General features: G+C 43.1%; 2 protein-coding genes and 1 pseudogene across 6 annotated transcripts; all 3 read right to left on the reverse strand.

Moving 5' to 3' along the window:
* Positions 1–4,651: 4,651 nt before the first annotated feature.
* Positions 4,652–74,173, reverse strand: Cep135 (centrosomal protein 135). 2 transcript variants are annotated; one of them, XM_004665342.2, is made up of 26 exons: positions 74,070–74,173; positions 69,466–69,623; positions 67,107–67,297; positions 66,376–66,543; positions 64,329–64,470; positions 61,884–61,968; positions 59,192–59,320; positions 57,858–58,073; positions 56,913–56,978; positions 53,501–53,639; positions 47,167–47,390; positions 43,414–43,566; positions 41,895–42,047; positions 35,777–35,854; positions 29,197–29,348; positions 27,747–27,862; positions 27,525–27,679; positions 27,040–27,095; positions 25,581–25,749; positions 23,825–23,935; positions 23,377–23,562; positions 19,214–19,423; positions 17,101–17,303; positions 15,903–16,007; positions 11,334–11,432; positions 4,652–5,854 (listed from the first exon to the last, which is right to left on the reverse strand). In XM_004665342.2, the coding sequence occupies exons 2-25, from the start codon at positions 69,576–69,578 to the stop codon at positions 11,345–11,347; spliced, it is 3,408 nt and encodes a 1,135-aa protein (XP_004665399.2). In that variant the 5' UTR covers positions 69,579–69,623; positions 74,070–74,173; the 3' UTR covers positions 4,652–5,854; positions 11,334–11,344. The 2 variants fall into 2 exon arrangements, with proteins under 2 accessions (XP_004665399.2, XP_044986209.1); XM_045130274.1 differs by lacking the exon at positions 4,652–5,854 and adding an exon at positions 8,790–8,838.
* Positions 74,174–83,168: 8,995 nt separating this feature from the next.
* On the reverse strand, positions 83,169–138,579 carry Exoc1 (exocyst complex component 1). Of its 4 annotated transcripts, XM_045129997.1 has the most exons (20): positions 138,437–138,579; positions 130,052–130,185; positions 126,376–126,506; positions 120,092–120,251; positions 115,517–115,537; positions 113,911–114,098; positions 111,233–111,460; positions 110,900–111,032; positions 109,372–109,481; positions 105,284–105,433; positions 101,109–101,214; positions 97,148–97,192; positions 95,846–96,009; positions 95,276–95,383; positions 92,883–92,959; positions 92,196–92,424; positions 89,907–90,090; positions 88,224–88,423; positions 86,777–86,971; positions 83,169–84,070 (listed from the first exon to the last, which is right to left on the reverse strand). In XM_045129997.1, the coding sequence occupies exons 2-20, from the start codon at positions 130,173–130,175 to the stop codon at positions 83,918–83,920; spliced, it is 2,706 nt and encodes a 901-aa protein (XP_044985932.1). In that variant the 5' UTR covers positions 130,176–130,185; positions 138,437–138,579; the 3' UTR covers positions 83,169–83,917. The 4 variants fall into 4 exon arrangements, with proteins under 4 accessions (XP_044985932.1, XP_044985933.1, XP_044985934.1 ...); XM_045129998.1 differs by lacking the exon at positions 115,517–115,537; XM_045129999.1 differs by lacking the exon at positions 97,148–97,192.
* On the reverse strand, positions 138,570–139,617 carry LOC101599208 (annotated as a pseudogene).
* Positions 139,618–144,179: the final 4,562 nt, after the last annotated feature.

The following is a 144,179-nucleotide window of genomic DNA, read 5'->3' on the forward strand; positions in this document are numbered from 1 at the left end:
ATTTTGCAGTTCTTTACATATTCTAGATATTGAACCTGTCGATGCATGCTGGCAAGACTCTTTCCCCATCCTGCAGGCTGCGTCTCCCTGTGCTCATTCTTCCTTTGCTGTGCAGAAGCCTTTTAATTCCAATCAATCTCATGTGTCAATTCTTGGGATCATTTTCCTGTGCTGCTGGAGTCCTTTCCAGAAAGTCCTTTCCCAGCCTGTGTCCCAAACTGCTTTGCCTATAGTATCCTCTAGCATTTTCAAAGTTGCAAGTTTACATTAAGGTCTTTGATTAATTTTTAGGTTTTTCTGGGGGGAGTAGGTTCCGAGGTAGGGTCTCGCTCTAGCCCAGGCTGACCTGGAAGTCACTCTGCAGTCTCAGGCGATCCTACCTCTGCCTCCGGAGTGCTGGGATCAAAGGCATGCACCACCATGCCCGGCTCCAGGTCCACTTTTACTGGAATTTTGTTCGAGGTGATTTATATGGCTGTACTTTCCTTCTTCTACATGTGGACATAGTTTTCCTAGCAGTCTGATAAAGAAGCTATCTTTTCTCCAAAGTCTGCTTTTGACACCTTTTGTCAAAAATTAGGCTGTACTTTAATCCCAGCACTCAGGAGGCAAGAGGCAGGAGGATCACCACATGTTCAAAGCCATCCTGAGACCACACAGTGAATTCCAGGTCAGCCTAGGCAAGAGCGAGACCTTACCTCTAAAAGCCAAAAGTAAATACATAAATAAATACATAAGAATAAAATAAACTAGGTGGCAGTAGCAGTGTGGATTTCTGGGTCCCCTTCTCTACCAGTCCACATGACTGTCTTTGTGCCCATACCACGCTGTTTGTTACTGAAACCAGGTACTGATACCAGCATAGACCTGTGGTTTCACCACCCCTCACCTCCACTGCCTAAGGCCAAGGGATCACTTCCCTTCAGTTCTGCAAAGCTTTCTATATGGTTTCCCTGCTCATCCCTCCCTCAAGTTATTCACAGAACAGCTGTGATTCTTACTAAATGTAAACTAAATTGGCACTCAAAAAAAATTGACCTAAAATCCCTTTATACAGGACTAAAGAGGTGTTTAGCAGTTCAGGCATTGGCCTGCAATGCCAAAGGACCCAGGTTCAATCCCGCAGGCCCCACATAAACCAGATGCACAAGGGGGCACACGCATCTGGAGTTCATTTGCAGTGGCTGGAGGCCCTGGCACCCCCATTCTCTCTCTCTCTCTCTCTCTGCCTGTTTCTCTTTCTTTCAAATAGATAGTTGTTTGTTTAAATTTATTTTTTTTATATTTTTTGTTCATTTTTTATTTATTTGAGAGCGACAGACACAGAGAGAAAGACAGATAGAGGGAGAGAGAGAGAATGGATGCGCCAGGGCCTCCAGCCACTGCAAACGAACTCCAGACGCGTGCGCCCCCTTGTGCATCTGGCTAACATGGGTCCTGGGGAACCGAGCCTCGAACCGGGGTCCTTAGGCTTCACAGGCAAGCGCTTAACCGCTAAGCCGTTAAATTTATTTTTTAATGCCAAATGTAAAGGATGGAAAAACTAATGCATTGAATGCTGCCGAGAAGGGCCATACCTCATGGAGAATGTTGGGCGTCTTGGCAAGAGTAGTTTCATCCGTGTTCTGGGAATTGAAGCAGGATGGGGGTCCTTCAAGAAAGGTGGGTGGGTGCGAAGGGTAGGGATGGTGAAGCCGGTATAGAGAACTCTTGAAAAACCTTTTGCTATTAAGTAGAAAAAAAGGAACAATAAGGGCTGGAGAGATGGCTTAGCGGCTAAGCGCTTGCCTGTGAAGCCTAAGGACCCCGGTTCGAGGCTCGGTTCCCTAGGACCCACGTTAGCCAGATGCACAAGGGGGCGCACGCGTCTGGAGTTCGTTTGTAGTGGCTGGAAGCCCTGGCGCGCCCATTCTCTCTCTCTCTCCCTTTTTCTCTCTGTCTGTTGCTCTCAAATAAATAAAAACAAACAAACAAAAGGAACAATAAGGTCTAGGAATGTCTTAAACTGAGAGTAAAAAATAAGTGCCTGGAGAGATGGCTCAGTGGTTAAAAGGCGCTTGGTTGCAAAGCCTGCTGCTACTGGGTCGATTCCCTAGTACCCACGTAAAAGCCAGATTCACTGTGGAGTTCGTGTGCAGTGGCTGGAGGCCCTGGTGTGCCCATTTTCTTACTCTTCTTTTGTATGCTTGCAAATAAGTATCATACTTAAAAATAAGCACAGGTGGTGGAGGGGTGCTGAGTGTGGAGCTCAACAGCAGATGGCTTTCCCAGCATGCTCGAGGCTCTGGGTCCTACCCTCAGCACTACCCGGGAGACAAAAAAATAAAAAAGGGAACAAACTAATAAAGCAAAGAAGACAACAATGTGAGACTAACTTCAAGTCTCTTTAAAAATTTATTTATTTATTATTTATTTGAGAGCAGCTGACAGATAGAGAAAGAGGCAGAGAGAGAGAGAGAGAATGGGCGCCAGGGCCTCCAGCCACTGCAAACGAATTCCAGACGTGTGCGCCCCCTTGTGCATCTGGCTAACATGGGTCCTGGGGAATTGAGCCTGGAACTGGGGTCCTTAGGCTTCACAAGCAAGCGCTTAACCGCTAAGCCATTTCTCCAGCCCTAACTGCAAGTCTTTTTAATACAAAGGCTGGATACTGGTCCAACTAGATGGAATGAGTAGAGAAAATTCATGTTGCAGTAAGAATATCTGGATAAAGGTATGTGCTGCTAATGGACTTGGTAAGTTATTTTGTGTTTCCATTTTCTCAGAGGAAAGCTGAGAAGACAGAGGATGAAGGTGTGATCAGCAAAGGAAGGTGTGGAGTACCTGTTGGGGGGAGAGGAGGTCAGTATGCGCCCATCAGGAAAGTTCAGAGGGCCGTAGATTTGAAGTGAAAAGGAGTCGTTAGCATGCTCAGAGTGTCTCTCTAGCCACTGGGGCACGAGTGCAGAAAAGCTAGGGTAATTGGAGATAAACAAGATCCAAGTTTTCACTCCAGACAGACGAGAGAATCCAGGGCATGTGCAAGGATCATGTATCCAAGCTAAATAAAGAACGTGAGGGTGAGGGGATCACAGATCAGGGACAGCTGAATCAACTGACCAGACATGAGCCAAACATTGTGTAGAAAAATATAGCAACTTAGAAAGAGGGGCAAGTAGAATTTTAGAAATTGAGGTTTTCTTCTCATTTGAGACCATGTCTTGCTATGCTGCCCGGGACAGCCTCGATATCTTGGGCTTTAGTGATCCTCATGCCTTAAGTGTCCCAGTGCTATACCAGAGCAGAAATAGAAATTTTAGGGCTGGAGGGGTGGCTTAGTGGTTAAGGCATTTGCCTGCAAGCCAAAGGACCCAGGTTTGATTCCCAGGACCCACGTTAGCCAAATGCACATGGGCGAGCATGCATTTGGAGTTCGTCTGCAGTGGCTGGAAGCCCTGGAGTGCCCATTCTCTCTCTCTCCCTCTTTCTCTGTCAAATAAAGAAATTATGATGGTAATGATATAGAGTATATATTTTTTGAAAACTGCAAGGTAAGTTCCATTAGTAGAACATGAAATCAATTTGTGGGTCAATTTCTTAAATTAACATTGTTAATCAAGGCTGTACATTAGACTGAAGAGGAGAATCTAAAATATAAAACAATAAGACCATGCCTCATTCACAGAGATATTCATTTATTTGGAAGCACAGGGGTTCAGAAGTAAGCTTCTCCAGTTAATTACAATGCACAGGTATAGCCACTAACCACTGGTCCAAAAGACAGCCATAAAAAGACTGGTCCTAGGTAGAACAAATGGTATAAAGACAGACAGCAAGCCATGAACTAGAAACTTCTAAGATGTAGGGAGAAGGGTGAAGGTAAGATGTGTGTGACAGACTGCAATGTGTTTGAGGGGGCAGGTCCATGGTCTAATGCTAATTAGTTCTCAACACAAAGCATTCACAAGTGAGAAAAATGCATGTGCATAAACACACACATTTATGCATTTTGTTGATAGATTGCCAAACTTGCTTCAATTCTTATATTTTGAATTAACTGGAAATGAGTCATTTAAAAAAACAAACAAACAGGTTTCTGGCACCTAAGTTGAAAGATTTCCCCAAGTCTCATATGACAAAGTTTGATTTGGATAAATTTAATTTTAGAAATAAGAATATTACTAATGTGCAATTATAAACAAATTATAGGAAAGCAAAAATAAACTGAGTGGCATGTTTATTGGTAAATCTATGTCAATCTCCATAATTTAGTTATTTAAAACAGAAGTTAAAACATTGATAAAAGGTCAGAACAGTCAATATTTTAAAACTTTTTTTTTAAAATGTGGGGCTGGAGAGATGGCTTAGTAGTTAAGTGCTTGCCTGTGAAGCCTAAGGACCCTGGTTTGAGACTTGATTCTCCAGGACCCACGTTAGCCAGATGCACAAGCGGGCGCACGTGTCTGGAGCTCGTTTGCAGTGGCTGGAGGCCCTGGTGCGCCCATTCTTTCTCGCCCTACCTCTTTCTCTCTGTCACTCTCAAATAAGTAAAAATAAACAAAAAAATTAAAAAGAATGTAGCGTCAAGGTTATAAAAGTAACAATTTTGAAAGCTATATATTTAGAATTATAGAAAACATTAACATTCTGACAAAGTATGTCTTATTATTGCTTTTGGGGAAAAGTTGGGGCAAGTACTTTTATTTACATGTGTTTAATAAAGAATTTTCCATTGACATTGCAGAGTCTCATTCTCTTACATTTTGCCATGATATGTGAATTCACTCAAAGAAGATGGTGGGAAAATAAGCCACCCCTCTCCCAAAAATGTGCCAAATTATTGCAAGGGGCATCCTTAAACATCTAGGGCACACCAGGTTACAAAATCAGTACGACCCACCTCCAGGTACATGCACACATAAGCTCCACTTTATTAAACCAAGAGGAAGCAACAATGGATCTTTACTTGTTCATGTTAGCCTTCAAGTTCTTTTCAGTCAAGGTAAAACCCAAAACAGGACTTTCTTTATATGTGAATAGTTTGATCACGATTAATGTTTGTATCTGACACTCTATTTTGTATGCCTGTTCTTTTTGTAATGTTTGTATATGCCTAAATGATTTAAGATTACAACCTTGAAAATGTATTCCAAATTAATTAATATGCCACAGGGACAGTATCTACATAATTTTCTGTAAGATTGGTAAATTATACTGGATTAGAAGCAAAAATAGGTATTATTGGATACACTGGAATTTAACAAACACATGTTGATCCTGTATATTTTATATTTTGAAGTTTTAAATTAATATACTGAATAATTTAATTACTAAAAATGTCCCAAATGTCTGTTCTATTGTTTAACAAAACTGCATACATTTTAGCTTGATTCAGTTCTTCTAGTTTCAAAGCATGACAGCACAGCATCAAAATTCATCATTCTTTGTGAAAACATTAAAGCATGGGTTATAAACACAGGCCATAAAACCAAAACCACTTAGGTACTGAAAGGCTATTTACATGCATAGAGTATGGCTCATTAAGAAGATTGGGAGAGCATAATGTGACTATGCTATATCAATTCACAGTATGAACACATCTTAAGGAGTAATTTAAGTCAGGAATAATAAAAATATGGATTTCACATCAGTTAACCACTAGTAACATATCTTGTTTTGTCATACATATGAAAATATACATGTACAGTGCTTTTATAACAAACATTTTACATAAATATTCACTGATTTAAATAAAAGTTGACAGAGGTAGAATTTGTGTCAATGTCCATGATTTGCAGGAACAAATAATTCAAAGATTTCATTGCTGTTGTGTTCTTTTAAAAATCCACATAGGAACTCACTGAAAAACATTATTCTGAAAAGCAGGGAGGGGAAAGTGGGTAAAGAGAAAAAAGATAAACAAGGTTACTCAATATATTCATGACACTGAAATTCAGTAACATTTTAAACTATGGTCTCTAGTAAAAACTTTTTCCCAAATCCAGTGATATTTAGGGAACTTCATTATACCTCTTGAAGAAGTACTGTTCAGTACTTTAAAAATGTGGTTTTGGGGGATGGAGAGATGGCTTGGCGGTTAAGGTGCTTGCCTGCAAAACCTAAGGACCCATATTTGACTCTCCAGGTCCCACGTGAGGCAGACACAGTGATGCAAGGGCAAAAGGTTGCACGTGTGCATAAGGGGGTGTGTTTGGTATTCGATCGCAGTGGCTAGAGGCCCTAGTGTGCCAATGCTCTTTCTCCCTCTCACATAAAAAGAAAGGCCAGTCTGTTGGGCTTGCCTCAAAAAAAAAATGTGGTTTTGGTTTCCTTATTCATAGATTCTCTCAGTGAACAAGTGTGCTACTGTGATATGAGAAAAATACACTATTTGGTCTCTGCCCCTTGTCCTTGGCACAAAGCCCTTGGAAACCTCCTGAGCTGTGAGTGTCCTTTGTACACCAATGAGGCCAGCAGCCAGGCAGGGAGGCTTCAAGATAAGAGGACAGGTCAGCAGAAAGACCAAAGCAGTAGGGAGAGGAGAAAGAAGGGCTGAAGGGTGCAGTGGATCACCAATGCCAATGATTTCATCAGTCAGTCACATGCACGAAACGAAGCCTCCGGAAAACCCCAGGACAACTGGGTTGCGAAGCCTCCAGGCAGCTGGACACCGGTGCGCAGTGCTGAGGAACTGCCCCCCCCCCCATGCCTGCCGCTTCCATCTGCTCTTTACATGTAGCCTGCATAACAAGCAGGGAACGTAAGGAAAGTGTTCCCCTGGGCTCTGAGAGCTCCTCAGGCAAATCCAATCACGAATGTTGTGGGATCCGGGCCTCACAGCAGGTAGGTCAAAAGTTCTGCCACAACCTGGGACTTGTAATTGGCACCTGGGGAGGTGGAGCAAGACTTGAGGATCTGAGCCCTTACCAACATGGACACTATCTTCAGGTTGACAGTGGACACATAATCGGTGTGAGACAAAGGCTCTGATGTCAGGAAGGTTGTGTTGAAGGTGTGGGACAACAGGAAAAGAACAGGTTTTTCCTATTTCACGTGTCAGTCAAGCAATCAGAACAAAAATTCAGTTATGGGGCTAGAGAGCTGGCTCAACGGTTAAGGCGCTTGCCTGTGAAGCCTAAGCACCCATGTTCAATTCCCCAGTACTCACATAAACCAAATGCACAAGGTGGAACATGCATCTGGAGCTTGTTTACAGTAGCTAGAAGCCCTGGTGTGCCCATTCGCTCATATAAATAAATAAAAATATTTTTTAAAAATTCAGTTATATATCTTTACTATTAGAAAGAAACTATTTCAAAGGTGTGCAATTCATTTCTAGGTGCAATTAATTTCTAGAAGAAACCTATAAAGTTAGCTGGGGGGGGGGGGGATACTGGGAACATGGCTCAGTGTTTAAAGATGTTTTCTTGCAAAGCCTTCTGGCCCAGGTTCAATTCCCCAGCACTTAAGTACATGCTCTGGCTCAAAAAGCAGCACAAGTGCCTGGTGTTCATTTGCAGTGGCAAGAAGCCCTGCAAACAAAAGAAGAAATATGGGCTAGAGAGATGGCTAAAGTGGTTAAGGAGCTTGTCTGTAAAGCCTAACAATCTGGGTTCAGTTCCCCACTGCCCACGTAAAGCCATATGCACAAGGTGGCACCTGCATCTGAAATTCGTTTGCAGTGGCTGGAGGCCCTGGTGTGCCCATTTTCTCTCTCTTTCCCTCAAATAAATAAAATACTTTTTTAAAAAGAAAATACTTAAGACCACTTTTGGGGGCTGGAGGGATGACTTAGCAGTTAAGCGCTTGCCTGAGAAACCTAAGGGCCCTGGTTTGAGGCTCAATTCCCCAGGACCCACGTTAGCCAGATGCATAAGGGGGCACATGCATCTGGAGTTCGTTTGCAGTGGCTGGAAGCCCTGGTGTGACCATTCTCTCTCTCTCTCTGCCTCTTTCTCTGTCTGTCACTCTCAAATAAATAAACAAGAAAAAAAATTAAAAAAGAAAAGATCACTCTTGGTGATACAGAGGGCTGAGGAGATGGCTGTTACATAAGCCCGGATCTCTAGAGCGCACATTGTGTGCCCACAATCCAGTGCAGAGGTTGTGGAGAGAGGAGGAGCTCAGGCCGAGCTGGCTTGCTGAAGCAGCTCGCTCAGTAAAGCCACGGGCTCAGTGAGGGCTTCTGTCTGAATAAACATGGTGGAGAGTGACTGAGAAAGATACTTGATGTCCACTTCTGGTCTCCACATGCACACATGCACATACATGCGACCACATGCACAGATGCATGCACACTATGAAAACCTGGAGAGAAAAGAATTACTAGTTAATAACCTCATTAGGACACTCTGAAAATTAATTAACAATTATTACAAAATTAAAAGTTGTGAATTTGTTAACAGTTGTAAAGGTTTTCTAATCCCATGGACTACGATGGTTGTGATCCTAAAAATGGAAAATAAATGGTTGGTGGGGATGTAGAGAATTGCAACCTACATGTGATACCGATGGGAATATGAAATAGTGCAGTCTGGCAGTTCCTCAGAGTTAAAAAGAATTACCAGGAGACCTAGCAATTTAATTCCTGGGTATATACCAAAGGATTTGAAGAGAGATGAGCACACCAGCACACCAGCACTCAAGAAGCATTACTTACAGTAGCCACACCATGGAAACCACCAAGGTGTCTTCAAAGAAAGATTTTTTTTTTTTAATGTGGTATATCCTACAACATAGACAAGCCTTGAGAACATTGTTCTAAGCGAATAAGCCAGGCACTTACATATGATTCACTGAGATGAAGATCTGCACTCAGTAACTTCAGAGATGGAAAAGTAAGCTAGAAGTTACCATGGCCTGGGAAGGTATGGAAGTAAAGAGTTATTGTTTAATGAGTACGAAGTTTCTGTTTGAGTCAATGAATGGTTTTAGCAGTAGGTCATGGTGAGAGCTGCACAGCATTGTGGAGGTTTCAATAACACTGAGTTGTCCTCTCAGAACGCAGTTAAGATGGCAAACTTCACATGCCTTGTTTTACTATAATTAAACAGTTTAAATTCATCACAGCTTTAGGGGAGCAGAAATTTACCATGTTTTGTATCAGTGTTTCTTTATTTTTATTTACTTGAGGGGGGGCACATAGAAAGACAGAGAAAGAGAATGGGCACCAGGGCCTCCAGTCACTGTAAATGAACTCCAGACGCATGTGCCACCTTGTGTGTCTGGCTTCACATGGGACCTGGGGAATCAAACCTGGGTCCTTTGGCTTTGCAGGCAAGCACCTTAACCACTAAGCCATCTCCCCAGCCCTGTATCAGTGGTTTTACACACACACAACAGAGAGAGAGAGGGAGGGAGAGAGAACTTTGTGGTGCTGCATGGAGAGAGGCCTTGCTCTTGCCGGGAGCGCGTTCTTCCACGGCACCCATCTCAGGCCTGTGTCACAGTCTTTAAACACTGAGCCATCTCTCCAGGCCATATCACTGATTTTTAAAGTAAAGCCCCTGGAAGTCACCCAAGGCCTTTTTAGGGAGTCTACAAGGTGAAGTCTATTTTCATAAAGAAAAGAATAATTTTTCTGCTCTTATTTTCTCACAAGTTAGACTGAGTTTTCCAGAGGCTCCCTGAGGCACCGAGCCAGCAAGCAGACGCCGGAGCACAGGCAGTGAGGGCTTTGGTGACGGTCCCATGCCGTCCCCACAAAGCTTAGCTTATAGAGAGGAGGCAGCGGGTTTGCCCACACACCCAACTTGGCCCTGGTCTACACTGTGGCTGTGACGTCCCCTTGTTCCACAGCTTTATAACAAGGGCAGCTTCCACCTAATCACATTCCGGGTAACTCAGCACCTGAAATGCTGTGACACCATGGTGGCTGCAGTGAACCCTGAGGGTCGTCAACGTGAAAGAGGAAAGAGAGGCTTCCACAAAAGAAGTGTCCCTAATGAGAGCTCCAAGTCACCAAAGAAAGGCTAATTATCTTCTACAACACTTCTATAAAAGAGGCAAAGCAGCGTGCGGTTTAAAGACTGACTCAACTGTTTCTCAATGAGTTTGCACTTTTCACAACCACTATCTGTCAACGCCTGGGTCTGACTCAGGCATCTTTCTTTCTCTAGGGAGTTAGTGCGTCCCTCCCCCCTTCCTTAACCAGTGTGTACCCTAACTCTTCTTGGGAAGGCAGTTTTGTCGTATGTACTAAAGCCTGAACCTCCTCGGCAGTTTCGGCCCTCCCCCGGGGCACTACCCCCCACAGCCCGCAGCAGACTATCAAACGCCCGTCAGCAACACAGTGAGTACATGCACTTCCCTACTCAGGAGCAAGACTGAACCACCTACGAGTACCCGAGACAGCGTGACTGACAGATGAGTGCACCACTGAGGGAAAGCAGCTAGAAATGCACACTTCTCCTTGACAAAATGTGCACAATTAATTCACACTTATGCGGGTCTCCTATCTCACAGCTCAAAGCCAAAAGGGATGTTAATCCAGAAAAGATTCTTTCATCTTAACCCCTCTAAGGGCCCATCCCAAAGTGCTGGAGAAATGGCTTAGCGGTTAAGGTGCTTGCCTACAAAGCCTAAGGACCCATGTTCGACTCTCCAGGTCACACGTAGGTGATGCAAAGTGATGCAAGGTCACACATGTGCACAAGGGGACACATGCACCTGGAGTTCATTGCAGTGGTTAGAGGTCCTGGTGCACCAATTTTCTCTCTCTCATAAGATAAAGGCCAGCTTGTTGGGCTTGCCTCAGAACAAAAAGACGGGGAGCATCAGTGGAGAGTTATAGAAGGCAGTCTCGCTGAGGAAGCTCACGTTCAGTGCAGCTCGTGGTCAGCGCTGCCGCTCGCGCTTTCCTCCGGCCCGCTCCTCCTGCAGCTGAGCCCGCTGAGCCTCCTGCGCTCCTGCCACTGAGCGCCTCCACCTTCGCCACCTGCTTCTGCTGGGGGCGCTTGGAACGTGATCAGCTTCCACCTGTGGCAGCTCTCATTACTTGACATTTTGCTATGGCCTCTCCCCTCTGTCTCTGACATGCTGGGAATCTACACAAACCCAGGGCCTCCTGCAGGCCAGGCAAGTCCTCCTCCATAGAGTGCATTCCTGGCCCTTGTGCTTCACTGAGGTCTGATGCACAGACAACGAAATGCATGGATCACAAACATTTATTCTGACGCGTCTCACAACCATCTATGCCCATGTAAGTACCGCCACCACCAGAACAGGGGCCATTTCCATCACTCCAGGAAGTGTCCTGGAGCCTTTCCAAGGAGCGGCCCTCCTCTGACACAGAAAAAAAGTTCTGAATTTTCACAACCATATTAGTTTACACAGCCATAATATTACATACATACCTTTCTGGAAGCTATGTTATCTGTTCAGGAGACTTCAGAGTAGAACTAAGGGGAGATGTAGGAAGACCATGTCGACGCATCTCTTGGATTGCTCGTTCTCTGTAGGTAAAGATCAAAGAGAAATGACATGTAAGCACTGTAAAGTGTGACTAGTTGATCAAGGAATGCCTACTAATTTAGCTAATCAGCATTTCTACCCCCTTAATTTTAGTTCTTTTTTTTTTTTTTTTTTTTGGTTTTTCAAGGTAGGGTCTCACTCTGGCCCAGGCTGACCTGGAATTCACTATGGAGTCTCAGGGTGGCCTCGAACTCATGGCGATCCTCCTACTTCTGCCTCCCGAGTGCTTGCCACCACGCCCAGCTTTAGTTCAATTTTTTGTTTACTTACTTTTGATACAGGGCCTCACTATGTTGCCCAAGCCATCTTGAACTAAAAAGCTGAAGCCATCCTCCTGTCTGGCTCAGTCTCCCAAATGCCTAGCCTTACTGCTTTCATGAAACTTAAAGCTTGTGTTTCTGTAGTATTAAGTAGTGGGCAAAACATTTCAGTTGAAAGCACAAGAAGAGACTGTTCAAAGCCATTATACTGCAACACTGGGACAGAAGGAAGTACTAAAATAATACTTGTGTCGCGACGCAGCACTGGAGAGACAGAGGCGGAGGGTTAGGATTCCCGACAAGCCTCTGCTGCGAGCTGTGCTCACAGTCAGTGTGGGTTACCTGATGCCTTATCTCAGAAAAACAAGCCAAGTCAAAATTAACAAAAACAAATGCACAACTAGATATTAGACTAAAAAATGTTACAGTGACTCTGGGAGAACTTTTTTCGTTATGCTTTAGAATAAAAATGTGTGCTAATATGTCCTTCAAAACTGAAAGCCTGTGTGTTAGGAGGTGGCTTCCTTACCTTTTCTGTGCTGCTGGGGGGTTGGTGCAGGTGAGCACTCTGCTTTCCCAACCCTATCATCTCCTGGTTCTCCTACCTACGTGACCGTTTCTTGGTTCTCTGGGCCTTCCCTTCTACCTACGCTTCATACAAAAGTGCTCTCCAGGCTACATCTCTGTTCTCTTCTCTTACGCTCATGACTTGTAGATAATGCACATCTCCAGTTCTGTCCTGAGTCATATCCACACAAAATTATGTCTTGGGGTACACCTTGTGGGTACCCAACATACCCTAAAGTAAGTTTTGCTTGGGCTACAGAGGTGACTCAGTAGTTAAAGGTGCTAGCCTGTCAGCTTGGATTTAACTCCCCAACACCCATGTAAAGCTACATGCCAAAAGTGGCACAGCATCTGGCATTCATTTACAGTGGCAAGAGACCCTGACATGCATGCATGCACATACACATGCTTAAATGAACGAATGGATGAATGAAACCCTTTGTCTACTTATTCCTTGAAAGGAGGTTCCATCTCCCAGTATGCCAATAAAGCCCTCTCCTCCCCTTTCCCCGTAGTTATACATTGCTTTGCTGATCTGCTCTTTGAGACAGGGTCTTTCTGCATAGGCCAGGGCTGGCCTTGAACTTACAACCCTATCTCAGCCTACTGAGTGCAGAGTCTTATAGATGTGTGCCTGGGGCACACTGCCTGCCTTTCTCTTTATAATGAATCCCCTGAGTCAGTTACTGAGTTGGGTATCTATGGTGGTTTGAGTCAGGTGTCGCCCATAAACTTAGGTGTTCAGAATGCTAGGTTTCCAGGTGATGGAGATTTGGGAATTAACACCTCCTGGAGGCGGTGTATTCTTGGGAGCAGGCTTAAGGGTATTATAGCCAGTTTCCCCATGCCAGTGTTTAGCACACTCTCCTGTTGCTATTGTCTACCTTATGTTGGCCAGGGGGTGATATCCACCCTCTGCTCATGCCGTCGTTTTCCCCTGCCATCGTGGAGCGTCCCCTCGAGCCTGTAAGCCAAAATAAAGCTCGTTTTCCCACAAGCTGCTCTTGGTCGTGTGATTTCTGCCAGCAATGCGAACCTGACTGCAACAGTACCTCTCTTATCTGTTCTTGGGGTGTGGTAGCCCTGTCTGGCCTAGTATGAAAATGAGGTTGGTACTCTGTGAAGAGGCACAACGTGTATTAGCAGCAGGTTCTTTTTACCCTCTGTGAACTAACCACAGAAAGTTCTGAGCACTAAATGTATTCAGATTCACCTTTACACGTCATGTTGAGGCATATGACACCGAGCTTCCCGAGCAGAGGGAGCAGCCACTGGCTTTGCTCTTTACTAATCTCTCACTTATGTCCTAAGGACCATGCTTTCCCCTAAGGTATAATGATCCCACACTGTGGCTCTCTCCTCCACCCTGCCTGTCTCATCTCTTTTTGCACATAAATCTAGTCTTCTAGTCCTCAACTCTTCCCCGAAGAGTCAGTTTCTCTGCTCTCCCTTCCTTGCCCATGTTGGGGCCTGTCACCACCAGATATAGTGACGGTGCCACTGGCTCCTTGTGGTCTGGCCACTCATCTCTAGCCTATGCCTTTCTGCCTGGAGTTACTGAGTATCCATATTTTCTTTGTAGTTCAGTTCTCAAAAATTTAAAGACCTTTCTCCCCAGATTATCACATCATTCCATGAATCTTATTAAACAGATGCACTGCTTATACTGTGGCCCTTTTGAGAATCATAATCAATGTAATAATCAGATTTTTTTGGTGCTGCTGCCCCTGAGAACACATAACTTACTTAATAAAGAGCAGGATAGATATGTTCATGAGACCCAAGGAAGGCTACGGGTCTGTAATCCTGAGCTACAAAGAGCTTGATTTAGGATCCCAGAATTGCAGAAAATTTTAGATATCATTAAGAAAGAGAAATCAAGCCAGGTATGGTGGTGCACACCTTTAATCCCAGCACTGAGGTAGAAGGATCGCTGTGAGTGCAAGGCCACTTGAGACTACAGAGTGAATTCCAGGTCAGCCTGGGCTAGAGTGAGACCCTACCTCGAAAAACCAAAAACTAACCAACCAAACAAACAAAACCATGGAGGGATCTTCAGTGGTTACCTCTGGGATATGGAATTATAGGGTTTTACTATTTCTGGGTCTGTAATCTACATAATATTTGAGTTTTCATAAGAGAATGAATACTCCTGAGAAGTCTGACTTCTCTGAATTGAGAAAGAATGATCTGGGCATGAAGTGGCATACGCCTTTAATCCCAGCACTTGGGAGGCAGAGGTAGGATTGCTGTGAGTTCAAGGCTACCCTGAGATGCATAGTAAATTCCAGGTCAGCCTGGGCTAGAGTGAGACCCTAATGTGAAAAAAAAAGAAAGAGAGAGAGCAAGAGAAATTATTATATATGTACAGTTTAGTAGTACATCATCTAAATTTCCAGAAATTAATAACACAGCCTTTACAACACTGCTATAAGGCAAAGTTTCATTTCTCTTTGAAATAACAAAAATTGCTTTCATGGCAAGCATATTTATGTAGCATATCACTTACATTTTTTATAAAAATGGGTGAGTTTAACAAACCTAAAAAAATGACCTCAACCAATTTTAGCACTGAGAATTATTTCTCAGGACATCTATAGTATTAATATGGTAAGAAAGGCAAATAGAACAAATGTAAGTTGGTAACTGATTTCTAAGTTAGACTTTTGATTTTAAATTCTTTCAGGGAGAAGTGAGGTCAGGGTGTTTCAAGTTGGCCTTAAACTCATGATTCTCCTGCCTCAGTTTCCTAAGTGTTATGCCACCATGCCTGAATTTTTAATCTTTTAAAATATTTATTTATACAGCGAGAAAGAGAGGGAGGGAGGGAAGGAGGGAGAGACAGAGAGGGTATGAGTAAGTACTCAAGGGCCTCTTGCCACGGCACACCAACTCCATTACATGTGCCACACTGTGCACCTTGGGTACTGGGGAACTGAACGCAGACCATCAAGCTTTTGCAAGCACTTCTAACTGTTGAGCTATCTCTCCAGGCCAGTGTTTAATCTAAAAACAGGTCTCATCTGTTTTACCAACATATGAGAAGCGCGCTTTCCCACGCACAGCACATGAAGGGCTGAGGAGCACAGCTCTGTGCGGATGTGACAGCACGGGCCGGAGGACAGAGCTGACACGCCTGGACTTTAACTGAGGCTGGGCCATTTATACCTGTGTGACTCAGCTTTCTACAACGAAGATGGAAGAGACTGTTGGCAGGACTGATCCCACACGCACGTCTTGTGCCCAGTGCTCATTTGCTGACTGCTCTTAGCACAAGGATTGAAACCGGCACACTCGGTGCACTCATCACCGCTGGAGGCGCTTCCAACCACATAAGCTGGGGGTCCTTGCAGGGCCTCTGTCTCTAGTCCTTGCCCTCTAAGGTAATGCTCACCTCACCCTGTGGAGCTACCGGGAATCTTTATGTGACACGTGCTACTTCATTGGCAGTGGGGAGTTTACCTTTTACGAAACATGTTTCTTTTTAAAGGAATAATTACCAAAGAAACTTAGTGTACGTATTAATGCTAAAAGCCTGCTATTTATATGTCATATTAAATCCTGTTTAGAATACAAGTGGGGATATATAAAAACTTTGTTTTATCATAAAAAATTTTTCCTTACCGTTCAAATCTTTCCATTGAAATCTGCCTTTTCAGAGAATCATGATCCGTTTGCAACTGTGCCACTTTAGATCGAAGCATGGAGTTTTCTCGGCTTTGGCTTGTCCTTAGAAACAAATGTGAAAATCACAGACATAAATAACAAATGTTGAATTTTGTACAATTAATAACAGGTACGTACTTATGCAATATATATTTATTTGCTGGGCATGGTGGCGCATGCCTTTAATCTTAACACTTGGGAGAAAGAAGTAGGAGAACCGCCGTGAGTTTGAACCTACCCTGTGACTACAGAGTGAATTCCAGCTCAGGCGGAGCTAGAGTGAGAACCTACCTACAACCCCTCCAAAAATGTATGTTATTTAAATACTTTATTTATTTGAAAGAGAAAGAGGCAGGCAGAGGGAAAAAGAATGCGAGCATTAAGGCCTCCAGTCACTGCAAAGGAACTCCAGGTGACACAGCACTTTGTGCATCTGGCTTATGTGGGTCCTGGGGAGCTGAACCCAGACCATCAGGCCTTGTAAGCAAGCACCGTTAGCCTCTCAGCCACCTCCCCAGCTGAGGCCACAGTCAGTAAGGCTGGTAAAAAAGGCCGAGGTTTCTCAACAGCAGTTCTCTGAACGTCTGGGGCTGCCTTGTCACCTACTCCTTTGACTCCTGACTGGAGCTCACGACGTGTGCCCGGCACAGCGGTGGTGCTGGGGATACAAACCTAATGACACGAAGGACAAACCAACACGAAAAATGTCTTCACTGGCTCTATTTTTAACACCTTTGAAAAGCTTGTTCTTCCACCTATAGAATCTTCTCTTCTAACACATGTGTCCAAACCTCTCCATTCCAAAATAAAATCACCACCAGTCTCCCCTGAGATAATCAGTACACTTACATGATCAACCTCAGCCTTTCTTACACCACTTTCCTCAGTGACAGCATGGGACCAGGCAATCCTTGCACCCTGAAATGCTCTCCTCCTCAGACTCCCCTGCGCCCTCCTCCAGCTCCCTCCCACACACCACCTCACTCCGAAGCTGTGCAGGTCTACAACTCCGAACACCATCACCTTCCTGAGCTATTTTTTGGAATTACCAGAAGCAGCAGGAAACTTGGGTATATTGGTTTTACCGCCCTTCACGCTCCCACACTTCCCCTTATCGCTTTCTCTCCCTCTCACAGGTCGCTCCATGGAAACTTACAATTTGCTTTCGGAAAGGGTTAACTTCTCCCTGAGGAGCTGGATCTCTGTATCCTTCTCGTGAGAGGTTAGATGAGAATGAAATTCTTTATCTCTGTTTGAGGCCAGCAATGATTCCAGGTTTTTAACTGTCTGTCTCTCACTTGACAGTTGTTTTTTAAACAGCTCTGATTCTGATTTGACATTTTCCAATTCTGCCAGTGCCTACAGGAAAAAAACAAAGTCAAATTTTAAGTTTACTCTGAAAATTATTATTATTATTATTATTATATTAGTTTTCTATTCTGCAAGTACAGGCAGTTTGGTACCATTATGAGGCTCATCCATGACCTACCCCTTCCCCATTGGCCCCTCCTTGTTAAGGTATATGGGGTCCTGCATTGTGGAGTTAGCCCACAGTTACTGGTACGATAAATGTCTCTGCATATCCTGACCCAACATGTGGCTCTGACATTCTTTCCGCCCCCTCTTCCGCAAAATTTCCCTGAGCCATGTTGGGTTCATTTTTGTCTGCTTCAGTGATGAGGTGTTGGGGGCCTCTGAGGCTCTGGCTCTCTGATTTGGTAGGCGTTGATTTTTCTCTGTGTTGGTCTCCTTCCCCCTTGTGCTGGTATCCGGTTCATCAGGAAAACAGCACCCTTGCTTGTTTCGCCAATTTTCCTTAGTTTCAGCTGAGGCCCTTTTGAGGTATGGTGGTGTGGCTCTCTCCTTAGGACCTGCATCTATCTTTCTTTCCCCGGGATCTGCAGGGCAGCTAGGCGGTCGCCATCTTGGCCGGAAGTCCTGAAAATTATTTTTGACAATATAGTTCTAAAGAGCTACTGACCTATCAGCTGCTTCATTTTGAATATAAGTTAAAGACTAAAAATACTTTTATTATAAAAGAAAAGCAACTCATTAAAAAGAAATTTTAGGGCTGGTGAGATGGGTTAGCCATTAAGGCATTTGCCTGCAAAGCCAAAGGTTCCTGATTCAATTCTCCAGGACCCATATAAGCCAGATTCACAAGGGAGCACATGCATCTGGAGTTTGTTTGCAGTGCTTAGAGGCCTGGGTGTGCCCTCTCTCTCTCTTAGTACCTCTTTCTCTCTCAAATAAATAAATAAATAAAATATATTTTAAAATAGAAATTTTAGGGGGCTGGACAGATGGTTTAGCAGTTAAAGCACTTGCCTACAAAGCCTAAGGACCCAGGTTCAACTCCCCAGGTACCATGTAAGCCAGACACATGATGTGACACAAGTGTACAAGGTCGCACATGCATACAAGGTGGCACATGCATTTGGAGTTCAACTGCAGTGGCTAGAGGCCCTGGCATGCCAATTTTTTTTCTTTCTCATGCATTAAAAAAAAAGTCAAGCCAGGCATGGTGGTGCACGCCTTTAATCCCAGCACTAGGGAAGCAGAGAGGTAGGAGGATCACCATGAGTTTGGGGTCACCCTGAGACTCCTTAGTGAATTCCAACTCAGCCTGGGCTAGAATGAGACCCTACCTCGAAGAACCAAAATAAATAGATAAATAAATAAAAATAATAAATAAATAAATAAAAAATCCAGGGTAGAGGAATGGCTTAGCAGTTAAGGCGTTTGCCTGAAAAGCCAAAGGTCCCAGGTTTGATTTCTCAGGACCCACGTCAGCCAGATGCACAAGGGGGTGCATACATCAGGAGTTCATTTGCAGTGGCTAGAGAGGCTCTGGTGCACCCATTATCTCTCTCTGTCTCTCCCTCTTTCTCTGTCAAATAAATAATAAAAATAAAATATTTTTTTAAATCCCCTTCCAATTTTTTTTCTATTTTTACTAAGGGTCTGCTAATGTGTTATAAGATGTATTCAAACCCTCAGATGTATTCAAACCCTCAGATGTTTTTGTCAAGAGAGGGTCACTGAGCTGGAGATAGGTCTCAGCAGTTAAAGGCACTTGTTGCAAGGCCTGCTGCCTGGCTGGGTTCACTTCCAAAGCCATCCACCTAAGGCCACAGAGGTAGCCGACTGCATCACAGTAACAAGACCCTGGAGAGCAATGAGTGCACATGTGTGCGTGCGCACGCACACACAATCTAAATTCAAAACAATGACAACATCGAGCTCAAACACGCTCTCCCAGCACCTACCCGCTCCAACTCCAGGCTCTTGGCATTCAACTGCTGGGTCATGACATCCTTGCCTGAATCAAGCTTAATGCAGAGCTCTCGGAGAGATGACAAGTCACTTAACACCACTGCTTTCTCATCTTCATGGCGCCTCAGCTCCTCCTCTAATCTGGACATGGCCTTTGCCATTGACGAGATCTGAGACTCGTAAGCACGATGTGCATTTATGTGCTGAAGAAAGAAAACCAAATAGGAAGAAAACTTAACTAACACCAAAATTCTAAGGCTTGAATGTGTATAGCCACAAAGTCCCTGTAGAAAAAATATGGGTTGATTTTGTGTATTTTAAAACATTCTCAGGAAGTACCATCTATGTGACGATGGCCTGCTTAATGCACATAAGGAGTGGTACATCATCACAACTAAGCAAGTATTGTGAAAATTATTGTGTTGTGAATATGAGATTTTCTGCAAATTATATTAATTTTTTCCTTTATAAATTTCCCTGTTATAATATCTTTTTTCATCAAACAGTAATATATACATTTACCATCTCCAGTGATTTTCAGTTAAATTCTAAAATTGCACAAATTTAATGCTAATTATCTGAATTCATATCTAAATTTAATTTCATAATACACAACTTTGTAATAAGATTTGGTAACTTTGAAATAATGAGTAGAATTTTAAATACTGATATTGATCTTTTTCCAAGAATAATCCATATTTTAAATTTTTCTTAATTTAAAATTTAAGTGATAATTACAAATATATAAATTCTACTAGATTTTCAAAAGAATGCCAAGTTATGTTAATAGACTTTATAGAAATGAATAGTAAACATTTAATATTGTGCTATAAAGATTAATAAGTATCAACAGCTATAGAAAAGTAAATGTTTGAATTTTGTAACATTAATACATTAAGTAAACAGCTCCCCAAAACAAATAAAGCCAGGCTAATGGTGTAGCTCAGAGGCAGGCTACTTGCCTAGACTGCGCATGTGCAAGGTCCTAGGTCTCATCCTCAGCACGCGCACACACACCCCCTCCAAAACATAAAAGCTCATCACCTTCCACACGACAGTATCCATAATGACAAAGAACAAAAGAACTAAGGATCAGCTCCTAAGATGTCTTTACAAGTGGAAAAGCATTTCTCTAATTAGCTTTTATATCCTTCTGTGGTCCTGGCTGCTAAAAGTCATTTTCAGGTGTCAGCAGGAGATACTCTTGAGGGAGATCAGAGGCACAGAGCACCAGCTCCATCTTTTTCCTATTTCTCTTTTTTTTCTTTCTTCTTCTTTTTTCTATTTGGTTTTTTGAGGTAGGGTCTCTCCCTAGCCTACGTAGTCTCAGGGTGGCCCTGAACTCACTGTGATCCTCCTACCTCAGCCTGGGAGCAAAGGCGTGCACCACCACACTCGGCCTACTTTTATTTTTTCTTTTTTTTAAAATTTTATTTATTTATTTATTTGAGAGCGACAGACACAGAGAGAAAGACAGATAGAGGGAGAGAGAGAGAATGGGCGCGCCAGGGCTTCCAGCCACTGCAAATGAACTCCAGACGCGTGCACCCCCTTGTGCATCTGGCTAACGTGGGACCTGGGGAACCGAGCCTCGAACCGGGGTCCTTAGGCTTCACAGGCAAGCGCTTAACCGCTAAGCCATCTCTCCAGCCCCTACTTTCTTGCCTGTAGACACGTCAATCCAATTCTTATGTCCATCTTCATACACTGTCTCCTGTGTTAGCTATGCCCAAATCCCTCTCCTCTTCAAGAGACAACAACTGCTCATTCATAAGTTGATGGTCTGCCCTAACTCACAATCATCTAATCTTAACTTGGTCACATCTGCAAAGATCCTATTTTTCTTTTTTTGTTTTTTTGAGGTAGGGTCTCAAATTCTAGGCTGACCTAGAATTCACTATGTAGTCTCAGGGTGCCCTTGAACTCACAGCAATCCTCCTACCTCTGCCTCCCAAGTGCTGGGAAAAAGGCGTGAGTCACCATACCCAGCAAAGATCCTATTTTTCAATAAAGTCACAACGATTAGAAGTTAGCTGATTAACATAGTTTTCTGATGGTCATAATTCTACCTACTCTGAGACCCTCCAAAATTCACATCCCTCTCAAGTACAGAATACATCCACTCTATCCCCCCAATTCCAGCATCAACTCCAAGTCTATTATTTCATTTAGGCATCACCTGAACTCAATACAGGTGAGATTCAGTACCACAGACCTTAAGACAACATTCTTTTCCATGTACCAACTTCTAATACCAGAAAACAAGCTATCTGTGTAACATACAGTAATGAGCAAGCATAGAAAAGACAGTTCTGTTCTGAAAAAGGAGAAACAGGAGGAACACAGGTGGTGAGCTGTAGCCCACTTTCCCTTGATGTGACAAAATGCCTGTGAGAAGTCACTTCAAGGAAAAGCTTGTTGTGTTTTTGGAAGACATTTAAGATCTAGCCATAACACTAGATCAAGTACGGAATCAAGTGGGGCAATTCCACCAGACTTGAAGCCCTAGAAATGATTACCTGTGGTACGGAGGCTCTATCTCCTGGGCCTACCAGTTTGGCTGCCCTTTCCCAGTTCTCGGGAACAGTGACATTCCCTCTAGCCCCGATCCCAAGTGCCATGCCCCCTTGGGTTACTGATGGCAGTAAAGGCCCACCAGCCTCTGAGCTGGCCTTGGCAGCCCCACTGTGGTCTCCGCTCTATTCTGAGCGTCATCTTTCTCTTTTCTTAAAGGTAAACACATATTTGAAACCAAGTGCTGCATTGACCCATTTTCTTCTCCTAAGATTCCAGAAGTCTAGCAGCTTTTCTTCATTTCATTCCATTCCTGTCCTTTTCAGTCAAAGTTGCCAGTGTTTCTGCTGAGATGGCCGAATGCATCCAGGATTAATGGAAGCCAGCCAAAATGTTCAAAAAATGAAGAGTTTGAGGCTGGAGAGATGGCATAGTGATTAAGGCGCTTGCCTACGAAGCTTAAGGACCCATGTTCTACTCTCCAGATCCCACGTAAGCCAGATGCTCAAAGGTGAGGCAAGCGCAAGGTCACACATGCCCACTAGGTGGTGCAAGTGTCTGGAGTTAAATTTCAGTGGCTGAGGCGCTGGTGCACCAATTCTCTGTCTGTCTCTCTAAAAAACAATAATAATTTTTTTAAAAAGTGGTAAAAAAAATGCAGAGTTGGGTATGGTGGCACACACCTATAATTCCAGCTCTTAGGAGGTGGAGATAGGAGGCCCATCATGAGTTTGGGGCCAGCCTGGGCTACAGAGTGAGTTATAGGTTCTAGGTTCTAGACAGACCCTACAAAAGAAAGAAAGAAAGAAAGAGAGAGAGAGGGGGGGAAAGAAAGAAAGAAAGAAAGAAAGAAAGAAAGAAAGAAAGAAAGAAAGAAAGAAAGAAAGAAAGAAAGAAAGAGGGACGGGAGGGGAGGGGAGGGGAGGGGAAGGGAGGGGGAGGGAGAGAAGGGAAAGAGAGAGAAGGAAGGAGGAAGGGAGGGAAGGAAAGAAACACTTCAAAGATGATACTCATCCTTAGAAAGAAATGAAATGCTGCAATGTGGCCAAACCTTGAGATTAAGTGAAAGAAGACAAATATGGCATAATTCTATTTATGTGAGAACAAACAGAAGTCAAACTGCTATGGACAGACAGTAGTATGAGGGCTGCTGGGGTTGAGCTGGGAAGAACAGGGAGTTTGTGTCTCATGTGTACAGTGTCACCTGGGGAGCAGGACAGGTACTACAGACACACAGTGAAGGTCATTGTAGTGTTGTGGATTTACCAAATGCCATAGAACCCACACTTAATGTTAAATGGGATCCCATCGTTTTGCTACTGAATGGGATATCTAAACAAGTCATCAGAATTAGTAACAAAACATCACTACTGACCTTGATTTTATATTAAATCATTCAGTTACTTGCGTGTATGTGCATGTGTGCCAGGGTCTGTTGCCACTGCAAAGAGAACATCAGATGCTTGTGCCACTTGAACCCAGGCCTGCAGACTTTCCAAGAGAGCACTGAGGAACCTTTCTACTCCAACCTTGATTTTATTAGTACATAATAATTAAAACTAATACTTTTATTAATGCTTCAATTAAGTATCTTTGAATTGTTTTGGTATAGAATGCCTTTACTAGACAAAGCAATGCTTACCTCCTGAATCTCTTTCTCTAGCAGCTCCACTCTTTCTCGAAGGTGTCTCCTCTCTGTGTCGATAGAAAGGAGCTCCAGTCGCACCGAGCTGCTTTCTCCCTCGGCTTGATGGGCCTTGATCTCCCAGTCTTCCGCACGGTTATGAAGCATCTGGAACCTGTCTAATAGATCCTGGTTTTCTTTTTCCTGTGTAAGCACAAATCAATTATTTCTGAGTCAGTACCTGTCACTGGATCACACATGTCATAGACACATACAAATGCTGGGAGTTTGGTTTTAATTTAGGGTATCTGTGCAGGCACTCTAGTGAGATCTACGGAGAAAAGATAAAGTTAGTAGGTAAGATCTCTGCTCTCAAATGTTTAATATCTGATACCAGAGACAGAATAAGCAACACGAGGAAGTTTAAGCAACCAGCTTTCAATCAAAACTCAGCCCTGTTTGTCACCTTCGTAGCCATCAGGCTTTCCCACCGCGACACCTCGGTGATGTAGTTATGGACCCGACTCTTCATCTCCTCCTTCTCACGCACCGCAGCTTCCAGCTCCATCGAGATTTCCTGAAATCAGCAACCGGGACAAGGATGAGGGGACACAGCATTCATGAATGTCTCGTCCTTGTCAAATAGCTGCTCTAGAATCAGGGGCTAAGAGACAGTAAGAAAAAACGTATCATTTTCACATATTTCTCCTGATTGACCTCAGTTTTGTTGTTTGGTTTGTTTGTTTTTGTTTAAAGGCATGCACCCCCATACCTGGCTATATTTTTATTTATTTATTTGCAGGAAGAGAGGTAGAACAGAGATAGAGAGAATGGGCACACCAGGGTCTCTAGCCGCATGTGCCACTTTGTGCATTTGGCTCAACATGGGTACTGGGGAATGAAACTCAGGTTGTTAACCTTTGGAAGTAAGTGCCTTATTAACCACTCATTCATCTCTCTAGCCCTTGGCTTTTTTTTTTAAGCCCATTTTTTCCCACACAGCTCCCATAGCAGTTCTGACAATGTATCTGACTGTGGAACAGTCACGGTCAGAAGTTGACTTTAAAATATCTGCAATGTGCTTTATGCTGAATAACATTTTTATAAAGTATTTATTTTTATAAAGTAATTTTTTGAAAACATGAAATATTTAAAGCAGAAAAACCATTGATCTTCATGGCATAATCCTACATTGAACCAGCACCAACCACCACCTTCCAGGATCAGCTATTCTGAACATGCATTCATTTCCAGACACATTTCTAAGCCAATGGAAGTGAGAAATAGGAGGAAAATCAGATGTGGGTTGTTAGCACACAAAAGCGTCATCCTGAGAGTGCTGCTGCCGTCCTCACCCAACAGTGACAACAGAATTTCTGACACACAGAATTTCATGCTTTAAGTTTTCTTGCAACAAACCCAAATGATGCCAAGTGTGAGAGCACACACCTGCAGTCTCCCCACCTGGGAGACTGAAGCAGGAGGGCCCGTGTTCAGTGCCAGCCTGGGCTACACGAGGCAACTGTCTCAAAAAAAAAAAAAAAAAAACAAGAAAGAAATGGTGAGAAGAGGACTGGAGGGATGGCTTAGCGGTTAAGGCATTTGCCTGCAGAGCCAAAGGACCTAGGTTTGATCCCCCAGAACCCACGGAAGCCAGATGCACAAGGTGGAACATGCATCTGGAGTTTGTTTGCAATGGCTGGAGGTCCTGATATGCCCATTCTCTCTCCCCCTTCCCCTCTATCTCTCTGTCAAATAAATAACTAAATAAAAATAAAATATTAAAAAAAAGAAATGGCGAGAAGATTGCAGTTGTACCCCTTGGGGAGCCGGTCATAGCAGCATTCAACTATATTACATATATATTACATGTACATATATGAAGTTATTTGCTTATTTGCAAGCAGAGAGAATGGGTGTGCCAGGGCCTCCAGCTTCTGCAAATGAACTGCAAATGCATGCACTGCTTTGTACATCTGGTTTTACATGGGTACTGGGAATAGAAACCGGGTCATTAGGCTTTACAGGCAAGTATCCTAACCACTGACCATTTCCAGCCCCAATAGCAGCATTCTAAACTACAGTTTTTAGTACTTTGACAGATAACATTCTTCTTAAGGAATTATGCTGCTTAGGGTCACACCAGTACATTTTAGAGAAACTATCAGGCACATTCACATTTAGCAAACATACTGTAAGAGTTGCATGCACTGCAGTCATACCTGGTTTTCTCTTGCCACTGTGGCCAGGTCATCTTGTAATCGTCTGTTCTCCTTAAAAGCGATCTCTCGGGACTTTCCTACCTCATCAAGTTCTTTGTGAGCCACATCCAGCTGGCGCTGGAGGCTGCTTATCTCTCGGTCTCGATTAGCCAATGTATCCTTCAGCTGGCTGTCAAATGAGTGGAGTGGTAATAATAACGAAAGCTTTATGGAAAATTTTAGCTCATTTTTAATAAGGTAAAATACTCTGAATTAAATATATAAAGAATGCAAAGAACTTTAACTGCTGCCTGTAAATACTAATTAATTAGGTACAGTAGGTTTTTTTTTTAAATATATCTACCAGTCCTTATATGCAAATGAAGCTTTAAAACAAAAACATTATTTCAAAAGTAAACAGAAGAATTTCAAATGTTAAGAACAAGATGTGGGCTGGAGAGATGGCTTAGCGGTTAAGCACTTGCCTGTGAAGCCTGAGGACCCTGGTTCGAGGCTCGATTCCCCAAGACCCACGTTAGCCAGATGCACAAGGGGGTGCACGCATCTGGAGTACATTTGCAGTGGCTGGAAGCCCTGGTGCGCCCATTCTCTCTCTCTCTCTCTCTCTCTCTCTCTCTCTCTCCTCCTCCTCTCTGTCACTCTCAAATAAGTAAAAATAAACAAAAAATTTTAAAAAGAACCAAATGTGATAGATTCAATGGGCAAATATTAAGTGTTTATATCTACAGTCTTATTTAAAACATAAAGGCATTAATTACTTTGTCCCTAGGTGGCTTACAACTATTCTGCATAGACCAGAAGTAAAATGTAAACATTTTTAAGAATGTTCATGTTCAAGAGTCCAAATTTTGCTACTAATGGAAGGTTTTTTGTTTTGTTTTGTTTTGTTTTTCCAATTTTTCGAGGTAAAATCTCACTGTAGTCCAGGCTGACCTGGAATTCACTATGTAGTCTCAGGGTGGCCTCAAACTCACAGCAATCCACCTACCTCTGCCTCCCGAGTGCTGGGATTAAAGGTGTGTACCACCACACCCGGCTATTAATGGAAGTTTTAATGATTAGGGTCGTCACAATAAAAATGAATTGCAAGCAGACATATAAAAGCATAGGTAGCCACCAGCACTCAGGAGGCTGAAGTAGGAGGATTGTCATGGGTTCAAGGCCACTCTGACACTACATAGTTTATTCCAGATCAGCCTGAGTTAGAGTGAGACCCTACCTCAGAAAAAAAAAAAAGAAGAAAAGAAAAAGAAAGAAAGAAAAGCATAGGTAACAAAACAGAAGTGTGAGGTATAGATGATGGAGGAAGAGAGCAAGTTACAGACTAAGTAAGATGCTAAGAAAAGAATAGCTGTTGTTGGCCTTTTTTTTTCCTATTTCTGGATGGCTAATGAGTTGGTGAAGCCATATTCACTGAAGATTTCTTTACAAGCCGAGCGGCTGTTTACGAATTGCTTACTTCATAGCTAACTCATGCTCTGAGGCGGTGATCTTCATCTGAGTGATGACTTTTTCCTGTAAGAGAAATATAAGATTCCAAGCCTTTTATACAGAACTTTAGGTAGGTCTTTACAGTCCACTGTATCTCTATAGTTCAGTAGAGTTGAATATACAGTTCAACAATATAAACACTGTGATAAGGAAAATGCCAAGTAGGCAGATTTCTATGTTCCAGTGACATTTCACACATTGGTATATTTCTATCCATTAAGTGCCCCAACTGTTTCTTTAAAGTATGCTTTAATGAGATCTAGCTCACATTGTAGAAAAAGAGATGATCACATTGGAAAGATTCAAGTTATTGGGACAAAAATAAATTTAAACATATCTGAAGGTGTGCCTTGAGTATTGGGAATTTATACCTGGGATAAGAACTATGTTTGTGAAGCACACAATAATCTTTTCTGCTTATGTGCTAAAAAACAGCATCTAACCAGAACATACTTTACTAGCCAGGTTTTCCTGCAAGTTTGCAATCTTTTCTGTCTTCTCATCTACTGTCTCCTGGAGAAAGTCTTTCTCCTTGTCGATTACACCAATGGTCTTTTTCATCACATGGGCCTCCTCATTCTGTGAGGTCATTTTCAGCTGCAGTTGCTCTGGAAGGGACAGAGTGGTTGTTAGGCACAGTAAGCTGCGTCGGAGAAGCAGGATTTAAAGCCTTACCTATGTTGCTCTGCAGCGTGGCAATGCGCTCTCGGGCCGACTCAAGCTCGCTCCTTTTGATGGAAAGTCGCTGCTGACAGTCGTCAAGGGACTGCTGCAGCTGCTCGTTCAATGACCTGAAACCAGCAACAATACAAGCGGGTTCTTTATTTTTGCGTTGAAATACTTCGTAAATACGAGGTCTCAGAAACATTGAACATTTCTTACTAAACTTTATCTTATTTCTTATTTTAAGGCTCTTCAGGTATAATCAATGGCATTATATAACTTTTTTTTTCCTTCTATTCACCATTCTTCTTCAAAATGGTCCCATCTTCTTAAAAATAGTATAGCATAAAATCCAATTAATTCTGTTCTCTCTTCTAGAAGCTTCTTGGTAATTTACAGTTCTTGTTTTCCCATTTTCCTGAGCTTCAGGCAAATTTCTTACTTGTTTCTATTTCACCTTGGATTTCTGCAGTAGCCAGTCTGCTGTTTAGTAACCCTTCAGTTACAACTTGCCAATCTCTTCTCAGCTCATCACTATTCCTTCCTTCCTGATCTTAAGGTGTCACCACTTCATGACTGCTTCAGTTTCATAGATACGATGTTTTGTTGACATCAGACCTTTCTCCTAATCCTCACTGTAAATGTCATTTAGACAAAGATTTCCCAGTACTCTTGAGGGCAGCACCTTCTGCTGAGCTTCTTTTTAGGGCACTGTGTAGTCCAGAAGAAACCTTACACGGAAGCTTTCCCTTTTCTGAGTCTTATGTATTTGAACTTGGTAAATGGCCAGCCAACATCCCACTATCCCGAGTGTAGACTGTGGATCACTGTATCTCACTTTTATCTCCACATAAGTCACTTTTTTGATTTATGTAAGTAATGTTTCTTAACTTTGCCTCTGTGCTCTGCACTGCTTATCATCTGTCCCAAGGCTTCAAATCCACATTGCTTACTGCACCCAATTAGCCTCCTAAAATGCACTCTATATCCGGGTGCCCCACCCCTTGGTTAAACATTTATCTCTAAATCAGAAAAGGTTAAAAACAGAACCTAAAACATTCAGAATTTATATTCCTTTAAAAGAGACAAGAAGAAAACTAGCATGTAGCAAAAGATCTTAAAATTTTCAGCATTCCTACTCAAAGGTTACGAGGCATCTGAAGTACTGGGATGGACTTTAAAAGGAGCTAGGTTCAAAATCTTGCCTAATAGCATGTTAATCTGTGAAAGTTCCAAAAATACATATGTCCCAAGTCTACCCAGATTTATTCAGTAAACCAGTACAGCTAAGGATTAACCCTACACATTCACACTTCTCAAGAGCTCCCAGGTGCCTGTGCCACTAAGTCAGCCTCAGAAACTACTTACTACTCAAAGGCACAGTCCAAAATGCCATGGTAAGGAACCTTCCATAAACGGAAGCGCGTCCCAGACAGTGACAACAAAAGCTTCAGTAACTCACCTCAGAGAGTTCACCTCTGTTTTCTGATGACACGAGTCACCAGCCACATGGCTGAGTTTCTGAGCTTGGAGTGCTGCTTTGTTCTCCAATGACTCTATCGTCTCTTTCATCACTAATATTTTAGATTTCAATTCATATTTCTCACTTTCAAGCTATAATTTAAATTTAATAAAGCAATAGGAATATATGTTAAAGTCTTAATTTTATTTTTCATAGGTGCTCTGACAATATTTCTGGAAGATAACTAAGGAAATAAGTTATAGTAAAAATTTTAATGTTATGTATAAGCTAAGGTCCTACACATCAGAATGGGCATAAACATTTACCTCTCCTCACTGACATGGAAGTGAGACATAAAAACAAAAACATGAGAGAAAAGAGTATATCTACAGCAATAATGAAACAGGAAGGAAAACCTTAGCAGAATGAAAAATTGGAGAAACTTTAAAAAAACAGTAAGAAGGCAGGAATTAAGCAAAAGCCAGAGCTAAAAAATATTAGAGCTATAAAATGGGCAAAAATTAGAAGGGAAAAAATTCCTGAAAGGCATAAACTAGACCCTGACTTGATGTGAAGCCTGATGTTTCTCTGCAAATCAACATAATACTATGAATGTATGAAAATGTCCCTCAAATAATTGTAATCCAATGACATTCCAGTAAACATCTGAACTGAACCTCTTTTAAAAGGATGGTAGCTTATTTTTATGTTAAAATTCAAACAAACCAGAAAGCTTCTGTAATTAAAACATGGATTTGACGTGGGAACAGACAAGCAAACACACCCATCTTTCACAAAGAGGAGGACATGTACAATACAAAGAATCAAACAAAAGGAAGAGCTGTGCATCTATCATGTGGATTAAAATGCGACCTGACCTTTGGTAGGCAATCCTCAGTTTCATCCTCTACTTCCTGCCCCACAGAACCCACCACCCTGCGTCTCTTTTCTTGCTTTCGTTTTGCTTCTGAGCTGGGGTCTTGTGCTGCCCGAACTCCCGTGCTCAGGCTTTCCTGCCTCAGCCTCCCCAGGAGCGGGCACTGCAGATGCTGCCACAGCATCAGGCTTCTCACTTCCTTAGCACCACCTTCCTGTTACCTCCTAGGCAAGGTGCTGCTTGTCTCTGAACTGCACACAGTGGAATCGTACTACACGCTTTCTTCAGCAATCTGCTCTTTTGGTGCAACATGTGCCTGTAAAATTCACACATGCTGTTCATTCATGTTTGCTACTCAATAATGCGCCACTGTATGAATTTCCATCACATGCCATTAGAACACATTTTAGGCTTTGTGGGGCCTACAGCTTGTCACCATCACCCCAGTGAAGCTCCAAAATGGGCAGACAACACAGACAGAAATGGGTGAGTCAGTATCTGATTGTAACTCAATTCATGAAATCAGCATGGAGAGGGCATGTGGACCCACACCACCGACCATACCTTTCTAGAAATGGAACCTTGGACTCGAGAGCATGTGGTTGCTATAATCATGCCTGTTATATTAGGACATGAAATGTCCCCCACAAGCTCAGGGACTGAAGGCTTGCATCCCAGCTGGCAGTATTTAGGAGAGGGTGGAAGCTTTAGGAAGTAGGTCGCTGACGACACTGCTTGGAGGATGTACTTTCTCCTCATTTTCCGCTTGCTGGCTGCCCTGCTGTGAGCTTCACTAGGCCTCCGTCTGGACCTGCAGCCATGACAGAACTGAGCATGGACTGAACCTCTGAAACCACGAGCCCAGTGGACCTTCCCTCCTCTAAGCTGCTCTTCTCAGGAGGTGAGAGGCTGAGACCATGCCAACTGATGGACAAAGTACCAACTGCACTGCGGGACGTACAGATGTTTGGTACTGGTCACAATTTCTTAATTTCCGATGACCTACCTGATGGACGTAAAATGATTTAATGTGGTGTAAGTTTGGGTCTCCCCTGTTACTGAGGTAGAAAACATGTTCTGCTTGTTTTCCGGTACTGGAGGCTGAACGCGACAGGCGAGCACTCTTCCACACATCCCAGCCTGTTTTACTTTCTTGGATGGACTCTCACGGGGTTGTTCACGCTGCCCTCACATTACTCCCTCACACAGGCAGGGCTTGAACTTAGGATCCTGCTTCAGCCTCTCGACTATCTGGGATTACAGACCTGGGCCACAAGGCCCAGCTAGAACATTTGTATTTATGAACACTTTGAAATTCTTCTTCCATGAGGAATAGTTATACATATGTAGAATTTGGCGGTGGCGGGGGAGTGATTACATGAGTAGCAAGTTCTTCTGTAAATTAGTGATTTGTCTGTCCAATTTACTGTTATTAGACAAACAAGGGTGCCTGTGAAGGCAACCCCTGCTTATCTAGACTTCCTCTAAGCACTCACTCACACATGCTTATGTGTGGCTCAGTAGCACATGCTCTGGCCCCAGCCACCTGGCAGCTATGTGACCTTGGGTAGGGTTCCCTTCTGTCTCAGTTTCCTTATCTGTGAAATGAGGGTAACAGTAATAATCACTTCACAGCTGTCGTGAGAATAATATATCTAAAATGTTGAGAATGATGTCCCATATAGCAAATGCTGTAAGTGACTGCTCTCAGGCTAAGATTGTCTCCTGCATATCTTTAAAAACTATACCATTGAAAATTCAAAGCTGTAAATAATCTTTTTGTTGTGTGTGTAGTGTGTGCACGTGTGTAAGAGTGCTTACACGTGTGAGGTGCATGTGCACTGGATGTGCTATCGAGGCCAGGGTGCACATCAGAGGTCTTCCTCGCTCTCTGCCTTGTTTACGGAGGCGGCCTCAGTGGAGCTCAGTGCTTGCCAATGCAGCTAGTGCGCCTCTCCCCGGGGCACCCCCAACGCGCCCCCACCTCTTGAGCGCTGCAATTACGGACGGGCTGCTCTGGGTGCCTGGCCTTTACAGGTGCTGGGTACCTGAGCTCGGGTCCTCCCACTTCACGACAAGCTTCACCAACCTTCCATGCTCCCCTGTCACGTGGGGCTGCCTCTTGAAAGCGGAGGCCAAAAATAAACCTTTCCTTCCTCAAGCTAATTCTGGTCCTGTGTTTTGTTCCAGCACTGAGACAGTAACTCATAGAGCAAGGAAATTAAGTCAACTTGGATGTCCATCAACAGATTAATGGATAATGAAAATGTGGTACATATACAATGGAATTTTTCTCAGCCATAAAGAAAAATGAAATTATAAAATTCATAGGAAAATGGATAGAAGTAGAAAATACTGTATGAAGTGAGGTAACCTAGGCTCAGAAAGACAAATACTGCTTGTCTTGACCATATGTAGATCCTAGCTTACAATTGTTAAATATGTATATTTAAGTGGAGTTGAGTGGATAAAGGCTATTAAACTAGAAAGGGGCCCATCAAAGGGGGAAAAGAGGCCTTAAGGAGCAGAATATGCCAGGCGTGGTGGTGCACACCTTTAATCCCAGCACTCGGGAAGCAGAGGTAGTAGCATGGCTGCGAGTTCGAGGCCACCCTGAGACTACATAGTGAATTCCAGGTCAGACTGGACTGGAGCGAGACCCTACCTTGAAAACCCACCACCAATATAACAACAAAAAAGCAGAATGGAAGGACGACAGAATAACACACGTGGCAGGAAAGTGGAAAGAAGGACCGGGGGTAGAGCGGCACAGGAGGGAAGTGGGGACAGTGAGAGGGAAGGCAGGTGGAAAGAAAATCAAAACACAGCGTGCGTATCAATGTCATAAAGAAACGTGTTACTGGGGCTGGAGAGATGGCTTAGTGGTTAAGCGCTTGCCTGTGAAGCCTAAGGACCCTGGTTTGAGGCTCGATTCCCCAGGTCCCACGTTAGCCAGATGCACGGGGGTGCATGTGTCGAGTTCGTTTGCAGAGGCTGGAGGCCCTGGCGCGCCCATTCTCTCTCTCTCTCTCTCTCTCCCTCTCTTCCTCTTCCTCTGTCTGTCGCTCTCAAATAAATAAATAGATACATTAATTAGAAAAGAAACGTGGTACTGGATCTTTCTCTACTGCCTCTGTCTCTTTCTGTCCTACAAGAAGCTCCTCCACCACCTCTTCCCACTACTGTGATGTTCTGCCACAGCATCCTGGTAAAGTGGCTTCTGGGACTATGAACCAAGATAAAAATCACACCTTTAAAAATTTTTTATTATTCATTTGCAAGGAAAGAGAGAAATAGTGAGAATATGAATGGGCACACCAGGGCTTCTTGCCACTGCAAATGAACTCCAAGTGCATGTACCACCTTGTGCATCTGGCTTTATGTGGGTATTGTGGAATGGAACCCAGGCCATCAGACTTTGCAAGTAAGGGTCTTTAACCACTGAGCCATCTCTCCAGCCCCATACCTTTTTTTGTTAAAAGTTGCTTCTCTTGGGTACTTGGTCACAGTAATAAGAAAAGTAACTAATGCAAAAGTTCTGACCCCTACGAGATAAGAGGCAAGTGAGGTGAACTTTACAAGTGCTCCAACTTACTGCCTACAAGTTTTCTAGGTTGTGGCATCAGAAAAGGAACCCAGTGGAACCTAGGTTCAGATGATAGGACTGTGAGTGAAGGGAAGCCAAGACAGCTAGAGTGTGCAGGGCAGATGCTGGAGGAAACTGTACAGAGATCTGGGAAGGGAGCCTTCAGCTGAGCAGAGCTCACAGAGAGCTAACCAAAGCCAAGGAGGAACACGGAGCAGTAGAAGGACGATGTTCCAGGTCCACACAGGCCTGAGAATAGCTCTTGTTTGCATTAGCCATCCACAACATCAGAATGAACACAGCAACAGGTAGTATAGTCCCAAGTGTAGAAGAAAATCAGTGCAAGACTAAATGCTATGCTGCTTCCTTCTTCCACCAAACGTGTGGTCGCAAAGTACCAGGCTGCTTCCCATACAGATAACTGCATCCAGCAGGTGCTCAAGAGCCAACCATGTAAGGCATGGAGTCCAACTCAGGCAGAGTACCGGCCTCACACGTACAAGGCTCAGAGTTTGTCCTCAATACCTGAGAGCAAAAATAACAAACCTGCGCTGGCTAGCAACCAAGAGGGCAAGCGAAGGTCCCACTGCCTGACATCCAATCTAAAATTACCAGGCATGCAAAAGAAGCTGGACACACAATCCACAATGGGAGAGAAAAAAATCAGCTACCTGGGAGTATAGAATGTGAAGAGTTTTTTAAGTTAAGAGACAGTAACAAAAATTAGGAAAAAGGCAATAAAATATGGTACACTGACTTACGTAGCAGTTACACTGTATAAGGTATTGTGGGCTAGCGATTCTTTCACGTGCGTGGGATGACATACATATTTAATCATGAGCTACCTAATATAAGGCACTTGAACATCCTCCGAGCTGTACCTGAGCTGGTCTAGCCACCTCCCACACATACAGAGGGATGAGCATAATGAGGGGCGACAGAGAGTTTTACTTTCTACTCTGTCTACATTCCACAATCGTTTTACGAGACTAAAACCAAAGCAATCATAGCTAACAGCCAGGTAGCAGTCTAAGTTCTTTTACTTACTTATTTTTATTGCATATGTATATAATGTGTTTTTTATTTTATTTATTTGAGAGCAACAGACAGAGAGAGAGAGAGAAAGAGGCAGAGAGAAAAAAAAGAGAGAGAGAATGGGTGCACCAGGGCCTCCAGCCACTGCAAACAAACTCCGGATGCATGTGCCACCTTGTGCATCTGGTTTACACGGATCCTGGGGAATTGAGCCTCAAACTGGGGTCCTTACGCTTCACAGGCAAGCGCTTAACCATTAAGCCATCTCTCCAGCCCCTATAATGTGTTTTGATCACCAATGCTTCCCATAAACTTCTTTTGTCCGCTCTAAGTTCTTTGTATATATTCTTTCTTTGTGTGTGTGTATATGTGTATGCATGTGTGGGGCCTGTTTGTATGTGTGTGGGCACATGTGTGTACATGCATGTGAAGGTCTACATCAGCAGTCTTCCTCAATCACAGTCCATATTAATTTTTTGAAACAGGGTCTCTCACTGAATCTGGAGCCCACCTCTTTAGCTCTATGTCCAGCTTTTACATGAGTGCTGGGATCTGAACTAGGGTCCTCACACTTGTACAACAGGTACTTTACCAATTGAGCCAACTCCCCTGCCCTCTTCACATGTATTCTTTCCTTTTTTTTTTTTTTTTTTTTTAAGTTTTTCGAGGTAGGGTCTCACTCTAGCCAGGCTGACCTGGAATTCACTACGTAGTCACAGGCTGGCCTAGAATTCATGGAGGTCCTCTTACCTCTGCCTACTAAATGTTGGGACTAAAGGTGTGCGCCACCACATACGGCTCTTTCAAATGTATTCTTAACCCATTTACTTTTCATAAAAACCCTAACAAATACTAGCAATATTCCAACTTTGTATGAAGAAATTGGGTGACATATAGCTAAAGTAATTTGCCTATAGGTAAGTGGTGGCAGATGGATTTGAACCCAAGTACTCAGCCTTCACAGTTCACACATGTGTTGAATATTATAAGTTTACATACATACACTGTATTAAAAGCATAACTGGCTCATTCATCCATTCATTAATATAATACAATATGCCCAAAATCCTTTGATAAACTACCTGATGGTTGACGTATGTCAAGTGTTCAATAGTTTTCTCTAATTCTGATTTTCCAACAATACTCATCTCCTGGATATTCTGAAAAAGAATTTTGTAGAAAATGTTCATTTACATCAGATAATAAAATAAAATCACCAAAGGAAAAAAGTCTACAGTGCTTTGTCATTTTATAAGACACAAAAATGTTTTAGAAAATCATTACATGTTTCACAAAAACAATGCATTTGCTTAAAAGAGAAAACGCACAATAGGTTCTGATCTTTTACATTCACTACCTCTACATGGGACACAGAAGAAGACAGGTGATATGGATTCATTTATAAAGACTTACACAGATCATTCCACATTAGCACAAGTATGAAAGGTAAAAAACATTGCAGTAAGTAACAGGCTCAGAAATATGCTTTCAAGGGAGAAGATGTAAGGATGATTCTCCATTTCATTTTTTGCATGCAGGTTTAAAAAAAAATATTATTTATTTGAGAGTGAGACAGAAAGAAAGAGAGAGAAAGAATTGGCACACCAGGGCCTCCAGCTGCTGCAAATGAACTGCAGACACAAGTGCCACCTTGTGCACCTGGTTAAGTGGGTCCTGGAGACTTGAACCTCAGTCCTTCAGCCTTGCAGGCAAGCGCCTTAACCACTAAACGATTCCTCCAGCCCCTCATTTCTCAATAGTACTGACGATAAAACCCAAGACCTCATGCATGTTAAGCAACAGCTCTACCCCTGAGCTCTGTTTGAGATATAAGGAAAATAAGGTACAAGGAAGAAAATACAGGATCAGAAAGACATAGGAAACAGACCACAAGATCACACAAAATCCTGGTTTTTAGACTAGCCTGGCTAACAATATATAAGTAAGGGCTAGCTTTTGGCTAGGTACTACTGCTGTGTATAGGACAAGCAGTATAACATTCATGGTGTTTCTCTGGTTAGACCCATATTCTATCCAAGCTATTTACTTAAAACTACATCTCATTTATGGGTTATACATTTGGTTAAAAGAAATACTGCTGTTTTATTCACTTATTCATTCAAACACTGTTAATATATACTCTATACCAAGTACCAAGCACAGTGTTAGGAATACAGCAGTAAATATTCTCTAACTTCATAACTTATATACAGTCTAGTAGGAAAGACAGATCTTAAGCAAGAGATTAGGGCTGGAGAGATGGTTTAGCGGTTAAGCGCTTGCCTGTGAAGCCTAAGGACCCCGGTTCGAGGCTCGGTTCCCCAGATCCCACGTTAGCCAGATGCACAAGGGGGCGCACGCGTCTGGAGTTCGTTTGCAGAGGCTGGAAGCCCTGGCGCGCCCATTCTCTCTCTCTCCCTCTATCTGTCTTTCTCTCTGTGTCTATCACTCTCAAATAAATAAATAAAAAGAGATTAAACATGTTGGGCAGGTGCTATTATGAGCTACACCCCAACTCCTTCATACACAGTTACTTTGTACTGGCTTGGAGTACTCTGTGGTATATATGGATAGTTTCTTGACCATCACTTGACTAGAATTATGTTTTCTTCCTGATTTTTAACACTGATTAAGAGAGTGGATATAAATTTTCTCCACCATGTAGTATTTGCTTAAAAATAATATTCAATTATGTCAGTAAATACCAAAGTTTGGGTCCTCAGGACAAGTGTATATTTAATTGTATAAGGAACTAGTTGATTGTTTTTATAAAGCTAAAAATTGGGGGGCTGGGCTGATGGCTCACTTGGTAAAGTGTTTGCCGTACAAGCATGAAGATCCAGGTTCAGATCTCTAGATGCCACGTAAGAGAAAAGGCTGGGCAAGGTGGTACACACGTGTCATTGCAGCACTGAAGTACGGACACAGAAGGATCCCAAGGGCTTGTTGGGAACCTTCGCTTGTCTAGACAAACTGGCGAGTTCTGTGTTCAATGCAAGACCCTGTCCCAAAAATTAAGGTGAAGTTAAGGAAAACACTGATGTCAACCTCTGGCCTCCATTCTCACGTGCTTACACATACATATGCACACACACACATACACACACACACACACACAGAGAGAGAGAGAGAGAGAGAGAGACAAACAGACACACAGACACACACAGACACACAGACACACACACACACACACACACACACACACTAAGAGAAAACCATGAAGGCAAGGGATCCAGGGTTCAAGCTCATCCTCAGCTACACAGCAACTTCAGGCCAGTCTTGGCCACCATGAGACTGTCTCTAAAATAAATACATAAGAATTCATGAACACTCTTCTAGAAGGAACTTTCAGATCATGTATCAAAAGGAATCTAGACTCCAGTGTTCATTAACCAACCTGTAGTTAAAAGAGGGATCAGAATAGGAAAAAAGGCATCAGCAGTCAATGTGGAAGGCTGGCGGCAGGACAAAGTCTGCTAAGCAAGGAACCTAGAGGAGGGCAGAGCTCAGCAGGAAAAGATGCTTGACTGTGAAACAGGTGAGGGCCAACCACCCAAGTCCTTAAAAGCAGGCAAAGCATTTTAAGTAGGAAGTGCCATGATCAGATTCACCTCTTTCAAAGAGGACTGCAACATGCAGGTTAAAAGTTCTGAGATGAGGGCTGGAGAGATGGCTTAGTGGTTAAGCGCTTGCCTGTGAAGCCTAAGAACCCCGGTTCAAGGCTTGATTCCCTGGGACCCACGTTAGCCAGATGCACAAGGGGGCACACGTGTCTGGAGTTTGTTTGCAGTGGCTAGAAGCCCTGGCATACCTACTCTCTTCTCTCTCTGTCTGTCATTCTCAAATAAATAAAAATTAAAAAAAAAAGTTCTGAGATGAGCAGATGTGTTAAAGTAACAACCAAAACAGGATGGCTGCCCAATAGAGGAAGAAAACAGACTTGAGAGGAACATAAACTCAGTGGCCTCACTCTTTTTGAGTCACAGATGGGTGAGGTTTGGGCACATTACTTAAATTTGCTCTAGTTCAGAGATCTCATCTATAAGCAGTACCTATCGGGAAAGGCTTTACAAAGACTTGTTGAGGATGCTCATGGAAACAAGCACTTGGAACACAGCTCCACACTCATGCACGCACGTGCAAGAAAGGCTTCATCAATGTCCTGCAATGTTCATGAGGCAGCACCAACAGGACTTGGCAAACAGAAGATGGGAATTTTCAGCAAGGGCTTTCTCACAATGCCTAGACTTGACAACTGGGTGGGCAGGAGAATAAAAAGCACTAGAGGCTGAAGAGATGGCTTAGTGGCTAAGGTGCTTGCTAGCAAAGCCAAAGGACCCAGGTTCAATTCCCCAGTACCCATATAAAGCCAGAGGCAGAAGGTGGGGCACACATCTGGAGTTTTTTTGCAGTGGCTAGGAGCCCTGGGGCACTCATCCTCTATCTGCTTCTTTCCCTCTTTCTTAAATATATACATACATACATACATGCATACATACATACATACATACATACACACAACAAAAATTAGGGATGGCTAAAGAATCCAAATAATTAGTTTTGAAATAAAAGATCTGTTGCAAGTTCACAAAATCTTGCCTTCTACAACCCAGATTCTGGTAATTTGAATGTAGCTCTTTCCAACTTTTTCGTACTATTGTAATAAAAATTCAGTCCCATTTTTGTATTTCTGGTCTTTTAAATGGATATGGAAAAGAGTGAGTAGCTTGTGTTCAGAGCTGTCATACTGCACAGAAGTTTTCTGTTTGGTAATTTTAACACTGATATATATAAGTAGTTTTTGGAAGGCAGCATTTCAGAAGACTCCAATTAAAAATCTTAAGTTGTGTTCTGGACTAAAACTTTAAAAATTTGTGACCTAAAGACTCTTCTTAAGATGCTGGGTTTTGCCAGGCCAATAGTGGTACACATCTTTAACCCCAGCAGTCAGGAGGCAGAGGTAGGAAAATCGCTGTGAGTTAGAGGCCATCTTGAGACTACATAGTGAATTCCAGGTCAGCCTGAGCTAGAGTGAAAACCTACCTCAGGAAAAAACAAAACTCAAACAAACCAAAAAAACTGGGTTTTGTTCCTAACTTTAGCGCCACTTTCAAATTTTATAATAATAACTGCAAGTAAATTATGGATTTTATAATAATAACACTGAGCACTTAGAGTGTGCTGAGCGTTTTAGGTGCCTTACATGTAATACATTTATTGTGATATTATTAAAGGGATATATAGCATACTTCCCCTAGCTATGACTACAAAAGCATAATCAATAAAATAACAAAACATAAACTAGACTCCATCCAAACAAAAACTTTTCAGAGAAAGATATAATCAAGAAGATTTAAGGATGGCCCATAGGACAGAGAGATGTACTTTACAAATTAACATTTGAAAAGGGGTTGTATCAAAAATATATGGATATATCTTACAAGCCAGTAATGGTAAGGGAAACAACCCGGCTTAAAAATAGGAAAATACCTGAATGGACATTTCTCAAATGTCTGAGGAGAAAAAGGAGGAAGAGAAAAAGGATAAAAAGAGAAAGGGCAAAAAACAGTCAGGTATGGTAGCATACCTTTAACTCCAGCACTCGAGAGTGTGAGGCAGGAGGATTATCATGACGAGTTTGAGCTAGCTTGAGCTACATAGTGAAGTCCAGGCTAATATGGCTATACAGGAAGACCCTGGCTCAAAACCAAAGCTAGCAAAACAGAAGATCCATGCAGGCCCATGAGCACAGAGAAGGGTGCTAAGCAGCATCACCAGCTAGTGTGGGAAGCACAGATCCAAAGCACAGTGGATGCATCACACCTGCACAATGAGAGTCATAAAAGTGGAAGGTAAGAGAACTATGGTAGGAAGGCAGAGAACTCAGAACCCTTACTCACTGATGCTAGGAATGGAAACTGGCATGGCTAACTTTGGTTAAAGACAGATTTAGCATGACCCAGGAAGTTACCATGTGACCAAATGCATGTTATCTTTTGAAGAGAAATGAAAACACACAAAAAAATGTGCTTAAATGTTCATACTAGCATTATTCATGGATGGACCTTGAAAATATTATGCTCAGGAGAGAGGCCAGACATTAAAAGCATATACATGGATTGGCTCAGTGTAGCATTCAGTCCTCAGCACCACTTTAAAAACATACAACTATTTAATGATTTCATTTACAAAGTGCCCAGAGTAGGAAACTCCACAGAAATGGAAAATGGATGAGTAAGAACTTACAACTACAAAGGTCTGGAAGAAACAGGATGTGACCTAAACAATAAAAGGCGTCTTATTGTACTGATGAAACTTTTTCTAAAATTGATTATGGGCACTGGAGGGATAGCTTAGCAGTTAAGGCGCTTGCCTGTGTAGCCTAAGGACTCAAGTTCAATTCACCAGGACCCACGTAAGCCAGATGCACAAAGTGGTGCATGCTTCTGGAGTTTGTTTGCAGTGGCTGGAGGCTCTGGTGTGCTCATTCTGTCTGTCTGTCTCTCTTCTCTCTCTGCTTGAAAATCAGTAAATATAAAATTGACTATGGTAAAGGTTGTACAACACTGTAAAAACACTAAACACTGGATTCTATCTTTTATTGAATGGATAAATTGCATGGCAAGTGAAAATCTGCGTCATTTAAAAGAAAGAAAGAGCTAGGTGTGGTGGTGCAAGCCTTTAATTTCAGCACTCAGGAGGCAGAGGTAGGAAGATTGCCAAGAGCTCAAGGCCACCCTGAGACTATATAGTGAATTCCAGGCCAGCCTGGGCTAGAGTGAGACCTTACTTTGAAAAACCAAACAAAAATAAATAAATATATAAAAGGCAGAGAGAGAGAGAGAGAGTCACTTTATATGAAAATTTTCCTTTCCAGGATTTGCTATAGAAATCAATTATTTTAAGGTTTGTTGGCAAATGTGTCCCTGTAATGTCTCACTCCTGTGGCATACGAGCAGCTATAGACAGTAACAAGTTCCAGTAATACTTTACTACCAGTGAAATGTCTCTATTGCGGTATTTTTCCCATTATTAGCGACAAGCCATACATGAACAAGGTAGCTCAATTTTGGCCAGCATGCTGTTACTACTCACCCTCAATCCAGGCATATATTCTCAACAAAAACTTAATAGGAAAATGTCCATATAAAATCTTTCTTAACAAATTACCTTTCAAAAATATGTCATTGTATTACTTACTTTTAACTTTTCTCTTAAGGTTTCCTTTTCTGCCATAATCCTTCTTAAGTCAGATAGTGCCAGTTCTTTTTCCTTTTCCATTAGGCTAACAAGATTACTGGGGATGGGAGTTTGCATGGATTCCTGTTTCAGTGCAGATAATTCTTCCTGAGCCTTGAAATATTAAGACATAAAAAACACTCTGGATGTATTTCACTTTTGTTTTTTTAAAGGATAAACTGAACATATGCCACTTTAGTTCTCTTCCAAATCCAGATAAAAGTATTAAAATACTAAAGTTATAAAGACAGATTGAGAGAGGCAGAGCCATAAAATGTTGGAAACTAGACAGCAGGTGGACAGGTAAGAATTCAGCACATGGTGGGCAGGGACGATGACTAAGGAGTAACAGGTACTTGCTTGCAAAGACTGCCAACCAGGGTTCAGTTCCCCAGTACCCACGTAAACCCAGATTCACAAAGTGGTGCATGCATCTGGAATTCATTTGTGGCCGGCAAAAGGCCCACCAGCATGTCCATACTCACTCTTACTATCAATCTGCTTGCAAACAAATAAATAAAAATATTTTTTAAAAAACAATTAACTATGTAATTCCAAGAAAGCTGAATTCTAAGTCTATTGTGAGGATATTGTTAAGTTGATGAATCTGTACTGCCAAACCTTAAAAGGAAAAGAAAAAAGGCAAATGACTCATAGGCTAGGGAGATGGTTCGGCAGTTAAAGCAGCTTGCTTAAAGAGCCTGTCGGCCCTGGTTAAATCCCTAGCACCTATGTAAAGCTAGGCAAGTAGTAGTCCATGTACCTTATTTGGAGTTGCAGGAACCTCTGGCACATCTATACACACACACAAATAAATAATAAAAATATTTTCCATTCTATGCTTCCACCTATCAAGATATCTACAGGACATCACTGGAGATGGGCATGGGTACAAGTCTCAGGACAGAGGCCATGATTTGCTCAGATACAACTTCCCCTCTGACAAGTCAACCTATTTTATAAAGGGATCAGTCTACAATTACCTCTTCCCTGGAGTCCTTTCCTCATGGTGAGGCATGTATGAAAATCGCAGTAAGGGGCCGGGCATGGCATGCACACCTTTAGTCCCAGCACTTGGGAGGCAGAGGTAGGAGGAGCACTATGAGTTTGAGGTCACCTGAGACACCATAGTGAGTTCCAGGTCAGCCTGGGCTAGAGCCAGACCCTACCTCAAAAAACCAAAAATTCCCAGTCAGAGTAATTTGGTTCAGAGTCATGAACAGATAGCTCTAGAATTAGTTTGGATGTTTAAGACATATTTGAGAACTATTCCTAGTTGACCTGACAGAAATATGAAGAAGGGAGAGAAGGGTCTGCTTGGAGAGCAGGGAGACAGTGAGCGGCAGCACTGCCTGCAATCCTGATTATGGACGAGCACCGCAAGACACAGGCGCCGGGTGAGTCTGAAGCACACACAATGATACACTATTATTAACTGGGTCGAAATAACCTGTTGAATTAATTATAATGAACTTCTTACTTCATTATACAAGACACTGAGTTTATCTCTTTCTGCTGTCAATAGTTTAACATTGGACTGTATATCTTCCATATATTTTTCAAATCTTTCTAGCATGCGCTGGAGTTCATCTCTTTCTCTGGTAACCATCTGAATATCTGAATTGAAATCACCCTGAAACAATGAAAAGACAGAAGATATCATTTGTTATGATTATCAGAGGCTCGTCACAATGATGCTATGATATTATCACAAGGTTTTATAATAGGTTCAGGCCACACAATCTCATCTCTGGTACACTTTTTCACTAGTGGAAAACTTTATAGCCAATATTCCAAAAACCAGGCATGCACCAAAGTGATGTGACTGACTGAAAAAGGCTGATTAAAAAGAATAAAAGATTTTTTGCTGGGCATGGTGGCACATGCCTTTAATCCGAGCACTCTGGAGGCAGAGGTAGGAGGATCACTGTGAGTTCAAGGCCACCCTGAGACCACACAGTGAATTCCAGGCCAGCCTGGGCTAAAGTGAGACCTTACCTCGAAAAACAAAACAAAACAAAAAAGAACAAAGTTTTTGAATGTAACTAAGGAACACCATTTTTAAAAAATGTATAATGAGGAGCTGGAGAGATGGTTCAGCTATTAAAGCACTTGCTTGCAAATCCTAATGAGCCAAGTTCAATTCCCCAGTACATATGTAAAGCGAGGTGCACAAGGTGGCTCACACATCTGGAGCCTGTGTGCAGTGTCTAGAGGCTCTGCTGCGCCATTTCCTCTCTGTCTCTCTTTCTGTGTCTGTCTCTCCCTGCTTACAAATGAATGGACAAAATCTATGAGACCAGATGAAATCACAGGCAGGGCTGGACAGATGGCTCACCAGTTAAAGGCACTCGCTTGCAAATCCTTGAGCTGCTGGCCTGGGCTCTATTCCCTAGTGCCCACATAATGCTAAATGCACAAGGCAGCACATGCATTTGCATTTCACACGCAGTGGCAGGAGGCCCCAGCAGGCCCATCCTCTCTCTTGTTGCTCACAAATAATTTTTTTTAAAAAGTGTTAAGGGGCTTGAGAGATGGCTTGGTGGTTAAGGCGCTTGCCTACAAAGCCTAAGAACCCAGGTTCAATTCCCCAGTACCCACGTTAGCCAGATGCACAAGTTGGGCATATATCTGGAGTTCATTTGCAGTGGCTGGAGCCCTGGCACGTCCATTCTCTATGTGCCTCCCCCTGCCCCACCTCTCTCTCTCAAAACAAGTAAATATTTAAGGTATGAAAGTTTCAATTAAGGTTTCTAAAAAGAAAAAGACAGACAGAAAGCATAACGGTGCTGGAGCAAGTTTCCTAACTTTCAGTTCTTGGGAAGGGACCTGGCTGCCGACATCAGCTGACAACATGTGTCACGTGTGTGCAAGTCCTCTGCCTGGCGCTGTTCACACCACACATCAGGGGCACTTAGGATATAACCCCCCCCATAGGGGCATCAGCAGCATCCAGGAGTTGTTGTGCATACAGATTTGGGGGCTTATCCTAAAGTTAATTAGGATCTTTGGGATTGGGGTCCAGTACTGCTTATACCAAGCCTTCAAATTGATTCTGCTGCATGCTAAGATTTGAAGCCATGACATTAGACCCCTCAGTCAGGGAAGCAGCCAGAAGGTGTGTGTAAGTGACTGTAGGAACATAGCCACTTTCTGTGAGAATATTAACACTGAATTTCCAGGTCCAGAGACCCCAACTGTCCACATTCACGGCCAGGTAAGGTCTCTTATGCAGTTAAGTTAATACAAATCACCAGCCAAGCGTGGTGGCGCACCCCTTTAATCCCAGCACTTGGGAGGCAGAGGTAAGAGGATCACTGTGAGTTCGAGGCCACACTGCGGCTACATAGTGAATTCCAGGTCAGCCTGGACTAGAGTGAGACCCTACCTCGAAAAACAAAAACAAACAAACAAATATTTCCATCAGACAGTACATTAAGTATGTTCACTGACTAGGTAATGTCTTCCAACATTTATGTAACAAAGGTATGCCTATGATATCATAGCTGCATTACCATGTTACAGCACAATTCAAAATATCTACCATCTTCATTGCTACTATAAAAAGTAAAGCTAGTAAATTTACAACAGATTTATGCCAAAGTACTAAATGTAAAATTCTTAAGTAGGGTTGATCTGATGAACTGGTAACTCTGGAGACAGTAGGCCTATATTATTAATTCTAATGTGTATCTACCATGCCAATGTAGACTTGGTAAATGGCAGACTTTGCAAATATCGTCCTCTTAGGAATAAGTTATACTCTTGGTTAAGCACAATCAAAGAAAAGTGGATGAAACTAGCCTTGTGGACACCTTAAAGGACAAGATACTATATAGGACAAAAGCACATTAGGAATTCAGGATTTAGTCCAGGATAAAACCATAAAAGAAAATCTGTAACAACTACATCCACATGAAGAAAGGATGTCATCTGTACAGATTCTAGAAAAGGAGCTCAATGAATAAAGATCTCGATCTGCTTTCATTACTGTGTATGCCCGACTTTATACAAGCACTTCTGCAGATTCTGCACCTCATTTACATCTTCTATGTCAGTCTTAGTGTCTGGACTGTTCCTGTCCACCCTCCCTGAACACATTATCTATAAGATTCAAAAGTTATTTATGGGCTGGAGAGATGGTTTAGCAGTTAAAACACTGGCCTGCAAGGCCAAAGGACTCAGGTCCATTCCCCAGGACCCATGTTAGCCAGATGCACAAGGTGGCTGGAATTCATCTGCAGTGGCTGGAGGCCCTGGTGTACCCATTATTTCCCTCCCTCCTCCTTTCTCTCTCTCAAATAAATAATATATTTCAACATGTTATTTTAGGTTGGGGTGGGACTAAGTAGTACAGTGTATGCAAAAAAAATGATTCACAAGATTGTTTTTAACATATCATCTACTAAAACTTTAAATTCTATGAGGGATACAGTAGGTATCTAGTTTTGCTCACCACATGTTCAGTACCCAGTGTGGTACCTGTACAGTCTGACCCACCAAAGCAAAAACTCTTAACTTTTCTCTAACTAGATCTTGTATGCAGGTATGTATATTAGCATTAATGTATAATAACTCCCTTCCACTACTCCACCAATACATAGATGAGACCACGTATACAACGCTTCCTCCTCTTCTCCACTTTCAATGGTTTTTTGAATGTTATTTTGAGAATAGTCTCACTATTTAGACCTGGCTACTCTAGAACTTGCTTTGTAGCCCTGTACGTAGCACCTGGTTATAGGGTCGTTTTCCAAACAAAGCATAATGCATGATTCCTACAGTGCAGGTTATAGAAGAAAACAAAAGCCAAAATTAGGACTTTTTAAAAGCAGGTATAAAGTTCCATTTAATTAAAAAATAAGGTAGAAAGGGCTGGGCGATGACTCAGAGGACAAGAGTGCTTGCTACTTACACATGAAGGCCTTTTCAGTGAGATACTGCGAAGTCTGATTCCCCCGAAGCCACATACATGTGCATGGCCACACATGTCTGTAACTCCAGCATGTGGAAGGGTGAGGAGGGGTGAAGACTGGAGAACGGTGGGGCTCACTGACAGACAGCAGCTCCAGGTTGGGGGAGAGACCCCATCTCCAGGAAATATGCAAATGAGCCATAAAAGAAAGGACACATTCTCTGGCATTCACACACACATATGTGCATACACAACACACACATGCACACTTAAAAGCTGAAAAGTTTCACAATAGTTTCTGCCTACAAAAGATGTTACCTTTTCTTGTGTTTTAACCACTGGACTTCTCTCACGCGCACAGTAATTTGCAGAGCATGTTCTTCGCTGTATTATATGCTGGAGTCTTTCTAGCTCCTTCCTGTAATAATCCCGTTCTTCTTCAATGCCTTTCAGAAAAGTGTCTAAACGAGAAGGCGACTTGTCGCGACGTTTTATCCCGTGTTCTAGCCTCATCCTCTCAACTTCCAAAGTAAGTTCTCTTTCTGCAAATTAAAGTGGTTCAAGCTTGAAATCCTGTTGCATTTATAATGAGGATTGTTCAAAATCCATATAATTTTTAGAATGAAAGCGACTATAACCATTTTGTGCATTACCTGTAAGTATCAGACATCAGAGATAAATATTGAGAGAAAAAAAAAACACAAGAGCAAAACACCAAAGTTTAAGTATAGTGTCCAATAGGTGACAGCCACCTTGCTTTAGTACCATAACAGGCTGAATACTGCTCAGTGCTATAAATGAAGCAATGCATTTCCACATGATGCTTCCGAAGGACACAAAATATGTACTAAAACAAACATATCCACAAGTAATGACAAGTAGAAATTCAACATTACACTTGCTGTGGACAGAGGAGGGGTTCATGAGCCACTCCCATCCATGAGGAGCTAATGACAGTAATGATTGCTGGCAGAGGGGGAGCCAGGATCTTCTGTAGTGTAGCTACGACTAAGTGGTAGAAAGGAGGGGAAAGACCAGGGATGCATGTCATCAAAATGCATTAATGTATGTATGAAACGTGCACAAGAATAACATAGAACCCTAAATAAATTAAGCTTACTTTACTGAGATTGAATTTAATACATACAAAAAAAACAAACCAAAAGAACTCACATGTTTCTTCCAAGAAACACGACATAGTTTTCTGCTTTCATTTCTGAGACTGGCCTTGCTAGACTGTCTAGAATGGTCCTTGTGCCTCTCAAGTGGCTAGGGCTACATGTATGCATCACTGTATCCAGCTTGTAATTACTAGTTTTTAACATAAAGACTGGCTTCTCATAAGTCAAAAGCAAGCAAATACTGACAGTTTCATATAGCTAAACTTAATGTGGCTAACACTCACCAAGCTGAACTTGGGACAATTTCCATGATGGATTCTGAGTCATCTCAACCCTTTGCTTATATATTCAGCAGATGAACAACTTACTCTGTGTAGCTGGCAACTTTGTGAATGTAGAAAGCTCATGAGTTAGCAATTTCATGCCAAGAAAGAATGATCAAAGAGGCAGAAAGAAAACAGGAATGGAAAGGCACGGGCATCTGTAGTAAGTGCTAGAAAATCAACAGCTAATAAATGAAAAGTGTCTGTCCCATGTGGAATAACAGGGGAAGATGATCTTATGAAGAGCATTGTTGGGGAGGTGGGGACAGAAGCCACCTGCAATGAACTGCGGAGCTAAGGGCAGAGGTAATCAACCCAGCAGTACGTGTGGATATAAAGGCAGCACAAGTGCACTTCCTAAACAGAGTCTGTCTTCAATTGTGTACTCTTTCAGAATGGTCTTCTTAGCCAGTCTTTCTCAAAGAAGGATACACTTCTACTGCAAAATGTCTAAGCCAGGGGCTCCCGCACCAGCAAGAGCAGGAGAGATCATCACTGTATTTCTAGTTCCTGCTATGGTTCCTGGCTCACAGGACACATTCTACAAATAGTGGTTAAAAGAATACATGAAGGATCACTAATAAAAACTGATAATCAAGAGCAAACCAAGCTGCCTACACAAGACCTGAATAATAAGATAAGAAAATGGCGGCATCGAAACAAGAGAGGGGCTACTTGGAAAGAAGGTGTTCAGCTGGGGAGGCTGGTCAGGACAAAAGAGGGCGAAGGGAGGGCATCGCGGTTACAGTATGCTATTCTATATGAATGTGGTGGAGGCGTCATGGTTACAGTACAGTGTTCTATATGAATGTGGTGGAGGCGTCATGGTGACAGTACACTGCTCTATATGAATGTGGTGGAGGCGTCATGGTTACAGTACAGTGTTCTATATGAATGTGGTGGAGGCATCGTGGTTACAGTACGCTGTTCTATATGAATGTGGTGGAGGCATCGTGGTTACAGTACAGTGTTCTATATGAATGTGGTGGAGGCATCGCGGTTACAGTACGCTATTCTATATGAATGTGGTGGAGGCGTCGCGGTTACAGTACAGTGTTCTATATGAATGTGGTGGAGGCATCGCGGTTACAGTACAGTGTTCTATATGAATGTGGTGGAGGCATTGCGGTTACAACAGTGTTCTATATGAATGTGGTGGAGACATCAGGGTTACAGTATAGTGTTCTATATGAATGTGGTGGAGGCATCGTGGTTACAGTACAGTGTTCTATATGAATGTGGTGGAGGCATCGTGGTTACAGTACAGTGTTCTATATGAATGTGGTGGAGGCATCGCGGTTACAACAGTGTTCTATATGAATGTGGTGGAGGCATCATGGTTACAGTACAGTGTTCTATATGAATGTGGTGGAGGCATCATGGTTACAGTACAGTGTTCTATATGAATGTGGTGGAGACATCAGGGTTACAGTATAGTGTTCTATATGAATGTGGTGGAGGCATCGCAGTTACAGTACAGTGTTCTATATGAATGTGGTGGAGGCATCGTGGTTACAGTACACTGTTCTATATGAATGTGGTGGAGGCGTCGCGGTTACAGTACAGTGTTCTATATGAATGTGGTGGAGGCATCGCGGTTACAGTACGCTGTTCTATATGAATGTGGTGGAGGCATCGCGGTTACAGTAGAGTGTTCTATATGAATGTGGTGGAGGCATCGTGGTTACAGTACGCTGTTCTATATGAATGTGGTGGAGGCATCGCGGTTACAGTACAGTGTTCTATATGAATGTGGTGGAGGCATCGTGGTTACAGTACGCTGTTCTATATGAATGTGGTGGAGGCATCGTGGTTACAGTACGCTGTTCTATATGAATGTGGTGGAGGCATCGCGGTTACAGTAGAGTGTTCTATATGAATGTGGTGGAGGCATCGTGGTTACAGTACGCTGTTCTATATGAATGTGGTGGAGGCATCGTGGTTACAGTACAGTGTTCTATATGAATGTGGTGGAGGCATCGTGGTTACAGTACAGTGTTCTATATGAATGTGGTGGAGGCATCGTGGTTACAGTACAGTGTTCTATATGAATGTGGTGGAGGCATCGTGGTTACAGTACAGTGTTCTATATGAATGTGGTGGAGGCATCACGGTTACAGTACAGTGTTCTATATAAATGTGGTGGAGGCATCGCGATACAGTACAGTGTTCTATATGAATGTGGTGGAGGCATCGCGGTTACAGTACAGTGTTCTATATGAATGTGGTGGAGGCATCGTGGTTACAGTACGCTGTTCTATATGAATGTGGTGGAGGCGTCACGGTTACAGTACAGTGTTCTATATGAATGTGGTGGAGGCATCGTGGTTACAGTACAGTGTTCTATATGAATGTGGTGGAGGGGTTGCGGTTACAGAACAGTGTTCTATATGAATGTGGTGGAGGCATCGCGGTTACAGTACAGTGTTCTATATGAATGTGGTGGAGGCATCGCGGTTACAGTACAGTGTTCTATATGAATGTGGTGGAGGCGTCACGGTTACAGAACAGTGTTCTATATGAATGTGGTGGAGGCATCGCGATACAGTACAGTGTTCTATATGAATGTGGTGGAGGCGTCATGGTTACAGTACAGTGTTCTATATGAATGTGGTGGAGGCATCGCGGTTACAGTACAGTGTTCTATATGAATGTGGTGGAGGCATCGTGGTTACAGTACAGTGTTCTATATGAATGTGGTGGAGGTGTCGCGGTTACAGTACAGTGTTCTATATGAATGTGGTGGAGGCATCGCGGTTACAGTACAGTGTTCTATATGAATGTGGTGGAGGCATCGCGGTTACAGAACAGTGTTCTATATGAATGTGGTGGAGGCATCGCGGTTACAGTACAGTGTTCTATATGAATGTGGTGGAGGCATCGCGGTTACAGTACAGTGTTCTATATGAATGTGGTGGAGGCATCGCGGTTACAGTACAGTGTTCTATATGAATGTGGTGGAGGCATCGCGGTTACAGTACAGTGTTCTATATGAATGTGGTGGAGGCATCGCGGTTACAGTACAGTGTTCTATATGAATGTGTTGGAGGCATAGCGGTTACAGTACAGTGTTCTATATGAATGTGGTGGAGGCATCGTGGTTACAGTACGCTGTTCTATATGAATGTGGTGGAGGCATCGTGGTTACAGTACAGTGTCTATATGAATGTGGTGGAGGCGTCACGGTTACAGAACAGTGTTCTATCTGAATGTGGTGGAGGGGTCGCGGTTACAGTACAGTGTTCTATATGAATGTGGTGGAGGCGTCGCGGTTACAGTACACTGTTCTATATGAATGTGGTGGAGGCATCATGGTTACAGTACACTGTTCTATATGAATGTGGTGGTGGCATCACGGTTACAGTACAGTGTTCTATATGAATGTGGTGGAGGCATCGCGGTTACAGTACAGTGTTCTATATGAATGTGGTAGAGGCATCGTGGTTACAGTACGCTGTTCTATATGAATGTGGTGGAGGCATCGTGGTTACAGTACAGTGTTCTATATGAATGTGGTGGAGGCATCGCGGTTACAGTACACTGTTCTATATGAATGTGGTGGAGGCATCACGGTTACAGTACAGTGTTCTATATGAATGTGGTGGAGGCATCGCGGTTACAGTACACTGTTCTATATGAATGTGGTGGAGGCATCGCGGTTACAGTACAGTGTTCTATATGAATGTGGTGGAGGCATCACGGTTACAGTACAGTGTTCTATATGAATGTGGTGGAGGCATCGTGGTTACAGTACACTGTTCTATATGAATGTGGTGGAGGCATCGCGGTTACAGTACAGTGTTCTATATGAATGTGGTGGAGGCATCGCGGTTACAGTACACTGTTCTATATGAATGTGGTGGAGGCATCGCGGTTACAGTACAGTGTTCTATATGAATGTGGTGGAGGCATCGCGGTTACAGTACAGTGTTCTATATGAATGTGGTGGAGGCATCGCGGTTACAGTACAGTGTTCTATATGAATGTGGTGGAGGCATCGCGGTTACAGTACACTGTTCTATATGAATGTGGTGGAGGCATCGCGGTTACAGTACACTGTTCTATATGAATGTGGTGGAGGCATCGCGGTTACAGTACAGTGTTCTATATGAATGTGGTGGAGGCATCGTGGTTACAGTACAGTGTTCTATATGAATGTGGTGGAGGCATCGTGGTTACAGTACGCTGTTCTATATGAATGTGGTGGAGGCATCGTGGTTACAGTACAGTGTTCTATATGAATGTGGTGGAGGCATCGTGGTTACAGTACACTGTTCTATATGAATGTGGTGGAGGCATCACGGTTACAGTACAGTGTTCTATATGAATGTGGTGGAGGCATCGCGGTTACAGTACACTGTTCTATATGAATGTGGTGGAGGCATCGCGGTTACAGTACAGTGTTCTATATGAATGTGGTGGAGGCGTCGCGGTTACAGTACAGTGTTCTATATGAATGTGGTGGAGGCATCGCGGTTACAGTACAGTGTTCTATATGAATGTGGTGGAGGCATCACGGTTACAGTACAGTGTTCTATATGAATGTGGTGGAGGGGTCGCAGTTACAGTACAGTGTTCTATATGAATGTGGTGGAGGCGTCACGGTTACAGTACAGTGTTCTATATGAATGTGGTGGAGGGGTCGCGGTTACAGTACAGTGTTCTATATGAATGTGGTGGAGGCGTCGCGGTACAGTACAGTGTTCTATATGAATGTGGTGGAGGCATCGCGGTACAGTACAGTGTTCTATATGAATGTGGTGGAGGCATCACGGTTACAGTACGCTGTTCTATATGAATGTGGTGGAGGCATCACGGTTACAGTACAGTGTTCTATATGAATGTGGTGGAGGCATCGCTGTTACAGTACAGTGTTCTATATGAATGTGGTGGAGGCATCGCGGTTACAGTACACTGTTCTATATGAATGTGGTGGAGGCATCGCGGTTACAGTACAGTGTTCTATATGAATGTGGTGGAGGCATCACGGTTACAGTACAGTGTTCTATATGAATGTGGTGGAGGCATCACGGTTACAGTACAGTGTTCTATATGAATGTGGTGGAGGCATCACGGTTACAGTACAGTGTACTGTATGAATGTGGTGGAGGCGTCACGATTACAGTACAGTGTTCTATATGAATGAAGGTTGCCAGCAAAGTTTTTAAAGAGCAAATCAGTTCACATTTTTGCTAGTTTACATCTTACCTGTCACTGCAAAACTTTCAATCTTTTTGCAAAGTCTGTACTTCTCTTGTTCAAGCTGATGGACGACGGTCTCCAGGTCTGACTTGAGAAGGAGTTCTTCACTCAGCTTCTCCTTCTCCTTATGGCATGAGTTTAACTCCTACAGATTTTAATAAGTTTTCTAATAACTATATTAAATGTTATAGGGAAAAATTTTAATTACTTGAATACACAGTTTAAACTGTGGCTAAAAGTGGCATAAAACTCAAATGTCAGTAAGGCTCCCTTCTTGGCAGTAAACTAGATTTTATTTTCTTCTAATTAGTTTAGCATGTTGCTCTGCTTTTCTAACTGAACATGTGTACTGTGTGCAACGTACCAAAGCCCATGTTTAAAAGAACACAGAAGTAAATACCAGTGACACAGGACCCATCATTTTCACAATGTATGTGCTTAGTAAATGTTCATTGTTGCTAATGGCACCATTATATCAAAAATACATAAAATGTACCATTAGTGGAAAATATAAGAAAGATCAGAAAGTACATATGGTGGCATTAATGTCAGCCAACACCACTGGAACTTGGCTACGGGTCTGAGATGACGCGATTATAATCAACACTTACAGTATGCAGGAAAACAGTGAACACTGACAACGCTCTTTCCTTCACTGAGCTCATATGTCAACAAAAATAGAAAAGCACCTACTTTAAAATTACTGAACCATGGGAAATTGTTTTGAGACTCAAGAGTGGACAACCTTTAGCAACTGAGTTATTCAGTGCTGAGCTAGAGACTTGCTGAACTGAATTCAAAAAGCAGTCTCATGCTATTCCAGTGTGCATACGAAAATCAAGTATCTGAGCACCTACCACATGGCACCGTAGCATACATGGCTTCCTTTGTCACTAATGTCACCAGAACATGGCAGCTTGTTTGGCAAAGACTACATCATGTTATAATGACAATGTCTGAAGGTTACTATCAGTCTTTGCTCTAATCTTACCAAAAACAAAGAAACAAACAACAAAAAAAACAACCCTCCTCACTCCTTTGGCTGACATCCAGTTTCACTTGTAAGATGCTCTTGCTGCTGATTCCAGATTGTGTTTTTATCCTGGCTTTTCCTGGGATAATTATTCACTAAAAGCCTATCAGAACAAAAGCCACAAGACTGGGAAAATAGTTTGCACAACATCAAACAAAGTAATTAAAAGAGTAAAGATGTTTTAAGTAATAAACAAATCAAATAACTATTGTTAATTTTGGTATTATTAGGAACCCAAGCCATAAAATAGTTTAATTAATGCAGAGTTCCTAATAAGGTCTCAAATTTGACCTGCAAATCCACTGTATGTATAAAAGACTAAAGACTTACAAAAATATGAAACTATATCTATACAGCTGAGTATTCACTTTTTAGCTATGAAAGGGAATGAATTTGGGCTGGAGAGATGGCTTAGTGGTTAAGGTGCTTGCTTGAGAAGCCTAAGGACTCGTTTGACTCTTCATGCCCCGCGTTAGCCAGATGCGAGTGCGTAAGGTCGCACAGGGGGCACACACCTGAGGTTTGATTACAAGTACCTGGAGGCCCTGGTGCACCAATTCTCTCTTTGTCACTCAAAAAAAAAAAAAAAAGGCTGTCGGTTGGGCTTGCCTCAAAAAAAAAAAATTTTTATTTTTTCAGTGGCAGGGAAGGTTTGAGGTAGGGTCTCACTCTAGCCTAGGCTAACCTGGAATTTTCTTTGTAGTCTCAGGGTAGCCTTGAACTCATGGTGATCCTCTTACCTCTGCCTCCCAAGTGCTGGGATTAAAGGCATGCACTACCACACCTGGATAAAGATTTTTTTTTTTAAATAAAAAGGGCATGAATTTGATACATGCTACATTGTTTGTGAACCTTGACAGCATTTGCTAGATGAAGGAAGCCTAACACAAAAGGCCACATACTGGCTTTGTTTGTTTGGTTTTTCTTTTTCTTTTTTTCTTTTTGTTCATTATTTATTTATTTATTTGAGAGCTACAGACACAGAGAGAAGGACACATAGAGGGAGAGAGAGAGAATGGGCACGCCAGGGCTTCCAGCCTCTGCAAACGAACTCCAGACGCGTGCGCCCCCTTGTGCATCTGGCTAATGTGGGACCTGGGGAACCGAGCCTCGAACCGGGGTCCTTAGGTTTCATAGGCAAGCGCTTAATCGCTAAGCCATCTCTCCAGCCCTGGTTTTGCTTTTTCAAGGTGGGGTCTTATTGTAGCCCAGGCTGGCCTGGAATTCACTACGTAGTCACAGGGTGGCCTCAAACTCTTGGCGATCATCCTACCTTTGCCTCCCAAGTACTGGGATTAAAGGCGTGTGCCACCACCTGGCAAAAGGCCACATACTGTATGATGCATTACATGGAGCAGTCAGTAGAACAGAGCAGCTGACAGAAACTAAAAGATGAGGGGTTATCAGGGATGAGCAGAGGGTAATCAGAGTGATGGCTAATGGATACAAGTTTTCTTCTCAGTGTGATGAAAACGCTATGGGAGCAGAAATGGCTCTGTGGTTAAGGCACTTGCCCACAGAGCCTAATGACCTGAGCTCAATTCCCCAGTACTCAAGTAAAGCCAGATGCACCAAATGGCACATGCATCTGGAGTCCGTTTGCAGCACTTAGATGCCCTGTACACCCATTCTCTGTCTCTCTTCTGTGTCTATTTGCAAAGAAATAAATTTAGAACTAAACAGCAGTGTGGGGTTTGATTCAGGTGTCCCCCATAAACACAGATGGTCTAATGCTGGGTTCCCAGCTGAAGGAGATTTGTGAATTAACACCTCCTGGAGGCGGTGTACTATTGAGGGTGGGATTATGGGTGTTACAGCCAGTGTCCCCTTGCCAGTGTTTGGCATACACTCTTGTGGCTGTATCCACCTGATGTTGGCCAGGGGGTGATGTCCACAGTCTGCTCATGCCATTGTTTTTCCCTGCCATCATGGGGCTTCCCCTTGAGTCTTTAAGCCAAAATAAACTTCTTTTTTTTCCCCACAAGATGCTCTTGGTCGGGCGATTTCTGCCAGCAATGCAAACCTGACTGCAACAGGCCGTGATGGTTGCAAAACCACATGACTATACTAAAAGCAGACTGTACACTTAAGAGTAAATATGACACAAACATTCTATCTCCATAAACATATATGTAAGAGCTGGGCGTGGTGGTGTGCACCTTTCATCCCAGCACTTGGGAGGCAGAGGTAGGAGGACTGCCATGAGTTATAGGTCACCCTGAGACTATACAGTGAATTCCAGGTCAGCCTGAGATACAGTGGAACCCTACCTAGGAAAAACAAAATAATACTGCGTGTGTGTGTGTGTGTGTGTGTGTGTGTGTGTGTGTAAAAGGAAGCATAATATTACTGAAAACACTATAGTTCAGGGTGCTTTTAACTTACCAGCTGAAGTTTTGCCATTTTTTCTTCAAGATTCCGTATTTCACAGAGGTTTCTTTTAATCTCTTTCTAGGAATAAAAGGCCTATTAGGTAAGCGCCTAAAACCCTAAGAGAGTCACTAAGGCACAATGCAGTAAGGCCAAGTGAGTGTTCTAGAGTCCATGTTCTTTCTTTTCTGAGGCTTCAGTCCAATACCTGAAACCTTGAAAGTCAAGTTGAGGCTTCCCTATTTCATCGTTTGGGTTCTGAAAGAAAAGGGTCACTTGAAACTCCTTTGAGCTGCATGCTCGTGGACTTTCCCTGATTTTGTAAGATACAAGTATGGTGGTGTCATTCCCCAGCCCTCTTTCCTCCTGGCTGGCTCCCTGCCTCTTCCCAACCTGGCTCCTCTGTGCTGCGACTGCGAGCAGAACACCATCAAAATCCTCAGGTCCAGTAGGACACCTGTTGAGTTCTGGGTCATGTCTGGGCCTTGTCCACAGGCCAAGAAGCCACGCTGGGTCTACGGTGTGCACGAGAGGGAGAGGATGAGGTGTGCAGGAGCATCGCTGTGCTCAGATCAGAGGACACAGCAGGACAGAACTTAGACATCGACCCTGAGGACACCTGTGCCTCAGGAAAACGAAACAACCTGAACAGAGGCATCCTTTAAGAGAGTGGAAGCCACGCTTAAGAAACCAAGAATTATGAAACACACCAGAAAATAAAGCCCAGCCAGGCACTCGAGAGGCAGGGGTAGGAGGATCACTGGGAATTCGAAGCCACCCTGAGACTACATAGTGAATTCCAGGTCAGTCTGAGCTAGGGTGAGACCCTGCCTCTGAAAACCGGAAAAAAAAAAAAAAAAAAAAAAAACAACAACCTTGGCTTGAAGACAGGCACCAAGCACTCCCACTCACCAGGCTCCCGGGGAGCCCTGGCGTCCCCACAGCCCGGCATGGTGTTACCTTCGCCTCCCCAAGCTCTTTGTCAGCCGTCTCAAGAGCCTCCTCTTTGTGCCTCTCCAGCTGCTGGGCTAGCTGGTCTATTTCAGTCAATTCTTGGCAGAGTTTTTCATTTTTGTTACTTAAATTCACGACTTCACTGGTCACTGTTTCCTTGGTTTCCATAAGCTCTTGAATGTGCTTCTCCAAGTCCTTGTTAGCTTGCTGAAGAAAGTCAACCTAAATTGAATTTATTATTATTGATAAGATACATAAATTGGAAAGTAACCCTAAATACTGAACTTTCAAATAAATATTTTAAAATATATTTTTTAAATATTTTTACTTATTTGAGAGAGTGACTGTGTATGAGCATGCCAGGGCCTCTCGCTGCTGCAAATGAACTCCTGATGTATCTGCTACTTTGTGCATCTGGCTTTATGTGGATACTGGGAAACTGAACTTGGAGCCAGTAGGCTTTGCAAGCAAACATCTTTCACTGCTGAGCTATCTCCCCAGTCCCTCAAAATGTTGCATTTTAAGAGATACTGAAGGCTAGAGAGATGGCTTAGTGGTTAATGCGTCCGTCTGCAAAGCCAAAGAACCCAGGTTCAATTCCCCAGGACCCACGTAAGCCAGATGCACAGGGTGGCGCATGCACCTGGAGTTCGTTTGCAGCAGCTGGAGTCCCTGATGTGTTCATTCTCTCTCTCTTTCTCTCCCTCAAATAAATACATAAAAAATTTTAAAAGGAGATACTGAAATTAAATTAAGTCACAGTTGTTTGTATTTGCAAAGTTAAATACTGACTTTATAGGCAAAAATGAAACTATCTTACACTGTTTGATTCTTAAGCACAAAAAAGATTTAGAAATTTGTGTGAGCTTTTTTCCCAACACAGAGTCTAAAACTACAACAAGAACGTCATAGTGATGACATTAGATTGTGACCTCCAGGCAGGGACAGGAGAATTTCCCCAGACTTGCGGAGTAACGGATGAGTGACGCTGCCCCACGTGAGCAGGGGGTGAGGACCGACCTGGAAGTTGTCCTTTACTTCCACACGGGCACCATGCGTGCACCCTGCACTCGTGCGCAAACACACCAAACAAACTGATAAATGATTACTTTAGAAAAATAAAACTACGCCCATAGTTCATTACCTCCTTTTAATCTATAATGCTAACCTGTCTCACTCCTACCTCAGTAGATATGCTTTAAGAACAGGTTTTTGATGGTTACACCCTGCTTCCAGGTACCTTGGCTTTATCAAACCCCCCCTGTAAATAATTGTCACTTTTACCTACCCATAGACCCTTAAGATTTGTATAATAGTGAAACAATTCCAAGAGCCATTACCTGAACATTTAAATGAGCAATCAGCTTTTCGTTAGTTTTATTTCTAGTCTCCAGAGAGAGGACATCTGGGGAGCGGCCACCATCCAGGGCCATTGACAGCCGCTCTATCTCGCGTTCTCTTAGTTGAATCTGAAGGCAGAGAGTCATGCTATCAGTACATGAAGTCTGGTTGTGAGGCAAATGATGAACACTGAATGTCTCAACAATGTATACAAACTACCTTTCATATTGGCACATATAATGTAGATATAAAGAGGAAAAATAAGGAACACAGAAAATGCCAACAGATATATACATTGTCAATATAGCTTTCATTAGCATTTTTAGCAAATAGCTTCTAATTTAAGTTTGCATCCTTTAAAATTAGGCAGTTGTTTATATTAATAGAAACTTGCTGGTAAGATACATACATATTAAAGTACTGGAACACAACTAAAATATCTGTGGCCTGGTAGAACAAATGAATGAATGCAAAACACTAGGAAAACCTACTAAACCTGAAGATTAAAAAGGATAGGAGGGCTAGAGGGATTGCTTAGTGGTTAAGGTACTTTTCTGTAAGACTAAAGGACACAAGTTCAATTCCCCAGGACCCATGTAAGCCGGATGCACAAGGTGGTACATGCATATGGAATTCGTTTGCAGCGACTGGAGGCCCTGGTATACCTGTTCTCTATCTGCCTCTGTTTCTCTCAAATAAAGATAACTAATTTTTAAAAAGATAGTTAACTAGGGTGAATTTTATTAGTTTTCTATTATTTAGAAAACAGATTGTAACCATAAACTAATACAAATTCACATATAAGAATTTGTTCAATAAAAAGGAAGGAAGAAAGAAAAAGAAGTAAACATTCAGTTCAACAGTTAGGGGAATGAATCTTAGTGTGATTGTGGCTGTGAAAATCAGCAAAGGCCTTATTAAGTAAGTACATCCAAGAAGTATAAAGATACTATAAACAGAAAGGGGTAATGTCAGGCAGTGGTTTGTGAAGTAGAAATGGCTCAGACGACTGGACTGTAATATGCACAAAACACTTATGGTGGAGACAAGAGCCTTGGAGAAGCAGCAGCACTCACTAAGTAAGTCTTAAGAGGGGCTGGGGAGAAATACCACTACCTTAAAGGTAAAAACAAGAACTTGAGATGAGGAGGTATCCTAAGGTAGGGGGAAGTACTTGAACACAGAACCATTTGGGGTACTATTATTATGCAACCCGAGAACTGAACCCAGAAAAAGTGCTCTACCACTGAGCATATCCCCCCCAGCCCTCACAATGTGAAAAGTGTTCTGAAATGAATAAACAAATGCAATAAAAAAGAATAGCAATAATTGGCACACGGAGACAGGGCTCAACAAAGTTTGATAAGCAAGAAAGGTGGTGCGTTCCATCAGAAGGGCCAGTCTCCTCCAAACACTGCTGCCACCGCAGAGATGCTGGTCGGTCCTGTTCATGTCCATAAAGCACTTGGGAATCCTGATGACACTGGCACGCACACTTCCTTTTCTTGTCTTTCTCACTTTCTTCCCCCTCCCTCCTGCTCTCTCGCTCTCTCTCTTTCTTTATTTACTGTGCTGAAATCAGACCCAGGACCTTACACATACCAGGCAAGCTCTCTACCTGAGCTACATCCCAGGCCAATATTTGATAATTTAGTGTGTCTTCATAAAGCTTTTTATTTGACATTGTTATGATTTCCTTTAACTCCATGTTGAAGCCAAATAATCTTCAAAGTGCTTTATAAACTCCACACATACCAACACATAAGGCACATACTAATAACTACAGCCATGCCACAAGATGCAGCCATGAACAGAAAGCCAAAACCATGTTACCCAAGTCAAACCTCAGTAAGCACAGGGAAAAAAAGAAAGCTTGCAGTTGAGCCAAGACATCAACAGAAATCACAAGACAAAGTCTGCTGCACTGCACTTGAACTCTGCACCTGCTCCTTTGGAAGGACGATCTTGGTGAGGAGACACACAAACAGGCAGCAATGCAGAAGAGTCCTTTCCAGAGAGATCGATATCAAAGTGTAAAAACTGAAGCTAGAGAGATGGCTCAGCTGTTCAGGCACTTGCCTGCAAAGCCTAACAACAAGATTTCGATGTCCAAACACCCACATAAAGCCACATGCACAAGGTGGCACATGCATCTGGAGTTCATCTGCAGTGGATGGAGGCCCTGGAGTGCCTATTCTTTCTCTCACAGCCCGGCATGTGGTGCAACACCTTTAATCCCAGCACTTGGGAGGAAGAAGTAGGAGGACTGCTGTGAATTTGAGCCCCCTCCCGAGACTACATAGTAAATTCCTGGTCAGCCTGGGCTAGAATGAGACTCTACCTCAAAAACCCAAAAACTAAAAAATAAAAAAAGGTTGTGAATTTTTTAAACTCGTTAAAAATGTAATTATAAGACATAGTACACATCAATAAAATCCCTCAAGATAAGCATGGCAATACACTGATACAATGTGATTTAGGGAGGAGATATTTCAAATAAAAGACTCAAAGAAAAAAGTTACTGTTTATCTCACTGAGTGATGAGGGAAATGGAGCAGGGGCTCTAAAGCCATTCCAGCTATCAATGAGCAGATGGGAACTCAGTGTCTGCACTATCAAATAAAAGCCAACCTTGCAAGGACCACAGCACACCCATCTCGATCCCAAGTACGCAAGTAACACACATGCTACCTGCTTGCTGTAGTCTCTCACTCCACTTTCCATCAGTGCTAACTTCTCTTGCAGCTGGTGCACTTCCTGCTGAAGTTCTTGAATCCTGAAACACATTCATACCTAATGTCAATAGATCTAGATGTTTGTTAAGAAAGGCAATAGAGAGTGGTGGCGCAGGCCTTTAATCCCAGGACTCGGGAGGCAGAGGGAGGAGGATCACCGTGAGTTCAAGGCCACCCTGAGACTACACAGTGAATTCCAGGTCAGCCTGGGCTAGAGTGAGACCCTACCTTGAAAAACAAACAAACAAAAAAAAAGGCAATAAAACATTTTTAATAAATTTTATGCTTCCTGCTTCTCAGGGAGGGATTCAGAGTGGTGTCACAGGGTTGAAAGCCTCAGCATAAAGTGGCAAATACGGTGACACTTAGCTCTATCCTGCAATGGAGTGCTGCCTCAGTGTCCCATGTGATCCTTCAGACAACTCTTTGGGGTCCTGATAACAAAACTAAAAGTCTAATCTAAAATTCGTAACATCGCTAAGTGAATAAGAGGCTAAATTACATTTTGTGACCGTAACTAATCCTGTATTGTCTGAGAATCTGCTCTAATAGTGTCTGAAGAGAAAAAATATTGAGAAAACTACCATTTTCTAAGTAACCACAGGGGAAAAAAAACAAAAAAACCCCCACTTTTTCTGTATTTTTTTTTTTTTTTTGAGGTAGGGTTTCACTCTTGCCCAGGCTAACCTGGAATTCACTATGTAGTCTCAGGGTGTCCTGAAACTCATGGTGATCCTACCTCTGCCTCCCAAGTGCTGGGATTAAAGGTGTGTGCTACCGTGCCCAGCCATCTTTTTCTATAAATTCTACAGAATCAAGATTTTGTTCAAATTACCTGACTTCTACAAGCACCCAAATGTATTGTACTACCGCAATATGACACAACCCACTTTTGACTACAAAGTTAAAGCCTAAAGCCAGGTCCGCTCTCAACAGATTTTCTATGAGTTGGAGTAAGACCATAGAGAGCTCATAGCATAGCTACTGTGACTGGAACCAGTGTTTCCTACAAGCCCAAGCTTAGGCTACAGTACGCACGTAAGCAACCAAAAATAAATGCAGGAAAGATTCTGGAAAGAAACAACGTCTGAGCAAACCAGAGCGCAGACAAGCAGAGACTAATGTCACCTGTACAGTACAAAGAGCTGTTTAAACAACACTAATGCACTGATTGAAGTCTTGGATTTTAACTTTTATAGGAGAGCAAACACAGATAGGTCGGGTAGCCACTTAATATAGGTGCTGAATATCAGGAGAGGATGGGTGAGTGGAGGGGCGCCCGTCAGTCTGTCCATCAGCGTCATCTTCCCGAAGGTGGTAGTAGCTCCTGTGCTGCCTGCGCGCCCTACAAGGCGGCTCTCTGGACTGCTTCCACCAGTTCTGAATGCTTCTCCAACATCGCTGTGGTCACGACCACTCACTGACTCTTAAACTTCTTATAACTGTTTCCTTTTGTAGTGTGTGTGTGTGTACAAATCTATACGCATGTTCTTGTGTGTGGTTCACATGGGTGCACAGATGTGCAGCACGTGTGTGGAAATCAGAGGTTGGCATCAAGCACTTTACTCAATCACTCTCCACCTTTACTTGTTGAGGCCAGGGCTCTCAGTGAACTGGGAACTCACCTACTAGGCTGGTCTAGCGGGCCAGTGAGCCCACAGCTGTGCCTGTCTCCACTGCCCAGCACCGGCAGCAGGCCCTCGCCACCGTGCCTGGCTTTTGCGTGGGTGCGGGTCCTCACGCTCGCTTGGCAAGCCCTTGCACTTTTCTTCCTGGTGTCTGCACACTTCTTACCACAGCCGCACCGCAAGCTCCTCAAAGGCGCAGCCTCCTACTCATCTTCACACCCGCACAGAGCCCTGCCCAGGAGGCTTAATGAATTTTTAATTAAGTGGAATTTATATCTGATTCCAATTTAAAAAATATAAATATAGAGCTAGAGAACTCATGCTATAAGAATTTCAAATCCAGTTATAAATCTATTCATGTCCAGCTGGCACTTGATATAAATCTCAAGTAGTAAGAATTCTAGTAAAAAAATAACTTACTTAGACATGAAACTGAATTCTAAGTAACTTTACTGAAATAGATTCTTAATAATTTAAGTATGAACAGAACCTCAGACCCATGACTTACTTAAGATCAAAGTTTTAAACTAAGTAAAAATGCACTGATCAGAAAGTATTTATGGTGCAAAGTTCTGCACTGACTATGAGGACATAACAATTAACAAAAAGAAAGCCTTCCTACCAAGCGCCTCACAGTGACTCCAGGGCTCAGAGAAACCAACCATGATTAGTAGTATTTTGGTACAGAGCATGGAACCTGGGCCTTCTCCATGCTGAGCACAAACTACCCCTGAGCTCCACTCCCAGTCCCAGCAAAAGGTGACTTCACGCACCTGTTATCAGCCACCTGCAGGAGGTCTGCAATGTATGGGTCATCCGGCTGTGGGACTGGGTAAGAACTGACTTCAGACGGAGGGACTGGTTCATCAATTTGCATACGCTGGCGCCTAAAAGCAATATTTCTTTTCTTGCCACCTAAAAAAACAATTGGGTATCTTAAAAACTAAGTAGAAACCAAATCAAACATTTTCCTAAGCATTTACTACTCCTGCTCAACTTTTCTGTGGATAGGGGCAGATGGCTCAGTGACTAAAGGTGCCGCCTCGCAAAGCCCGACCGCCTGGGCTCGAATCCCAGCCACCATGTAATGCTGCATGGACATTTGTTTGGCAAGACACACAGACATATATGTGCAAAGAAACAAAAATTTTAGAAAGTATTCCATGCTAGCCTTTTTTTTTTAATAGTGTGTCTCCAGATCAATCTACATATGGGAAACATCCGTACCCATCCTGATCTGTGACTAAACAATGTAGTGAAGCTCAACAAGAAAGGCTAGAAAGCAAATCCTAGATGCCTGCCTGCTTGGCATGTGCACCAGATTTAGACTATTTCTTTGCCAGATCAAGTTCTGCCAAGATTAAAAGCTGAGTGCCTTTTGGTGGTCACTATTATGAGATTTAAAAACTCCCGGGGCTGGAAAGATGGCTTAGTGGATAAAATGCTTGCTACCCATGTGTGAGGACCTTGAGTTTTGGATCCCTAGCACCCCCTTAAAATGCTGGATGTGGTAACACATGTGTTTAATTCTTAGGCTGGGGAAGCAGAGACAGGTGGATCCTTTGGACTCACTAGCTGAAAAAAAAATTAGATGGTGGTACATGCCTTTAGTGCCAGCACTTGACAGGCAGAAGTAGGAGGACTGCCGTGAAGTAAAAGCCACCTGAGACCACATAGTGAATTCCAGGTCAGCCTGGGCTAGAGCGAGACCCTACCTCGAAAAACCAACAAACAAAAAAGATGGAAGGCAACTGAAGAGATCAGCTGATATCAATCTCTGGTCTCCACCCACATGTATGAGCAGCCATGTGCACATGTGTCAACAGTGGGCATGCATGGACACACATACACACACACATCATAGTCAAATGAGGACCATAAGGCAGTGAAACTAAAATACACATCCGTACTATGTAATGTCAAAAGAGCAAATAACTGAAATTGTACATGGCAAAACTGTAATACAGAGTTGGGGAGATGGCTCAGGAGTGCCTGCCTGCAAGCAAGAGGACCTAAGTTCAGACACCCAACACCCACATAAAATGCCAGGTGTAGTGGCACATGCCTGTAATCCTATTGCTGGGGAGGTGGAGACAGGAATATCCCGAGGGCCAGCTCATGAGCCAGTCTAGCCAACTTGATGAGCTCTGGGCTCAGTGAGTGACCCTGTCACAAAATCAGGTGCAAAGTGATTGAGGAAGACACTTGACATGGACCTCTGATCTCCACACACATGCACACCTCCACACACACCCCCTCACACGTGCACCCATACATCCACGCACTCACACTACACACATACACATACAAAAAACAACACTAGAATATAAGGGAAGGTCACCTACAATATAAAGTTATGCTACAACCTGAGTTAGTAGGAAATATTTTCTTAATTATCTTTACAAGTAGCAGGAATAATTCTTTTTAAATGCTTTTAATATTTTTTTTATTTGAGAGAGAGATGGAGGGGAGGAGGACAGACAGAGAGAGAGAGAATTGGTGTGCCAGGACCTCTAGCTACTGCAAACAAAGTCCAGATGCAGGCACCTTGGGCATCTAGAGTATGTGGATCCTGGGGAATCAAACCTGGGTCCTTAGGCTTTACAGGCAAGTGCTTTAACCTCTAAGCCATCTCTTCAGGCCAGGAGTAAGTTTTTAAATGGATAGATTGATCGTGTCTCAGTCTAATTTCTCTTTTTCAGTGTGCACCCAAGATTAGTACTGTTTTGGAAGCTGTCATATCCTCAGGAATGATAAAAATAGACCATGCTTTTGTCTCATTACTATTTGACAAATTTTGTTTTGAGAAGGAGAACTTACCAGGAGTTTGTACTACAGCATGCAAATTCTTTTCTTGAAGTTGTTGAATTTTTTCATTCTTAGCCTTGCTCTCTTTCTCCAGAAGTCTGAGCTTATGAACATACTGGTTATTGAGAAACTTCAGATCAGATGTTTCATGTACACACTTCTTCAATGTAGTTTTCAACTCTTATAATCAAAAAGATGAAAAGAGGACTTTTTTCTAATTTTAAAGATACGTAGGTACTTGTTCATTTACTGATCACTGCAAATATCACACCTACCATGAAGTACACTTTAAAAAAATATTTATTTATTTGGGAGGGGGGTCAGAGAGAGAGACAGAATGGGTGTGCCAGGGCCTCCAGCCACTGCAAACGAACTGCAGATGCATGCACCATCTTGCACATTTGGCTTACATGGGTCCTGGGAAATCAAACCTTGGTCCTTTGGCTTTACAGGCAAGTGCCTTAACCACTAAGCCACCTGTCCAGTCTGAAGTATACTTTTAAAAGGTAAAAGCTATGCAATTAGGAACTACATAATTAAAAAACGGGGTTGGAGAGATGGCTCTGATTAACTAACATAACTATGGAATACACATTTATTTTCACTCTTAGAAATTCTGCAACACACATTAGTGTACTTACAGAGCTATCAGTAGAGCTATCATATTTTTCTAATCAACGTTAGCTTTTTCTACATATAAAGCAAAAGATCTTGCATTTCAAATTTTCGCAACTTTTACTTACCTCTAATGCGTTGTTCTGAGCATTCTCTCAGCTTCATTAACTCCAGATATAACTCATTATTCTCCTTAATCAATCTTGCATTTTCAAGTTTATAGGGTTCCAAAACAAAATCAAAATTGGCACTTTCTTTTTCAGCTTTCACAGAGGATAATTTTAATTGCCGAAGGCTTTCTGTCGTATGAACCAAGTCACTAAAATTAAAGAACAGAAAATGCGAATACAGGAAACATTCTATTAAAATTTTAGTGATTTAAAATATCTTTGTGAGAAGGCTAAAAATATGTCTTAATATTAAACAACATCAAATTTGCAAAAGTAATGAACACTAATGATCTTTCAAGGTATCAAGAAGTCCTCAATAGCCAGGTGTGGTGGCACACACCTTTAATCCCAGCACTTGGGAGGCAGAGGTAGAAGATCATTGTGAGGTCAAGGCCACCCTGAGACTACATAGAGAATTCCAGGTCAGCCTGGGCTAGAGTGAAACCCTACCTGGCAAAACCAATAAAATAAAAGAAGTCTTCAATAATTTCTCAAAACAAGACTAGTTATAAATTAAGAAATATATGCATCGAATCATCTTCAAATCTCCCCTCTTGCTCATTCTCCAAATCTATGGAATCTGTGACACTTATCTCTTCATTGAACAAATATTTATTGATTGTTCCATACTAAGCACCAGGGACACAAGTCTGTCTATTACCTATAAGAACACAAATCAGTAGGACACTGGCTCACTGAATACCTGGTTTGGAGGAAGTCCTTACAACTGTAGTACTTCAATTACACAATCTGTCAAAAAGCCATACTGTTAGGCTGGAGAGATGGCTTAGCGGTTAAGGTGGTTGCCTGCAAGGCCTAAGGACTCAGGTTCAAATCCCTAGAACCTACACAAGCCAGATGCACAAGGTGGCGCAGGCATCTGTGGCCAGAGGCCCTGGTATGCCCGTTCTCACTCTCCCCGCCCCCCACGTGTCTAATAAATAAAAATAAAATTATTTTTAAAAGCGACAGCACTATATGAAAAAATCACCAGACACTTTGGTGTCTAAGTGAGCAACGTACTGCAGCAGCAGTGACAATGCAGTCTGCTCTCGTGAAGTCTGCGCGTAAAGGAAACAGAAATGAGGTGGCTGTAGTGACGCATAGCTACGGTTATGGGTGACAGCGGACAAGAGTCCTACAGGACATACTTGGGCAAGGGACAGAGCAGCGAAAGCCTCTACAGGCACACGGCCGCCGTGCAGACAGAGAAGGGAGGGGGCACATGAACCTAGTTGGCTCCAAGGGATTCAGCACGTGGGCGATGAAGCTGCGGGAAGGGCAGGGCAGCTGGTGGGAGGGCCGGAGCTCGCGAAGGACGTGAAATACACCCTATCCATCAGCGTCACTCCAGCTCTGAACACTCCCCTTCCAGTCTCCAACCACCCCAATGCAGCTCCTACGGAAAGCAGGGAGAGGAATCACAAAGAGCCTTTCAGTTATGTAACATGCAAGAATAACAGCTAACAGTGGATTAGAGAACCTTATTAAACAGTACTAATTCAAGACCACTCTGGTAGTGGACACGGGAAAGCTGGGCTGGGGGACGTGAGTCAGTGGTGGAGCACTTGCCTACCATACTCAAGAGCATGGGCTCAATCTTCAGCCCTGAAAAAAAGCAAAAGCACAAACAACAAAAAACAAGTAACAACAAAACAGAGAAAAGGAAAAGCATCTGAATTTTGTCAGAGCTTGCCCCTCATCATGTTGACTGGGCGCAGTACAAAGGTGTGGCGGCCCTGTCGTTCTGCTGTGTAAAAGCCCCGAGCTGAGGGCAGAGATTAGGATGGAAGGAAGAACAGACAAGCGTCAGTGGTCGAGGGACCTTTCAAAGCGCTGCTTCTTTACTAAAGAACGAAAAAGTCAGTCATAAACTAGGTAACTGGATGAAGGATAGTATTCTGAGAACTACATTTTTTTTATGAGAGAGTAAGACAGAGAGAAAGAATTGGTGCACTGGGGCCTCAGCCACTGCAATCAAACTCCAGATTCTTGTGCCACCTAGTGGGCGTGTGCAACCTTGCACTTTCCTCACCTTCATGCTTCTGGCTTACTGGGATCTGGAGAGTAGAACATGGGTACTTAGGCTTTGCAGGCAAGCCCCTTAACTGCTAAGCCATCTTTCCTGCCAGGAGTTACTTTTTTTTTTTTTTGGCTTTGGTTTTTTGAGGTAGGGTTTCACTCTAGCCCAGGAATTCACCATGTAGTCGCAGGGTGGCCTCAAACTCATGCGATCCTCCTATCTTTGCCTCCCGAGTGCTGGGATTAAAGGCGTGCGCCATCATGCCCAGCCGGGGAGTTACATTTTTATCCTTACCTGAAAAGTTTCTCTACCAAAGGTAAGCACTCCACTGAGAGAGTCTGCCGGTAGCCCAACTGATCTAATCTTTTCCTAATATTAATGTACTTTCTTTCAGCAGCTGTCGTCATGTTGTCTTCCAAAACCAGATGTATTCACTTCCAAAGATTAAAGGCCTAAGAAAACAAATCATTATTACAGCTGTTATTCTTGTTTCAAAATAAAAAGAAAAGGCACTTTTAATAAACAATTTTTTGCTTCTCTCCAGCATTCTGTAATATTTACATTGTTTAAATCTGGTGCTATACTAACATGTGCATTTCTTTATAGACTCACAAGTTTCTAAACGATTCTAGAGGAAAACAAAGATGTTGGTAGACAGCATTCTGAGGAAAGTCTCATCTTCTTACAGCACTAGGATCCAGTCTAGAGAGCTGATCTTACCCATGCTAAGCAAGTGTTCTACCTCTGAGCTATGTCTCCATCCTACACAGGAAATACTTTTAAAAAGTACTAAATACAAAAAATAAGCGTTAAAAAAAACCTAAAAAATTTTCTGCTCAAACGAGAATGGTGAAGATGAAAGGCCCCACAGTGCCGTGGCAGACAGCTCCAGGTTGCTGAGATGAGCGTCCAGTGCAGGCACGGTGATGGAGGACGCGCCATTATGGCAGAAGAGGCTGGCCCGCTCTCACAGGTCCAAGCAGAGAGAGAAGCACAGCCCAAAAGACACTTCAGGAACTCCACAAGGAGCTCAGGCACTTGGCATCTCTTTAGACTGGAATTTCAAATCCACCCCCACACCTTAGGGCTGGACCCTAAGATCCGCCCAGTGACGCCTCCTCCAGCCAGATGGCTGCAGATTCAAGCTACAAACTAAGAAAACACGGAATAGATTGGGGACCATCTATTCAAACTACCACAAGTGCTTAATGTCAGCAAAGGTTTGCAGCAGAAGGGATCCTCACACGTCCCTGAGGGCAGGGTAAAATCACCTTGGAGGAAGCCTGGCAGTTTCCCGTAGTTAGACGCCTAGCCTACAGCCCTGTAATCTAGTGGGAGGTATATTCAAAGGAGATAATGAGACAAACATCCAGAAAAAGACCACAGCATTGTCTGTAGTAGCTTCATTCACTCATAACAGCCCCAAACAGAGCAACCTAACACTCCTCAGCAGCAAAGGGACAGACCGTCCCAGAGCAGGGAAGAAAGCGCACCTAACTGCAGGAGGAAGCACAGACGCGTGGGCAAAAGGAGCCAGACGTGCGTCCTATGTGCTTATGAGTGCCTAAAGTTGCAGATCAGTGACTTTATACTATGGAGTCAGAAACTGCCACAACAGTCGCCCAGGGAGGCCGAGGTTGACTGGAGGCGTCCAGAACTCTGTAAGGAAGGCTGGGAAGGAGCTCAGTGGGTAGCGTGCTTGCCTAGCACACATGAAGCCCTGGCTGAACCCCCAGCACCACATAAACTGGTGGCCCATAATTGTAATTTCAGCACTCAGGAGGTAGAGGCAGAAGTAGAAGTTCAAGGCCATCCTCAGTTCCACAGTGAGTTCAGGTCCAGCCTGGGATACTTGAGGCAGGAAGGACGGGAGGAAGAGGAAGGAAAGAGAGAGGAGAGGCAGCAAGAGGAGTGAGGGGAGCTTTCTAGGGTGAGGAGTATATTAACTGAAGTAGGTCAATGGGGTGGGCATTTATGGTAAGCTTCAAACACACACTTAAGGGCTGGGAGGAAGCCCAGTGAAGTGCTCAACTCATAAACAAAAGGAGCTCTGCTCAATCCCTAAAACCCAAGTAGGACAGGCCAGGAGCAGTGGCACATGCTTGTAATGTCAGCACTGGGGAAGTGCAGGCAGGTAGTTCCTTGGATCTCGCTGACCAGGCAGCCTAGCCTAGCCTGAAAGACCTTATCTTAAAAAAATGTAGAAGGTTGTTGCATGCAGTTAGGTTCGTATTGCTGGCAAAACAAAACACTCAAGAGGAGCTTATGTTATGGTAAAGTAAAAAGGGCGGGGGGTATTTGGGCTTACAGACTGGAGGGGAAGCTCCGCGATGGCAGGGGAAAATGATGGCATCAGCAGAGGGTGGACATCACCCCCGGCCAACATCAGGTGGACAATAGCAACAGGAGTGTGTGTCAAATACTGGCAAGAGGAAGCTGGCTATAACACCCATAAGCCAATCAATAATACACAGCCTCCAGGAGGATCCAATTCCCAAACTGTCACCAACTGAGGACCTAGCAGAACACCTAGGTTTATGGGGGACACCCGAATCAAACCACCACAGAGAAGGTGAAAGGAAGACACCCAAGGTGGTCCTAATGCACACAAATAAATATACACTTAAGATTTGTGCATTTCATGACCATATATCCTAACAAGGAGGGGCTGGGGGAGGCGGAGGACAGGGAGGAGGCTAGCAATGGTACCAACTTGACTGTATTCACTGAGCACAAAACTAATAAGAAGAAGAAGAAGAAAAAGTTTTGTGTATTTCACCATGTAAATTTCACTTCTTTTGTTTTGAGACTGAGTCTCTCTATGCAGCCCTGATAGCCTGGAATTCACTATGTAGACCAGGCTGGCCTTGAACATGTGGTCATCTTCCTGTCCCTGCCCTTCCCAATACTAGGGTGACAGGCATGTATCATCACTTCCTGCTTTACTTCAACTTTTTAAACGTAACGTACACATGAGTACGTCTGTGCACGTTTTTAGACTTCTCTGTTCTGTCTGTTTGCAGTTCTGGGGAGTGAGCCCAGAGCCTCGGGCACACCAGGCAAGCGTCTGACCCCTGAGTTATGCCCATGGCTCCCGTACTTGTCTTTCTAAAAGTTTATTAGTATTTTTTAACCATCTACCTTAAAACAGTGATGCAAAATTCATTGCTTTAGAAACTTTACTCTTTCCTATCCTTTGCTAACTAAATGTGGTCACAGCACTCATGTTTCTAAACCAAATAAAAATTGTTTTTCAGGGCTGGAGAGATGGCTTAGCGGTTAAGTGCTTGCCTGTGAAGCCTAAGGAGCCCGGTTCAAGGCTCACTTCACCAGAACCCACGTTAGCCAGATGCACAAGGGGGCGCACACGTCTGGAGTTCGTTTGTAGTGGCTGGAGGCCCTGGCACGCCCATTCTCTCTCTCTCTCTGCCTCTTTCTCTTTCTGTCTGTTGCTCTCAAATAAATAAATAAAAATAAACAAAATATTTTTTTAAAAATTGTTTTTCAGAGTCAGGTGTGGTGGCCCACGCCTTTAATCCCAGCACTTGGGAGGCAGACATAGGAGGATCACCATGAGTTCGAGGCCACCCTGAGACTACATAGTGAATTCCAGGTCAGCCTAGGCCAGAGTGACACCCTACCTCGAAAAACCAAAAAATAAAAATAAAAAATAAATTGTTTTCCACAGCTGGTAAAACATATGTGCATGTGAACATACTCACAACCACCCTCTGGTGGATAAAGGCCCAATGACATCGTCTCTATTTATGCATGAAGAAAGGTTGCCCTGAGAGAATAATGGTCCCCAGACCACAGCAGCAATCTTAGGTTTCCTAAGTCCAGGCCAGCCCTCAGGTTTCGATCCTTACCAAACCACCTCTAAATTACTCCTTTCTACGAATCTTTCTCTTAGCCCTTACTCATTTCTTCTGTAAGAGGCTTCCTCTTGACCTTTTAGTTCCTCCCCTAAGAGGGACTGGACAGGGACAGGTTTAAAACACCAGTAAGAAAGACTCCCTAACAAATCTAGACTAGCAAGGCAAGCACACCATTTCCCCCCTACAACTGAACACTCTGGCTACCCCAAAATGATTCCTATTCAAGCTGTTTTAGGGTGGAGAAAAAAAAAAAAAAAAAAGGAGGGGAGGAGAAGAAGGGGAGAAAAGAAAAGAGGAATAAATACAAATCAACAAACAATGGGCAGGGCCAGGACAGCTTGAAAGTCCTGCTAGAAAAGAGAAAAAAAACTACATATAATACGAGGTTTCCCTGACCCATGGGATGCCTTCCTCCGTATCCCAGGAGGAAACAGATGGCTAGGCGGACAAGCCTTTGCGAAAACGACACGAGACAGGGTTGGGGCGCCCTTCCCTCGGTTCAGCTCTTAGCAACCAGCTGTCGGCTTCACCCGGGAGGGGAGATGTTCTCGAGTGGGCGTCTGAAGATGGAGGGATGGCCTGGTGGTTAGGGCGTGTGCCTGCAAAGCCAAAGGACCAGGTTCGATTCCCCAGGACCCACGTTAGCCAGATGCACAAGGGGGCACAAGCGTCTAGAGTTCGTTTGCAGTGGCTGGAGGCCCTGGCGCGCCCATTCTCTCTCTCTCTCTCTCTCTCTCTCAAATTAACAAAATAAATAAAACAAAACCGGTTAAAGGGGGGGGGGGCTGTCGTCGGGGGTCCCTAAGACCGGAGCGGGCATGCTTTGGGGCGTTGTTCTCACGGGGCCGGGACTGTCATCGGAAAGCCATCCGTCCATGGACACCGGGAGCGGTGACCAGTCCTCCCCCGCCGGCCGGTCCCCCCCCACCCCGCAGGCCCCACTTCCTCCCGGCCGGCCGCGCCCGGAAGACGAGGCCCTGGCGCCGCCCGCCTCCCTCCGTCCCTGCCGCCTCGCCTCACCCGCAGCTCGGGCCGCGACTCCCTCCGCCGGCGGCCGCATCGCCTCCCTCCCCGGGGCCCCTTCCGCCCCGGCAGCTTTTTGAAAATGGCGCGGAAGGATGATGGGGAGCCACGGAGGAAGCGCCGCGGTTGCCCGGGTAACGGGGCCGGCGGACCGGTGCAGCAGCCCGCGCGGTCCCCGGGTGATGGCGGCGCCGGGTCTCCCCGTGCCCGGAAACACAACGTTCCGGCCGGCGGCCTGGGCTCACGGCGCCCCCTGGCGGTCGGCGCTCCGCCCACCGCGAGCGTGCACCTTCAGCGGCCTAGGTTAGCTAGCTTTCAGGTGCACGGTGAACAGGTGCAGGCAGAAGACACCCGACCAAGGGCAGCCTGTGGGAGGAAAGGGTTACACACAAGAGGGGAAGCTCCGCGATGGCAGGGGGAAACAATGGCACGAGCAGAGGGTGGGTATCACCTCCTGGCCAACATCAGGTGGACAGCAGCAGCAGGAGAGTGTGCCAAACACTGGCTATAACACCCATAAGCCCCTCCCCAACAATGCACTGCCTCTGGGAGGCTCCACTTCCCCAACTGTTACCAGCATTCAGGACACACTAGTTTATGGGGGGCCCCTGAGTCAAACCCCCACAGCCACTTACCACCTACTCCCCGCCATACCTGTCACTGTGTCTTTGCAATTTTCCCCAGCTACCTCTCACACAATTGCTTATGGGTATAGTGACCCACAGGGGGAAAAAAAAATCCGCCATCAAAACCCTCTGCCACTATGGTCCTCTAGATTCACCACCAAAGTAAATGTTATAAATTGCTTGCAGACAGCCTGCTCACAGATGGAAAGCCCAAGGTCAAATCCTAGAAGGCCCTTTCTCCTCTGAAAACTAATCTAGATGGTTAGGAGTTGATTTTTCCTTCCGCTGCATATGCCTCTCCTTCAGTAGTCTATATTCTGAAAATAGCTTCCCATGGTATATCATGTAACTGAACCCAGGGTTGTCGATCACTTTGTACACATCCATATATTGCTTTATCGTTTCCATTGTGTACCTCATCTGTTTTTATGACATTTCGAGGTGGCTGTGAATTGAGTTCTGTGACGATTTTTATATAATGCCTTGTATATGTATAGTTAAGCACACTTTTATTTTTTGTAGAAAGTGAAAAGGTAGGGTCTTGCTCTAGTCCAGGCTGACCTGGAATTCACTATGTAGTCTCAGGCAAACCTCGAACTCAGAGCCATCCTCCTACCTTAGCATCCCAAGTGCTAGGATTAAAGGCCACCATGCCCGGAAAAACAATCTTTTTTAAATAAAAAGAGGTAACCATAAATAAATATCAGCAAAGTGGTGGTTCGACACCCATCTAGTCAAGATGACTCATTGGTTTTCCTTTGTCACAAATGGGAAGAAACAGAAACAGCCTTGCAATGGAAAGAGAGCTTACTGCCTGGGCATCAGAGGATTCTCATGTCACCATGAGACAGCTGATGCCAAACGACCCTCATGAGGCTTAGTTCTTGACTGGGGCGATTCTGAATGTGGGGGGAAAGAAAGACGGAGAGGTGAAAAGTAACTTTTACTGACAATTAGTGCTCTCATATGAACCTGGAATGTCTCCCGAAGGCCATGTGTTTAAAAGCTTGGTCTTCAGGTTGGCATTATTGGAAGGTGGTAGAACCACCCAGAAACAGAGCTGGGGGTGTGGCTCAGCAGTTAAGGAAGCTTTGTTGCAAAGCCTGCCAGACGGATGCACAAAGTGGGGCATGTCTCTGCAGTTCGTTTGCAGAGGCAAGAGGCCCTGGCACACCCATACTATCTCAAATAAATAACTAAATAATTTTAAAAGAAAAGAATTAGAGCTTGGGGGCTAGGGAGATGGCTCAGTGGTTAAAATCACTTGTTTTCAAAGCCTGCCAGCCTGGGGCTTCAATTCTGCAGTACCCGTGTAAAGCCAGATGCACAAAGTAGCATATGCATGTGGAGTTTATTTGCAATGCCAAGAGGACCTAAGGTGCCCATACTCACTCTCTCCCCTTGCAAATAAAGAGATTAAAATGTTTTTAAAAAGAAAGAAAGTTTAATGCAAGGAATGTAGGTCATTGGGTGCATGCCCTTGAAGGAAATATGGAAGCCTTGTCTAAAGAAAACATTAGGAGGGGGGTTTGGAAGGAAGAAACTGATAGGAATTTCAGTGGCAAACGGCAGGTTTTATTTAGCGCATGGGGCCTGAGAGGTTGATGCCTCAGATTCCAACGGCACTATGACCTTGGAAAGAAGAGTGCACATTGTGTGGTCTGGAGAGAGAGCTTAGCGGTTAAGGTGCTTGCCTGTGAAGCCATAGGACCCATGTTCTATTCTCCAGGTCCCACATAAGCCAGACACACAAAGGTGAGGCAAGCACAAGGTTGCACATGTCCACTAGGTGGTACAAGCTTCTGGAGTTCAATTGACAGTGGCCGAGACTCTGGTGGGCCAATTCCCTCTCTCTCTTTCTTTCTGTCTCTCTTGCTCTCTCTAAAAAAATGAAAAAAAAAAATTTTAAGTGAGCACTGAGTGGCGTGTGTTAGGAGGTAGGAGAATTTGTTAGTCTTGGGGTTGGAGGTAAGAACATTCTAGCTGCAAATTGAGGACGGGGGAGGGGGGCAGCAGAGGGAGTGAGGACATGGGATCTTGTCTGAACTGCAAGTTGTCTGTAGTTATTTTAGTTTCCCAGGATGGGAAGTCCTCAAGTGGCTTCTTGGGGCCTAAGATAGAGGGGTGGGGCATCTGGTTATCTCTGGGCACACTGTGGCTGGAGTTTGTCTGCAAGTCTGCAGTCTCTGGTCAACCCCCCGGGACCTGTTTGCTAACTCCTTCACCTTGATCCCGATCTGTCTTTCTTTCCTTCTTGCATATCACGAGGTCAATAGCTGTACTGTACCACACACACGTCACCATGATGTTTTGTCTGACCTCAGGCCCAAAAGTAACAGCCGATCAAGCGATGGGTGGAAATAAACCTTTCCTCCTTTGATTAGCTTAAGTATTCCATCCCAATGACAGAAAGTGGTTAAGGCTGTGTGTTTACAAGGGCTGTTAACGAGGGTCCAATTCCCTATCACCCACATAAAGCTGGATGCCAAGTGGTACACACATCTGTGACCCCAATGCACCAGTGGAAACGGGAGGCAAAGCCAGGAGAATCGGAGGCTCACTGACCAACTAGTCCGATGTTCATTCGCAGAGACCAGAAACCCTGTCTCAAAGAGGATGGAACACAGACATTTCAAAATATCTCTGACCTAACCTTCCCATACACATGATAGCCTTCCCACACACAAATTAATTAATTTAGTTAAAACAAACATTGAAGTTTTTAAACACAGAACAAACCAAACCTGCAAGTTAAAAATTCCATGTCAAACCGGACATGGTGGTGCATGCCTTTAATCCCAGTGCTTGGGAGGCAGAGGTAGGAGGATCACCTTAAGTTCAAGGCCACCCTGGGGCTACATAGTAAATTCCAGGAGTGAGATCCTTCCCTGAAAAAAAAAAAAAAAATCCATGTCAAAAGACAAATAACATGCCAGAAAAAATACAATATCCTAGAGCTACTATATAACTAATGTACCTATATAACACATATATATAACTAATGTCATAGGCTTATCATGTAGCAAGCTTCTGCAAATTGATAATAAAATATGTTAGAAAATCAATTTCATTAATTTAAGACAAGGTATGAAAATATCATTTGTCAAGTGCCTCTTCCTCATACCACACACTCAAACCTTGAAAATCAGAGGTACGTGTATGGTCACTGTTCACCTCTGTGACAGATGCCTGAGAGACTGATGGGTCTTGGTTGGGGGGGGGGGTACTATTTCTATTTCCCTAAGATAGGGCACCAACCGACTAAAGACATGATTGCATCCAAGGGCTCAATGGTGAGCCAGTGAGCTTACTGAGGTTATTTACAGGAAAAAGGTGAACTGGCTCAGGCAGCTGCCTCACTAAAACGCCCACTCCATGCTGGGCGTGGTGGCACACACTTTTTAATCCCAGCACTCGGGAGGCAGAGGTAGGAGGAGCACCATGAGTTCGAGGCCACCCTGAGACTACATAGTGAATGCATGTTAGCCTGAGCTAGAGTGAGACCCTATGTTGAAAAAACAAAATAACAACAACAAAAAGCCCAGCTCTGTGTGGGTGGCAGGTAACTACACCCCAATCTCCTTTCCCCGGCATTTATTCACTGCGTATAGGAGTAAAAAGGCCTCACGAGTCTCCCAAGTTTCCTTAGTGTCCTGATCCTCAAGAGTGTGTGTCCTCCCCCCACAAAGGAATATTCCCATCAGGAGGTACGGGCTACACGATGCCCAGGCTTCCGACCTTCAGGAATGTCTACATGTGTGGGGGAAGGGGAGGGTCATGATGCCAGAAGAAGCCACCCAGAGTCACCACTCCTGGGTTCCTTTGTTCCAGAGTTTACTTCTTCTTTGGGAGGGTAAAACACACAGAACACAGAAGGGAATCCAGAATCCTCTCTCTGTCCACTTGTAGTCCCGAACGCTAACTTTCCAGGTTGCTCTCTGCCCTGGTTAAAGTATAACTTGCTCAGAAAGCTCTGATTATGGGGGTGGGGGAAATACTTGGTGAGGGCTGGGGAGATGGCTCTGCGGTTAAGGTGCTTGCCTGTGAAACCCAAGGATCCACGTTCGATTCCCCAGGACCCATGTTAGCCAGATGCACAAGGGGGTACACGCGTCTGAGTTCATTTGCAGTGGCTGGAGGTCCAGGTGTGCCCGTTTTCTCTTTCTCTGTGTTTCAAATAAATAAATAAATAAAATACTTGGTGCCTTGAGCTTGGTTTAACTCTACTCCTAGGTCTGGGACCGGCTTCTATATTTATAGTCATATTCTCCCTCTATGTCTCTTCCTTTCTTTCTCTCCTCTCAGCCCACTTATCTTACTTCTGCCGTCTCCCATTTTCTCCTGGCCCATCTCAGTTCACCATCCACCTCACTGCAACACAGTGCCCAGTCAGATTCTCAGATTGCTTCCGGACCCCAGGGCCCTAGGTGGGGCTTATAGGTGACTCTAGTGTGGAAGCTCATGAGCTCCCTCTACCTGGCCTCACCATGTTAGATACATGGCAGCCTACAGTGAGGCTTAGTTAGTCTCCAGGAGGGACTGCGGAAGAACCACACTGGTGTTTCCTCAGGTGCTTGACACACCGACAAGATCCAAGCCTGACGTCTTTCTATTAGATAACATAGCCCCTTGCATCACTCCATTCTGAGCCCGGAGAAGAAAGCTTTCTCTAACCGCTTCTCTGTAACACATCTTCTACTGCAGAGGTGTTAAATCTCTGGGATTGGAGCTGGAAGGATGGCTTAGTGGTTAAGGCACTTGCCTTCAAAGCCAAAGGACCCAGGTTCAATTCCCCAGGACCCACATTAGCCAGATGCACATGGTGGCGCATGCATCTGGAGTTCGTTTGCACTGGCTAGAGGCCCTGGTGTGCCCATTCTTTCTGTCTCTAATAAATAATAAATAAAAATAGATCTTTAAATTAGAGGAAACCAGTAAACAAGGGATCAAGCCAACATTTCAAGTTACAGCACCAAGGAAAACAATAGGCCTATCAGAGACAGCCTATCTTATTTATTTCTCTTTATTTCTTGTGTGCATATTCAGTGTATAAATAGCCATGTTGGTACCATCATTAGCCTCCTCCCTGCCCACCTCCCTCCGAAGGGACCCTCTTCGTTTGGGATGGTGGGTCATGCATTGAGGAGTTAGCCATCAGTTATGGGTTAGAGGCAAGGTCTCTGTGCATGATGTCCCAACGTATGGCTCTAACAATCTTTCTGCCCCTCTTCCACAAATTCCCCTGAGCCATGTTGGGTTCATTTTAGGTCTGCTTCAGTGATGCGGTCTTGGGAGCCTCTGTGTGAGACGGACTATTGCAGGATGACGTCAACAAAAGCTGATCAGGAAAAACTGTTGAGAATTAAATAGGAGCTGGTGTAAATCAGATTGTAGCCCAGTCCTTCAGTTTAAGTTCTTCACTACTCTTTCCTCCTTATAGTTAAGGAAAACATGTAACTTGTAGAAAGACATTGCATCTATCCAGTCCCATCTACCCTGCTGCTTTTTGACTCCTGTCTGCTCCCCTCGTGAAAATAGGGACGGACCCCTAAATGCACTGAGAAATATATTCACTTGGGAACTTAGATAAGCGAGCATTATTTATCATGGTATACCAACAATAGCTCAAGATCCCCATTTAAACTGCACGTGTAAGTACCAGGTGTCTCCCAAGGGACAACCAGCAGGCAGTCCTGACTTGCTCAGAGCTGAGTGCGTTCAGCCCTAACTGTGAGGCACAGCCTCGCCACACTGAAACTGCCCGGAGCTTGTTAGAACTGCCGTCTAAGGTCACCCCCAAACCTACTGGATTCCAATCTGCATTTCATCAAGGAGCCCAGTTGTTTCCCAAGTCCATTAAAATCTAAGAAACACTGGTGCCGAAGACCCAAAGGTGAGAGCAAATCACCTTACTTCTCTGGCATCCTGCTCTTTAGCTTTCCTGGCTTAGCCATCTTTACTTCGTTGGGACGTCTTCATCTGCAGACAGCCTCTCATGATTTTCAGAAGTCGGCTTGAAGGTTCTATGTTGTTCTCTCCCTATCTCATGCAGCAAATAATCCTGGAGGTTTAGATAACACCCTTAAGGTCTAGACAGCTTCAGCTGGTAGAAGTGCATTCTGCCTTTTCCTTAAATCCACCTCGGTTAAGTTCAAGTCACTCAGTGGCTATTACCAGGGCTATCAAACTCTGGTCCTTGGATGTGATATCATGTATCTATTCTTGCGCTCAGTGGAGAAAAACAAGACCAGCATCTGCAGAGTTAGGTGTCATTACCACTTCTGTTAACTGATCTTGATCAAATCATTGTATTTCCTCCAGCCCCAAATTTTTATTCATATATGTCTGGTTTTTAATTTTTAAAAATTATTTATGGGGGGGGGAAGTATGAGCACACCAGGGCCTCTTGTTGCTGCAAACAAACTCTAGACATAGACACACGCCACTTTGTACATCTAGCTTTACATGGATACCGGGGAATCGAATCCAGGCAGTCAGACATTGCAAGCAAGTATCTTCAACCTCTGAGCCATTTCTCCGGTCCTTCAAGCTTTCTATCAATAAATTTTAGTTTAAAATTTTAGGTTAAGGGCTGGAGAGATGGCTTAGTGGCTAAGGCGCTTGCCTGCAAAGCCTAAGGACCAGATTTGATTCCCCATGGTGGCACATGTGTCTGGAGTTTGTATGCAGTGGTTAGAGGCCCTGGTTAACCTATTCTCTCTCTCTCTCAAATAAATATCCCAGAATTTGGGAGGCAGGGGTAGGAGGATCACAGTGAGTTCAAGGCCACCCTGAGACTACATAGCGAATTCCAGGTCAGCCTGGGCTAGAGTGAGACATTACCTCAAAAAAACAAAAAACAAAAATACATAAAAATAAAATTAAAAAAATTTTAAGTTAACTGCTGAAACAAGTCCTAATGTTATGTGTATATGTACATATATGTTACAAAGTATCATGACACAATAAAATCTATGTACTTAGTTCTCAGTTTAAATAAAAGCAGTTTATCATTTTTTTATTAATTTTTTATTTATTTATTTGAGAGTGACAGACACAGAGAGAAAGACAGATAGAGGGAGAGAGAGAGAATGGGCGCACCAGGGCTTCCAGCCTCTGCAAACGAACTCCAGACGCATGTACTCCCTTGTGCATCTGGCTAACATGGGACCTGGGGAACCGAGCCTCGAACCAGGGTCCTTAGGCTTCACAGGCAAGTGCTTAACCGCTAAGCCATCTCTCCAGCCCTTATCATTTATTTTTTTAATTTAATTTAATTTAATTTTTTTATTTTTATTTTTTTTTTTTGGTTTTTCGAGGTAAGGTCTCACTCTAGCCCAGGCTGACCTGGAATTCACTATGGAGTCTCAGGGTGGCCTCGAACTCACGGCGATCCTCCTACCTCTGCCTCCCGAGTGCTGGGATTAAAGGCGTGCGCCACCACGCCCGGCTATTTTTTTAATTTTAGCAAGAAAGAGAGTTGATGTGCCAGGGCCTCAGCCACTGTTCTCAAACTCCAAACTCTTGTGCCACCTAGTGGGCATGTGCAACCTTGTGCATCACCTTGTACATCTGGCTTACGTGGGATATGGAGAGATCGAACATGGGTCTTTTGGCTTTGCAGGCAAGCACCTTAACTGCTAAGCCAGCTCTCCTGACCTTATTGTCTGTTTTTTATCTTTTGAGATGGTCCTGCTATGGAGCTTTGGGTAGTGTTGAACTTGTGGCAATCCTCCTGCCTCAGCTTCTCACATGCTGATCACAAGCCCAGCTACCACATGGGTTTTTAAAACTCTGTATCAGTACCAGATCCACTTCCCTCTGCCCATCACTCCAGAACTTTGTGATCATCTCACTTTTCAATTTTCACATATTGCTTAAATTCTGCAGGGTTTTTGAAGTTTTATGTGAAATGACTCACGCTCCATATAGTCTTACTTTTTTCACCTGACAATTCTTCTGACCTTTACATTGTTTATATGTACCTGAAACTCATTCATTTTCCCTTTTATACTGGTTTGCCCTTGAATGAACACACTTCATCTACTATCAATGAGCATTTAGACTGTTCACCATATCTTCTGCTACACTTAGCCCCACATATTTAATATCTTTGATACTTTCAATGGCTTTTAAAAAATTAAATGTCTTCATTTATTTCCAAGGAGAGAGAGAATGGGTACACCAGGACCTCTTGCTACTGCAAACGATCTCCAGACACATGGGCCACTTTGTGCATCTGGCTTCATGCTATACTGGGTAGCTGAACCTGAGCAGTCAGGCTTTGAAGCCAGCAGCATGACCACTGAATAATCTCTCCAGCCTCATAAATGGCCTTTTACTGTCTTATTTCCTTTCTTCTTGTCTGTCTTGTGGCATATGGAGTCACAATTGTTTATGCTAATTCTGTAAGAATTTGCTTCTACAGAGAACCTATCATATAAAATCCCAAGAATAATGATACCAAAGATCAACTTTTTAAAAACAAATTTTTGTTTTCTAATTACACAGAACCACATAATCCTCAAAAAAATTTAAAATTGATCATTACATGAACTCCTTTACCCACATATATGCTTGTTAGACCGTCACACAACATTCTGTTCAACATTTTAGGAATTACATGATTTATAACCAAGAGTGAATGCTGCAGAACTCCAGTGCATTGCACACAGGGTAGTCTTTCCAACACAAGCCGGGCAGAAGTGCCAGTGCATTACACACAGGGTAGTCTCTCTCTAGTACAGGCTGTGTAGTAAGGAAATATCCTTCCCAGTCACTGAAAAGTGCTAATGGCATTTAGTGATGAGATGAATACTTTAAGGTAGTACACAGTCTATAGGACAAATAAAATTGCTACACAGGCTGGTATGTTTGCACTTAAATATCTTAGTATAGTATTATATTTATCTGATATTTAATAACACAAAGTGTTGTTCTGGATTCTCAAAACAATTGACTTTCATTTATTTACTTGCAGGAGTGTGGCTGTCCGTGCATATGCATGCATACGTGTGCACCAGAGTCTCTTGCTGATGTAAATTAATGTTTGTCCTGCTTTACATGGATGGCTGGGGAATTGAGCCCATGCCAGCAAGCTTGGCAAGTAAGAACCTCTGTCCGGTGAGTTTTCTCCCCAGGCCCTTGCTTGATTTTATGTAGTGTCTCAGGCAGGTACTGACAGTGCTTGATTCATTTCTCCTTTCTTCTTTCTAAGGCTTAGTGGGACTGTGCGATGCTGGAGCAATAATCCAGAATGTCCTGAATAGTGAATTCCATCGTAACACCAGATCCAGGGTAACAGCGAGCTATCAGACCTTCAAAGTGCTTATACTGGCGTATAAATTCATCCTGCATGGAGTGCCACACCACCTATTATAACAAAGAAAACAGGAACCATTAATGGGAATGCAAACAATTTGTAATCAGTTTGGAGAAATAATGCCAAGAGAGTCAACAAATTTGGCATAATTCAGCAATTAAGAACATATATTCTAGAGCCAGAATCCCAAGGCCTTCTAACTTCAAAGATCTGTGGACTGGAGAGATGAGTTAGTGGTTAAGGTGCTTGCCTGTGAAGCCTGAGACCTCCTCCTGTTCAAATCTCCAGGTCCCACATAAGCCAGACACAGTGATGCAAGCATGCAATGACACACATATGCACAAGAAGCCCATGCATCTGGAGTTGCTTGCTGTGGCTGAAGGCCCTGGCATTCTGTCTCTCTTCCTCTCAAAAAAAAAAAAAAAAAAAAAAAAAAAAAGATTTGTGACCTCATCGATATGCAATCACCGCTCTGTGACTCCATGTCCCCATGTGTGTGAAGTGTATGACATTGTTTCTCTGTGCCTCAAGAGCCTCATCTATAAACTGCTACTAATGACACTTTCTCCTCCTCATGTTCTTGTGAGAGTTCAGTGATAGATGAACACTAAGTGCGCAACACAGTCCCTGACATGAGCATGCGCTCATTATGCTTTGTGTACTGTCACATACACTCCAAAGTCCACAACAGATACAGCAATGCACAGCTACGTGGAGAACTAACACCCGTGAGTCAATACAATGAAATACTTAATGCTTAAATTCCATGTCAGATAAAGTTAAAGGTTTTATTTATATAAAAATGATGATGCAGGCCTGGGGAAATGGCTTAGCAGTTAAGGCATTTGCCTGTAAAGCCAAAGGACACTGGTTCGATTCCCCAGGACCCATGTAAGCCAGATGCACAAGGGGGCGCACGCATCTGGAGTTCATCTTCAGTGGCCGGAGGCCCTGGTGCTCCCATTCTCTCTTTCTATCTGCCGCTTCCTCTTTCTCTCTCTCAAATAAATAAATAAATAAATAAATAAAATATTTTTTTAAATGATGATGTAAAACATTGCATATGGAAGACACCATGAGGAGCCAGGATCACTACCTACACGCGGAGGATGACTACCTGCAACTGAGCGACGGACGATCTCACAGGAGAGGCTGAGCAAGCAGACACACTATATACAGATTACGCAGGAGCTACAGTTGAAGCTTACTGTATCCACACGGTGCAGCCCGCTGGTCTCACAAGTACTCGCTGAGGGGCGTGATGACCATATACGTCCCTGCCTGACACCTGAGGGAATGTACAGTTCCAGGACTTTTCTTTTCGTTTCTTTTTTTTTTTTTTGGTTTTTCGAGGTAGGGTTTCACTCTAGCCCAGGCTGACCTGTAATTCACTATGGAGTCTCAGGGTGACCTCGAACTCACGGCAATCCTCCTACCTTTGCCTCCTGAGTGCTGGGATCAAAGGCGTGCGCCACTATGCCCGGCTCCAGGACTTTTCGTGTGAGTATTTTATGTCCTAAATTTCTGTCAAGTTATGATTACTATTCTCCAAATAGTTATTACACTTTTCCCTCGTTCAGTTTGTGCTATTTCTTCTACCTGCATGCAGCACCCCCAACTTTCAGATGTCCTCTGACTTTTAGTAAGTTAGCACAAATGCAGTGAATTTCACAAAGCCTCCCACAGCATTAAAATCAGAATTTCTGGCGTTCATCCATAGGCCTTTTAGCATGGGTTATGAAGAACCCTGGCTTAGGCTGAGAAGCAGGCTCTTGCTGGGTGAGCATGAATTCACCACAGCAGCACGCGCACCGATGCTGCATGGTGTGAGCCCACTGGTACTCCCGTGCGGGGGAGCAAGGAAAGTCCCGGGGCACGCTGCCTAAAGAGACAGGCTGAGCTCTGGACTGCAATGAGACACACACACACAGAGGGGGAGAGAGAGAGAGAGAGAGAGAGAGAGAGAGAGAGAGAGAGAGAGAGAGAGAGAGGCGCTGCCTGGATGAAGTGGAGAGCCAGTATGGAGGAGGACACATGACGTCAACTTCTAGTCTCTGCACACACGAGTACATACACCATATACAGCACCTACCCCAAAAGGCATAACAGCTTGTTTTAGGGTTTAAATCTGGTCCCACCATCCACTAGCTAAAAGAGCACTGTAATGTTATTTCACCTCTTTAGGCCTTTGTTTTCTTATCTATAAAATCAAATGTGAGGCTCAGATAGGTTAAGTAAATTGCCCCAAATCATAAAGTTTACTCGGGACCCAGTATGGATTTATTGCTAACTCCAACCTACATATCTGGAACCACTCCAATATCCCCAACACCCGCCACACCTGCAGCCACTCCACTGCTGTCCGCAGCTCGAAGCACTCGCTCCGCTGTCCTCAACAAATGAGCATTTATGTCTAAGAAATAGTCAAGCAACAACAAACCGTAACCAAAGAAAAGAGAAACCCTTATTTCACAATGATAAAACAAGAAAAGCAGGAATGACTATAATTACATAAAAATACCTATTTTATCACAATTAATCTGCTCTGTAGTTTATGGAACTTTAAAAACTTATTTGTTTTTTGATTGGGGGGCTCAGGTATCGCAGGCTGGACTTGAGCTCACTAGGTACCAAGGGCGACTTTGAACTCCTGAGCCCCTGCCCCCGCCTCCCAATGCTGCGGTCCTCAGCGGCGCTCAGAGCGCTGCGGGGGGACACTTGAGGGGACACCAGGGCGCCGGAAGGCGCGAGCCCACCTGCAGCAAGTTCTCCTCTTCACATAAATGCTTGTCCACCTTCTTGTACAGGTTGTCTAGACCTTTCTTCACTTCCTTTCCCGGATACTCTTTAATCACTTTGCGAAGCTCTTGCTTATTGAATGCCAGCTGGTAGCTCACTTCCTCCTCTCGGATGCCCTGGGCCACTCGTGCTTCAACGCCTTCGAAGAAGTGCTTTAAGGAATGGAAACAAGTACCGATAAAGAACTACTTTCAGGGCTGGAGAGATGGCTTAGCGGTTAAGCGCTTGCCTGTGAAGCCTGAGGACCCCGGTTCGAGGCTCGGTTCCCCAGGTCCCACGGTAGCCAGATGCACAAGGGGGTGCATGCGTCTGGAGTTCGTTTGCAGAGGCTGGAAGCCCTGGCGCGCCCGTTCTCTCTCTCCCTCTGTCTGTCTTTCTCTGTGTCTGTCGCTCTCAAATAAATTAAAAAAAAAAAAGAACTACTTTCATTGTCACTGAATTTAAACAATCAGGTAATGTAAGTACATACATAAAAGCTACACAATGTGTGGAAGTACAGAGAAAATAACGATCATTGATTATCATGCCACTTGGTGGCAACTGTTCACATTTCAGATCTCTTACTAATCTTTGGATGCGATCACACCAACTGAATATAATTTCACATGCTGCATTTTCTAGTTAATATTATGTTTATGATATGTGTTTGTTTGTATTTATTTATGTTGGTGCTGGATATTTAAACCGAGGACCCATGTAGCTGGACAAGCTTATTACACTCATGTATACAATATCCACCCCCTCAGGGTAGGGTCTCGAGCTAGCTCTGAAATTCACTATGTAGTCTCAGGATGGCCTCAACTCATGGTGATCCTCCTGCCGCTGCCTCCTAAGTGCGGGGATTATAAGTGTGTGCCACCATAAGCAGCCACATTGCTTGTAAGAATCATCAATGAGCCGGGAGTAGTGGTGAACACCTTCAATCCCAGCACTTGGGAGGCAGAGTTAGGAGCCTTGCTGCGAGTTCAAGACCAGCCTGAGACTGCACAGTGAGTTGTTCTAGGTCAGCCCAGGCTGGAGAGAGACCTTACCACAAACAAACAAACAAACAAGAGGTGGGTCAGTGGTTAAAAAGCCTAATGTCCTGGGTTCAGTTCCCCCACTACCCACACAAAGCAAGATGTACAAAGTGGTCCACGCATCTGCAGTTCATCTCAGAGGTCAGAGGCCTCGGCGCCCACTTTCTCTCTCTTCTCCACATGTGCACAAGTGAAGGAAGGAATCAGTGATGTATGCAGAGCACCAGCAGGGCCGGGCACGGTGGCGGCGTCGGTGACAGTCTCCCCTCTCCCCTGCTTGTCCGCCTGGCCAGCACACCGGAACCTAAGGCCAATGTGTGCAGTCTCCTGTAAACTGACTGGACAGTTTCAGCACCAGGAAAGGACCGAATGAAAATATACTTACATTCAGTTTCTCAAGAGGTTGTCCTAAAGAGTAGATGACATAAGACTGAAGGTGATCTGTGTATTTTTGTTTGGCTTCTTTCTTCTCAGCTTCTAGACATGAGATTTTCAAACGAGAAAGAGTTGCAAAAATATGGTGAAAGTTTTCCATCATAACGACATCCCTGGGTGTCTTCTGGCTTTCATTTGCTACTTTCTCCACTAGAATCAAGAACAGCAAAAGAGATCTCTGTTTTAACTAGATTTTGTTATAAACAGTTACTTGATTAATGATTTTCAACTGGTAACTGAGGAATTAAGTACAGTTCTGGATTAAGTGCAATGTCTTCACAGCCACCTGCATACAGTATGTTATCCTAAGACAATTCCATGTGCATAAGGAAACTTAGTATGTAGTACAGATGACTTTTCAAATTAGTAGTGAAGCCAGGCGTGGTGGTGCACACCTTTAATCCCAGCACTCAGGAGGCAGAGGTAGGAGGATTGCCATGAGTTCAAGACAACCCTGAGACTACAGAGTGAATTCCAGGTCAGCCTGGGCTAGAGTGAGACCCTACCTCGAAAAACCAAAAACAAACAAATTAGTAGTGAAGTAATGAATTATTTAATAATTATTACTAGGACAACCTGCTGGTTTCTCAAATACAATAAATTTATATTCCCATTCCACATCTTTTGGTGAAATTTAAAAAGTGCTCAAGTACTTAACACATAAAAAAGTAAATAATATAACCATAAGTATCACAGAAAATACATCTAGTTAAAACATATTAATTTTTGATAACATGACCTTTTCTTTAAATTTGTGTGCATGTAGTATGCGTGGTCTGGTGTATATATGTAGTGGGGTATATGCACATGTCCAGACCAGTGTGACCCAGTGATTTTCCAGCCTCTGCTGCCTTCAGGGCTGGTGGCACAGGTGTGAGAGGTTACTTTTAAATCAACTAAACATCCAATCATGATATTTATCTATCTTTACCCTAGGTTTACTCACACTGAAATGTACATGCAATTGATGAGATGATTCTGCTTCCTATTAAAGGTTTGCTTTTAAAACTCCTGAGTAGGGCTACCGAAGGCTTAGCAGTTAAGGCGCTTGCCTTAGGTGAAGCCCAAGAGCCCATGTGCAACTCTCCAGATCCCACATAAGCCAGATGCAAAAAGGTGAGTCAAGCCCAAGATCACACATGATCGTGTCTGGAGTTCGACTGCAGTGGCTAAGGCCCTGGTACACCAATCATCTCTTTCTGTGTCTCTGTTGCTCATAAATAAAAACTCTTGAGTATAGTATAACCAGATAATTACCTTCAAATAAGGTAAATGACATGCCCAGCAATGTTCCTAATGTGACTGTGGGCTCTGACAGAAGCTGGTGGAGCATTATAGTATCACAGCTCTGCTCTCCTTCACGTAAGAGATGTGTGAGCGAACCAACCTGTAAAGGGTTACTATCTGCAGAGCCCCTCGTTACAATGCAAATGTCACCTGAGAGGCCGTTTTCTAGATTTGAAAACTAATTTTCCATTTTCCATAGGAACAAGCCATCTTGAGCTGAGATGGAGTGTTCCCGATGTATGCAGGCTTAGTTTTTAAACTTAACGACAGACGTATCTTCCAAGTTACCAGCAAGAATGGAAACAGCAATCACGCCGTTCTTCAGAACACACCCACGACAGCTCACCATTGGCAAACACTCCTCTGATGAGTTTGGTGTACGCTTTGTCCAGATCGCCACGGCGCTCAGCGTTTTTAAAAATTGATTCTGCAAGTCCAGCAAATTCCTCAAATTCAGCAACAAATGGAAGAATTCCTACTTTACTCTTCTTTGAAATCTTGACTTCTTCCATTTGCCTTATCTGGTTACTCTACGGTTAGGTGGGAAGCAGGGGAGAGAAACAGACAATCAACTTAGGAACTGCATAAAACCAAACATGGACCATGAGGCGGGACATCAGTACCAGCTTAGTTATCAACTGGAACTCAACACGAACCCTAGCAAGGTTAACTAAGAGAAACTAATCCTGTGCATTCAAAAGTATTTTCTACTATGTCTTATTCAAGAAAATAAAAACAAGGAACATGCAAGTTACTTAGAATAAGACACAATCTTTAAGGATACAATATACACCGCACCAGCAAGTTTGGCTGGCATACAGGTGAGCAGCTTTCTCAGAATATCAGATAGTCGGTTGGCCAGATAAAATGGCTGAACTTAGGTGTGATCTGATCATTTTCTGTAGCCACCTGAAAGCTACACTTTTTGCTCAGCACACACAGACCCAGTCATTTCCATGTTCTGAAGAACCCAGCATGTAACACTGTTGAGCATGGCCAGCCTCCCAGACAGCAAGAGACCTGAGACTCAGGGAGAGAGGGGCTGCCAGGCAGCAAAGGAGGCATCCTTCCCCTGGCCATGTGCTTGTGTGTAGAAAACTCAGGAGAAAATGCATCTAGGCTACTGCATTTGTCTGCTGCCCTGTCTTGAGAGCAGCATGGCCGTTCTTTAACAAATTACTATTCACTCCACTAGCCACCACTTCTAGCACTTCCTCTCTGCCAGGCAATGTGCTGGCAAAATCAAGATCTGATATTTTGGAAACACAAGCGCCTTTATGACTTAGCATCTCAAAGGTGTCCCCTAGGCATCACCGTCAGCCTGTGTTAGCCCTGCCATTTCCTTTCAAGCATGGGCTGGCAGTCAGCAGGTCCTGGTATCACCACTTTCAGAGAAGGGGTATTGCTTTTGTGATGTTGGGTAGTGAACCCAATCAAGCATTGTACAACTGAACTATACTCCAGGCTCAGTAAGCATTGTTGTTATTGTAATTATAAAAAATGGCATGGAACTTAACATTTTTATCTTCCACTGTTATACTGATACTTAATAAGTAAGTGCAAACTGAGGCTGCATGCTAGAAATATTCATGATACATATTCGCTTTCACATAGCATAAGTGCGTTAGTAAAGCACAAGTCGTTTGCTGGGGCTGGTGTCCTTGCCCACCCACCTCATTTGAGGCAGGGTGTCTGGTTTCATGTCCATTGTTCTTTGCTGGGCTTGCTTTGAGTGTCTAGAAAATATTTCTGCCTCTGCCTCCTGTCTTGCCATCAACATCAGCATGCTGGGATTACACAAGCCTCTCAGGCTTTGGGCTTCTTAGAAATTTTAAAAATATTTTAATTAATTTATTTATGGGGTGGGGGAGGGATGGCATGACAGGGTCTCCAGCCACTACAAATGAACTCCAGATCTATGTACCACCATGTGCATCTGGCTTATGTGGGTTTTGGGGAATCAAACATGAGTCCTTAGGCTTCCCAGGCAAGTGTCCTAACTGCTAAGCCATCTCTCCAGACCTTAAAAAAATTTTTTTTCTATGTGGTGCCTCGGAATTGAACTCAGGTATTCCAATCTGAGTGGTGAGAATTTTATCCACTGAGGCCTCTCTGTAACTCTGTAAGAAAAGACTTTGTAAGGACCAATTCATTTCTGCAAGCCTACCCAAACCTTATAGACAATGAAGTTACCAGTAATATTTTCTTAGTAGAAGGAGAGAAACAATGATTATTGGAAGTTATTCATAATAGTTTGTTCTTAAAAGGAAGCTTGTTATTAAACCACTAAAATGAATTATAGTAATTTAAACTATCAGCATTCAAGTTAATTTCATTGGATAAATGACAAGAACAATAAATGCAGATGACTTCCAATTGTTTCACTGTATCAGTGTCACTGGTCAGTTAACGTGTGACTCGATGGGTCTCTTAAGTAGCTGCTGCCCCTGCGCCAACTCAGAGCTGGCCAAGCCTTGGGGCCCCTCCACTCATAAGCTGATGCCACTTAACCGCTTCAGGACTTGGGAAGCACCAACATTAGGACTTAGTAGGAAGTGGGAGTGCCTTAAGTTACATAAATGAACTGTTTTGTGTGATGATTAGGATTCTTGAGTTAGTCCTTAAAGTCACTTACAATGCATTTGTCAAAGTTCCTTTTGACAGTCACCAGGACATTGCCCAGCGTGGTGCTCAAGAAAGATGCAGGGTCCACGTTCTGCGCAGTCCACACGTGGTGGCTCATTTTGACCAGCATGTAGAGGGAGTTAAAACTATCGATTTTGTCTCCTAATGCAATTAAGTTGTTCAGTTCTGGCTCAATGCAGCGGAATATTTTAGTCATCATTTGACGAATCATATCTTTCCTGTTGAGAAAGCAAACAAAATACATGGTTGCTATAAACTTCAGGTGAAACCACCAAGTTTAGTCCATTATCTAAAAAAAAGCTAAAATTCTGTACTTCAATTAATGATGTCAAAGTGTGATGAACTAATTGACAGCCCTTTTCAGTATAACAGTATTTTATTAGAGGTAAGTTTTATCACTCATGTTGGCTTTGTGCCATTTGCACGTCTAAGTGGAATGCTGCCTTCTAAGACAGCACCACCCACAGGCCACCTCCTACGGCCAACACCAGAGTCGGCAGGGAGAAGAGCTGAAGAGCGCCCCGACAGGATTAAGAGAAGCACGCCTTGTGAGACGGGGCGCACGAGTCTCTGCTGGGTGCTGGCCGACCACTGAGAAGCATGTGGACTCTTCAGTAAGCAGCACTCCTCATGTTTTCCCCCCACAAACAACAGACACAGGGTGGTAAGTACGTACTCAGAGGAAACATGCAGCCCAGTGCCAGGGTTAGGTTGCCGTGACAGCGTTCCTCCATCCAGGTCCTCTGCTTCAGTCTGTAAAAATTACTCAAGCACTTGATATAATGAAAAACCAACAAACTGCCTAGCTTATATGCCAAATACCTGCTCAATTCTTAAAATGCCTAGCAGAGAACAAACGAGTTTGGAAAATAATCCTGAAAGTGACAAAGTGACATAATTTCATGTGTTATTTACTAATGTGCATGAAAAACTGTGTTCTCGCCGGGCGTGGTGGCGCACACCTTCAATCCCAGCACTCGGGAGGCAGAGGTAGGAGGATTGCCTTGAGTTCGAGGCTTCCCTGAGACTCCATAGTGAATTCCAGGTCAGCCTGGGCTACAGTGAGACCGTACCTCAAAAAACCAAAAAAAAAAAAAAAAATACTGTGTTCTTAGATGTTTTGTGAGAAAGCATCATAGGGTAGCATGTTGTGTGTGTGTGTGTGTGTGTATGTGTGTGTGTGTGTGTGTGTGTGCATGCGCGTGAGTGTGTGTGCGATGGAGGAAAGCGAGGGGTGGTGCATGTGGCTGGGAAGGTGTTGGGAGAGTAAAGATGGCTTGACACACACACACACACACAAACTTGGAGAATTTTAAAAAATTGAAAGAAATCTCATTAACCATCCTATTAAACTTTTTTTTACAGAAGCCAAGCGCATACCATTGCTACAATAAGCAACAAGCTCCCACCGTCTCCAACGATGAGTTTTTCATTTGTTTTATGACTGACTGCTTTTATGTCTGTTGTCTGAGGCATACATTTTTGAAGGTTATCGATTAAAAATCACATTTGCATTGTGGTTTTAAGATCTTCAAAATATTCTAGAAATTGTCTCACTTCATTTTCTTACATTTACACCAAACCACCATTATTATATGCACATTGCAGAAGAGGAAGATGAGACAGGACCACTGCCTCTGGCTACTTAGTTACAAAGTCCGATGACAGACTCAGATGCAGAGCTGAGGCCTCAGTTATTTCCTGAACATCATTATCTCTTGTATTTTTCCCCTGGTAAAACTAAAATGATTTTTGTTTTGAGACAGGCTCTCGCATTCCATAGCCCAGGCTGGCCTGGAATTCATGGCAATTCTGTCTTAGCCTCTCAACTGTACACAACTTAAAACTGCTGTTTGAATACTGTTCTCTGTGAAATAAAGCCAGACATTTCCCCCTTTATCAATTTAGAGAATATTTATGACTAAGATGTTTCAGGAGTATCAGATGGCCAAACTCTCCCCACCATCTTTCTTTCTTTCTTTCTTTTTTTTTTTTTTATAATCCGTACACTACAGAATTTTCTTTTATTTCAACTTGGAGTCTAGTTGCTTTGCCAAATAAATGTATTATTCTCTTTTTTTTAATTTTTTTTTAAATTTTTATTAACATTTTCCATGATTATAAAATATATCCCATGGTAATTCCCTCCCTCCCCACCCCCACACTTTCCCATTTGAAATTCCATTCTCCATCATATTACCTCCCCATTACAATCATTGTAATTACATATATACAATATCAACCTTTTAAGTATCCTCCTCCCTTTCTCCCTTTATGTCTCCTTTTTACCTTATTGGCCTCTGCTACTAAGTATTTTCATTCTCATGCAGAAGCCCAATCATCTGTAGCTAGGATCCACATATGAGAGAGAACATGTGGCACTTGGCTTTCTGGGCCTGGGTTACCTCACTTAGTATAATACTTTCCAGGTCCATCCATTTTTCTGCAAATTTCATAACTTCATTTTTCTTTACCGCTGAGTAGAACGCCATTGTATAAATGTGCCACATCTTCATTATCCACTCATCTGTTGAGGGACATCTAGGCTGGTTCCATTTCCCAGCTATTATAAATTGAGCAGCAATAAACATGGTTGAGCATGTACTTCTAGGGAAATGAAATGAGTCCTTTGGATATATGCCTAGGAGTGCTATAGCTGGGTCATATGGTAGATCAATCTTTAGCTGTTTTAGGAACCTCCACACTGTTTTCCACAATGGCTGGACCAGATTGCATTCCCACCAGCAGTGTAGAAGGGTTCCTTTTTTTCCACATCCCCGCCAACATTTATGATCATTTGTTTTCATGATGGTGGCCAATCTGACAGGAGTAAGATGAAATCTCAATGTAGTTTTAATCTGCATTTCCCTGATGACTAGTGACATAGAACATTTTTTTAGATGCTTATATGCCATTCGTATTTCTTCCTTTGAGAACTCTCTATTTAGCTCCATAGCCCTGTCTTTATTTCTTATGTGAAATAACAAGACCATTTACAGAAACCTCTGAACTGGGACCACACAGTACTTAGGGTGATTCTGTTCCCGGCAACATAAATGCAAGACGTACCACAGTTCCAGGCAAACTTTGATGTTGCTGCAGCTTGAAGAATTTACTTATGAAATCCTGCTCTGCCAGACACAGGGGCTCCAGTTCACTGAGGACCTGTTCAAATATCTGAACAGAAACCAAGATGACCCTGTGATGAAGGACCTGCTTCACATGCTAAATTACCACCCCATACTTAATTCACTCTTCAGGGACCAGGCATCTGTAATGTCTGTCAATCCTCTTGATCCACAAGGCCAAAATCCCAAAGACAAACTCTTCCAGGACTGACAGGGCAGTACAGTGTTACCAAGGTGGAACAGGACCACAGAACAGAAAAGTCACTCAAACCACTGAAATGTCATCCTAGTTGCAATTCACAATTTGTGACAAATAAATGGAAGCAAAGCTTTTATATCAATTAGCTGGCACCCCCCCCCCTTTTTTTTTTTAACAGATTCAATTCTGAACTTGAAAGTAAGCTCTGGGAATGTCTTTGAGTATCCCAAGAGCTCAGGTTCTGAAACCCATGGCCATCACAATCTGCTGCTAGAAAGAAGAGAAATACAAGCAGGGCTTTCTTTTTCTTACCTTGTCAAACTTGATTCTGTCAGCGACGTCAAGGTCAGAGGCCGACATGTTCCCCATGTCCAGCAGGGAGGACGACTGGGACCTGCGGTTCCCCGAGCTCTGAACGCTGAGCTTGTTCAGACTAGAAGTAGATCCAGTCAGCTTTCCAGAGCTTCCGTGAAGACCTAAGAAGCAGTCAGACTTTCAGAGTGGTGATCTTCATGAGTCAAGGACCCAGAATATCTATCAGGGTTGTCGCCTACTGCCCTGGACTTGTGGACTCGCAGGAGGGCACTGGCCCACTGTTGGGGACAAGGAGTGCAGAGTCCGCCCCTCTCATTAACCTTTGGGTCCTCCTGCAGGACAGCCTGCCAAGAGAAGAATCCTAAAGACAGAGCTACTGGCTGAAGAAGGTGGTGGGGTCGCTTTCCCTTATGGATAAAGGTCACTGAGTGCCAGCTGAGTGCAACAGCGGACATGACAGTACTGCTTCTGGAGAAATGGCTATATTCCCATAATCACCTCCATCTTGAGTCAGGCTATTAAGGTGAACCACATGAAACTATCAATGTTTGATCATTCTGCCCCATCCAGGCAGTTATATGAAATTCAACGTAGTGCATTCTTGCACCTGGAAACTCTGCTCTCCATAAGCAAACTAACCACAGGGAATATGATATAAAACATCCCGAAAAATCTATTATATTTAAAAATAATACCCAAACACTAACCACATTAAGAGACACTTATCTTTAGGTAGAATTTAGATATTTATAGCCATGAAGAAAAATGTGAACATATGGCTGGACAACAGGCCACATATAACCAGGAACTAAGAGATTCTTTATTTTTTTAGAATAAAGTATGCCATTTAGACTCAGAATTATATATAAACAATAAGCAAACTACATTAAGATATTCTTGAACATTTCTCAGTTAACATGTACTGCTTGCTAACAAAGGAGCAAATGAAGTTGTAATGGGGCATCTCCAGGTACACTTTGGTTTCATATGCAAACTATGAGTATGTTCCTATGAGAATTTTTATAGCTCTTCTAAACACAATCTGAAAACAGAAGTGTGAAGGTAAAAGCTTTTCATCAATTTCTGACAGCTTTACTCCTTACCATTAGACTTCTCCCTACATCACATATTTCTTGGATGTACCACACCACTACCACCAGGGCGGTATTTTTTTTCCAACGCCTGGCAATGCCGTGCAATCACCATTTCTGCGTTAACTCTGCTCACGACAAAGAACTGGTTTCTCAACATGAAACGGGCATGCATTGGGAATACCTGCAGTCCTCTAAGCATACTCACTCTCTGTTTCCTGTTTGACAGCACTCTCTTTTCGAGGCAGGGTGGCTGTGATGGGTTAGGTGGCAAGCATCAAAGACAGAGACAAGTTAATCAACTGCAATCGCACAAACCATGCACGAGAGGAAGTCAAAGCTCGAGTTTAAGACACATGCAAAGAACCATGAGCGTCAGGTGACCAGAGGTGTGGACACATGTTTGGTTGTCAGCTACTGTTTGAGAAATGATTAGAGAAAATGTTTACTGGTCTTTAATGTACTTTTTAAAACTCAAATATCCAGGGGAAAAACACCTACATTTTTAAACCGCCTCCCACATACTTTTAAATAAGTTATTTTATTTTTTTAGAATGGCAATAATAAAGACATTTGTAGTTGTGGCTCCTGATAAAATATAGCTCAAATAGTTATTTAACACAGTAGAAACTCAGAAGAATGAAGGGTAGGTCAAGACATTAACAATTCTATATTCCCTGAAAGCTTCCAAAGAGAACCTCCACTGCACTAAATAATTTGATGCTGAACCTGGTAAAAAAAAAAAAAAAAAAAAATTACATTCGTAGAGCTTTAAGGACATTTTAATGTTTAAAGGCCTTTGCTTGAGTTCAATTCCCCAGTGTCTGCATAAAGCCAGATGCACAAAGTGGCACATGTAACTGGAGTTCGTTTGCAATGGTAACAGGCCCTGATGTACTCACTATTCTCTCTCATAATTAAATAAAAATGTAAAAAAAAAAGATCATTTTAAATTAAAACTAAATATCAAACAGAATTACTCAGTAACTGGCCTATGAATAATGTTAGAATGAAAGGCACAAAACAAACTCAGGAGACATGTAGAGGAGTCAGGAGGAGGGGATGTTATATGGAATGTGTCCCCCGGGCCACTGGACGTTTCTTTTAGACTTTGTTCTGTTATATTTATACATCATATTCAGCTTATGCTGTGAAACATTCTGAACTCAAATTAGAAATTAAAATGAAAGGCAAAGAAAAACCATGTAATGAAACAAAACTAAAGAATAAACTAAAAACCTTTCTTAAAAACTGAGACCAAGTGTCAACTGAAATACTCCCTGTCACACTTCAAGTCTAAGTATAAACTCCTAACCGGTCACACTAGTGACACATTTCAAAGTACGTGAATATTAAGATGGCATCTAGAGATCACAGGACAGCTAGCCGATGTGAACAGTGCCTCCTGGTGGCCTTAAGCTGTCATCAGGCTATGTTCACAGGACCCAGAGAAAGGCCAATTTATTCCATTGTAGTTTATTTTACTATGCAAATAGTTATTACTATTACCTATTAATTATAATTTTTAACTCAAACATTATAGTCTCTATAACTAGCATATGCTCATGTGAAATTTCAAATACTTAAAAAGATAAAAGCCAAAGATATCTTTAATATGTATCTTATCTATCTATAAATACGTTATCTATTTTTAATTATGTATCATAAATTCCCTTTGCTTATCATCTCATTAACTACATTTGTAGCATAGAAAGGAGGGAAAAACCACTAGAACATTAACCCTGAGGGGAACAACTCCATGCCTATGAAGATATCAAAATAAGTCTATTAAAAAATATATATACCGAAGGCTGGACATGTGGTGCACGCCTTTAATCCTAGCACTTGGGAGGCAGAGGTGGGAGGATCTCCATGAAGTCAGCCTGGGCTAGAGTGAGACTCTTGAAAAGTCTAAAACAAAATAAAACAACAAAATACAGCAAAGATCTACATAAAGACCACAAAGAATAGATACTGCCCTAGCATCTTTAATCTATTTTGAAATACTTGAGATAAGAAGTTAGAGATAAGAATTAAATGTCTTCAAAAAGAGAAGGATACTCTCCCAATATTAAATCGACTATGTAGTTTTCTTCTGTTAAATGAACTCAACCTCACTATTCCTAAGAGCATCTGTGAACCAGATTTATCAAATCAGGTAAAAAGCAAAAATTTATATTTGGTTTATAATTACTTAACTTTAATTCGCTGAAGTTATCTTTCTAAAGTTTTACACTTTTATTTTAGTCATAATTACTATTAAAATTCATTTAAACATAATTTGGGTCACTGAAAAGATATCTTGGGGAAAACTTACATTCTATCTGATTCACAGTATCTAAAGTCATGTGTCTTTAACTCGAAATTTACTTGTAAAATGCTAACAAGTCAGATCTTCAGAGATGAACTATAGTGCTATAATCTCAATTATTTAATTTGAATCTGGTAATAATAACTGACAGTGCCATTTTCTAGGTGACTGTCACAAATAACTGTTGTACTACTTACATTGATAGTTACACCTGAAAGATTTATCATTTTGTTATAATACGGTTTTAAATTTTTAAGTACTTTCTAAACCTATATTATATAAATTAAAACTACTTTAATAAGATAATTTAAGAACTTAAGAATAAGAAAAGAGGAGGTGTAGGTTTCAGATGCAATGATAACATTGAGACCACCACACTAGGATTTAGGCTGTTATTATTTCATTTCTTAATGTGGATCTGACTTGTTTTCATATACTGAAAAGAAGAGATCCCGCAATATAAAATGGTTCACTAACAAGGTGACAAATATACTTATGAAAACATCAAACATGTAACTGCATTAATCATATGCTCTTTGCTCAAAAAAGGCATAACATATTCACGGTCAACGTTAACAAGGATATAAACACTGTGGTTTAAGAACAGTTAACCTTTAGGATGAGTTAGCATTTCTGTTTCGAAAAGCCTCCTGTCCCAAGACTAGACCACATCTCTATCCAAGTGTATCATATTCACGGACAAATTCAAGCTTTTTCAAATGCCCAGACTACTTTAATGAACAGATTTTTTTAAAGTGAGTTATAATATCATGACCCATCAAGGACAGCCTTGTCTGCCCTAAGGAACAGGATGGCAATGCGGGCTCTCAATGGTCAACGTTGCTTCCTGCAGTTGGTTAGGGCACAGGTTCCTTTCAACAGTCAATGCTAAACTCATTATTCTAAAGGGACACTATGCAGACACATCGAGGTACACACGCAGCCCTTTAAGGCTGGGTCTGGACTAGAATAGTCACAGGACTCCATCAGAGAGCTGGAGGCAGAGGTGGGTGCATGCAAGAGCGGAGCATGGGCTCGGCACACGGCCGTTCTCAACTTCATACCCTCGCTGGCTACACCGTCAGTGCTTTGTGTGCTTAGAATCTGTGAGCCGTACAAAGTAAAATGCCCCAAGCACGCTGCTTTACACGAATACTGTATAATCACAGGGGAAATTTTGGTGACATTTGATAAACCACTGACACGGGAGAACATACTTCAACTTCTAAAACTTTGATTAAAAAACAGCCAGTGTGAAGTAAGAAGCCCGGAACCATTTCCATTTTCACTGAGGTCAACAACTTCCTCCCAACTCTGAAATATAAGGTCTTTTGGGAATGAAACTGAAGACTCAATATCCTTCTCTTATTTAATACTTTCGATACCAGACTGTACTCCATTTTTTCACCATTTGCTTTCCTTTGAATACATATTCTTAATTTCCATATGAATATATACTTGCTCTCAGATCTATATATGGAATTTTGTTAGTAAAAAACATCTTTATAGATACACATTTCCTTTCAAATACATCTTCTTTAAAACACCTGTAGGTTAAAATGATTTGACCTTCTTTTTAATTAATTCTATAGTATTTTTGTCTACCTTTTTTTGTTTGTTTTCTTTTTCGAGGCAGGGTCTCACTTTAGCTCAGGCTGACCTGGAATTCACTGTGTTTTCTCAGGAAGGCCTTGAACTCACAGTGATCCTCCCATCTCTGCCTCCCAAGTGCTGGGATTAAAGGCGTGCGCCACCACGCCCAGCTCTTGTCTACCTTATTTAAGAAGACTTAAAGTTACTTGTCATAAGTAGAATGATTCCTAGTAGGAAGAGAGTGAGCCAGCAGGGCAAAGCTTACCAAACTTCTTGCTTTCTTTAGTTGCGCCAGTCATCTTGATCTTTGCAACTTCAAAGAAATCTTTGATTTCTCTTTCATAGAGTCGGGATAAATAATCCATGTAATTCTTAAAATAAATGTAATGTACTTGTTGTTAATAAAGCATGTATGACAACTTCCCTTTAAAACCCTCTCCCTAAGTTCTTCATGCTTGTAAATTTGGTAGCTAAAATCACATATCTTAAGAGTAAAAAGTAGGCTATTTTTATCTTTAAAAAAAGCAATAGGTATCATAATATTAAGATGTTATAAAAATATCAAGTCAAACAATCAAACTTATATTTTCATTTTTACATATTCTCTTTGCACATTTTAAATATTGTTGCAATAATACTGGACAGGATATTCGAACTCTGCTTCTGTCTTACATGGGCATGCTGTCTAATTTGTTTGCATACCACAACTTAGTAAACCAATTCCCCAACCAAGGGCACTGAAATGGTTTTAGTTTTTTCTCATGATACTGTCATAGAACCTTGTTTTTTGTTTGTTTTTGCAGTAGGGTCTCACTCTAGCCCATTCTGACCTGGAACTCACTCTGTAGCGCCAGACTGGTCTCAAACTCATAAGGATCCCTACTGCTGCCTTCTGAATGCTGGGATTAGAGGTGTGTACCATCAAGCTGGCCCAAAGTATCACAGTACCATAGTTTGTTTGTAATGAGTTATTTACTTGGGATCATTTCCTAGGGGTGGAATTACAGAGCCTAGGAGTCTGGGTGTCTTTATGACTGGGTGCTGAACCATGTTAATGACATTAAGGGGAACACCTGAATTTCACTGGGCCTTTGTCAGCCTTGGGTGCTATCCCTAAATACGTCTTTTTCAGTCAGAACTGAATAAAAACATCACACACTTTTCATGACATTTTTTTTTTCCTTAAAACAAATGGTTCCTTAAATGAAGCATCTATTGCTCAGCATTCAAACTCATTTTTTTCAAGTCTCTATCATAACTGCTTATCATCACATAAAAATACCTTATTTACCCAGGAAGGATTTTTCATCAATGGAAGATCATGTATCTTTCTAAATTAAATACCATTATACACAGTTTGGCTAAATTTAAAGGCACTTATAGCAGAAAAATCACTCCTGGCTATTTCTAACTTATCATGGGATGTAAGATTCAACCTCTTTTTGTCTTAGGCTAATTTATTGTTATGTCCTTATAAAACAGTGTTGCCTCAGACACACTACAGATCCCGTCTGTCTTCAGTATGTACGCAGTCCTTATCTGTCAGAACAGACTATCCTGGCTGTAGTATGATTTCTTCATTTTAGGTTATGTTCACGAATTCTGCACTGTATATAAAGACAGGGTAATAATACTCACTGAGAACACAATTAGATAAAAAGCTTATTGATTACTTATTGGAATATTCACTAGGGAACAAAGCACTTGGCACAAAACTCAGGAGCTCTGTTATGTCTGTTATGTTTAATTATTCAAAATATTAATCTTACTAAAGCTGCAGAAGGCAAATAATCCTAGTACTTTAAGGATTTTTCTTTAAGATGCAAGTCAGAATTCTGTTGAATGGGGAACACAAAACAAAACATGAGCAAAGGTACATAATGCTCAAGAGATTTATTCTGAGAAGGTAAAATGATCCTTTCTAAACTAGCCAACCACTTAAGATGCACACAAATATCAGAGAGGAAAATTCATTCTCAGAGATATTTGAATTATGATTTAAAAGGAATATTTATTTTACCAAGATTTGTGGCCCTTCTTACAATCTCAGTTGAGGAGCCAGATTTTACATTAAATGGGCAAAGGTGCCCCAAAGAGAAAACACATGAAGACTGATATAAAAGACTATCCTCCCACCCAATATGTTGGCATTAAAGTATTGATAAGAATATACAATCTGCCTCTTTCTTAGTATCACTTTTTTTTTTTTTTCAAGGTAGGGTCTCACTCTGGTCCAGGCTGCCCTAGAATTCACTATGTAGTCTCAGGGTGGCATTGAACTCTCAGAGATCTTCCTACCTCTGCCTCCTCCCAAGTGCTGGGATTCAAGGCATGTGCCACCATGCCTGGCTCTTAGTATCACTTCTTATCCCTCTGCTTTCTCCAGAAGCTCAAATCTACCATACTGGCTAGGAATTGCTTTTGAGTTAACAACTTCAATATCCTTCCACCACAAAGACAGAACACACCACTCTCTCCAATTCTAGGACTTCTTTTAGGCTCATGATATTATTAAGCTATTAAAAATTTAAGTACTACTTGACAAATTTTTTAAGCTCCAAATGTACAAAAATTTTAAAGATAACCATGTAAGTGATTTTCAGAATTTAAACTGCTCTTTCAGCTAAGCTACTGAGAATACTATTAGCTACTAATGTGTCTGAATTGTGTTGGTGGCGATGCTTTTGTTGTATTTTTTTTTAAATTTTTTTAAAAGAGACTGGAGAGATGGCTTAGCATTTAGGGTGCCTGCTCAAAAAGCCTAAGGACACAGGTTCAATTTCTCAGGACTCACGTAAGCCAGATGCACAAGGCAGCACATGCATCTGGAGTTTGTTTCAAGTGGCTGGTGGCCTGGTGCACCCAATCTGTCTTGCTTATCTGCTTCTCTTTCTCTCAAATAAATAAATAAAAAGAGGTACCACTATCCCATTTCTGAACTAAAGGTTACTACATAAATGCGAGAAAAGTGCTGTCCCTGTATGTGTGGTTACAGTGACCCTCCATAGAGGCCAAGCGTTTCCCTCGGCCCTGAAGGCCACGGCCCTTCGTCTTTGCACTCTGTTCCACTCCCATGACTTATGGACTGATGGGTTCATTTGCCCATCTGTCTGCCCATCCAAAGAAAAGAGGTTTATAGAGGTCACTGCAAGGGGTAGTGGGCTGGGCAGCAGCCTGAGCACCACAGTGTAACCACTCAGTCATTATTTAAAATTCAACTCCGCTGTCCTCCATGAAACTTCCCCCACGGCCTCAGGACTTGATTTTCCTTCCCTACGTGCTGTACGTTTAAACTCCCTTTCAGGTGAGCACCAAATGTTCTGTGGCGTGCCCCGTGATTCTTCTCTCCCGGTCATGCAGAAAGCTCCTGACAAGCAGGGGCCTACTGGTTAGACCTGCTTGGGGAGCCTGCTTAATAAAGGGTTCTACGTTCTTCTTGCGTGTGTGTGCAGGAGTGTGGGGGTGTTATTTTCCAGGCCCTCGCTGTTTTTTGAAGACAGCATCTGTCACTGGAGCCCACCAAACAGACTAGACTGGCTGGCCCCTGGGAACCTCCGGTCTCAGACTTCCAAGTGTGTCGCCCTCCCTGGCATTTTTTTATGTGGGTTCTGGGGTCAGACTCAGGTCTCATGCTTGTGAAGCATTTTACTTACTGAGCCACTTTCCCTGCCCTCATTTGTTCCTCTAAACAAATGGTAAGTTCCTAGGAGGAAAGCATCTCACTTATGGGCATTTCCCAAGTATCTACAGAATGCATAAAGAGCTACTCACAGAATCACCATAGCAACTGACTGGCTAGAAAGATGCCGCAGAGTATAACATGGCTTAACACTATTTTATATTGAAGTTCAACATTTAACTTGTGTTTCTTCTTTTTTCTTTTTCTTGCCACTGCAAACAAACCCCAGACGCATGCTCCACTTGTGCATCTGGCTTATGTGGATCCTGGGGAACAGAACCTGGATCCCTCAGGTTTCGCAGGCAAGTGCCTTAACCGCTAAGCCATCTCTCCAGCCCTAACTTGTGTTTCTTAATCCAAGTAAAATGTTGGCTGTAGTTAAATAGAACTCAGAAATGTAATTATTTTCTGCTTTGGTAATGACATACTTCAGTTATTTCAAACCACCCAGTGAGTAACTGACTTCAAACCCATACCTCTGTCAGCCCCTCTTAAGAGTAACTGACATGAACCATGCCTTTGTCAGCCCCTTGTAATACATACATAAGTAACAGACATGAAATTCATACCTTCCTCAGCCCCTCACAGTACACACACAAGTAAGTGATATGAATCCTGTATCTGCCAGCCTCTCGTAACATGTAACTGACAAGAACCATGCCTCTGCCTCTCTAAGCCGCTCTAATATGCATATGTGAATATCTAATATGCATATGTGAATATCTAATATGCATATGTGAGTAACTGACACGAAACCTTACCTTCGTCAGCCCCTCGTATTTGCCATAGTCTGTGCTCTTTAGCCACTCCATCAGCTTGGCATACCGGAGCAGGTCTCTGTGGAACGGATGGTGATTGGGTAAAGTCAGTTCAACAGAGTGCTGAGCAAGAGTTGAACTCTGATCATGACCCTAGAGGGGAAAAAGTAAGCAAATATGACTGGCAGTTCAAGGAAGCACTATACAATGGAAAATTCTAGACAAAGACGAGATGCAGCTAAGCAAGCCAAGGAACACAGGAAAATAAAAACCAAAAATTACTTGTCATTTTCTTGCCTACTTGTATCGTCCTGCTTACCAGCTGGATACCAGCACCTCTGCAGAGCCACAAGCACATGACAGCGATGCTGACAGCTCACTGTCCCCTTCATCTTTCAACGTGCGGAGGTTTATTTTATTTGAGCATTTTTATTTATTTATTTATTTATTTATTTATTTGCAAGCAGGGAGAGAGAGAAGAGAGACAGACAGAGAGAATGGGAGCACACAAGGGCCTCCAGCCACTGCAAATGGACTCCAAATACATTCACCACTTTATGCATCTGGCCTTATGTGGGCACTGAGGAATCAAACTCAAATGGTTAGGCTCTGCAGACAATCAAGATTGTTGCTACACTGTATCACTTTACCATATACTGGGCAGATAAGCATGCAGATAGGAAACCATTGCACAGAAACAACGGTCTACATTAATATTATTTGCATTAGAGTCTACATTTTAAATTTGTAATTAAGTTATCTATGTATGTGTATGAGTGTGCATGCAGAGGTCAGAAGCTTTGTTCTATCTTCTGTAAAACATGGTCTCAGCTGGGCGTGGTGGCACTTGGGAGACAGAGGTAGGAGGATCCCTGTGAGTTCAAGGCCACCCTGAGAATACATAGTGAATTCCAGGTCAGCCTGAGCTAGAGTGAGACCCTGCCTCGAAAAACCAAAAAAAAAAAAAAAAAAAAAAAAAAAACCAAAACATGATCTCTTGCCCGGTGTGGTGGTGCACACCTTTAATTCAGTGCTCAGGAGACAGAGTTAGGCTGGGATTAAGGCGTGCACTACCACGCCCACCTGGAAATACATTTTTAAATCTAAGATATATATATATAAATATATATTATATATATATTTATATATATATATATAATATGTACATGTATATACATATATACATATACACACACATACATAAAAATACATCTTAGTCCTGTATTGAATAATCCTTCTCTGCTTCTTAGTCAATATTTGCCATGGAATGTAAAGCTAATGCCCAATAGATGAGCAGTTGAGAGATGCTCAGACTAGGTTCCCCTTGAAAATACTCTTTTCAAAATGTGAAAAGCAATGTAACCTTGAGGTTTGATTCAGGTGTCCCCCGTAAACTTAGGTGTTCTGAATGCTAGGTTCCCAGCTGAAGGAGATTTGGAAATTAACGCCTCCTGGAGGCAGTGTGTTGCTGGGGGCAGGCTTATGGGTGTTACAGTCAGTGTCCCCTTGCCAGTGTTTGGCACACTCTCCTGTTCCTTTTGTCCACTGATGTGGGTCAGGAGGTGATGTCCACTCTCTGCTCATGCCATAATTTTTCCCTGCCATCATGGTGCTTCCCTCTCAAGCCTGTAAGCCAAAAATAACCTCTCTTTTTTTTTTCCCCATAAGCTTCTCTTGGTTGGGTGATTTCTACCAGTAATAAGAACCTGACTGCAACAAACCTCTATTTACCTCAAGTAATTTTCATTCATCTGACTTGACTGGTCATAGGTTATTTGTTAGAATTTTTATTTATTTATTTATTTGAGAGCAACAGGGGGGGATGGGTGTGCCAGAGCGCCTCCAGCCACTGCAAACTCCAGACGCGTGCGGCCCCTTGGGCAGCTGGCTAATGTGGGTCCTGGGGAATTGAGCCTCGAACGGGGGTCCTTAGGCTTCACAGGCAAGCACTTAACTGCTAAGCCATCTCTCCAGCCCTATTTAGTAGAATTTTGTGAACACTGTTAAAATTTACAAGAGAGTTGAGTTTTGGGGGCCAATTAATTCACTTTCTAGTAAAATAATGTTGAAATATATTAGCTTGATAAGCATGTGAGTTTGAAGAATTTAAATTCTCTTAATTTGAAAAATTTTTATATCTTTCATATATTTATATATATCTTTCATATATATCATATATATTAAAGAGATACATACATATATGACCTGGCACCCACAGTGCTGTGCTAGATTACTGACTGAAGAGGTTACATAATGTAATAGACAGTGATCACTTTTCTAAAAACATAACCCATGCCAAGAGTTTTGGAAGAGAATGATCCCTGTGTGTATGTTCTTTTCCAGATGGCTGAAGTAATCACAACTCCAACAGAAACAAAGAGCTGCAGTGCTGAAAACAAAACAATGTATATGCTTGGAGCCTGGGCTCCCACACATTTACTATGAAATATAGACCCACAGTAAACATGAAGAAAAAGTAAAATGAAGAAAAGCACACATATATCATCACTGGTCTATCTCTATACTGCCAAAGGTTGATGTAAATACTTAACTATACAATACAGGATGTCGTTTTCACACAAGTGCCTGGAGAAGACATGAGGCGTTCACAGATATTGTACTTTAGTTCTAAGATGTCTCCAAATTATATACCTCACCTAGCTGCATTGATTAAAGGGGAAGACTATCTGGCACGGGTGTGTGCGCTCTCGCTCGCGCTCTCTCTCTCTCTCTCTGAAGCCAGGGCTTCATACCTACCAGGCAAGCACATTACCAACCCTATGGCAGGCCTCACCACCTTCCAAAATGCTTTTTTACTATTCACTTATTCATTACTCAAAACAACCTCCCCCATTAATTTTTCAATGATTCAAGACTCAAAATTACTACTTGTTTTTCTATAACTATTTACTCAGACTATTACATGGTAAGTTACATTATTTACTTCAAAGTCAGAAAATCTCTTTAACCAAAAACCTCTTCCAAAAAGTGGTGGAAGAACTAATTATTAATAATAATTTGAGAGAATTTTACAGCTTACAAAGCTCTTCTACATATATTACCATGCCAAATTTTTTTAGTATTTTCACATCAGAAATACAACAATGCTGGAAAAAATGAGGGACAAAGAGAAAAAGCAAGCAGAGTGAGATTAAATGCCTATTTTTTGGCCAAATGGGACATTTAGAAACCATTACACATGAGGTTATCAGGTAGCTTCAATCAGTAAGTTACGCTGTAAGCTATAAATGTTTTGCTGCTAAGTTTAGCAAACTCATAGAGGGCAAACATCAGAAGCTTGAGCCAAGTTTGATGTACTCACAGAAACCGAAAGAAAGTAGGACCTGTTATAGAGCTGAAGGAGGGCCTGAGTAAACTAATTGGAAATAAAATATAATGAAGACAATTGTTTTAGAATACAGCAATGTGAAAGTCATCAGAACCCAATGTTTTCAGATAGCGTACCTGGAGGAAGAGGATTTCCCCCTAGTCTTTTCTCTCAAAAATAAGAGAGAAAAAGCCTCTAACATTTTATTAGACATTAAAATACTTTTATTCAAATCCCAAGGAACTCTTAGCATTATAAATAGAGTGATGTTATATTTGCTTTCCATGTAAAAATTTAGGCAAATTGATTATATGAAATCAATTGCCATTTACAGTTGAGCTGTCATTTTCTTACATATATACTTTGTATTCAAGTATATAGAGCCTATGAAACATTGAAAATACTGACTAAATTCTGTTTGTTCCCCCATAATGCTGAAAAATAAAACATGTTCAACAGTCAACATACAGCAGGTTTGGACTTTTTATAAAATACCTAATTGATGAACATAGATACTATTTGATTTCTTAAATATGACAGGTTCAGCTGAAAAGAACTTTACTGTCTATGCAAAGGGGCAGCTGAAGTTGCCAAAGTGTCTCTATGGGAACTCAATTTCAAAATCTTCTGATCAAATACATGTATGAAGGAGTCCACTGCACCCCCAAATGAGTATATTCCTTTGTTGGTGGGAATTTAAGCTGAAGGCAGTATCTATCTAAGCCATGGGAAGAAGTCAGTTTTAACGTTCAGTTACAGTTACCTGCTGCACAAAAACGTTGTTGAGGTGACTAGCCAGCCTCCGGGCAAAGTGCTCTCGCAGGTCACTGAACCGCTGCTGCTGCTGCTTGACGGCCAGCAGCATATGGTGGCCTGGAATCAGAACGGTGCTTCTTTGACTTTAAACTTTCATTGACAGCTTCCATACATACAGACAGCACAGCAAGATCACAATGACCTTCCACCATGCAGCCTTTCAGAATGGCATTTCTTGACCAATTAAGTGAAGGGTAAGAAGATTCCCTGAATGTTTAATGAACACATTTTCCTTTCTCCCCTTTCCCCCTGGGGTGCTAGGGGCCTCAAGCATGTTAAGCAAGCACTCTACCGGGCTACACCATCGGGCCAAATCGACACTTTTCTAACAGTCCTGGAGTTTGAGAGACCCCGAGGGTTGCCTGGTTTCTTCATCTGCTTCGTAGAAGGTAAGCCGGAGGAAAGCAGGAGAGTGCACCATTGCTGCGCCTGAGTCACCCTGCGAGTGCCCGAGGTAAGAACCCTAGGACCGCACCCCCGCCTACTGGATCTGGAGGTGAGGCCTGCTTGTGTGCGTGTGTGTGCGTGTGTGTGTGTGGGGGGGCACACAAGGAGAGGACAGAGGACAACTTTTGGGTCGGTCCTTTCCTGTCCACCTCGCTTGCGGCAGGTTTTGAGCTCTCGACTCTTCTCTGCTGTGCTCACCAAAATCCCCGGCTGGTCTGTGTCTGCCTCCCACCTCGCTGTCAGCAAGCTGGGACTGCTGCAGTCGGCATGCCTTGTAGCTAGGCTCTGCTCCTCACCCTCGGGTTCTTTTGCTTGAGCTCTGAATGCTTCATGGACTGCGCCGACTCCCCAGGCCCTGCAAGTCTATTCTCATAGGCCCTCTAGGGGAACCCAATGTCACTCAAGTTGTAAAACAATGTCTAGGAAAATTCTGTGCTCTCTAGTCTAACCTAAACCTCTACTCTGTGCTCAGTTCTACTAAGGAAAGATTATGGTGAGAGCTGGGCACAGTGATGCCTGCCTGTGATTCCAGTACTCGAGAGGATAAGGCAGGATTAGGAGTTTGGAGGCCAACCTGGGTGACACTGTTAGACCCTGTTGCAAAAACAAACAAAAAACCCAAACCAAATCATTCAACCAACCAACCAAATACTCATAAAGATCCCATAATAATAAATATGAAAGTATTAACTAGAGCCACTCATGGTCAATCAAAGAATCCAGAATTAAATGTTCTATACAGATCGTTTTTGTTGCTGTTGTTATGACTAGTATTATTATTTATCTATCATGAGGGTACTAGGGATTGAACTCAGGCCCTCATGCTTGCAAAGCAAGCACTTTACCAGCCGAACTTAGGAGGGAAAGTTAAAAATAGAAATTTTGTTGGGAAATAAGCAAATCTTGATTGTATAGCTAACGATGTAACTGCAAACCACTTGGCCCAGGTTATTCCTTGTCAAAATATCTATGCCAAGTTCCATCTTGTCTCGCTGCCTGCTGGGCTCCCACACCTCTAGTGCACACACCTGGCCTAAGAGCCACATTCATGCACTGCAGAAGGGCGTCCGCAGCATCGGTGCACGCCTCAACGCCTCGGGAAGAAGTAAGGTCTCCTTCCTGCAGGGCCTTGATATGACCTTTGGCCAAGTCCATGTGGTTCTGGAAAATATGCAAACAAACCATGTGCACATGTGATTTTGGGAAATCTTACAGGCAAGATACTATTCAATCCTATCAATGGAAATTTGCAATTATTTAACTCTTGTTCTCATAGAAAAACTAGCCTTACACATGGGTTTTATGTAATACTGCTGGTCTTTCTGACTTTGCTTTCGCTGGTCGTCTCTAAAGGCACTCACCACAAGGAACTCGATCTCTGACAGCAGTTTCACATTGTTGGTGTTACTGAGGTGAATGAGGTGGTTGCTTTCTGAGATCTGATCCATTTGTTCCTTCACACTTTGCAGCATTTCCTCGTAACTGCTCAGTTTTGACTCAATCTGGTCCACCTCCTTTAGAGCCTCATCCAGCAGGCCCATCAGGGTGTTCACTTGTTTTTCAGAGGCCATGATTGACTGAATGTTGGCCTACAAAGTGGAAGACCAAAAGAACAGTTTGTGTTACTTAAGTGTATGAGAGAGATGTAAAGACAAAAGACTGCCAAGTCCCTTCCATCATCATCTAGTTTATCACATCATGCTCATGCTTATATTTCCACAAATTACACAAGCAGAGTTCTGCTTCTGAATGCATCTGTAGAGGAATGCTCTCTTGTCTGCCACCTCCAGTATCCCTGTCAAACACCGAAATGTTCTGTTTTTTAACATCTATGTGAAACCCTGAACAAAAACGTAATCCCTCATGTCATCTTAGTTAAGGAGGCAGCAGTGAGTCACCAGTCTAAAAGGATTTATGCAACGAAGTTTAATAGTATAATGGATACTATATAAATATATAATGGATACATGGCATGAAAGATACATGGACAAAAGACAGCACCTTCTGTCACCTTATTTTTTTTCTCTTTACTTTGCAGTATTTTTTTTTTCCCCAAGCAAAGCAGTTATAAACCACCAGTGGTTCCTAAATGTTGTGTCTATTGGTTCTCAATTCTGAAATGAGAAAGCTGAAATGGAGCTGTAAAGTATTAATGACAGAACATACATATATAATATATGCAGTATTAATCTGAAGTTGCTAAGCCACATTAGGGCAAATACCATGAGTACAAAGAAACACCCGGACAAGGACCAAAGCCTGACTGGTATGCAGTGTGCGCACACACGAACTTCACACACTGTCCACAGGAACTCAACTCTTAGAGGCAGCAGGGCTCAGAATCCACTGACATCACTTCAGTAACAGAGCTAAACAATTTCTGCTGACATCTTGCATCCCATGCTTACAGGAAGCTTTGCAAACATGAGGGTTTGGAATATTCATGGAATTTCTTTGGGCCTGGGTTTAGACTTCGTGACTTCTGCATCTTTCATGTACAAACCTCTGAACCTTCACATCTCTAGGATGAACAGTATTCTATGAAGTTTTATCTTTTCTTAAAAACAAACTTTCCTCTAAATATTTATGTGTAACTCCATAGGTTAGTGCTGCTATCACTTTCGGTCAGAGACGCTTCATGCTGCAGATGGCAGTTAGCACTAGGAAGACTCAAAACCTTGTCAGAAGGGCCGTCACTAAGTGGCTGTCAAGGGCTCAGTGCCGAATGAGGCATTTTAACCCCCCCCTTCCAAGCCTCAGGAGACACGGCAGACGAGGAAGGGAGGAGAAAGAAGACAAGACCTAGAGGAGGCAGAAGAGTGCTACGCTGTTCGGGACATGAAGTGGCGGGTGCATTTGTGACTTCACAGGGTCATTTCCTGAACAGGAAGAGGGAAAGGCAGCGGGGAGTCGGTGCAAGGGGGACAGAAGAAGGTAATGAGAAATGATTAAAACACGTTATGTACGTGTATGAAAACTATCCATAAAATGTCAAAAACCTGGGTTGGGAAGGTGGCTCAGAAGTTAAAGACACTTGCTTGCAAAGCCTGCCACCCCGGTTTCAATTCCCCAGTGCCCACCATGTACATCCAAATGCATGAAGTGGCACAGGCATCTGAAGTTTGTTTGTAGTGGCAAGAGGCCCTAGTGTGCCCATTCTCTTTTTGCTTGCAAATAAAAACAAAACAAAACATTATTTTGAAAGCTGCCCAAGTGATTTTAGATTATGCTCACAAAAATGGTACTGTACATTTTAATTATAGACTTAAGAATTAAGACACTCTTTTCTACATTTAAAAAAAAAACTGCTGTATGTGTCTGAGTGTAGCTGTGCACATGTGGAGATCAGAATGCAAGTTTTAGATGTTGGTCTTTTCTACTTCATTTGAGGCAGGGTCTCTGGTTTTGTTTTCCTGGCTCCATTCATCAAGCCAGCTGGTCCTTGTTTCAAGGATATTGTCCTGTCTCCTCCTGTCTCACTGGGATGACCACAAGTTCAGGCTTTATCCAAGTTCTGATGACCCAAGCCCAAGTGTGTGTGCTATGCAGAAGTGCTGTATGCACTGAGCCATCTCCTGAGCCTTCCTCTACAACAGCAGGGAGACAGGACCCAGGCCGTTTTCCTCTCTCGTTTGCTCTCCCACATTCTCCATGATCATTCTTCCCTTTTGTTAAGTAACTCACTTACTCCAGCTACATTTCTCAGTCTAATTTGACCTTTTTCTCCAAGGGTGAAAATGCCATTCCCTGGTAAGGCTTGGGGACTCAGTCCCTTAGGAGCAATCTGGTTGTACTGTTCTCCTCCCATGCTTCACATCAAAAACACTCTAAAATCTAGACCTTCAGCCTGATGCCCTTCCTGGCTTAAAAGGAATGGTTCTATCTGTTGAACGAGAGTGAAAGCTGGATGACAGCTGATATGTTTACAGGACAGGAAAAGTCACACCACAGAAGATGAAGTGCTGAGGTGGCGAAAACGTGCCATCAGCTTCTCAGTCAGCTACATGTCACTAAGGGTCCGTGGACAGGAACGTCTTACCCCGTCCAGCACCTGCAGCTCCCGGGACAGCTTTTCCGCAAAGGCTTCGGCGTTGGCGATGGCATACTCACAGCCTTCCACCATGATCTCAATGTCCTGCTCTTCTCTGGCACTTAGCTCTTGGTACTCATCCACTGCTTCTTCATCCCCTCCTGTTACACTCTGGTTCTCTCCACTTGGAACAGATTCTTAAAGAAGGTGAAAAGTCAAAATAAAATAGTCACAAAGTGGGAAGGACTGCCACATGGAACTTAGAGCTAGGTAAGATCAGTTATAAGCACAGATCACATTAGTGGCTGGAAAACAGGAAAGAATGAGGGTAATATTAAAAACTCAAACCTTATTTTTATAAAGAGTTGCAATGTTAATAAAGTCCTAAAGCTAGAAAATAAAGGCATGCAGTCTAATATATTGATTTCTAAGCATTAAAATTGGCTTTAGTCACAATTGCTTCACACAGAATCATAAGTAAGTGAGCCGCACCTGAGGGGGCTACTGCTCTAAGGAAGGGAAGTACGCATGATTCTGAGCAAACAAAACAAATGTTTTTCTTTTTCTCAGATGAAATTCTATTCTGATGTTTTTGCTCATTTCATCTTTGTTTTATTTTCTTTCTTTCAAGTAACTTTTAATTGAAGTAGAAGGACCTTTATAATTTGTAATTTAAGATATCAAAAATATAAATTGCACTTTCTATTCTGTTGTTTTGTTGGGAAAAATTTCAGATGCATGGATAAAATAGCTTATGATGAATTATGAAAGCTCATATCACAGTGACATGAAATTACAAAAGTGTCACTGTCTCCAGACTTCATGACAAATGGCCAAGAGGTCAAGTCAGAAGGGCTTTGTAGATAAACGTCCTAATCCTTTTCTTTTGAAAGAATATAGACAGCATGTCAGTTATTTATATAAAGCTTGAGGTTGGCAGAGGCAAAATACAAGAAATCAGTTTCAGCCCACAACTCTAACCAGTGCTACTGATTCTCTAGCTTTACTGGGACAGGCTGTCAACCACAGGCTCTGAATGCTCTTAGTGTTTGCCATTTCATATAAAATGAATATGTGCATTCAGTATGACTTGAAATACATTCACTTAGCCCATAACAAAAATCTCTGCTACTTCCAGTGAGTAGAAGTTACTATGAAGAATGAAAATAAATTAAGCAGATTTAATTATCCTAGGAAATAAAAGGGTGAAGACTAAAAATTGTGGTACAGGGGAATATATATATATTTTTTAAAGAGGCATTACTATGTCCCTTGTCCTTTGAAGAAGGCTGCTTTTACTGTGAAAACGTCAAGCTACCAAGCATGAGGGCCTCCAGGGGCAGGGATCGCCCAAACCATCCCCTGCTGCTCCTTACTCAGTGAACCTTTCAAGTAAACAACTATTTTAAATAATCTTAACTACTTTAGCAGTATGGTCATTCCCCATGAAATAGTGCTGTGGAAGCTAATAATGTATGCTATACATTTATTGCTATATGGATTATGTATAAGTTTATCCTTGTACATGACTCCATAAAATATGCAACTGACAGTATATAACAATGGAAAGTAATAGAGACACAGGGGTAGAAGGAGAAGAAAAGGCGTTACCCACCTTCTGTAACTTTAGGCAGCTCTGGAGAGTAAAAGGTATGAAAAAGCAGAGGAAAGTCAGCAAAGAGTGTTAGCTGGGTAGAAAAGTATACAGGTCTATCAATTGTAACTACTACCCACACGTCATTTGAATCTCACGCTAAATTAAGGGTCAAGTGGGCCACAGAGTGAAGAGGCTAACCCTCTGCGGCCCGATTCTATCGGCCCTTTGCTAACAGCAATTACGAGCATTTCTCTCTCTGTTCTCCCTCAGCATGACTGGTCGCTGGAGGGGAAAACTAGGAGACAGAACCATTTCCTGGGTACTCTTTTTAGGTCAGTGGTGACTCATGCATGTAGTATAGTTATTTTCACTCATGGCCCAGGGCTTTACCAAGACACCCTCTCACAAAAAGTCAGTTACAAAACATGTTCCAAATAACAAGACTGAGGCAGAAATGAACAGTGAGATAGCAGTTCTTGCAAGCATTCAAGACTCAAGCCCAAGACTGCTTAAACATATGGCTGCAAGTAAAATGATGAAAAAGGAAAGACTTAAAAAAATTCACTCTACTTCAACCACTAATAAATTCCCCCCCCCCTTTTTTTTTAAACAAAAACCAACTTGTTCTAGGGTCTGGAGGGACGGCACAGTGGGCAAGAGCACTTGCCATGTAAGCACGAGAGCCTCAGGTGGCCTGAGTTCAATTTCCCCAGCGTCCATGTAAAGCTGGACATGGCCACTCATGCCTGTCACCCCAGTCCCATGGGGTTCGGTGAAGACTGGAGGGTAGCTGGGGACTCGCTGGTCAGCCAATCTAGCCAAAAATGGCAGCTCCAAGTTCAGTGGGAGTCTGTGCCTCAGGAGCGAGGGAGGAAGACGCCAGACTCTCTCCTCTTGCCACGACCACACAAGAGCATCCCACCTCCACCCTCTGCTGACGAGCCCTAATCACTTCACTCCAACATTCCACAGCCATTGATAAAAACCACAAAAGACTGCTACTAGTAACAGTCACAGTTACAACAGTCTTAACTTACTTGTCCAATTATTTAATTTTTCACATGAGATAGCAATAAGCAATGACTTATTTTCTAACATTACCCCAAATCTAGAGACATTTACTTAAGAAAAAAAAAAAAAAAACAGGATTAATGGCTGTGACTGCAAGGCACATTAAAATGAGTTTTTAGATATTAATAAAGCTTTTTCCTGAACACTAAACCAAAACAATGGTTATTGATCTGTAGAGAATAATTTTCAAAATGAGAACCTTAGGGAATCTTCTCAGACTTCTCAACACTGAACTCAGTGACAGTTACTGTTTACGAACGCAAGTAAGTCTACAGTTTTGTTGTATATCCTGAAAAATACCTTTAAGAAAGGCAGGCACCAGTAATCTTCTCATTTCTTTTGGTAATATCTCTCAATAAAAAGTAGAACATATGTTTTTCTATTTGTTTTTCAAGGCAGGGTCTCACTCTAGTCTAGGCTTCCCTGAAACTCACTCTGTAACCAGGCTGGCTTTGAACTCAATGGCAGTCCTACCTCAGCCTCCCTAGGGCTGGGATTAAAGGCATGTGCCACCACACCTAGCCAAGTATATATTTTTCTTTTATTATTATTATTTTAAATATTTTTATTTTTTGACAGAGAAAGCGGGAGAGAGAGAGAATGGGTACGCCAGGGCCCCCAGCCACTGCAGACGAATTCCAGATGCGTGCGCCCCCTTGTGCAGCTGGCTAACATGGGTCCTGGAGAATCAAAACTGGGTCCTTTGGCTTTGCAGGCAAACGCCTTAACTGCTAAGCCATCCTTCTAGCCCTATTATTATTTTTTTAAGGTAGGGTCTTGTTCTAGCTTAAGCTGGCCTGGAATTCACTATGTAGTCTCACGCTGGCCTCAAATTCACAGTGCTCAGATTAAAGGCATGAGCCATCACACCTGGCTATATTTTTCAATATGGTTGTTGAAATGAAATATTGGCAGTAAGTAGCAGAAAAACTTTTTTATTTTATTAATTTGTGTACACAAGTGTGTGTATATAGGTACATGCATGTAAGCCAGGGTCTCTTGCCACCATAAATACCAGATCCAGATCCATGTACCACTTTCTGTCCAGCTTTGCATGGGAGGTTTGCCACGAGTTCAAGGCCAGCTTGGGCTATGGAGCAAGATCTTATCTCAATAAAAAACAAAATGCTTTCTTCACAATAAAGAGTGGGACACAAGGGCTAGGGAGAAGGCTCTGGTCTGTCAAGTGCTGTCCTTGAATCACGAGGACCTGAGTCCCATCTCCCAAGCCCACATAAAAAGCCAGGCACAGTAGCTCAAGCTTTCAATTCCAGAACTGAGGAGGTAGAAGTAGGTGGCGTGGAGCCTCACTCTGGCCAGTCTCCCTGCTTGGAAATTACTGGCCAATGAAACACACCCGTCTCTAAAAAGGTGGTTGACGCACGCCTTTAATCCTAACACTCGGGAGGTGGCGCACGCCTTTGATCCCAGCACTCGGGAGGCAGAGGTAGGAGGATCACTGTGAGTTCGAGGCCACCCTGAGACCACATAGTGAATTCCAGGTCAGCCTGGGCTAGAGCGAGACCCCACCTTGAAAAACCAAAAGAGTTGGCTGGTGTTCCTGAGGAGTGATACCTAAGGTATCCTTAGGTCTCTACAGGCATGCATACCCACATACACAAGAATGCACACACATGCACAAAAATGCAATACAAATCCTATCCATGGTGCACCCAGAACCGTGTCCTTATGTTTATGCCTTTATGAAGGAAATTCTTTTAATTTTTAATTTTTATTTATTTGAGAGAGACAGATAAGCAGAGATAGAGAGAAGGGGCATGCCAGGGCCTCTAGCCACTGCAAACGAACTCCAGATGCATGCCACCTTGTGCATATAGCTTATGTGGGACCTGGGGAATGGAACCTAGGTCCTCTGGCTTTGCAGGCAAGCGCCTTAACTGCTAAGCCATTTCCCCAGCTGTGGAAAATTTCAACGTACAAAATCACAGTGAACATTTTTTCTACTTTTAACTTTTTTAAACATTGAGAAATAATGTATGAACATATTGCTCATTGAACAGTGTTTAAAATTTTATTTATTTGAGAGACAGCAGCAGACAAGAGGGAGAGAATGGGCATACTAGGGCCTTCAGCCACCGCAAGCAAACTACAGATGCAGGTACCACCTTGTGCATCTGGCTTACATGAATCCTGGGGAACTGAACCTGGGTCCTTTGGCTTTGCAGGCAAGTGCCTTAACCGCTGAGCCATCTCTTGTTGAACCCCTCATTGAACATACTCCTGGCACTGTTCTCAGCCTGCTCACTTAGACGAAATGCAGTCCTCACAACTTCAGGAAGTCAAGGCTATCCTACCCCTATGTCTGAAATAGGGGACACTGAAGCACAGAGGTGAAATAATGACCTATACAACAAAGTCACATCATTAATAGTTGACACAGTTCGAATCTGAACCCAGGCAGTAGAGCTCTGGAACTGTGTCCTTAATCTCTACATTGACATACTCTGCACACACAAGCTGTTCTGTGGGGCTGGAGAAAGATGGCCCTGCGGGTAAAGTGCTTGCCGTGCAAATACGAGGATCCAAGTTCTGATCCCCAGCACCCTGTACAAATGCTGGGTGTGGTGGGGTGCCGGCTGGCTCATCTAGCCTAATCTGTGTCCTGGGCTCTGCAGAAAACCTTGTGACAAAAAAAAAAAAAAAAAAAAAAAAGCAGAAGAATAATTGAGGAAGCTCAATTTCTGGCCTCCACATGCATGCACACACCCACACACATAAATGCCCAGACATATATATGAATACACACACATAAAAAACAAACACAAAACCCAAAGCTTAATGCTATATGGATATTTATCCCAGAGCTACTTAAAAGAATAAGAGATCAGAACCTTAAAAATAAATAACTAATTGCATAATTATGGCATATCCATACAATGGGAACACTAGAATGCTAATGGAAATGTTGGGGTACTTAATAACATAACGAACGTCCATGGTATGGTATATGACAAAGTACATTAAGAAGAAATCCATAAATTCTTTGATCTAAAGAAAAGTATTTAAGAGTACGCATAAGAAAAAAAAAGTAGAAAACTACGAACTAAAAAAGCAGCAGCAGTTACCTGTGAGGTGTACAAGTCATTTGTTCTCCTGTAGCATTGGGGACTGAATCCAGTGTTCTTCATGTGACAGGCAACTGTTCTATTTCAATCCCTTTATTTTTCATTTTTAGACAGGGTCTCACTAAATTGCCCAGGTTGTCCTCACACTTACTCAGTAGCCCAGGCAGGCTCTGAATCTGTGATCTTCCTAACTTAGCCTCCTAAACAGCAAGGGTTACAGGTTTGTTGTCACCAAGCCCAGCTTCATGAGTGATCTTTACCTGCTTATATCAACATCCTGCAATGAACAAGTATCACCTTTTCATTAAGAAAAACTAATGCAAAATTTCTTTCTGACATATGGTAGTTAATATCCTAGGTACTTTGAATAATGTAAAACCATATACTCACCTAAAAATACATTTGATTTTAGATATAAATTTTCATTTAACTTTACCTTCCAAAAGCTGTGAGCTAACATTGACAAAATCGATTTTCTTCCGGAGATAGCGCTGATTCAATTTCCAAATGCATGAGATGAATGTGTTCTTTTCAGCCGTGCTGCTGGCAACCCACTTATAGACTTTTTCAAAATGTAAATCAAATTCAGGGTTTTCCTGAAATTTAAAAAATACTAATATGTTGGTTTGAATCATATCACTTCATTGTCAATACACAATCAGCCTTAAAAATAAGAATTGAGGGCTGGAGAGATTGCTTAGCTGTTAAGGCGCTTGCCTGTGAAGCCTAAGGACCCATGTTTGACTCTCCAGATCCCATGTAAGCCAGATGCACATGGGTGAGGCAAGCGCAAGGTCACACATGCCCACTAAGTGGTGCAAGCAACTGGAGATTGATTTCAGTGCCTGAGGCCCTAGCATGACAATTCTCTCTCTCTGTGTCTCTCTCTTGCTTCCTCTAAAAATAAAATAAAATAAAATAAAATTAAATTAAATTAAATTAAATTAAATTAAATTAAAAAAAAAAAGTATTGAAGCTGTTCTTCAATATCAGCCAAATGGGCTGGGAGTATAGCTCAGTAACGGAATACTTGCCTAACATGTGCAAGGCCCTGCATTCAATTACCAGGCACCAAAGAAAATCAACCAAATGGGGCTGGGAGGATGACTCAGTGTTTAAGGTGCTTGCTTTCAAAGCCTAACAACCCAGGTTCGATTGCCCAGTAACCACGTAAAGCCAGATGCATAGAATGACGCATGCATCTAGAATTCATTTGCAGTGGCTGGAGGCCCTGGTATGCCCATTCTCTCTGTCTCTCTGCTAGCAAATAAATAAACAAAAATTTTTTTAAAAGATTTCTCCTATTAAAAAAAAAAATCAACCAAATGACTTGAAGTGCTTAGAGAATGCAATTAATAGAAAGAAAAAAAAAAGTTGAATGAGCAGCAATGTACCACTGGGCACTTTCTTCCTAAGCCCCTCTAAGTCTATGAGTGAAGTACAGGTGACAGAATGACTCTACTACTGTGGACACTTTCTTGCTAAGTCCCTCTAAGTATACAAGTGAAGTACAGGGGATACATAATGGCTTTGTGGCAGCTTCCTTGTCAGTAAGATGACAATGGTCTGCAGTTGCTTTTTAAAAAAAAAAAAAAATTTATTTGAGAGAGAAAGAAAATGAATGAATGCATATGGGTGCAGCAGGGCCTGTAGCTACTACAAACAAACTCCAGATTCATGAATGCACCACCTTGTGCATCTGGCTTATGTGGGCACCAAGGAATTGAACCTGGGTTCTTAGGCTTTGCAGGCAAGTGCCTTAACTGCAAAGCCTTTTCTCCAGTCCTATAGTTACTTTTTAAATTTTTTAAATATTTTTACTTATTTATTTGAGAGGGGGAGGGAGAGAGGGACAGAGATGGCCTCTAGTCATTGCAAATGAACTCCAAATGCATGTACCACTATGTGTGTCTGGCTTACATAGGTTCTGAGGAATTGAAACTGGGTCCTTAGGCTTTGTAGGCAAGTGCCTTAACTGTTAAGCCATCTCTCCAGCCCCTGTAGTTGCTTAATTTTTTTTGACAATTTTTCGACGTGTATACAATCTTGGATTATCTTGTCCATAATCCCCTCCTCCTACCTTCTCTTATCCCTCCCACTGAACTTTCTTCTTCCCAACTAGTCCAGAGGGACTTTGGTGTCTCTTTTTTCTTTTTTCTATAATTCTGATTGGAAGTTTAATATAAGAACATATTGCATATGGTCACCCCCTCTCCCTCATCGGACTGTGGGCCCTCCTCAGTGGGGTTACTGGTTTTCTCTAGTTGTTTTAAAGTTTAACTTAATTTATTTGCATGTATGGGGATTCAGAACCTCCTTCTGCTACAGATGAGTGCCAGACCTTTTAGCTAGTTTTTAATTTTTATTTATTTATTTTTTTTCCATTTGGCTTATGCAGATGGCTTAGGAATTGAGCCTGGGCTAGCCAGTTTTTCAAACAAGTACATTTAATCATGGAGCCATCTCTACATTCTCTGGTCTCTATTTTGATGTTGGTATAAGTTTCCTTTTCACACTGTTCATGAAATTTTGGCTACATCTTGTCTAACAACGAATGTATTGCTGTTGCTCTGATTTGACACTAACTATGTCACAATAAACATACTTTCTAAGGAAGACCTATGAAGAAAAATATAATCTATGCCCTAATGAACTTTTCAAGAACAAATGAGGTGAAGAGGAGGGAATGCTCCCAATTGTTTCCTACTTTGAAACCATACATCTATACACATCTCAAAAGGTGAACTGGTGGGACTTTGACAGTTCTTTCAAGGAAGAACAAAGCTGAACCACTCTGAAAGGCTGATGCTACACTTTCTGTATGTAACACTTTCTGTATGCATTTCAGGCCACACCGTGACAACAATCACACAGCACACTCTATTCCCCCCCCCCCCCCGGCTATAGAACTACTTGACCCTCGTATAAAAATAAAACAGGAATGAATACTTTTTTTAAAAAAAGGGCTGAAATGTGTTACAGGGGAGGAGAGTATTATATCCCAATATATAATGGCTCTATGAGGTGTAAAGATAATAAATTCTGGCAGGTGTGGTGGTGCATGCCTTAAATCCCAACACTCGGGAGGCGGAGGTAGGAGGATCATTGTGGGTTCAAGGCCACCCTGAGACTACATACTGAATTCCAGGTCAGCCTGGACCAGAGTGAAACCCTACCTTAAAAAACAACAACAAAAACAAACAAAGATAATAAATTCTGTTCGCTTAAAGCATTTGTTAGGGGGAACAAAATGTGAGCAGACCTTTATAGCAAAAAAAGTTATGTAAGACTACAGTGGACTGGAGATGGCTCAGCAGTTAAAGGCACTTGCTTGTAAAGCCTGATGCCCGGGGTTTGACTCTCTAGCTCCTACATAAAGTCAGGTGAAGAAAATGGTACATGTGTCTGGAAATCATCTGCAGTGGCAAGAAGCCCTAGCATGCTCATTCTTTCTCTTCCTGAAGATAAGTAAAACTATTGAAAAAAGGCTAATGCTTTCAGGAACTGTAATATTTTAGGGATCAGAACTTGATTTCTGGCACAGTCACATGACATTAGTATAGAATAATTAGCTCAACTTATAGCTTAATAATCAGAGCTTAAGCATTAAAAAAATTTGAAAACCTGCATTTATGATGAAAAGACAATTATCTTGTTGCTTATCAATATATGTAAGAGTACTGGCAACTAACATAAAACTTGACGGGAAATAATCTCCTCCCTGGGAATCCTCCCCATCACGCCATAAAAGAAGCTTGAGTGCTCCAGTGGCAACATTTGCACAGATCAATGTGTGATGCTAAATAGCTAATGTCACACTCTGTATGAAAATTTCATATTTCATATCCACATATACTATACACACACCAAGCACCAAGATACCTACACAAAATGAAGAAAACATCATTCAGCAAGTCAGTGAGAGGCGTCAGCATTCAAACAAGCATTAAGCAGTGATAGTGAACTATGGAAGTCAAGGGGTCATGAAGTGGAAAGGCAAGAAGAGAAGGCCTGGCAATCAAGGCACAGTTCCAAAATGCCCTTAATGTATTTTCTCTTGAACAGAAACCTACTGAAAAGTCTCTACTCTTTTTTTTTTTTAATTTATTTGTGAGCAACAGACAGAGAGAAAGAGGCCGATAGAGAGAGAGAATGGGCACGCCAGGGCTTCCAGCCACTGCAAACGAACTCCAGACATGTGCGCCCCCTTGTGCATCTGGCTAACGTGGGTCCTGAAGAATCGAGCCTCGTACCCAGGTCCTTAGGCTTCACAGGCAAGCGCTTAACCACTAAGCCATCTCTCCAGCCCAAGTCTCTACTCTTGATCTGTCCCCGTAGTATCACAAATTATTTATTAAAGTTAAAAAACCATGTTCTAGCTTTCTTTTCAAACATACTCCTCTCTCTCCCTCTTCTCCCCCTTCTTCCTTTTCTCTCTGCATTTATCAAATTGCCTTACATTTTTCCTAAAAATTAGGAGCTTCTTTAGAAACAGATAGGCATGGCTGTCCTAAAATTGCTTTTACCTTTTTTTACTTAGTACTTGATTCTATCTGTCATTTTGTTCAGCATTTTAAAAAACTTTTCATTGACAGCTTCCATAAATACAGACAATATGCCATGATCACAGTTTCCTCCCACCACATTTTCTTTTTCTCCTCTCTAGTCCCCCTTTCACTGAATCCTATCTTCTTTCCAACTAGTCTGGATCGTATTTTGATGTCATCATTTTCCCCCTTGTATTATGCAGGTTTTGTGTAAGAACTATCAGCCACTGTAAGGGCGTGAACATCAAGGCCACTTTGTGTGTTCAGCTTTTTAATCCTCAAATTTATGTGAAGGTAAAAATATGACTAGAATATTTCTTGTAGGCATAATTCTAGCAATTGGGATGGAGAGGCAGGGGAAGTAGTTTAAGGGTAGTCTTAGTCTACTGTGAGTTCAGGGAAGGTCTGGGATACATAAGACCCTGTCTCAAAAATATTAAACAAGGGCTGGAGAGATGGCTTAGCAGTTAAGCGCTTGCCTGTGAAGCCTAAGGACCCCGGTTCGAGGCTCGGTTCCCCAGGTCCCACGTTAGCCAGAAGCACAAGGGGGCGCATGCGTCTGGAGTTCGTTTGCAGAGGCTGGAAGCCCTGGCGTGCCCATTCTCTCTCTCTCCCTCTGTCTTTCTCTCCTCGTTCTCAAATAAATAAATAATAATAAAAATTTAAAAAAAATATTAAACAAGGCCTGGAGAGATGGTTTAGTGGTGAAGGCGCTTGCCTGCAAAGCCAAAGGATTCGATTTTCCAGGACCCATGTAAGCCAGATGTGCAAGTGGGTGCATGCGTCTGGAACTCGTTTGCAGTGGCTGAAAGCCCTGGTGTGCCCATTCTCTCTCTGCCTCTTTCTCTCTCAAATAATAAAATATTTTTAAAAATATATTAAACAGCAAACAAACCAACACCCCCCACCACCAGGATTTTATCTCACCAGACTGCTCTATAAATGCATCTTTTTTTTCCTTAATGATGCCTTTTTTGTTGTTGCTTTCTGAGTTTGGGGATATAATCTCACATAGCTCAGGCTAGCCAAGCTTGAAATGTAGCCAAAGATAACCTTGAACTTGTGATTCTCCTCCTCCACCTCCCAAGTGCTACGTGTGTTTTCCGAGTTAATCAGAGCACTGGGAGTTACGTCAGCACAAGTCCTGATGGGGTGCAGTCTTCCCAGTGCCCTGGAGATGCCTATGGGCTGTAGAGGAGGATGGGGGCAGGGCTACAGAGGAGGCATATTTAACCAAGGAAGCTCTACTGGATTTCTTTGAAACAGGAACTGCTCAGAGAAGCCTTAAACTGCCAGGAACAGGTGGCCCTTTAATTTGATCTTCTCATTATTGAACAGTCCTGGAGTGTGAGTGCAATTCATGTACAAGCTGTAAAGCTTATGTTCTTTTTAAAAATTTTATTTTATTTTACTTATTTCAGAGAGAGAGAGAGACACAAATAGAGAGAATGGGCGTGCCAGGGCCTTCAGCCATTCCAAATGAACTCCAGATGCACGTGCCCCTTGTTAGCTGGCTTATGTGGGTCCTGGAGAATCAAACCTGGATCCTTAGGCTTTGTAGGCAAGTGCCTTAACCGCTAAGCCATCTCTCCAGCCCTACAGTTTATATTCTTATAGATCTTATTAAACTCCTCAAAATAAGGGCTGTAACCATTAATCACTTCCTGTACTTGAACCACACACATCAAATGTCTAGATCAGCTGCCTTAGTTGGTGATTCTTGGCTAACTCAGGACTCAACAAGGACACCTCACTGTGGTTATATTAGACATGATTTTGAAACAAACTTTACCAAAACAACGAAGCTACTTTAAAAAATTAACCCATAAAACATACCACTTTAAAATCTACACTATAGAGGAGATGGCTCACACCATTAATTCCAGCACTTAGGAGGCTGAGATAGAAGGATGGCCACAAGTTCGAGGCCAGCCTGAGACTACAGAGTGAGTTCCAGCTCAGCCTGGGCTAGAGTCAGTCGCTACCTCGAAACAACAACAAAATCCATATGTGTACTTATTTTTAGAAGCCTAAGAATGGGGATGAAGACACTGAAGACAGAGTAAATGAAATCTATGTCACAAAACAACACATGAGCTTGCCTATGATGGACAGCACTGTTGTCAAGGGAGAGGTGTGCTCTGCACACGGGGCTGAGATGTGGGAAACGTACTTTGATGGCATCTTTGGCGTCGACCACAGCCAGGTCTCGGAGGGCCCAGGCGATCTGTCTTTTGTAGAAGTCCCCTTTGTCAGACTTCTTCACCTTGACCACTCTCACCTGCACGGGGCGCTCCGCTGTCACTGTGGAACAGGACACACACTTATTAGAGACGCTCTCCATTCACTCATTCTTCATTTGCTGACTGCAAACCCAGCTTGGGTACGGAATACTAAACCAGGTTTATAACAAGCCAACTGAGGAGTCCACAGAATCCTAAAGGGAGCCTCTAAATCAGACCAGAGGCAGAGGTAGACAGATGCCTGGAAGTAAAGCTTCAGACTCTGAAAAGGAAGGGTATGAGGTGAAATCCAAAAAAGGACTGAGAGGCTGCAGAGATGGCTCAGTGGTTAAGGTACTTGCCTGCAAAGCCTAATGACTCAGGTTCACTCCCTCAGTACCCACGTAACGGCACATGCACAGAGTGGAACATGCATCTGGAGTTTGTTTATTGTGGCTGGAGGTCTGGTGTTCCCATTCATTTTCATTCTGTCTCTACTTGTAAATAAATTAAATAGTTAAAGAACCGACATGCAAAACCAGAGGCCTGAAGGAGTCTACTACCATCTCACACAACAGTAAGTGGTTCAGTGAGAGTACAATGTGACACAAGGTATTGGAGGGAAAAGAAGTTACTACAAAAGATGGGAGTTTACACCTCAAAGGCTCCATCTGAGGCTGTGAGGGTTGCTTTTTAAAGGATTTTATGCAGGAAATGACATGCTCCAATTTCTATCTTCAAAAAACAGTCTGGCAACAGACTGAAGTTGAACTGGAAAGAATGCCAATGCATTCATTTTAACATGATTTGTTGAGCCAGGCATGGTGGCGCACGCCTTTAATCCCAGCACTTGGGAGGCAGAGGTAGGTGGATCACCGTGAATTCGAGGCCACCCTGAGACTACATAGTGAATTCCAGGTCAGCCTGGGCTAGAGTGAGACCCTATTTTGAAAAACCAATAAATAAATAAAATAAAAATTAAAAATTAAAAAAAAAGATTTGTTGGCTGGAGAGATGGCTCAGCAGTTAAGGTGCTTGCCTGCAGAGCCTAAGGACCTGGGTTCGAGTCCCCAGTACCCACTTAAAACCAGATGCACAAAGTGGCACATGCATCTGGAGTCCATTTGCAGTGTCTGGAGGCACTGGCACACCTATTATCTCTGTCTCTTCTATCCTTCCTAAAAGCTCCCCTAAAAATGTAACAGACTGAAGTGGACTAAAGAACCCATGAAAAGCTTTACCTATTAACAAAACTGCATTTGCAAGGCAAGATCAGCAGTCACCCATACCACTAAAACTAGTCCAAGCAAGTTTACTGTTTTCAAGCTTTGAAGGAAGGAGTAACTCCAAATACACATAGCCATTCTTGTCAGAAACAAAGGGATGCTTCCAACTTATGCTGTAACTGCAAAATAGCCCAAGACAGCAAGAAGAAAATTATAATTATATAATTAATGATCAAGAAATCATACTCTTAAAAGTGAACGGGCAAAGGGTTTGACTATGGTGGTATTTCAGCAAATCTTAAATATAATTTTCACATTGAAAAATATGTGAAATGGTGTATGCCTTTAATCCCAGGACTCAGGAGGCTAAGGAAGGAAGATCACCATGAGTTCAAAGCCACCCTAGGCTACAGTGAGACCCTGCCTCAAAAAAAGTAATCTAAAATCAGGACCTTTTGTGAAGTCCGTATGCGTGTGTGGGTGAAGATGTGTGCAACCATGCATGTGGAAGCTGGGTGACACTGGGTGCCTTCTGCTATTGCTCTTCTGTTTTGTGTCCTTGACACAGAACCTAGAGATGCCATTTTTCAGTTCAACTGGCTGACCAGTGAGCCCAGCAATCCTGTGTCCACCACCCACCCGGACACATACACAGGACTGGGGTTACAGGCATGTGTGGCCACAGCTCTTACGCAGATGCTGAGGAGTCAACTTAGTCATCATGCTTATTAGCGAGTGCTCTGACCCGCTGAGCCACCTCCCCAACCCCTAATCAGGACTTTAACAACTAATGCCAAGAGCCATCAGTTTTGGGAGCAGGTAAAATACTGTAACTGATGGCATGAGATACATTATGAATGAGGTAACCTATCACTCGAAAAACCAAAAAAAGTATATTACCACACTAACAAGGTTAAAAAATATATAATAATCTCAATTTTGTAAAACAATCATTTGATGAGACTCAACATCTATTCATGAGTTAAAAGGGGGTTGAGGAGGCCTTTTTGCCTGGCTGCTCTTACCTGTCTGCCCTTCTCCCCTGTTTCAGTTATCCTACACGTACGTGAGAACCGAGTTTCATTATTCTAAATGCAAAGTGAAGACCCACGGCTCTCCAGGAATCCTGAGGCCTTCAGTACAAGATTGGACTGTTGAGGCAGCCAACCTTGTAAACTGAACACCTTTAGGGTTCCTCAGTGTTCAAGCGTGCAGACAGCTACTATTGGATTACTCAGTTCATATTCTGTAAACTAATCCAATAAGTACCCTTTATCATACATAAAAAGAGTGGAGGTGAGGACAAGGGTTGGGGACATGTAGCTCAGTAGTACACTTGCTAGCATGAATGAGACTATAGGTTTGATCACTAGAGCTGCTAAGAAAAAGAAGGCGATAGAGGAGGAAGAGCAGGAGGAAGAAAAAGCCAGGAAGATAAGAAAACTTCCTTAAAAAGTGTAAAGTATGGTTACTGCAAACCTTCAGCAAACATCACAGTCAAAGATGAAAGCACTCCCGCTGTATTAATTGATGGGCCCAACAAGCAGACCAAAGTAACAATGCTAAATGAGAGACACAGATGAGCCTATAAAGGGAAGAAGAAAAAAGCCGCTACTCTCCAAGTGAACAAATTATTAGAATTAGTAAAAGAACTCTGCGAGATTGGTAGGTATCCATGTTAAAAACCACTTGCATTTCAGGATTTGTACAACAAACAATTTAAAAAATATTTATTTATTTATTTATTTTTAGGCAGAGGGAGAGAAAAAGAGCGAACGGGCACACCAGGACCTCTTACCACTGCAATGAACTCCAGGTGCGTGCACCTGGTTTTACCAGGGTGCACTCTTCTTTTAAAAAAAAAATCTTGAGCCGGGTGTGGTGGTGCACGCCTTTAATCCCAGCACTCGGGAGGCAGAGGTAGGAGGATCACCATGAGTTCAAGGTCACCCTGAGATGACAGAGTTAATTTCAGGTCAGCCTGGACCAGAGTGAGACCCTACCTCGAAAAAAAAATCTTATTTATTTATTTGACAGAGGGAGGGAGAAAATGGGAGCGCCAGGGCCTGCAGCCACTGCAAACAAACTCCAGATGCATGCGCCACCTTGTGCTTCTGGCTTACATGGGTCCTGAAGAATTGAACGGGGATCCTACGGCTTTGCAGGCAAATGCCTTACCTGCTAAGCCATCTCTCCAGCCCCCTATATTTAAGCCAGGTGTGGTGGCTTTACACCTTACACATATGTTATAGAAATTATTGCACATCCACTCAGTATTTAAGCAGAATAAAAATTTAATTTGCTGTTCCAACAATTTTTCCAATTATAGTCAGTAAGAGTATTTTTTAAAAGGAGGAAATGTCTCCTCAGAAACAAGTCCCTTTGCTGATCAAGCACTCACCTGTGGCACACAGAAAACAGTTCTTTTTCTTCTTGCCCGCTTTGCACACGTTCACGATGCTCAGCAGGCGTTCATCGTTCGGCGTAAAAATATCCCTCTGCAACGCGTGCTTGATCGCCGTCATCGTCTCTCAGCTGAAAGACGCAGGAGATGGGTGTGAAGCTTGCTCTCAAAGCCACCCCCTCTTACACTGTTGTTCTCGTGACTCAAAAAAACTATTCAGTTGTTGGTTAGTGAATCAGCATAGGAGAAATGACTGAATGCGGAAATAGAACTACATCATAAAATCAGAAGCTATCAGCTTGGAAACGAAATCACGGGAGCAGTGGTGTCCAGTTCCCAGTCGTGCAGATTTTGGTGGGCAGGGGCTTGTGCACAAGCGAGGCCCTGCGCGCACAGAGGCTAGAAGGCGGCAGGTGTGCTCTCGTACCACGCCTAGGTCTTGTTTCCCTGAGCCAGAGATTCCCTCACAGAACCCGAAGCTGCCACGTTTCAGGGAGAGTGGCTGACCACACGCTTCACCCATCTTCAGGGCTGGGTGACAGGCATGGGCAACCAATCATGCCCATCTTTTTCCATGAGTGCTGGAGATCAAACCCAGGTCCGCATGCTCACTCAGCTAGTGCTCTTACTCAAGGAGCATCTCCCCAGACCCAAATCCCCAATTCTTGCCAACGCGCACCGTATCACACACAGAGATTTTTTAAAAAAGAAGGTAAACCCATGAACTGGGGAGATGGTTCAGTGGTTAACATCACTTGCATGCAAAGCTTGCTGGGCAAGGTTCAATGCCCTAGCACCCTCTTTTTAAAAAAGAATTTATTTTTATTTATTTATTAGAGAAAGAGGGAGGGAGGGAGAGAGAGAGAGAGAGAATAGGCATGCCAGGGGCTCTAGCCACTGCAAACGAACTCCAGATGTTTGGGCCACCATGTGTATCTGGCTTATGTGGGACCTGAAGAATCAAACCTAGGTCCTTAGGCTTTGCAGGCATGTGGCTTCACCCCTATACCATCTCTCCAGCTCACCCCCACCTTCTTTAAGCCAGATGCAAATGGTACATAGGTCTATGATCCCTATGTACCTGTGACAATGGAAGGTGGAGCCAGGGAAATCTGAAGTGGGTGGCCAGGTACTCTGAAGACCCTTGCAGTGTGGCAGTTCATGAGAACTGGCATAAGAACCTGTGTCAAAGAGGTGGAGCTCAGACACCCTGAAGGTGTCCTCTGACTTTCCACACATGCCATGACATATATACCCCTCCCACACAAATCCATTTAAAAATTTGCTTATTTGTTACTTGCATGCACAGGAAGAGAGAAGAGAGACAGACAGAGAATGGGCTTCCAGGGCCTCTAGCCACTGCAAACGAATTCCAGATGCATGTGCCACTTTGTGCATCTAGCTTTACACAGGTACTGGGGAAATCAAACCAGGGTTATTAGGCTTTGCAGGTAAGTGCCTTAACTACTAAGCCATCTCTCCAGCCCCCACAAATATATTTTAAAAATATTAAAAAATAAAATCCATGCTCAATCTCTAGGTATTGTTTCCCATATAAAGAACACTTACGATTCAACAGTAAAAAAGGACAAATTAAACTGAATAAAAGATGGGAATAGATATTATTCCAAAGCAGATGTACCAATAGCCAGCCTGATGGGCCTCCCACAGTATCTGTGGGGAGAAACCAGTTCCTGTATCTTCTCTGAATACCAAAATCCAGAGGCTCACGTCCCTTCCACACAATGGCAAGTACTAGCATAGAATTTACACACATACTATCTACACTACCTGTTGCACACGAAAAGAGGTTTATTTTCGCTTACTTGCTTGAGGGGGGAAGCTCCATGATGGCAGGGAAAACAATGGCATGATCTGAGGGTGGACATCACCCACTGGCACACATAAAGTGGACAACAGGAACAGGAGAGTGTGTCAAGCAGTGGCAAGGGGAGACTGGGTATAACAGCCTTAAGCCCACCCCCAACAATACACTGCCTCCGGGGGGCGGGTGTTAATTTCCAATTGCCATCAGCTGGGGAGACTAGCATTCAGAATACCTGAACTTGTGGGAGACCCTTGAATCAGACCACCACATTCCGCCCCTGGCCCCCATAAACTGATAACCATACATGATTTAAAATGCAATGCATTCATCCAACTTTAAAAGTTCCCATAGTTTTTATCAATCCCAATCATGTTCGAACATCCCCATAATCCAAGGTCTTTTAACTGAGCCATAATAACAAAAAAATCCCCCCAAAACCCATAGTGGCACAGAATAAACATTCACACTGCAAAAGATGGCATTGGCATAGCAAAGAAATATTCAACCAATACAAGATTTAAACAGGGAAAACATCAAATTCTAGCTCCAAGTCCAACAACTCTAGTCAGTGAAAAGTCTCCAAGTCCGATAACTCTAACCAGCAACAAGTGTCTGGAGTTCCAATTCCGCCCCTCTGGCTAGGCTACTCACAGTCCTGGAAAACTTCATCCAGGGTGGCAGCTTTCCTTAGCAGCCATCTCGTGGTCCCAGCATCTCCACTGGGTCTCCACTGCAACCCACGTTTCATCCTTATGGCTCCATAGGGTCTCCATGCAGGTAATCCTGCTTCACACTGCCCATAGCCATTTCAAAAACACAAGACCATGTTGCAAACTCAATGACCCTCTCTTTCCTGCATTTTTTTTATGCTCCACAATACCAGGTAGGGGGCCAATTTGTTAATCTAGGGGGGAATAAAGCAGACTGTGAAGAATAGGACACTGCTTGAGCACTCAGGTCCCTTCAAAAGAGGCTACATTCTTCCTGTCGCCCCAGTGCAGGTCAGCTGGTCCAATCTCAAAAGTTATAACCTCTCAATTGCAGCTGAAGGGGCAGTTCACCCAAAGATTTTTTTTTACCTGTGCCATATCCCTCTGCTCACACAAATTCATTTCTATGTAAAGCAACCCTACACAACTTCTCAGGACACCCGCATAAGAGCAAGCTTCTCACACCAACTGCCAGCCCAGTCCAAGCAAAGCTCTTTCTCACGCTCATAAGCCAAGCCTCACAGTCCATAGTTCTTACTGGATTCAGGTCTTTCAACTCTGACCAGAATAGTCCATCAAGCTGTACTTACAGCACTGCAAGGCACTCTTAGGCCAAGGTTTCAAATCCTCCTACATTTCTCTTGAAAATCAGCTCCAAAAGGCCGAAGCCACACAGTCAGGTGTCTAGCAGCAATCCCACTCCTCAGTACCACTTTACTGTTGCAGCCAGGTTCACATTGCTAGTAGAAATCACCCAACTAAGAGCAGCTTATGGGGAAAAAGAGGTTTATTTTGGCTTACAGGCTTGAGGGGGAAGCTCCACGATGGCATGAGCAGAGGGTGGACATTACCCCATGGCCCACATAAGGCAGACAATAGGAACAGGAGAGTGTGCCAAGCACTGGCAAGGGGAGACTGGCTATAACACCCTTAAGCCCACTCCCAACCATACACTCCCTCCATGAGGCGTTAATTCCCAAATCTCCATCAGCTGGGGACCTAGCATTCAGAACACCTAAACTTATGGGAGGACACCAGCATCAAACCACCACACGACCCAAGACAATAGCCATGCTATGTACCTAGTTGCTATAGTGTATTGCTCAGAGACCATAACAGGAAAAAATCTGCACATGTCCACTACGAACACCACTTCCACCACCCTCAGTATTTTCAGTCAGCAACTGGACGAATCTGTGCATGGAGGCCAATGAAGTGAGAGGAATCCAAGTTCATCAACAGACAGGTAAGCGACACACGGTGTGCCCAGACAGTGGATGATCATTGAGCTATGAAAACAGAGGTGAAGCCTTGATTCAGAATATGAGCCTGGTGAATCTTGAAAGCATGCTAAGTGAAAGCAGGCACAAACCATCACATGTCAAGTGGTTCTGTGTGTAAGAAAAGTCTATAATGGGAAAATCCAGACAGAAAGATCAGCAGTTGTTAGAAAGAAGACTGCAAAAGTGGCGGCTAACGTGGGCATGGGGCGTCTCTATGGGCGAGGACAGTATTCTTCAGTTAGTTTGATGGGAACCCACAGATAAATATATTAAAACAATGGAAAAGTGACTTTTATATGTGAATTACACCTCAAGCCATTATAAAACTGAGTTTCTGCCAGGTGTGGTGGGGCACTCCTTTAATGCCAGCACTCAGGAGGCAAAGGCAGGAGGATTGTTTCGAGTTTGAGGCCACCCTGAGACTAGAGAGTAAATTTCTAGCTCAGCCTGAGGCTACCTCAGAAAAATAAAACAACAACATAGAGATTTCCATTTACTTTTTTCCTATCCAACTCAATGTCTTTTTTCAAACATCAACTTAAGGTGCTTTTAAAGGCTTAATTTTTTTTGAAAATAGTTTTCTCTATATGTATATATACATTAACCATTTTCCAATGCAAATGTGAACTAATTTTGACTATTAACTCCATTTCTTTTGACGGGAAAAGAAAATATAAGTTTTAGTTAAATGATCTATAACGCATCTGTGTGCGTGTGCATGCGTGTGCGCATAAGACGAGACTCGGTCGACATTGGGTTCCTTCTTAGCCACTCACCTCCCTAACGCGGAACATGGAGCTCACCAGTTCAACTAGACTAGCCAACGAGCCCAGTGACCCCGCCTGCCTTCTCAGTGCGGGGATCACAGGCACACCCCACCACCCGGGGCTCTGCTGTGGTGCTGGGGGTCTGAACTCAGCTACTCATGCACGGCAAGTAGTTAATCAGCTAGGGCAGCCCGACAATGCAGTTTTATAGTGCAATTGTGCTATCATTCAAATCTCTTCCATGTTGTCCAAAATACAGGAAACTTCTATCTGTACTCCAACTCCGAAACTTGCTTCTCTCAAGAAACTCCACACCGCCCAGCTCCTCCCTCCCTCCCCCTCCCCCCTCCCCCTTCCCCCCTCCCTCCCTCCCTCCCTCCCCCCTTCCCTCCTCCTCCCTCCCTCCCCCCCTCCCCCCCTTCCCTCCTCCTCCCTCCCTCCCCCCCCTCCCTCCCTCCCTCCCCCCCTTCCCCCCTCCTCCCTCCCTCCCCCCTCCCTCCCCCCCCCCTCCCTCCCCCCCTCCCTCCCTCCCTCCCTCCCTCCCTCCCTCCCTCCCTCCCTCCCTCCCTCCCTCCCTCCTCTCCTCCTCTCCCTCTCTCTCTCTCTCTCTCTCTCTCTCTCTCTCTCTCTCTCGGGTCAGCTCAGCCTCCTGCCGCCCCTTGCTTCCTGTTCTCTCAGCTTCTCTTTCCCACTCTATCCTGCAGGCAGCACTCACTTCCACCTCATCCAACTGTACCTCTTCTCACAAACTGTGTCCCCGGCTTCTTTTGGACTACAAGCCACACATCCATATTCAGTGCACGTATTATAAAACTTCAGCCCGTGAGCTGGGGAGGTGGCTCAGCGGTTAAAGATGCTTGCTTGTTTGCAATGCATGTGGCTTGGGTTCAAGTACCCAGCGGAAGCCAGACGAAAAAAGTGGCTTGAGCTTCTGGTGTTTATTCGTAGCAAGTGGAAAGAGGCCCTGGGATGCGCATACACAACACATATACATACATGAAAAAAACATATTTTTTTAAAATCCAGCCAAAACTGGGACTGTAGTGCAGCTAGGCAATTGTTGATCAGGTCCCTTGATGATGCCCTTTCTCGTTCCCCATCACTACAGCTGGAGTCCTTACTGCTCTCCTTCTGTCCCTGACGTGGTTTGGAGCTTCCCCTCTCTAGAAAGGACATCATCACCTATCTCATAAAGTAAGAAGCCAGGAAGCACAGGCTCCCCAACTCCAGCACCAGTGCCTTTTCCTCTCTCCCTCTGCACCTTTGCCCATCCAAACCTCCATTCTGCATCTAGGGTCCATATTCCCAATCTCTTCATGTCCTAGGCGCTGGACATGTTAAAACTCTGTTCATTCCTGTGTCCAAACTACACCAGTTTACTGTTTTATCTCCAGATATCTGTTCATGCAATTTTCTTTCCTTGGAATTCTTTTCTCCATAGAAAATTGCAACTCATCCATCAAGATTCTGCTAAAATGTTGCCTCTTCTGTGAAGACGCTTCCTCCCACACAATAATTCCTTTTCTGTATTTCTCTTCTGTAAGGTTCACGACCACGCAAGACCATTCTGAGGCAGGAAAAGATTTTTTAATTGGGGCCCAAGCTGCTGGCCTGTCTCATGGGAGAGCGTACAGCTGGCCTGAGTCTGGATGGTTTGGGGTTTTCATAGAATTTTTCTTTTTGGGAGGTGGGTACAGGAGACAAAAGGACTGAAGAATTCCAGGGGAGAACGGGACCAAATGAAGAAGCTAATTAATCAGGGGGAACTGGGACCAAACTGAGGAGGTAGCTAATCAGAGAATGGACTGCCAGCACAAGAGGAGCCAGGCTGTCTCTAAGACAGGAAACTGGCTGTGGGCCTCGTTAGGTCAGGGGCTAAGTAAGGGTTAGGCAATGTACAGGGGCTAAGTAAGGGTTAGGCAATGTAAACACCTAAGGCTGCACCAATCAGGCTGCTGTCCTTCTCTTCATTCAGACTCCATTCTGGGACTCTTGTCCTAACATCCTCTAGCCCAAGGACAGCACTCACAAACTGTATTTTCCAGCCAAGTCTATTCTCTTCCCTATTCGACATAGTTCTTGTTGGCAAAGGCCCTATCTCATTCATCTTTATGCACCGTGATCTTGGGAAAAGGCACACAGTAGGCGCTTAGTAAACATTTAAACGAACTAACAGGATAGCATGAAACCACACACAGCTGTAGTTCCATCCAGACTGCCCTTCACAGCCTGTCCTTTTGTAAGCAAATACTCAGATTCAACATTTACTATCATTGGCTGCCTCCTCCGTTTTCACTATGAAATCTGTCACCATATTCTGTAATTTCCCACATCTAACATAGAACTTATTCTTCCATTTTACTGCAAGCACACTACGCAAAACTCACATTAACTTTATACAATATCGTCTGCTGTGTCTCTGCAAACTTCCTCGGCCCTGAAAAACAAGCAAGTAATCTTAAAACATGGTTCTCATCTCGCCACAGCCTTGCTCCACGTTTTCTTAATGTTCTCAAAACCTTCCACTCAAAGCACTGTCCATTTCTGGCTTTAACTCTTTGCTTCGGAATATTTCCATGAAGGAAATATTATCTCCTCCTTTCCCAAGTTCCAATTACATTACAGTTTATGTGAAGTTGATTCAATAAAGATCTTAAACCGCATCGATCTTGCCTCTAAAGTTCTACGGCACTTATTGCATTTACTAAACCATCAAGCACTTGGTGTCTCATTGGTACGTGAGCCCTAAACTTCCCCAATCGCTAGAGCCAGCCATCTTTGAAAGACAGAGATGGAGAAGGGAGGGGTTCTAAGTTTTTTAGGTACCTAACAAGCATCTCTTAAGGTAACCTCAACTGAACAGCATAAACTAATGGCCAACGTTTACCACACAACTCTTCTTTGATTAAAACAGATTGAGTATATATGATACGTAGTCACTGTTGGTGACCATTCATTCACTTATTCATCCATTCAACAAATACTGATGTCTATTGAGTGAACAGGACACACTGAGGAAGACCCAAGGAGCAGAGCTTCCACGACATGCACATTCTACAGGCCTAGTCATGCCCTCTCCAATCCACACAGTACTTCTCAGCGTGTTTTCGTCCATCTGTCAGGAAGTACACCAGTGGTGAGACTCTAAAGTTAACTTTTCCCAGTCTAGCATCCAATCCATGTCTGCCTATGTCCCAGAGAAAGCCAGCCTGTGTTCACAGTCGGGCAGTGCGTGCCGGTGTGAGCTGGCCCCTCATGGTAAGAGGTTTTTTGTTTTTTTTGTTTTTTTTACTTTTTATTTATTTGACAGACAGGGAAAAAAGAAGCGCCAGGGCCTCCATCCGCTGCAAACGAACTCCAGACACCTGCGCCCACTTGTGCATGGGGCTCACGTGGGTCCTGGGGAATCGAACCTACGTCCTTTGGCTTTGCAGGCAAGCGCCTTATCCCCTAAGCCATCCCTCCAGCCCGTGGCGAGAGGTTTTTAACAAAGAAAAGAAAACACTTAAAGAGATGTTCAAGGACTCTGGGGAAGAGACGTTCACGCCCTCCTCCAGGAGTCCAAGCCGCAGAGGCCCAGCGGGATAGTTGGGCACCAATGAAATCTGAACCCAATGGGCGGAACCGTAGAGGGGCGGAACCACAGAGGGGCGTACGGGGTTCCCCTCGCAGCGCCCGGGACAGCGAGAGGAGGAGGATGCGCCCACCGGATGCGGCTCCTCCCGCAGACACCTGAGGATCGGGGCAAGGGCCGACGCCGCGGGGACTACCGCACAGCCCGGCCGAAAGCTTACCGCGTGGCCCGTCCGATCCCGGCTGTGCCCAGGCGGGATCCTCTGAGGCCGACACGGGGCCAGCACTGAGCGGTCACCACCGTTAAGATGTGCCCGTCTAGTACCCGGTGCAAATAAAGCGGCCGAAACACGGCTACTTCCCGCATCCGGTCACGTGACAAGCCGCGCACCGGAAGTTGGCCCTGAGAGAAGGATCTCGAGGCGGCGGGAAAGAGGGAGCGGCCAATAGGCGCGGAGGGGGCGGGGCGTTGCTCAGGCCGGCGCGTCCGGCCGGAGGGGCGTGTCGGGAGGAGCGGGGCGGGGCCTCCGGCGCGCCAAGGCCGGCTGGGACCGTGGGCGTTTGGCTCACAGGTGGTGTTTCCTTCCTTTCGTTCTCTCTCTTTGCTTTCAGTTGATTTTCTACTTTAAAAGTTTGCTTCACTAACAGGAACCCCAAATAAAAGAATGAGATGAAGAAAATGAGCCCTTTTTTAACATACATATATTTTTGGGGGGAGGGGTGAGGTGGGGCCTCACTCTGGTCAAGGCTGACCTGGAATTCACTAGGTAGTCTCAGGGTGGCCTCGAACTCACGGCGATCCTCCTACCTCTGCCTTCCGAGTGCTGGGATTAAAGGCGTGCACCACTATGTCCGGCTTAAAAAATTTTTTTTTGTCATTTATTTATTAAGGAGAGAGAATGGGCCTCTAGTCACTGCAAATGAACTCCAGATGCATGCACTATCTTGTGCATCTGGATTACGTGGGTACTGAGGAATTGAACCTCGGTCCTTTAGCTTTGCGGGCAGGCCTTAACTGCTAAGCCATCTTTCTAGCTCCCTACGTTTCATTTGTTCACATCTTGCATTTGAAGTACTCTTCCATGACATTTTCGGCCTGAGATTCTTTGCCATAGCCCTGACGACTACGTAGCTGCAGCCAACCACCTTGCAGGGTTTCCCCTTTCTGGAACAGTTTTGTAGAGTTTCTCTTAGTTTCTAGCTGATTTGTTGCTCAGCCGAAAGGGCCTTCACCAACTTGCCATATGTGGGCTCCTCACAGTTGGACGCAAGCATACAGAGATGGACTTGGTGCTTGTCTAAGGCTCTGGGTTTCACGTGCTAGGCTGTGGTGGGTTAGGGAGGTCCTCAGCACCTCTTGCACAGCAGCAACACCTCCAGCAGCAATGCCTTCCTCTGCCATGGTAGTGGCTGCAGTGAAAGTGCTGTTTTCATTATTTAGGTATAACCGTTCCTGGTGGTTGTGACAATTCATTTAAGAAGAGAGCCAATTAAATGTTTTCCTTTTGCTTATATAAAACCCTGTTAGTTCCAAGTCCTTGCAACTTAAATCACTTAATATCTTTCCAGGTTGTTCTCATATGCAATTAAGGTCTAAACTGTGGCACTTATGAGCTTGATAGCAAACTGCTAAGCAGACCTGCTTCTTGCACATTGTCTAACTGCTCTTTAGGAAAGGAGCCAGGCATGTTGGCCACGCCTTTAGCCTTTAATACCAGCATTTGGGAGGTAGGAGGATGATCATAAACTCGAAGCCACCCTGAGACTATATACTGAATTCCAGGTTAGCCTGGGCAGGAGCAACACCCTACCTCAGAAAAACAAAAAGAAAAGAAAACTGGCTCACTTCAAGCTTACTCAATTAGAACTGGCTTGTTAAGATGATGTGGAAGCATGTTTAAGATAGAGAGGCATACATGATGCCAGTTTTGCTGGCAGAAAAGTAAATGGTTCATTTATTCTACGTTCCTGGCAAGTGCTATATGTCAGGCAGTTTGAGTGCAGGTAAAAAGGCCGTTCAAGCATGAATCCTACCTCAAAGGAGTTCACGGTGTGGTGGGAATAGACAAGGAGACTGCAAAAGAGGGAGAAACTCACTCTGTCAGGATGGATTTACAGCAAAAGTAACAAATGAACTGTGCAACGTATCTTTCACCATTTATCTGAAGATAGAAATGGGGAGGGAGGAAGACTAGAAGAGATAATAAGGAACTGCTTGTGGCTGAGATTAGTATCATCCAGTAAAGGCTACATGGAATGGTTTTTCAGGATATATCTTTCTTTAATATTTATTTATTTATTTGTAAGCAGGGAGAGAATAAAGACACAGGCAATGGGTGCACCAGGGCCTCCAGGCACTGCAAAGGAACTCCAGATGCATGCACCACTTTGTGCTTCTGGCTGTAGGTGGGTACTGGGGAAATGAACCCAGGTCATTAGGCTTTGCAGGCAAGTGCCTTAACCATTGAGTTATCTCTCCGGCCCTCTAGTCCTATCTGCAAAGACCTCCTCAGGTCCTTCCTGAGTCCCAGCATGCTTATCCTGAACATTTTATTGTGGAGATTGCATGTAAAAATTTTTGTCCTATTGTCTGTCTTTAATTTGCCTATATGTAAAAATCCTTCTCAAAGGAAATTAATTGTAGTTCAAAGTTTAGGCTTTTCCCCCTATAATTCTGCATTTGTTTATATCCACTCCATTGCCTCTGACAGTTCCATGTTATGACTCATAGGCAAAAAATTATTTTTCCTTTATCTCTTTACATTCAGTAGCTTGTTTGGGGATGTCTCTCTAAAAGAACAGAAGCAGAAGTGGGAGAACAGATGGAATATGTTAGAGGAATTGGCAATTTAAGAAGGCATTATTGAGTTGGTAATTGCCAGGTTTGAATGTTTTATGTACCCTTTAGAACTTCAAAAATTTTTATTTATTCATTTATTTGAGAGAAAGAAAGAGAGAGAGAGAATGAGAATGCCAGGATCTTTAGTCACTGCAAATGAACTCCAGATGCATGGGCCACCTTGTGCATCTGGCATACTTGGGTGCTGGGGAGTCGAGCCAGGGTCCTCAGGCTCTTCAGGTAAATGCCTTAACTGCTGAATCATCTCTCGAGCCCTCCTTTAGGACTTTTAAGGAATTTGATAAAATGAGTCTCAGGGCTGAAGGGATGGCTCAACAGTCAGAGGTGCTTGCTTGCAAGGCCTGACGGCCCTGTTTGATTCCCCAGTACCCATGTAAAGCCACACACACAGTGTTCCTATGTTTGGAGTTATTTTGAGTGGAAAGAGGCCTTGGTGTGCTCATTCTTCCCCCCCCTTAAATAAATATTAAAAAAATAAAATGACTCCAGAACTGTCCACTATAGGCAAGAATGGAGGAAACATTTGTATGTCAGATCCTTCCCCCTTTGAGCAGAGGTTCGTGCTGCTGGGCATTAACTACTCCAAATGTCAAAACTACACAGTTGTGAGTGCCAGGCTCACACCCACATCAAAGAGGCGCTGAGGTAGAAAGTGAGAGAAGATGTGCTGTCGTTGCGTACTTGCTCAAAGCTCATCAAACCTTGCTCAGAACAGGCTGCTGCAATGGTTGAAATCAGGCTGAGGAAATTTTAAGTGCCATCAGGAAGTGCCAAAAGGTATGCTTTTCAGGCCACTCCTTACTTACACCACCCTGATCTGCTCATGCTGTCTGTTAAGTTCAATCCTTCATACAGGTCCCTTCAAGAACCAGCCACAGTCTTGCAAGGAATTGGCATAAGAGAGTTCGTAGTATAAGCTTCAGTTCTCACTGTGGCGCTTATGGTAGTTCTGATGTTGTCATTAGCTCCACCTCTACTACCAATCCTAGCTTGTTCTTGACTAGCACATAGGCTAGGTTATTTCTATACTAAGGTAACCTGAGTTTCAACCTTTATTTTTCTCGCTGTACTTAGACCATGGCTATTATTGTAATTGCCTGTTCAACTTTTCCCTAGGTACATAACCACCAAAATAAGCCCTAGTGAATTTCTTTCATCCCAGATACATTCCTCCCTTCTGTTATTGTAGTAACAATCCCAGATCTTTTGCTAACCACAGTTTATTACTCCCTCCAGAACAATACTTCCTGTCTTTGTGGGTTGGTTCATTGCTATGAGAAACTCCAAATGGTCAAGTAACAATGCAAGTTTTAACTTGATGTTTGAATTCCTTACTGTGATTCCCATTGGGAAGTCTCCCCCCACCCCTGACACACACAATCCTTGGGAAATGAATTATTGGAATTTAGCAAAGCCTAAATTTGAGAGGAAAAGGAAATAAAGTTTGCAAGTGAGTCATAGGGAGCAATAAGATGGGCCAGTTCTGCTTCCATTATATTTCTGGAACCAAACCTAAAGCTGTCTGGAGACATTGGTCAGTGCAGTTCACTGATCATCCCTGTAGGGCAAAACCCTAATTCCAAGAGGGCATAGCACCTAAGCCAGGAACAAGCCATTCATTCCATCATTTTACAAGGATAGCTACATTAGAGTGACAAAAGATAGGGTGATGTTGGTGGATTGCATGTTCATGTGTCTATTATCACTTTTGGGGGGGGGTGCTGTAAAGTAGGCTCCTTAGTTGAAGTCAAGATGATCAGTAATGCTATGGTTCTGATCATTATGGCTATTACCAGAAGCAATGAGGGCGATAAAGGCAAACCATCATTCAGACCACTTTCCCTCTTATGTAAGGTGGGCAGCAAAGGGTGCTTCTCTGCTTTTCTGCTGACTGGCGGGATTTCTGTGATGGTTAATTTTCACCGTCAACTTGACTGGATTAAGACCATATGAACACACCTCTGGTTGTGTCTGTAAGAGTGTTTCTAGAAAGGCTGAAACTGAAGAGACCTACCCTGAATATGGCAAAACCACCATGGGCTTGGTTTCCGACAGAATGAAAAGGATAAAGTGAGCGGACACCAGCCTTTATCCCTGTTTCCTGACCTTAGAGGCAACATGAGCAGCTGCCTCAAACTTGTGCACACATACCTTCACCACCATGGTGGACTGTACCCTCATACCATGAGCCAAAATAAACTCCTCTTTTCCCAAGTTACTTTGGGGCTGAAGGGATGGTTTAGCAGTTAAGGTGTTTGCCTGCAAAGCCACAGTACCCAGGTTCGATTCCCAGGACCCACGTTAGCCAGATGCACAAGGGGACACATGCATCCGGAGTTCGTTTACAGTGGCTAGAGGCCCTGGTGTGCCCATTCTTATTCTCTCTGTCTCTTCCCTCTTCCTCTGTCAAATGAATAAATAAAAATAAAATATTAAAAAAAGAGCTGCTTTCTTAAGTTCCTTTGTCAGGTATTTTATTACAACAATGAGAAAAGTAATTTAATTTCCCCATGGGTGCTGTTCCTTAGCACCATCCCTGAGTGGGGGGCTAAGGTGCAGCAGTAGTCAAGTGGCTTCAGTCTGTCAACGTCATGTGCCAGCCAGCCTGTGAACCTGACTGAAATGTTTCATCCTGCATTATTGGTAGTTATAAATAACATCCACATAGTCATAGAAGTGGAGCCAACGAAAATGTGTCAACGCTATAAAAAAGAAGTGCTTGTGGAGTCTGAAATATCCATCCATGAAATTTGCTTGTGTTTTCTGGATTCGCTCAGGCTTGAACTGTACGATTTCCATAATTCAGCAGATTGGCTTTGAACCTGCGCCCTGAGGACTAATCCAATCCTACTCATGGCAGGTGGCCCTCGTTTTCCCACTGGAGAACTGCCCTTCACCTTGGAAAGCATGGCCTTGCCCGCCTGCATGGAAAATCATACTGGACTTTTCCAAATATTTTACATAGTACTCTTACTTAGCACCGATATTTCTAGAGACATCAAATCTGCCAAGACAAATGGTCCAGTATTAGGACTACTCATGTGTCAGCCCTATTGAGCAGCATATGCAAATGGGATGAGCATTGATTTTTATCATTCCAAAGC

This window comes from Jaculus jaculus, chromosome 11 (genome assembly GCF_020740685.1).
Source record: "Jaculus jaculus isolate mJacJac1 chromosome 11, mJacJac1.mat.Y.cur, whole genome shotgun sequence".
In the NCBI taxonomy this organism is placed as follows: domain Eukaryota; kingdom Metazoa; phylum Chordata; class Mammalia; order Rodentia; family Dipodidae; genus Jaculus; species Jaculus jaculus.

What these genes read in the sequence shown, in the direction of transcription:
- Cep135 (XM_004665342.2), bottom strand. Translation starts at nt 69,578, where the DNA reads ATGACGACAGCTGCTGAAAGAAAGTACATTAATATTAGGAAAAGATTA. An exon ending in AAGAGCTTGGGGAGGCGAAG is followed by an intron (nt 56,979 to 57,857) that starts GTAACACCATGC and finishes TTTTATTCCTAG; the next exon opens with AAAGAGATTAAAAGAAACCT. An exon ending in AGGAAAACCTGGCTAGTAAA is followed by an intron (nt 27,096 to 27,524) that starts GTATGTTCTGGT and finishes TTTCTCTTACAG; the next exon opens with GAAAAAGTCATCACTCAGAT.
- Exoc1 (XM_045129997.1), bottom strand. Translation starts at nt 130,175, where the DNA reads ATGACGGCGATCAAGCACGCGTTGCAGAGGGATATTTTTACGCCGAAC. An exon ending in AGCTGCAGGTGCTGGACGGG is followed by an intron (nt 111,461 to 113,910) that starts GTAAGACGTTCC and finishes TCCACTTTGTAG; the next exon opens with GCCAACATTCAGTCAATCAT. An exon ending in TGTCAAACAGGAAACAGAGA is followed by an intron (nt 96,010 to 97,147) that starts GTGAGTATGCTT and finishes ACTGCTTCTTAG; the next exon opens with GTCTTCACGGAAGCTCTGGA.